At 50.4% G+C, this 143,258-nt stretch overlaps 1 protein-coding gene across 1 annotated transcript; it reads right to left on the bottom strand.

The window, feature by feature from the left end:
- Window positions 1-32,400: 32,400 nt before the first annotated feature.
- MDGA1 (MAM domain containing glycosylphosphatidylinositol anchor 1) lies at window positions 32,401-96,629 on the bottom strand. Its single transcript, XM_023213041.1, has 17 exons — window positions 95,390-96,629; window positions 64,142-64,281; window positions 58,458-58,632; window positions 55,903-56,099; window positions 55,007-55,139; window positions 54,481-54,750; window positions 51,821-52,150; window positions 49,927-50,223; window positions 48,806-49,090; window positions 46,985-47,136; window positions 46,011-46,188; window positions 45,741-45,764; window positions 44,311-44,463; window positions 43,642-43,776; window positions 38,411-38,541; window positions 38,080-38,188; window positions 32,401-37,323 (listed from the first exon to the last, which is right to left on the bottom strand). The coding sequence occupies exons 1-17, from the start codon at window positions 95,454-95,456 to the stop codon at window positions 37,232-37,234; spliced, it is 2,868 nt and encodes a 955-aa protein (XP_023068809.1). The 5' UTR covers window positions 95,457-96,629; the 3' UTR covers window positions 32,401-37,231.
- Between the last annotated feature and the right edge of the window lie 46,629 nt (window positions 96,630-143,258).

Genomic DNA, 143,258 nt, shown 5'->3' with positions numbered 1-143,258 from the left:
TTCACACTGCTATAAAGAACTTTCCTGAGACTAGGTAATTTATAAAGGAAGAAATGTAATTGACTCACAGTTCTGTATGGGTGGGGAGGCCTCTGGAAACTTACAGTGGCGGAAGGCAAAGGGGAAGCAGGCACCTTTCTTCACAGGGCGGTAGGAGAGAGAGACAGAGACAGTGAAGGGGAAGAGCCCCTTATAAAACTGGCATCTTTTGTGAGCACTCACTCACTCTCACAAGAAAAAAGTGTGGAGGAAACTGCCCCCACGATCCAGTCACCTCTTACCGGGTCCCTCCCTCGACTCGTGAGGATTACAATTTGGGATGAGATTAGGATGGGGACACAGAGCCAAACTATTCACCCACCAACGCTGCATCACACCTGAGCCTCAGGGGTAAGTGTCCAAACTAGATGGGGGTGGGGAAGCAGATCTTTCCCTGTACCAAACCCCACCTACACTGGTGCCCTCACTTCTCACGGGTGGGAGGAGGTCCTTCCTGCTATCTGCTTCCAGTTCTCCTGCCATTTCAGTCCATTACCAGCAAAAGCAAAAATCAAAGTTTTCTACATGCCACAATAATCTCCACAGACTTTCAGTCTGGAATCAGAGAGCTTTCATATCCTAACCTCTTCTGCCCCCACCTCTTGCGGAACTGACAACTAGCCAAAGTGAGAGCTCCCCTCAGAACAGGAGTGATCTGAGAACAGGAGCTGTGCCTCCTCCCTCAGACTGGTGACTCCCTAAGAGTAGGGGCTCTGCCTCTCTCTCTCAATCAGTGTCTCTCTGAGGGCAGAGGTAGTTCATCTCCCCTTGGACTAGAAGCTCCCTGAAGGTAGGCTTTTTGCCTCCATCCACAGCCTGGGGGTTCCCTGCCATTCTCTCCTACATTCAGTCCACAGAAGTTAGTAGATCTGAATGCATTCGGAGCAGAAACTGTCCTGCTGCTGTCCGTTGCCCCTGGGGCCTGGGCTCCTTGGCCTTTCTTCCTATCTAAGCTTTAGACTGTGATGGGGGCAGCTGGGCCAGGAGTGAGTAGGGGGAGATTGCCTGTCATCTACAAGGGGGCTGCCAAGTGGCTTAACTATGGAGGTGTGTGTGTGAACACAAGGGCCCTCCCTCTCACCTGTAGCGGGTGGGCTGAGCCTGGGATGACATGGGGCTGTGGGAGCTGAGAGGCCATCTCTAGGCTACTTCATCCCCTCCTTCTTCCTGGCCAGGTGCCCTAGACATGGTGTCTTGATGCAGACAGAGCTGCCTCCCCTGTTCTGGAGGTAGGGAAGGGCTCCCCAGCCCAGGCGGCTTTCCCACCACAGGGCCTGCCCCCGCCCCAGCAGCGCGTGCTTGTCTGCAGTCTCAGCTCGAGCATCCAGCAGGGGGTCCCAGCTTGTCTCCCTTGGTGCGGGCAGCTATCCAAGAGGGATGTGGAACCCACCCAGGGCTGTGCAGAGTGGGTCAGAGCAAGGGCTGCATTCTAATCCTCTGCAGCCTGGAGGAGCCCATCCATTCGCCTCCCTTGGCCCTGAGCTTGAAGCAATGGATAAGAGCCTTTCTCCTCAAAGCGGGGCTCACCAACCAGCTGTGTCGACATCACCCAGGGCTGGCTAGAGATGCAGAACTTCAGTTCTTACTCACTGGGTAAGAATCTGCATTTTAACAAAATCCCAGGAAATTCATGTGCACATTCAAGTAGGCCAAAGCCCTGGATTCCACTGTCCTGTGATCTCTCCCACCTCTGCTGTTAAAAGGTTCTGGAAGTTGGCTTCAGGGATTATAATGAAAAAGCCCCCCATATTTCTTCATGTGGCCTCAGATGATCCTCATTTTGCTGGGGAGAGTGCCCTAAGTTGGAAGCAGCAGCAGTCTGAGCTCAGAGGCGGGCCTGATTCTGGATGGCAAGGAGATTCCCCGTCCAAAATGTTCCAGAGGTAGGTGGGCTGCGAGGCAGCAACTGTGTCTTCCAGCTCCTGCCGCTCCCTCCCTCCCACATGCTCACTGGCTGCTTGGTTCTGAGGCAGCTTCCTCTACCACCCAGTCCTGACCCAGCTCCCACTTCACAGCCTAGCACCAGCAGACAAGCAGAGAAGGTGGCCAGAGACCCAGGTGGCCTGAGAGGTTGCCCATGATCTGGGCCAGCTCAGGATGCCCCAGTCTCCCTGTGGCAGCAGGAGGCTGAAATGAGTGCACGTGTGCATGCGTGTGTGTGTGTGGGCATGTGTGTGTAGGGGGACATTGAGCCCCCGGGGGAGAGGCCACAGTCCCCATTCCAGCAGGCCCATCAACATCATTGTCAGTAGTTGTGGCTTCTCCTCTCCCCAAACCACCAAGCCAGCTCTGTACCGCCCTGTCCCCTGCTCATTCCGGGAGATCAGGCTCTGGAAGAAGTCTGTGGACTCAGAGGTTAGTCCCTGTTCCCCTGGGGAGATGACACAAGAAGGGGGCACCTTCATTTGTGCTCTCCATCACCCCTTCAGGACACTTCTGTCCCCTGCCCCCATTATGTTTGCCTCCCCTTCCCAAGGACCCGTGGGAGCCAGTGACGTAGGCAGTGAGGCAGATGCCTTAGCAGGAGCAGACCAAAGGCCATGTCCCAGGAGCAAAGGGAAGGAAGGCAGGACTGTCCCCTAGATCCCCATGAGACCCTCCATGCCCCTTCACTAACTCCTGCAATAACCACATATTGAGTTCCTACTGTGTGTGCCCAACCTACTATTGGACGCCTCAAACATGTAAGACAGGGCTGCAGCCATCTGGGAGACAGTATGACTGAAGAAGAAAGCTAAACATCAATGCAAGAGCACTGGAAACAACCAAAATATACATAAATTGTGTGATATTTACATAAAGTATGATACGTCCATGTTCTAGTTATCTATTGCCGTGAAATAAACCACCTCAAAACATGATGGCCTAATACAACAATTGTTTATTTTTCCCATGTAGCTGCAATTTGGGCAGGGCTCAGCAAGGCAGCCGTGTGCTCTGTGTGGCACCCGTTGGGACAGCTTGATTTGGGCTGGATGAGTCACTTAAGGGTAACTCTCTTACATGGCTGGCAAGTTGGTGCTGGGTAGACTGGGGGCTCAACTGGGGCCATGGACCAGGGGTCTCTGCTCCTCTCCACAGGACCCTCCTCATGACTGCTTGGGCTTCCTTACTGCATGGTGGCTGGGTTCCAAATACAGGTATTCCAAGAGGACAAGGCAGAAATTTTTTTTTACACCTAGCCTCTGTATCACATGGTGTTTAGTAGTCAAGGTAGTCACAAAGGTCAGCCCAGGGCCAGGGAAACAGACTTTGCTTATTGATGAAGGAATGGCAAGTTTCTAGAGGAGCTTGTGAGATGGGAGATACTGCTGCAGTCATGTCTGGAAAATACAATCTGCCACAATTCATAATATGAAACACCATGCAATCATTAAGAGATTTTAATGTATGTTATCAAATGAAAAAAAGACCAAGTAATGAAACATTTATGAAAAAGAGAAGTGCATGTGCATATTTATGAGAAAAAATGCTAGAAGGATAATATCCAAATGCTAGCAGTAGTTTTCTGTGATTTTTACTTCATTTTTGTACTCTTATGCATTATCAAACTTTTTTTGGTAATGGATCATTTTTCTAAATTGGTTAAAGAAACAATACAAACTCTATCTGTATTAAAAAACAAATAACACTAAGGACCCTGTTAGGAAGTGAACAGTGGGAAACAGGTGAAGGGGATCCTTGGCAGAAGGAGACGAGCTTCTTGGATGCTGAACTTCTCGAAGCCTTTGAAATTCTGATGGGCACTGGGATTTGCAAGACAGGATTCAGGATTAAAATGTTTTCCACTCTTATCTGACCAGAAAAGAGTGAGAGCAGTGTGTGTGCACATGTACATTTGAGGTGTGTGCATGTGTTGTATGTGTATCACTGTGTGCACAGGTGTGTATGCTTTCTATACATGCGTATTTGTATATATGGTGTGTGTGCTCACTTACCCGGGTGTGTGTGTATTGCTGTGTGTGTGTACATTGTGGCATTGCAGGGGACCTGTGATAGGCTCGTGCACACTTTGGATCATGTTGGTCCAGATAGAAATGCTCTTGAGCTCTGCAGAGAAAGAGGCCCTTTTCCTCAACTGTGTGCCCCTTTCCTTCTATTAAGATTCCTGCCTCTTCTTTACCCTCCTAGTGGCCTCACACTCTTTCTTCAATCCTGCTCATTTGCAGCCTGCAGCCCCTCATCATGATGGAGGCTGGGTTGGGGGTTCTCTCTTCTCTCTTGCTTCCTGGTGTCTTCTCTTTTTTTTTTTTTTGAGACAGATTCTTGCTCTGTCATGCAGGCTGGAGTGCAGTGGCACAATCTCGGGTTCAAGCAATTCTCCTGCCCTAGCCTCCTGAGTAGCTGGGACTATACACGTGCACCACCATGCCTGGCTAATTTTTTGTATCTTTAGTAGAGACGGGGTTTCACCATGTTGACCGGGCTGGTCTCGAACTCCTGACCTCAGGTTATCCATCCACCTCAGCCTCCCGAAGTGCTGGGATTACAGGTGTGAGCCACCACGCCCGGCCATGATGTCTTCTCTTGAGCCTTTGCCATAAGTTGCTGGAGCTTGGTGGGGAAAGTGAATGAGAAAGAAGCTGCACAGACAAGGCAGAAGATGAGAGGGAGACAGAGATTCCCAGGGAGTGGAATGCGAAATCAATCCTTCCAGTGGAGACACTATAGTTCAGGGACACAGGGCTCAGTGACCTGTGGTCATTGCCATTTGTTGTTATGTTATCAATTTTTCTCCCAGCCTTCATAAACCACACGCACACCCCACAACTTGTGATCACTTCATACAGAGAAAAGACATCTTAACACCCAAAGGATTAAAGGCAGCTTTCCCTTTCCCTAGAGAAATTCCCACACATTTACACATGGAGACATATGCAAGAAGGCTTCCAGCAACACTGTAACAGCAACAAATTTGGAAACAAATGAAATGTCCATCAATAGAAGAATGAATAAATGTATTGCAGCATAATCCTACAGTAGAATGCTATACCACAGTAAGGATGCATGAACAAGATCTACACACATAACATGGATGAACCTCAATATACAATATTAAGAGAAAAACAAAGAGCAGAAGAATTGCATACAATGCAATATCATTTATTTATGTGTTTATTTATTTAGTTAGTTAGTTAGTTTTGAGACGGAGTTTCACTCTTGTTGCCCAGGCCGGAGTGCAATGGTGCCATCTCAGCTCACTGCAACCTCCGTCTCCCGGGTTCAAGTGATTCTCCTGCCTCAGCCTCACGAGTAGCTCAGACAGCAGGCATGCACCACCACCCCTGGCTAATTTTTGTGGTTTTAGTAGAGATGGGGTTTCTCCATGTTGGCCAGGCTGGTCTTGAACTCCTGACCTCAGGTGATCCGTCCGCCTTGGCCTCCCAAAGTGCTGGGATTGCAGGCGTGAGCCTCTGCGCCCGGCCCAATGCAATATCATTTATACAAACTTTTAAAACATGTAAAATATATCAAGTATCATCCAGGGATTTGTGCATATGGAGTAAAATATAAAGAAACAGATGGAAAAGATAAACAACACATTCAGGCCAGCAGTTACCCCTGGGGAGTGAGATGGTGGGGCAGGAATAGGGGAGGAAGAGAGGGGACGTCAATTGTGTTGTGTGAATTACCTGGGACTGAGTATCAGATTCTCACACATCTCAGTAGCTTAAAACAACAGACTATTGTTAAACTATTAGCTCAGTTTGATATGACAATGTGGATCTTTCTTCTTTGCTCTGTTAATGTGCTGGATTACACTGATTGACTTTTGAATATTGAATCAGTCCGACATTCCCGGGACATGTTCCACTTGGTCATGATATATTATTCTTTTTCTGTATTGCTGTATTCAGTTTTCTAGTATTTTATGTAAGGTTTTTGTTTCCATGCTCTCGAGAGATGTTAGTCTGTAGTTTCTTCTGTCTTCATCTGGTTTGGGTATTAGGATAATGTTAGTCTCATAAAATGAATTGGAAAGTGTTCCCCTGTTTTCTGGGAGATATCATGTAGAATTGGTGTTATTCCTTATTTAAATGTTTGGTAGAATTCATCAGTGAAAACATGCAGGCCAGGAGGTTTCTTTTTTAGAGAAGGTTTTAAACTATAAATTTAATTTCTTTAATAGATACAGGATTATTCCGGTTTTTTTATTTCTTCTTGGGCATACTTTTGTAGTCTGTGATTTTAAGGACTTGGTCGATTTCATCTAAGACAAAGGCCATCAGACTTTTTCAGTAAAGGAACAGATAGACAACAGTGCAGGTTTGGGGGTGCTATTCAGGTTCTGTTGCAACTATTCAGCCCTGCCATTAAAGTTTAAAAGCCATCATAGACAACACACAAGTGAATGAGCGTGGCCATTGCATTTGTTTGCCGGGACTGCCATAACAAATTATCACAAATTAGGAGGCTTAACACAACAGAAATATATTCCTTCACAGTTCAGGAGGCTAGAAGTCTGAAATCAAGGTGTCATCCGTGTCACGCTCTCTCTGAAGGCCCTAGGGAAGAATCTTTCCTCGCCTCTTCCAGTCCTGGGAATTCCTTGGCCTATGGCAGCATAACATCTACTTCAGTCTTCACGTGGCCTCTTGTCCTCTGTGTCTCTCTGTATGTATGGGTCCAAATCGCCCTCTCCTCTGCTTAGAAGCACATCAGTCTTATTTTATTTAGGGCCCACCCTACGAGAATATTACCTCATTTTAACTAATTATATTTGCAAAATCCCTGTTTCCAAATAGGGTCACATTATGAGTGTTTTTTTGTTTGTTTGTTTGTTTTTTTGAGACAGAGTCTTGCTCTGTCACCCAGGCTGGAGTGCAGTGGCGCGATCTCAGCTCACTGCAAGCTCTGCCTCCCGAGTTCACGCTGTTCTCCTGCCTCAGCCTTCCAAGTAGCTGGGACTACAGGCAGCCACCACCACACCCGGCTAATTTTTTGTATTTTTAGTAGAGATGGGGTTTCACCGTGTTAGCCAGGATGGTCTTGATCTCCTGGCCTCATGATCCGCCTGCCTCAGCCTCCCAACTGAGGTTTTAAGTGGACATGAAGTTTCAGGGGATCTTATTCAACACAGTACACCTGTTTTTCACTAACACTTCCTTTATGAAAAAGGGCAGTGGGCCAGATTTGGTTCTGGGCTCAAGCAATCCTCCCACCTCAACCTCCCGAGTAGCTAGGACCGAAGATGTGTGCCACTGCACTCAGTTTGAAGACTAAGAAAAGGAAAAAACAAAACAAAACAAAACAAAAAAAACCCTGGGAATTCACCCTTTGCTCCTGGGGGTCACAACTTCTCATATCAGAGATAAGAGCTTCCCTCTCTCATAGGTTTAGGCACCTGCCCAGCTGCCTCTATTTGCTACTGCTGTACAGCTGTCACCACTGCTACTACAGTATTTGGAAACTGGAGCCAGCAAAAAGGAAAAAAAGAAAGAAAAAAAGAAGAAAAAAAAAAAAAAAAACCAGGACTTCCCTTACTCTTGCTGACCCGTAGGGATCCTCTTCTACTCCTTGGTCCAAAAAGAGAGAGTTTCTCATGGAGCTCTGTCTGTGCACTTCCGAGTTTCAGGCTGCCTTTGACTCCAGGATTGGTAATACCAGAGGGGCGAAACTCCTAATTTTTTCTTAATCCACCTGCTGTCATTTATTTTTTGGAATCCTCTGATATTTCCTCCATGAATTCAGGGTTTATGGTTTCATGTAGTGAGAGAGACAGCATAGAGGTATGCTTACTCTATCCTCTCAGAACCAGAGTCCAAATTCTTATAAGGGGAAAAATCAAACTCCTTCAGCCAATGTCTGGAATTCTACCACTAGGGAGCCCCATGACAATGGCAGCCATCTTGTCAGTCTACTTCTGAGGACCACCTCGCCTGTAAAGTCATCCAACAACCACTCCAAGGCACAAGCTGTCACAAACATACACTGATGCAAACACCCAGGCATCTCCCCTCCCCCATCCAGCCCCATCCTCATCCTCTTTTGTATTCAGAGGGAAAGTTCCCTTCAGCCTTGAGACAAAAGAGGAGAACTCTTCCCCACTGATGACTTTACATCTCCCTGGTTGAGGGTGGCAGAGCCAGCAGAGCAGGCGTGTTGGGCCTGAGACAGAACCTTGGGGAGCTCCTGCCACTGTCTTGGGGAGGACTAAGAACGAGAGAGTTAGAAATTTGGCTGAGCCTGTGGGCCAAGACTTTCCACCCTGTCATGTTTTGTTGTTGTTGTTTGTTTGTTTGTTTTTTGAGAAAGAGTCTTGCTCTGTTGCCTAGGTTGGAGTGAAGTGGTACGATCTCAGCTCACTGCAACCTCTGTGTCCCGGGTTCAAGAGATTCTCATGCCTCAGCCTCCTGAGCAGCTGGGACTACAGGTGCATGCCACCACGCCCAGCTAACTTTTTTGTATTTTTAGTTGAGATGGGATTTCACCATGTTGGCCAGGCTGGTCTGGAACTCCTGGCCTCAAGTGATCCACGATCCACCTGCCTCAGCCTCCCAAAATGTTGGGATTACAGGCGTGAGCCACTGTGCCTGGAACCACCCTGGCATGTTTTAATCGCCTGTTTACTTCTCTATCTCTGTGGCTGGGGAACTTCTTCAAAGGGACCAGAGGCTTGTTTCCTGAATATCTCCAGAGCTCAGCCCTGCAGCTGGGATATTGATAAAGGGATGATGAGTGTATGTGTGAATGAATGAATGAGCCTCAATTTTTTGCTCTTAGAACCTCCTCCTCCTCTCCTCCTTTCTTGTCCCTCAGAAGCTAAATAAGTTACTATTTATCGGGCGTCCTCTATGTACCAAATATTTAACACTTAATATTCCATTTAATCTCCCAACGGTAGAGGTAGTATCATTCCTCTTTAATGAAAAAAACAAAGTTAAGGAACTTGACTAAATCACATAGTTAGCCAAATGGGGAAATCAGGATTTGAACTGCAGACCATTTGTTCAGTTGTCAATTATTCTTGGATCTCACCTTATTTCTCCAATCTCAATGCCACCCTAAGCAGAGACTGTTAATTATCCCCCAAAATCCATTCTCCTCATATTCCCAACTTTAGCGGGCACCTGGGGTCATCTGGAATAAAGACTGCATTTTCCAGCCTCCTTTACAACTCTGTGTGATGAAGATGTAAGTAGAATTGGCAGATGCAACTTCTGTGGCATGTCCTTAAAGGGAGGAGCGCTACTTTCCTTGTTCCCTTCTCCTCCCTATTGGCTGGAAAGTAGATGCGAACTTCCCATCTTTGGGGTTCAAGCAGCCATCTCAGGTCATAAACCAGAAGCCATCTACAGAGGAGGGCAGAGCAGCAAGACAGAAGGGGCCTGAGTAACCTCCCTGGACTGATAACCCCCGACTCCATTTATGTGAGAGAAATAAGTGTTCATCTTGATGAAGCCACTGTTATTTGAGAGTTTTCAGTCAACCTGAACTTAACCCTGTTTAATACCATCCCTTACCTGGACAACCATAACAGCCTCCAAATGGCCTCCCTGCTTCTTCCACTGCAGCTTATGCTATCCCAGAAACTACCTCTTCTTTTTTTTTTTTTTCTTTCCTTTGAGATGGAGTCTTGCTCTGTTGCCCAGGCTGGAGTGCAGAGGTGCAATCTCAGCTCACTGCAAACTCCGCCTCCTGGGTTCAAGCAATTCTCCTGCCTCAACCTCCCGAGTAGCTGGGACTACAGGCATGCACCACTATGCCCTGCTAACTTTTGTATCTTTAGTAGAGACAGGGGTTCACCATGTTGGCCAGGTTGGTGTCGAACTCCTGACCTCAAGTGATCTGCCTGCCTCAGCCTCCCAGAGTGCTGGGATTACAGGCGTGAACCCCCACAGCCGGCCCTCCTCCTCTTTAAACACCACTTTCTTTCATGTTTTCCCCCAATTCACAAACCTTAAGTTATTCCCTATTTCCTACTGAAAATCATCCAAATTTATTAGCCAGACACTCAAGGCACCACTACCAGCTGGATGTATCTTTCCTTATATGTTTCCACACAACTCTGTGCTAACCAGACTGGTTTCCCTGATGTCTCCATCACATCCTAGATTAATCAGGGTATGCTGGCTGCTGTAACAAATAACCCCCAGATCTCAGTGGCTTATCACAACCAAGGTTAATTGCCCACCGATGACACAATCCAATGTAGCTGGCAGTGGGGGAGCAGTAGAGTTCTGCTCCACACAGACATGTAGGAACCCAGGCTGTCTCCATCTAGTGATGGAGACAATGAATAGTGATGCCATCATCTTCAAATTGTCATCTCCAAGGTTACCATGCAAGAGAAGGAGAGACTGTGGAGGAGAATGCAGAAGGATTTGGAAAGGATGGAAAGCTTAGAAGCAGTGTTCATTCCTTTCATCCACATTTGATTGTCCAGAGCTCAGTTTCGTGGCCCAACTGAACTGCAAGGGAGTCTAGGAAATGAAGTCTTTCTGTGTGCTCAAGAGAAAGGACCAGCTTGTTGAGTACATAACATTGTCTCTGTCACATATGCCTTGCTCTTAGCTCTGAGCCTCTTCGTATACTCTTTCTCTCGCCTTAGAATGGTTCTCTTCAGTTTCTGACAAACCCTCCCCATTCTTGAAGGCCATACTCAATCACAGTCTTTTCTTTGAAGCCCTCTCTGATTGCTCTCTCCCCTAAATGAATAAACCATGAAATTGTCTGAAATGTGCAATTTATCGGAGGGCACAGGATTGCCCTAGCCTTTGTTTTTTGTGTGCAGGTCTGGACAGCAGCTGCAAGACACTCTGAGAAGTCAAAGGCCATGCCTTATAGACCTGTTCCGAAACACTGTTTGCTGGAAATGAACATCATCAGGAATGGGACAAATTGACACCTGGTAAGAGACAATAAGAACATAGTATCCCTTCTGTGATATTCTTGCCGAAAACGCAGAACTTGAATCTGATCCTAAGGAAACAGACAAATCCAAATTGAGGAACTTTCTACAAAATAACTGGCCTGTAATCTTTAAAGTTGTCAAAGCCAAGGAAAAGATCAAAGAACTGTTTCTGAGTCAAGGAAGCTACAGACATGACAACTAAATGCAACGTGTGATTCCGGACTGATTTTTTTTTTTTTTGAGACAGAGTCTCGCTCTGTCGCCCAGGCTGGAGTGCAGTGGTGCGATCTCGGCTCACTGCAAGCTCCGCCTCCTGGGTTTACGCCATTCTCCTGCCTCAGCCGCCCGAGTAGCTGGGACTTGCCCGGCTAGTTTTTTGTATTTTTTAAGTAGAGACGGGGTTTCACCGTGTTCATCAGGATGGTCTCGATCTCCTGACCTCGTGATCTGCCCGTCTCGACCTCCCAAAGTGCTGGGATTACAGGCTTGAGCCACCGCGCCCGGCCTGATTTTTTTTTTTTTTTTTTGCTATAGAAGGCATTAGAGAGACAACTGTCAAAACATGAATGAGGTCTGAGGATCAGATGATAGTAACGCCACAGAACACCCTTGTGTGCGGGAAATACACAGTGAAGTATTCGCAGGTTATAGGGCATCGGGTCTGCAACTTATTTCGAATCGTTCTGAAAATAAAAGTTCTTCGTACCGTGCGTGCAACTCTTCTGTGAGTCTGTCATCTCAAAATTTAAAAAATGAATACAATGCTTGTTGGAGGAAAATATCAATAAATCTCAAAGTACGGATAAAAAGGCATATTTCTCAGCTGCCTCCTGTGGCCCTGCCCTCATGGTTTCGGCAATCATGATTGTTACCGTGACAATGGCTGTAGATTGTGGACATGGCAGCCATTTGTCCTTCTCCTCTCAGAGGACCTCCGTTCTGTTGAGGTTCAGCCGTGTACCCAGCCTTGGAGGATGAGTCACTGGTCTGGGTCAAATATGACATTCTTTGCCGTATGCTGGAGTCCAGGTCCCAGGTAACGATGCGTTAGCACTTTTCAGATCAACCCTCCTAAAGACCACAAAAAGTGCTGGATAAAATATATTTTAACAAAATAAACTTAAAGGCTTCAAAAAGATGAGAAAGCAACAGGGAATACCAAGTTAATTTGGGAATGAAAGCATCTAGCCAGAGAGGTGAGCACCGAAGCTGTTTATCCTGAGGCCATTTGCAGATACTGCTCAATTGGGCTTCGAATCAAGCGAGGCTTGAGATGAGAGGGACAGAAATCAACGTCCACGAAGGCCTGAAGTCGGGGATCTTCCAGAAGACCCTCTCCACATCAAACTGAGGCCGCCACAGGGTGCACCCTGAGATTATGGTGCCAGAGATTGGGTTTCCTGAACTCCTTTGCAGGCAGAGGTGGCTGTATGACTCAGTTCTGGCCAATGAGACACAAAAGTCTGCTGGACAGTCTCTGGGAAGGAATTTTCTCCCTGATGAAAGGAGAGAGGGCATGAGGGGAGCTCTCTTTTTCTTTCTTCTTCCTTGCAGCTCAGGATGTTGTCTTGTGAGGCTGTGAGGAACTGCTCTGGCCGCCATCTTGTGACCATGAGGCGATGGACACTATGAACACACTGAAGCCTGCAGAGCAGAGGGATCTGTGAAGAGCTTGAGTCATTGACCAGCTCAGGAACCAACCCCTCCAGACTTTTTGCTACTTAAGAAAAACCAGGCTAGACGTGGTGGCTCACGCCTGTAATCCCAGCACTCTGGGAGGCTGAGGTGGGTGAATCATGAGGTCAGGAGTTCAAGAACAGCCTGACCAACATGGTGAAACCCTGTCTCTACTAAAAATACAAAATCACTTTGGGAGGCCGAGACGGGCGGATCACGAGGTCAGGAGATCGAGACCATCCTGGCTAACATGGTGAAACCTCGTCTCTACTAAAAATACAAAAACTAGCCGGGCGAGGTGGCAGGCGCCTGTAGTCCCAGCTACTCGGGAGGCTGAGGCAGGAGAATGGCGTAAAAATCCGGGAGGCGGAGCTTGCACTGAGCTGAGATCAGGCCACCGCACTCCAGCCCGGGCAACGAGACTCTGCCTCAAAAAAAAAAAAAAAAAAATACAAAATCAGCTGGGCGTGGTGGTGCACGCCTATAATCCCAGTTACTTAGGAGGCTGAGGAAGGAGAATCACTTGAACCTGGGAGGCTGAGGTGGCAGTGAGCCAAGGCGCGCCATTGCACTCCAGCCTGCTGGGGGACAAGAGTGAAACTCCTTCTCAAAAAAAAAAAAAGTAAACCATTTAAAGCCCCTTTTGGTCTAATATGCTGTTAGTTCTAGTGGAAAGCATCTCTCAACCGAGAAAACCATGTACACACCACAAATGCATGGCAGGGGGCTTGCCTACTCTTACTGCTATCACTCACCCACCATGAGAGTCACAGCGTGGCCCTTCTCTGACTCCACTGGGCCCCTGGGCAGAGCAAGGAAGGTGAAGGAAGAGTAAGAGTCCAGGCTCCTCACTCCCATGGGCCAGAAAGTTCAGAGCTATTTTTATCCCTCCTCCCCCATCTCCTCTGCCACAGAATTAATGACATTCAAGGTTAAAATGTGATCCCAGGCCCAGTCTCTCTTCTACCTCCCTACAGCACTTGAGCACATCTCTGGGGCTCATTTGTTTGATCTGTGAAGTTGGGGGACTGATACTACTGTACCTGCATCTCAGGGTCAACATAAGGAACCCCCCACTTTACTCTGTTCAGGCCTCTTACCCCTTGATGGTGCTTTACAGACTTCATCTCATTTAATTTAATTCACAGAACACTCACTACCAAGAGATGGTGTTATTAATACTTAGTTTACAGACAAGAAAATGGAGACTCACTGAGCTTAAATGACTTGCCCAAGTCACACAGCTTGCAGGTTGCTTAATTCAGATCTGTCCAACTCAAAAGCACTGCCTTCCCAATCCTCCACCCTATTCCCTGCTGCCATCCCTAGCCCCACAGAAGCTAGTAACACAGGTAGGTAGACGGCAGCTCAGGGCTGTAGGAATACATGAGGGTAAGGGCAATCAGGGAAGACTTCCTGGAAAAGGTAGGGAGGGCTGGGTCTTGAAGCCTGGACAGGAATTAGACACAGATGGAAAGCCAAATGCCCTGGAAGGAACTGAGTCAGACTCAGAGCTTGGGAGGGAGGGAAGGAGGGGGTGTCTGGGAGTGGGAACAGGTATTGGAAGGGACCAGTGGACATAACCACGTGAGAGGGTTTGAGTGTAGCCTGGGGTTAAGCACAGAAACCGAAGAGCCAGGGGACTGAACTCTGCTATGGGGACCCAACTCTGCTATGTATCAGGGTCATGACTCAGAATGAATTCATTAACTTCTCTGGGCCTTAGTTTTTGCATCTGTAAAATGGGGGTGCTAATAGTGCATCCGCTGCAGGACTGTGCTGACTAAATGTACCTTGGCTACAACGATGTCTGGTATTTGGTATATGTCATGATCACACCCTTCCTTCTTTGTAGCTCTCGTATTCTCCCTGCAGATTTATTTGACCACTCTGCGATGTGCCAGAGAGCTCCTAGTTTGCCCCACCTCTGGAAGCCTTGATCTTTCTGCTGAAGACGCCCATTGCCCTGAGAACCCCACCAACCTGGGCTCCCTCTAACCCACACCCTCCTTCTCCCTCCCTCCTTGTATGTGGGGGAATGAGAGAGATAAGAACCAGCAGCTTCAATTAAAACCGAGTCGCTTGAACAATAATGGAAAAGTAATTGAGCTAAATTGAAATGTAATTGGAAAAAAAAAAACAATCGTGACTTAACATGGATTTATAAGGTAGGCTGGGGGCAGGGGACTCTACACTCTACAGCCTCCAAATCTCCTTATCTCTTCCCCATCTCTCAGGGGGCCACCTCACCACTCAGCCCAGAGTCCCCACAAGCTCCTCCTCATCCTCCTGAGGCTCCTCCCTTTCTCTTCTCCTTCCCAGCCTCACCTCCCCTTATCCTAAGCAGGGCTTCTTGATCAGGAGCAACTTTGCACACTCATGTGCACACACACACCATCTGACAATGTCTGGAGACAACTTTGGTTGTCATGACTTGGGGGCAGGGGGTAGATGCTACTGGCATCTACTGGGTAGGGCCAGGGGTGCTACTAAGTATTCTACAGTGCCCAGGACAGCCTCCACAATCAAGAATTGCTGAGTGCTGAGATCGAGAAACCCTCTCTACTCCATCTTTTCACTCTGCTGAGGGCCCCAACCCTCAACTGAGGGGCCTCTATTATCCTCTTCCCTCTCCAGCATCAGAGAGGCACCCCCTTTGATGTGTGTGCCCTGTAAACCTAAAGGCCTGGACCTTCAGCAGAGAGAAGAATAGATGTCCTTACTTCCTGGGGACCACATCCTAGCCTCCTACCCTCTGCCTGGGGAACTCAGTCCTCACTTCCCTCCTCTCCTCCCCATCCCTTTTCTCCCTCTCTCCTTCCTTTACTCCTTTCTCTCCTCCCACTCCCTTGCAAAGGCCCATCTGGAGGCCGAGGAGTAGACAGGATGACCTTTGAATCTTCCTGCCCATCCGTATTACCCAAGCAGGCCTCAGAGGCCAGTACTTGGAGGGATGCTACTGGGGGCCAGAATCACCACATCCTAGGATGTGCAAGGCAGAAGTGTCCTTGGAGATCATCCCAGTAGGAAGGAGGATGCTGGCCCAGGAAGGGAGGACAGGCTCGGGGCTGGCTGGCACAGAGCTGAGGCCACCCAACCTCCAGACTCCCATCCATGGGCTGGCCGCCGCCCACGTGAGGATGAGGAGGGAGAAGCCTCTCCATGTCCTCAGATCCTCTTCACTCTGTCCACACTGGAACTCAGCCCTGCTGCCCACAGAAGCCAGGCCTGGCCCCCTCTGCCTCTCCAACTCCTTCCATCTCTTCCCTTCCGCCCCCTCCTCCAGGCTCCGGATGTGTGACTCCATGCGGGGGTGGGAACTTGGGAAGGCAGGGAGGTGAGCAGGAGGTGTCTGTTTGGGCTCCCGATAAACTCAGAAGTCAGCCGGCGTGAAATGAAGAAATATGGCTCCCGGTAAATATTTATTTTCTATCAGAAATTAGCAAACCAAATGTAATTAAAAACAACTCTGTGTGTGCCTTCCCCACTCCCACCCCCAACCCCAAGTCTAGAAAATGACATCTCAGAATAGTGAGTCATAAAGACCGTGTCCTAATTAGCAGGCCGCCCGCTGCTGAGGCTGCCTTCCTCAGACTCCCCAGGAAGTGACGGGGGCCTGGCATGGACCCAGGTCATCGAGGTGGCTCTGAAGATCTCCTCTGGCCTCCATCTGGGTCTGAAGAGTCCGAACCCTGAGCAAGGACCAACAACGGGAAAGAGAGAATGAAACAGACCTCTCACCTTTGAGTCTGATGGGGGAGGCAGAGCATCTTCCTGGCCCCCGCCCATCTCCAGGCAGACAGCAGTGGGTGCTGGTTAAGGGAAAACTGGGTTTGGAAAATCAGCAGAACCTGATTCCCTCACTTTCTAGCTGTGTGGCCTTGGACAACTCCCTTTAATTCTGTCAGCCTCAGTTTCCTCATTTGTAAAATGGGGATTGTGAGGCCTACCTTGCAGACTCACCAAAAATGTGGTGAGCCCCTGCTATGTGCAGCGTGGTGGGGCTACAGCAATGACCCAACCAGACATCTCTGCTCTCCGGACTTACCTCCTGGTGGTCCTGGTAGTACTCAGTTGTACAGCCTCCATCCACCACCCCAGGCTACCAGGAGTCCTGGCAGTATTGTCACCCCAGTGGGCTGGGTAATAGTTACCCCTCTTTGTTGAGCACCTACCGTGTGTCTGGTACTGTGCTAGGCACTGCTCCCCCAAGGCGGCTAGACTAGTTGGAGGGCTCGGTTCCCTCCAAGTCTAAGCCCCACGCTGCCTTGGGATGGGGCACAGGGTGGACAGAGATCCTGACTTCGGCTGCTTTGCCCCTCCCCTTAGCTTAGGCTGTGGGTTGCTGTGTTCAACAAGTATTCCAGATTCATCCTCCAGAAATGCTGTTTTCCTGCTGTCTACACCTCTAGTTAAAAAATCCCCAATGTCCTAGTGCCAGCAGGGTGAAGTCTGGCCCTGCTCACAGGGTCTCCACAGCCCACCTCCCTGACCTGGGTGGCACAGGCTTCTGACTTGACCACTGAAGCAGCTGCTGTCAGGCCCACCCGGGTCCCTTCACCTTATTCCCTGCAATGCACCAGCCCAACTTTGGACTACTAATCCCTGCAGCCCTTTGCCCAAGACCTCTCTCCAGAGCAGCCCAAACCATCCTGCTGTGCTTGCAAATGCCACCTCCTCTAGGAAGCCTACCTTGACTCCTGGAGCCTGCCCAACTCTGCCTCTTGGCTCTGGCTGCCTTCAACTCTGTGTGAACTCTATTTTGGACACTTGCTTGGTACAGACTGCCTGGTGTTAGGAGTTTCATTTCACATATCCAAGTTTTATCTTATCACATAGACCCTTCCTTCCTCACCAAATCCTGCCACCAAATGTTCTGGGTTCAAGTCCTGACTCTCTCACTTAAAAGTTGTGTGAGCTGGCACAAGTTATTTAACTTCTCTAAGCCCCAATCTCCTCATCTGTAAATCATGATTTTTTTTTTTTTTTTTAAGAGATGGGGATCTCACTCTGTTTCCCAGGCTGGAGTGTAGTTGTGCAATCCTCGCTTACTGCAGTCTCCAATTCCTGGGCTGAAGAGATCCTCCCGTCTCAGCCTCCTGAGTAGCTGGGACAATAGGTCTGCATCACCATGCTTTCTTATTTTTATATTTTCTTTCTTTCTTTCTTTTTTCTTTTTTTTTTTTTTTGAGATGGAGTATCACTCTGTCATCCAGGCTGGAGTGCAGTGGCATGATCTTGGCTCACTGCAATCTCTGCCCCCTGCCAGGTTCAAGGGATTCTCCTGCCTCAGCCTCCTGAATGGCTGGGATAACAGGCACCCACCACTGCCCCCGGCTAATTTTTGTATTTTTCAGTAGAGACAAGGTTTTACCATCTTGGCCAGGCTGGTCTGGAACTCCTGACCTCGTGATCCACCCGCCTCAGGCTCCCAGAGTACTGGGATTACAGGCATGAGCCACTGCTCCCGGCCAGTTTTTATATTTTTTGTAGAGACAAGGTTTCACCATCTTGACCAGGCTGGTCTCAAACTCCTGATCTCAAACAACCTGCTCAACTCGGTCTCCCAAGGTATTGTCATTTCAGTCTTTTTTTTTAGATTTTAGCGATGGGGGCTTCACTAATGGAAATTTCCTTCATGCTTGTTTTGAGAAATAAAGGAGATGAGATGCCAGCCATACAGTGAGGGGAGGAAACAGCTCTGCCCCTGTAGTTGGTAACTGTGATACAGTCTTCCTAGCCAGGACCCTGCTTCTGGGATTGGCATTCCTCTTGTTTTGGGGAACTGACCCCAGCACCCCAGCTCTGTGGTTCTACTAGAGGGTGTTCATCACGGGTCCCCACCCCTTGGACATCAGATGTGCAGCTGAAAGCTGGGCCAATGCTCAAAGCTGGGCCAACTGGAATTCTTCCCTAGGATTTCTCAAACTGGAGCTGGGACATGTTCAGCTCTTATCTGATGGCAATACCATGAGACATGAGAAAGTAAGGGGGCTGCAGCCAGCAGCACATCACCTAGCATGTGAGGGAGAGGCCGATAGGCACAGGAGCAGGTACCAGAGCACAAATAGAGCGGTGGCAGCGTCCCAGTCCTGGGTTCCAGATGCCCCCAAGGCTCTCCTTCCTGCCGGTGGCTCCCTTCCTTTGACTATGAGAGATCTTCTGAACCCTTCTCGTCAAACACTTTATTGCCTTCGTTCAATCATTTCAACTGGGTTTCTTTCATTTGCTTCCCATCAAGTCCTGGCCAACACAGAACTCCCAGGAAACCACCTTTCCTCCATCTGCCCATGACAAGGCACAGACTTCCGGGGTGGAGAAGGGAAGGTGAAGGGGAGCCTCTGACCCTCTCCTAAAAGTGCTTCCTATTTTCCTTTCTCACAAAGGATATAATAGAAAGAAACTTCAACCCCAAAGCAGGCAATTAGTGATCAAGAAGAACTTCCCCAACAGCCAGGAGCGTGAGGCTGAGAAGCTGGAGTTAAGTTGTGGAGTGCTGCAGGGCAGAGGGGCTGCTCCTGGAAACCTCCAGAGCTCTGGGCTCTCTGTGGGGCTTGATTGCCCCCATTTCTACCCACTGGCTCACATCCAGGTGTCTGGGGGCTCCCAGGAGGTAAGAAGGTGGACTAGAGCCCCCAGCAGGCCAGCCGAATTGGGGCCGGATGCTGGCTTCCTGTCTGATCGGCCACCGTTTTACTCCATTCTTCAGACTGCTCAAGGAAAATTGCCTCCCTAATTGGCTCTTCTCTTAAACAAGCTTTAATGAGCCTAAACTTCATTCCAAGGGTGCTTAACCACCCTCGAGCATCACTGGATGCCATCTGCAGCCCCCGCCACAGTCGCTGCCCACGCCACAAGGGGCCCTGGCAGGGAGACAGTGGGGACAGACCCGAGTCCTGCCCTGTGTGACGCAGCCGCCCAAATACTCTGCTCCAAACCTGCAAAGTCAGGGAGGAGGAAGCCTTAATGCAGGGAACCCCAGTCTGAGGGAGACACAGCCCCGTCCTCAGGGAGCCCCAGTCTGAGGGAGACACAGCCTCTGTACCAGAGAAGCTCGGAGCCTGAGGCAGGAGATATAAGCTTTGTCCTTAGGAATCCCCTAGAATTATGAGGAAACACTATTTCTGCCCTGGTTCACTTACCCATCAGGAAATATTTATTAATCATCTATCTGTCATGCTGTGTTCCAGCACTGGATTGGAGATATAGCTGTGAACAGAAAGGACAAAAGTCCCTGCTCTGTTGGACTCATGCTGTAGCAGGAAGGAAGCACCACCCACTACCCACTGCCTCCCAGTCCTCAGCCCCAGCTCAAGCTTCCAGTCTGGAGAAGAGACATGGGCACTGAAGGCCGCCTTGCAGGAGAGACTGGCTATACTACTGGAGTAAAACTAAATTCCTGTAATAGAGAATCCAAAACCCAGATACGCATGAGAGGTTTATAACCTCCCCCATAGCAGCCTGAGTCTAGGGTCGTGAGCAGCTCTTCTCCAAAGGTGATGTGGAGACCCTGGCTCCTTCCATCTTGTTCCTCCACCATTCCCCTAGGGTGAAGGACAGCCACACTGCCCTGCAGGCTCGGGACTGAAGTAGCCTCCATCACGTCCTTTCACTTGCCATTGGAGAGAGCTTGGCAAGGCAGGCTGGGAAGCACGGTGCAGCTGGGCAGCCATGAGCTCCTGGCCTGCAGTTCCATCAGCACAAGGAAGGGAGAATGAATCTGCGTTGTCAACTAGCAATCTACTCCAGTGTGAGCCTTGATTCACCAAGCAATCCACTCTTGGAGGACTAGAATATTGTTTTCTACTATGCCCATCCCCACACCTGGTACAACCCTGGGCATGCAAAATACCCCTTGGGAAACAAGGAGTTGATGTGATCAGTTATTTATTGATGTGTACTAAGCGAAGTGGCTTAAAACAAGAACGATGTTATTTACTCCCAACTGTGTGGTCAGCGATCTGGTCTGGGCTCTTCCTGGGGTCATTCATGTGGCTGCAGCCAGTGGCTTGACTGGTGCAGGATGGTTAATGTGAACTCACTCACATGTGTGGAGGTTGGTGCTGACTGTTGGCTGGACTTTGATCCAGCAGGATAGTTTGGCCCTTTCACATGGCAGTCTCAGGGCAGCAAGAAAGTGAAAACAGAAGTTGCGCAACATCATTGCAGGTGTATTCTCTTGGTCAAAGCCAGTCCAGATTCAAGAGGTAGGGAAATAGACGCCATCTCTTGGTGGGAGGCGCTGCAAAGAATTTGTGGCCATTTGAAATCTACCACACTGTTCTGCAGAGCAAACCACTACAAAAACTTAGTGGCTTAAAACAATGGCAGCATTTCTTTTGCTCAAGATTCTTCAGTTTGGGCAGGATGTGGTGTGGGAAAGATCTCTCTACTCCACCCAGCAACATCTGGGCTGGCTGAAAGGATGGGGCTGGAATGATCTCAAACTCTCTCATTCACATATTTGGGGGCTGGTGCTGGTTATGGGCTGAGACTTTATTTGGGTTTTGTTCAATACATGTGGTGTCTCCATACAGCCTGTGCTTTCTCTTAGCATGGTGACTGGGCTCTCCTGAAAGACAGACAGACAAACAGACAGACACAGGCAGAGCTATGTGCCTTTTATGACCTAGCCTCCAAAGCTGTGCAGTGTTCTATTGATGGAGGCAGTCACAAATCGGCCCCATTTCAAGAGGAGAGAAAACAGATCTACCTTTTGATGAGGAGTTTCCAGGTCATGGAAGAGCTAACATAGGACCAGAAATATTTCTGAGGTCCATATTGAAAAATACAATCTACCGACAGTGCATCCACTGATTCTTCATCCATCCATTTATCAGACTCCCATGGTGCACTCGCTGTGTAACAGGCACACAGTAGGGACCATTCTCACAGAATCTCTGCTTCCCAAAGACACTGAGCCCCCATGCTACCCCAAGGGTGGGAAACTGACAGCCTTTCTTTGGCAGGCAGGACCACTGCTAGGAGGTCCGTGTCTTCTCCACTGCTCCCCACACTGCTAGCATCTGATGAGGCCCCAAGACCATCATGCCCAAGAACAAAAAGTGAGAGCACATTTCAGCAAACAGGATTCTAGTCAGGAACAAAGAAGGATTTTCCTAAGCAAACATTTGTTCTGAGGGGCGTGCTCTCACTTGCTGTTGTCACTGACCTCCTTTCCTGGGCTCAGGAAGAGGGGACATGAGGGGGCAGGTAGTCAAAGGGGACAGTGACTGACCTAAAACATAATGTCACTGGTGCTTTTTGCTTTTCAGTTTGGATGTATGGGCAGAGCAGGTGCTCATAAAGTTTGTTGGATTTGAATGTCTAGACTTGCCTTATCCTCCCTCTAGACCGTGAGGAACCTGAAATCTAGGATCCTGGCATCTCACCCAGTGCTTTTGACATAGTATGTATTCAATATGTTTATTGAATGAATGAATGAATGAATGAATGGTGTGAATGAGAAAAATTAATAAGACTGCCAATTGCCCTCCTCCCCCCACCAATACCTGTTTCTTGCCTCTTTTATTGCAAGACAAACACAATTTATAGCTGGACAGATAGCACCCTAGAATAGAATATGCATTTCCCAGCTTCCTTTGCAGCTAGGAATGGCCATATAAGTAAGTTTTGGTCAATGAGATGTGAGCAATGTGTGGGATATTTAACTTCTGAGTCATATCTTTAAAAAAGAACCAGGCCCTCCCTTTACCTTTCCTCCTTCCCTCCAGTTGAAGTGTGACATGCTGGTGAAACATACTGGACCAACCATATGGACAAGAGAACACCCCAGGGATGTTGGAGCAACTAGCTAGAAGTGTCCTGGGTCCCTGAGATCTTGGAGCTGACATCCCAGCCCTTGACTACTTACAGCCAGACTGTTACATAAGAGAGAACTACATTTATATTTAATTTAGCCACTGCTATTTGGAGATCTCTGTTAGAGCATCTGAACCTCTATCCTAATCAATGCAACAAGAAGGTGAATACATGTATGAGTGAATTCATGAGTAAGTGAATGGCCAATTACGTGAATGTCTAAATTTTTGCTGTTATAGTCACAGCAAAAGACCACAATACTTCATTTATAAAGCTTTAACTGTATGACATTTGTGAACTCAACAAGAAGTATGGAGGGGGTGGTTTCAGGGTTGGTTTGACAGCAAATCAGTCATCAGGGACCCCAGGCTCATTCCACCTTTTTGCTTCACCGTCTTCACAGTGTTGATTTTTATTCTTGAACTTGACACATCATGGTCACAGGTCGGCTAGCACTGTTCCAGTCATGACGATGTCACATAGTAATGCTCATGGGCAGGAAGCTGGGGGAGGGCCACAGGGACAAGACAGGATTATCCTCCCGAGTCTCCTCCTCAGTGCAACCAACAGTGGCTGCCACAGTGACTAAGTGAGTGAATGAATGAACAAACCCCACGTAGAAAAAAATGCAACTATGTTCTCCTCAGCCGTGGTAGGAAGGAGAACTCCCAGAATTAGGTTCCAGGAAGGGAAAAGCAGACAGTGGAGAGAAAGGTAGTGCCTCTGGGATTGAGAGGCAGGAAGGAGGCCAGAGTTCCTGGAGTCAGGATGAGGGACGGATCCAGGGTGCACAGGGCACCTGGGAGATGGGCTGGGGTAACTCATGTCACAAAAGAAGAGAGAGAAATCCACCATGGCTTGAGGAAGATGCAGTTTCTGGAAAAAAGAACAGGACTCAGAAAAGCCTAAGAACCTGGACAAAGCCTATGGGGACAGACAAAGGTGCTGTCCCACATGCAGGCAGCAACCCTGGGATTAGATGCGTGTTGCAGAAATCCATCTCTCCTAACCAAGAGATACAGACAAAACAAAACAAAAACAAACAAAAAACCTGTTTGGGGCTATTGGTGATGGTTCCTTATGCCTGATCCTTTACCCTACTAGCAAATAAAACACAGAACACTGGAAGTCAGGACTTTGAAGGCCCTAAGGAAATAATTCAATCCTAATTCCTCCCATTTTGCAGGTGGCAAGATTGAGGCCCACCAATGAGAAGAAAATCCATGGCAGAGCCTGGACCAGAACCCAGACCCCAGGATCCCCGTCTCGCCTCTCCCCCTGGGCATGACACCATTTCTCAAGACAGAGTCATAGCCTCATGGAGTGACTCAAGGGCAACAGCCTGGGGTTTCTCAGTGCATTCTGGAACATTGAGGGGTGCAGAGCAGAGCTCCTGCCTCCGTTCTTCTGTGGCCTTTCCCCCAACATGGCCCAGGATACAGAGGGCTGGGAGGGGATAGTCCTCACTGCTTACTGGCTGGCAGTGAATAAGCAGCCTGGCAAAGCACTGAGCTCCTGGTCACTGGCAGAATTCAAGCGAGGCTGGAAGGATATTGTAAGGAGGAATCCGGCCGGCCATTGGAGGGGGTGGCTACAGGTTCTCCCCACTCCTTATTACCTTGGCAGCATCTTGAAACTGACTCGATTCTCACCAGCCAGGGGAGGCCAGACCCTTCTCAGGTCTGAGGGCCACAGACTTCAGTCACCTCTGCCAGCCCTGAAGGCTGTTCCCATGGAGACAGGTGAGTGAGAGAGACAAGAAAAGAGATGTGTGGAAACCTCCAAAGCTGTGGCCCTGTGCCAGACAGGCCCTGGGGGCAAGGTGTGGCCAAGGCTGGCAGAAGAGGGGGAACAACCTCCTCAGTGCCGGGCCTGCTCACCAAAGGATGGGGATCTGGACCCCACCTCCCTCCAGTCCAGAGGCCAGAGGTCACCCGGATGCCACATACTCCCCAACCCCCCGGTGCCGTTTCCACTGGAGCCCCCCGGGAAGTCGTCCTGAAGGAGGGTAGTGGCAGGGTGAGATTGGCCCATCCAGAACCTGCTCTGCTCTTCAAGTTTTAGACAAAAACAAACAAACAAAAAAACCTTCAAATTCCCACCCTAGGGAGAGTGGAGGGGGGGCTTTCCAACCCCCATCCCCCATCCTGCCCTTATCTCTGGACTCAGGGTGAAGGGAGTGAAGGGACAGACTCCGCCCTTCTCCAACCTCCACCCTCACTCCTCCCTCTAGGACAGGGTGTCCAGGGCAAGGCCAGTGACTTCCTGGGAACCTTCTGGATGGACTGCGCCATGCCCACCACCAGGGTAGAGGGTCCTGGCTGGACAGGGCTTTTCTGATGCCTCTGGGGCTTCACGGAGGGCAGGATTCTCCCTCCAAGCAGTCCCCAGCCCAGGTCCACCTACAGCCTCCCGCACCCTGCGGCCATCCTCCCTAGGGGCTAGCTCTGTCCTTCCTGACTTTGGTTGGGCTCTCCAGTGCTCCTGACACCCAGTGCACCTCGCCAAGACCCCCCTGCCTCAGGATGCAGCCAGACCCCGCTCATCTCCGGGCCGACGCCGCTGGCGCGGAGCAGGCTGCCTGCCCCTGGGCGCGGAGCCCGAAGCCCGGAGCTCGCCGCTGGCTCCACCCGCCCCGCTCAGCCGCCAGCAGGCCGCTCGGTGCCCACGCCCCACTGGGCTCCCAGCCAAGACCAGCCAAGACGCCGCCGGTCTCCGTCTTGCAGCTCCCGCCACCTGCTTGCCTCTTGGCGGGGATGGGGACCGGTTCAGGGATAGGGGTGGGAAGTGGGAGAAGGTTAAAGAGCTCCCACTTAGGCATGGGTAATGGGGGTCCCCAGTGTTGGGGTGGGGACGGAGTTAGACGCTCAGGACTACAAACAGAAGCAGGGCTGTGTCCTGTTTTCCATTTACCCTTTTGTGGGGGCCCCCTTTCTCTGCATTGCTTAGAAACACCCCACTCTCTCATTTCAGTGAATCCCAGAGCTGAAGGAACCTTCAGCTTCAAGCCTCCCCAGCCTTCTCCCAATTTACAGGGTCATTCAAGTCCAGAGAGAGGGCTGGCTTATTGAACCTCACAAGCCAGAATGTGGGTCCAGGCATTCCTCCTCACAGTGTCCTTCCCACTGTCTGGGCTCAGCCTCTGTTTCTCTTCACCTCTTCTCCAACTTCTCTCCCTCTTCCCTTCCTTCTTTCTGTGGAAACAGGACCCAGCCTCTAGCGCTCATCTTCAGGGAGAGATCAGCAGGTGCTTGCAGGGGCCAGTATGCATGGGCACTCCAGAGCCCTTGAGCCTGCTATGCGCAGAGCCCAGTGCAGGGCTCCGCCGGGGACACGGGACCCACACAGGGCAGGGAAGCCTGCAGCCCGCCTCCCCGTGGGCAGGTCAGCCATGGGGGATGCTGGAGGGACAGAGGAGCTTGGTGTGACAGCATCTGGCCAGGCTGCAGTAGCAAAGATTAAGTTAGATTTTAAAAAGAAAAAAAAACTTGTATGAGGAGTGCGATAATGAAACAAATGAGTGTTGGACCCTGGAAAGTCCTGGAAATCTCCTTATCTCCTCTTGAGAACTTTTACCATCAGGAAAAGGCCTGGACACTTCTAGTCAAGGGCCTGAGCGTTTCCAAGGGGGCTTTCTGCCTGTTGGGTGGAGGAGGAGTCTAGGAAAGGGGTGGTCCCAATTCTTGCCCCCTCCCCTCCTCCCTGCAGGCCCTCCTTAGGCTGCACAGGCCAGCCCATCCTGCTCCCCTCACTGTGGGGTGAGTTTGCTCACACACTCAGCTTATCTGGAGCGAGGCCTCATGAGATGGCTCATATTCGTGAGAGGAAGGGAGATGCCAGTGCTGCCAGGGGCTGCCCATGCCCCAGGTGTCCTAAAGAGTAAGGGGGAGCAAGAGGCCCGTCTGGACCCTTGGTCATCTCCAGGGCCCCTGGTTTCCCTCAAAGCCAAGCAGCTGCCTCCCTGCATCTGTGTTCCTGGCCTTTGTCTATCTAACTTTGAAGAGGACCTCCTTCAGGGAGCCTTTGGGGACTGGCCCAGCCGTGGGGAAAGGGGAGTTTCTTCCCACTCCCAGCCCATGGATACCCAGGTTTTCACATCTGTGAACAAGCTGCTGTGGGCTCTTAGGTGCTTGCTCTTTTTTTTTTCTTTTTCTTTTTCTTTTTTTGAGATAGGAGTCTTGCTCTGTCGCCCAGGCTGTAGTGCAATGGCGCGATCTCGGCTCACTGCAACCTCCACCTTCCAGGTTCAAGCGATTCTCTTGCCTCAGCCTCCTGAGTAGCTGGGATTACAGGCACCCACCACTTCACCCGGCTAATTTTTATATTTTATATTTTTAGTAGAGACAGGATTTCACCATGTTGGTCAAGCTGGTCTCAAACTCCTGACCTCAAGTGATCCACCTGCCTCAGCCTCCCAAAGTGCTGGGATTACAGGCGTGAGCCACCGCGCCCCGCAGGTGCTTTAAATGTTGCCCTTCCAAATAACAATGATGATGATGATGACGACGACGACGAGTTAACACTTGCTAATCACCTGTTCTGCATCAGCAACTGTGCCAAGTGTTTTAGACAAGTTATCTCATTTCATCCTTACTCTCATTCTCACATTACAGATGGAGAAAAACACTCAGGTTCAGAGAGGTTTAGTAACTTGTCCATGGTCACACAGCTAGTAAGTGGAGGAAAGCGTCTGGATTCAAATCCAGGTCTGTGAGGCTCTGAGGCCTGTACTGTTAACCAGGCTCCTCTTTGCCAATGTCCGTCTCTACATAGCCTCTTCAGAACCCACCTGCTCCCTCAAGCACCCATTTCTGGACTAGCTCCAGGAAAAAGCCCTGGGTGCCGCCAAGGGGAGCTCCATTCCTTCTGGCAGCCCCCATCACCCACCCCCCACTCAGGACCTCCCTAACTTCATCTGAAAGCACTGTGATTGTCATTATTCTTCCCTTAGATTTTTTTCCCCTAACGAGCACACAGTGCTTGGGTGATATTACTTTTGAAACATGTTTTTTTAAAGACATAAAGGTAGCTATGGAAAGCTCACCAGGTGGTCGGCTAAGAGACCAGCTCCTGGTCCCAGCTGTAGCCTTTCAGCCATGTGAATGTAGGCAAATTCCTCTTCCTGAGCCTGTTTCCTCACCTGTAAAGTGGGCATTATTGACGTCTTCTCAGGGATAATGAGAGGGTAGAAGGAGAAAGCGGTGTAAAGTTGGAAGACCTGTGCACATGGGCGGGCTTATTCTTTAAGTTTTAAATACGTATTTGGGTTTACTAACTAGCAGTCCAGAATATTGATCCTCAGTTGACTGATTCTTCCCCCTCTCTCCTGCTTTTGGGGGGTTCCAGGGACCTGGGATTCTTGAGTCAAAAGAGGGAGAGGGTGAAAGGGAGGCCTCAGATAGAGTGACAGAACATAGGAGTTCTGGCTAACCAGGTCCTCTTCCCTGCTGCTTCCCTCGCTCTATGCCTCAGTTTCCCCTCCTGGGCCCTGAGTCTGGGTGAGGACAAGAGAGACTGAGGAGGAAGGTGAGGAGTTGGGCAGGCAGAGGAGCTGTAGTTTTTATATTTTCTTGGGTCCTTCCCACTCTGACTGCAGCAGCCGCTGACCATGGGCATCTCAATTAGCCACTTGCTTCATAACTTATTACATGGTCAAGGCTGCCGCAGGCTTACATGTGTGGGCATGTACATACACTCACACGTGTGCAAGCATACATGCACACTCGTGCACACACAGTCGCACAGACTGCGTGGGCATCAGATATAACACTAAATGTTAGTGTTTGTTGCTGGAGGTTGTGTTCTTCTTCTCTTTGGAATTTCTGTTATTCAAAGCTTGGCTCGACATCCCCTCCTCCTTGGCCCTGGTAAACTCAACCCAATTCTTCCCTCCTCCCCCTCCACTGCATGAGCATTTTTATTTGAATAAATCAGCAGGAAAAGATTTCGAGTTCAAAGTCCTTTCCCAAACTCTGTGATGTACAGTTATAAAAATAATGCTAAGAACAGAAAGTGACCTTTATTTCTAATCTATAGTCCTGGATGACTTCTGGCTTTTATTTTCTTGAGAAAATAGATTTTTTTCCCTGGTTATTAAAAATAATACATGTTCATGTAAAAATATTCAGGCAATACAGAAAACCTAAAGATATGAGTCAGAAGCATCTGGAATTTCACTACTGAGATAACTACTATTCACATTGCAGTGAATAGTCTTTCAGACCAAAAAAATGCATATGCTCACATATACACAGATGTTATTATATAAAAAAGATAGTAACAGGCATGCGCTTTCTAATCTGCCATTCTCTCTCGACAATATATTATGGACATCTTTAAATGGCAGCAGAGACTCCCGCTGTGTGGATGTTCGGCACTCTCAGCCTCTCTGACTCATGGTTTACTCTATTTCTCACCGCCTCTCAGATGAGAGTGAACCGGCGGGTGGTTCTGGGGGAACGGCACGGGGGTGACAGAAGGGACTCTGCTTAGGGAGGGCAGCGTATATAGATGGAATGAGGACTCACAGAGTGCCGAGTCCACTCTGCTGAGCTGTGGCTGGCCCCAGGGGACCTGAGAAAAATGGGCAATTCAAAACATCTTTAGAGAAGACCAAACAGCTGACAAGACAGGGTGATAGATGCAGTGGGAGGAGTTGCACTCGGGGGCCCTGCCAAGTGGACCTCAGAACAGGAAACCACGCTGGGCGCTGACGGGGCCGCATGCCCAGGAAAGATGAATTGGGGAGCGGGGGTTCAAGAAGCGGTATGGAAGGATGCCTGCACCTGGGTTTGGGGTGACTTCAAGGAGGAGAGTTTCGACTTTTTTCTTGGATTTATCTATACCTAACCCCTTTCTAAAAAGCTGCTATAGTAGCTCTCAACAAAGGACATGCAAAAAGGTCAGGCAGCTAGAAATAGAAAAGCAGGAACAGGCATGGTCTCCATCTGAAGCAGAGGACTGCAGCCTGAGCCTCACAGGGAAAGGGCCTGCTTCTCCCACCCCCTGGGAAAGAGCTGGGGAAAAGCAGAGTGATCCCCAAGGAGAGGAAGAAGAGGAGGGACTCTGGCTGATGTGAATGTACATCGCACCAGAAGTCGAAAACCTGGATCTCCCTCTAGGTTCTTCCTCTTCTGAATTTTCTGAGCTAGGGTAACCACGTCACCCTTCTGAGCCTCACTTTGCTCATCTGTAACATGAAAATAAAAATATCAGAGTCCTGGCCGGGCACGGTGGCTCACGCCTATAATCCCAACACTTTGGGAGGCTGACGCGGGCAGATCACTTGAGGCCAGGAGTTTGAGACCAGCCTGGCCAACATGGTGAAAACCCATCTCTACTAAAAATACAGAAATTAGCTGGGTATGGTGACACGTGCCTGTAATCCCAGCTACCTGGGAGGCTGAGGCATGAGAATCACTTGAACCTGGGAGGTGGGGGTTTCAGTGAGCCAAGATTGTGTCACTGCAGTCCAGCCTGGGTGACAGGACAAGACCTTGTCTTAAACAAATAAATAAAAATAAACTAAATAAATTGGCTATGTTCTTTAAAAATATATATGTCAAAGTCCTGATAACACAGGTCATGGTTGCTGCAAGTTACCTGACCTACCTGTACAGTTTGCAATGGGACCTGCCCTTGGACAGGGTCACTTGGAGGACTTTCATGGGACATACACTGCATTACTGTGCCCCTGGGAATGAATGGCCACTAGAGGAGGGGAGAAAGAGGGAAGATGCAAGGAGGTGCGTTTTCGGTGCCTGCCAGCTTCCTGCCCCTCCTAAGTGGGTCCACCCACAAGCTGCCTAGAAATGGCAGCCCCCAGGAAACCTAGTTTCATGTCCGTGACCCCTTCCTCCAGCCCAGCTGGTTGGATCAGGGTGGCATCTGACTCAAGGGCAGCCAACCCACAGGTTGCCCAATGATGTATGTGTGGCTGGACCTGAAATGGGGGCCCATCCAATCAGCCCGTTATCCTGAGCAGCTGAGTCAGTGAATGCTGGCAGCTGCCACCGGAAGGCCATGAAGGAGAGTTGAGTTGGAGAGGTCATGATGCCTGGAAAGCTGAAGTTATGAGGAAGCAGACACCATGACTCAGGAGAGGAACTGCGTGGACCAAAAGCAGCAGATGCTGGGGAGTGACTGAGTCATGCCAGGGTGGTCATCTATTGCTGTTGTCACAAACTACTCCCAACCGCAGGGGCTTAAAACAACTATTTTATTATATCTCATGACGATGGGTCAGGAATTTGGACAGAGCTTGGCTGAGCAATTCAGGTGGCAGTTGGGCTGGTCTAGAAGGTCTGAGGCGGTTGCACTCCCATATCTTCTGGTGCTTTGGTGGAGATGACTGGAAGGCTGAACTCAGCTGGGATGGTCAGCCGGAGCCCCTCCAGCATGGTGGTCTCAGAGCAACTCAGAGGACATCCTATGTGGCAGTTCAGGGCTTCCAGAGAGAACGTTCCAAGAGGCCTGAGCTGAAGCTCCAAGGCATCTTCAACTCAGTATGTCACATTCTATCGCACAAACAAGGCACTAAGAGCAACCCAGATTCAACAGGACGGGAATTAGACGCTGCCTCTCTACAGAAAGGATAACAAGGGATTTGCAGCCATCTTTATTCTACCACAGGTGAGGCACCAGCAGTTTCTGTAGACGATGATCCTAGAGCTACCTTGAATCCAAAATGCCCATCTGGTTCAGGAAAACCATCCCTGTTGCAACTCCTGTTTGGATTTCTGAGTGCTCACCCCCCTCACTGTGTTTGTCCTCACAATAATGCTCCTGCACTTGAGTGAGCCTGACCAGATTTCTCTTCCTGTGCTCAATGAGCCAACTTACAGCGGTGGTGAGTCCCTTAGTCCCTTTCTCTTCTATTAGAAGAGAAAGGCCAGGTGTGGCAACAAGAAGTTACCCAACATGAGGGCCAATAAAACTTAGGTGGTAGGGAGAGGGAGCCCTTGGTCTTGTCATCTGAGCCTCAGTTTCCCCATCTGGAACATGGAAGTGAAACTACCCAACTACCCGAATCACTGTAACCTGAAAGACTCTTCCCATCATTCACCTGATATGATGTAGTTCACATCATGACACCCACACCCTTGACTTGGGGCACCTTGCAAATGCTCATCACTGCCTATCCCCATGACCTTGGCAAGCCCATCTCTCCTATAATATAGGAGTAGATGGTTGAAATAAGTGACCTTTAAGGACCTCCCAGCTCTGAAATTCTAGAATTCTGAGAGGTCTGGGGTAAAGGGAAAGGTTGGCATAACTTGATTTTAGGGCAAGGATGCAGCTAGCTGGTGGTGAATAAGGGAGGCAGCCCCAAGTAGGTTGCAGGGTGGGGTCTATAGGGCCAGAATAGAGATTAAGAGGGAAGGGACTCCGAGCGTGTAGGAGGGATGGTAGGGTTGGGTGCCGAGAAGGGAAAAGGGCATTTCAACCACCATACCAAACTTATTCCTCCTCCTTTGCTCTTACTCCCCTTCCTTGAGCCTTCTAAGTTTTTGGGCCCTGTTGGCCTTTGCATATTCTGTTCCCTCTGCTCAGAAGCCTCTCCCAGCCCCAACAGGCTAACTCCAATCATTCTGTCTCTCCTAAATGTCTCTTCGAGAAGTCTTCCCTGAAGCCCCAACCCAAGTAAGAACCCTCCTCTTACCTTCTTTCATAGCACCAATTTCCCTTCCCAGCCCTCACTGTACACATCATTATATACGTCTTGGTGTTATTATTAGCTTACTGTCCATCTCTCCCATTACACAGGGGCTTCCACAAAGGCAGTGTTTGGCTGGTATTTTCTGAATGAGCAAACGAACAAGGACACAAGTTCGTTGGGAGCAGACCAGGATGCAGGTCCTCACTGTCCAGGCCACAGAGCAGGATCCCTGTCGAAAGGTGCCAAAGAGAAGAAAGGCCGCCCCCAGGGAGCTGAGAGGAGCCCTCCAGTGCCCCGGCCCCCACCCTGGCCCACTCTGCCCAGCCAACACACACGGCTGACGCTGAGCGCTAGAACACTGCAGCTTTATTGATAGAACAACCGCGTCCGCAACTAGAGGTTACATTTTGGGGCTTGGAGGTGAAAGAGGCAAATGGGGAACAGAGGCTGGGGTGGAGACAGACAGCAAGGCAAAGGGGTGAGGACGGGGTCATGTGACTAAAAAAACCCCAATACATTTCACCCATTAATAAGGGGGTCTCCTGTTGTGCTTTTACCTTGGTGGTGGGGTGGGCTGGGGTGGTCAGACACGTGGGCCTGGGCATGAGGAGTTTTGGCTTTTCTCCCAAGTCTTTGAGGCCTCAGGGCCGGAGCAGCCCCTTCCCTCCCTGCCCCTTCTCCTGGGCTGGGGATAAAGGCCTTGGTGAGCTGGCTACTCTGGGGCAGGAAGGATGCATGGAGACCACTGGGGCCTAGAGGACCACCAGAGTTGGGCTGAGATGGTGATGATGTGGGTGGCTGGGAGGAGGGTGGGAGGGGGCTAGGAAGGAGGTCATTCCTATCCTGGGAGGGTCCCTGGGAAATGAGTGCAGGCAACGAGAGGGCAAGGGGTGGGGTGGGCAGATGCTATCCCTCTGGACCTCACCTGTACAACGGGGGCACCAGATTAGATGCTCCCTAATGTCCCTTCTAGTTATAAGGGTCAAGGGCTCCCCAGGAAAGAGTGGTCCTTCTGCCCCAACACACACACACACGCACACTCCACACATCACACACCACGTTCTCAGACACACACGCACAGCACTGACTCGATAGAGAGGCAGGTGCTTCCCGGCCTTTGGAAGCATAGAGGACTCCCCTGAACCCTGAACCCAGCCTCAGTCAGTGGCTCTGCAGGGACTCTCCAGAGCAGAGGAAAAACCCTGGGAATACTCCCCAGTCCCTCGAGCTGCCCAGCGAGAAAAAACACAAAGATTCTGCACGCCCCACCCGCGACCCTCCTGGTCTTTGGGGAAGTGAAGAGGATGAGCACATGAGGACATGCTGACCTGTACTCCTAGCCTGAGCTCTTGTGAAATCACAGGGGAGAGGTGGAGAAACAGGGTCTTTTCTCTCTGGGGGCCTGGGAGAGGGGCGGCAGCTGCAGACACTGGTGGGAGGGTGGCCACCTCTGTGTGGCACCCAGGCCTGCCATGGGGCAGAAGGGTCTGCAGCCTGGGATGAGAGGCCCGAATTTAGAGCCGGGAGATAGCACCTCTCCCAGGGTGGGATCCCAGCAACATCTATAACATCCCCACCGGCACCCTGGAGACAGGACTGTTAGCCAAACTCCCTGCAGTTGTTTGGCAGGAGACCTCAGGGGCAGTGATAAGCGGTGTGACACCCCCAGGGCTGTAGTGCCTGGCTCTCCCAAGACTGGCTCTACTCAAACTAGCTGTGTGATCTTGGGCCACTCCCCTTCCCCACTCTGGAATTCAGCTTCTTCATCTGCACGAGGGGTTCAAACTTTTGAGGTCCATCCTCACTCTGACAGCCTGAGCCAGGGGGCTTTCCCAGAGCACAGGGAAAAGGAGAATGAATGGGAAAGAGGTGTCAGGCCCATCTCCAAGAGGCAGGGGTGGAAGGAGCATTCCAGGAGGAGGGGGCTTGGTCTTCAGGCTTCACTCAGCACCCTAGGAGTCCGTCTGTGGTCCCAAGGGCAGGATAGCCAAGCTGAGACTTCCATAAGCTGCTCTACAGCACCTGCCCCCGGAGTCCTTTTCACCAACATGAAGGGGACAAGGGATGGAAGGGCCCCAGCACCCTGAGGGCTAACACCCCATTTTAAGGCCACAAAATGCCTCAGTCACCCTGACCCAGAGGGCGAGGCTGCCACTGGGGAGATGTGCTGGATCCAGCCAGCCTTGTCTCCCCTGGCGGGGGTCACTCATGGGCCACCCATCAACACACAGACACTGACACACCGTGGCACACAAAGACACACAGCATGAGCAACACTGATACAGAGATGCTGGCTCACAGGCACACACAGACACTGACAAGTCACCTGGTGATACACAAAGCCACTCATTTCTGCTGAGGAACACGCACACACACACAGACCAGCACGTGCCTAGACACTCACAGTGCCCGCTGGCATACACTGACACCCACATCCCCCACCCACCTGCTGGCACACACATACACATCAGCCTCACCCATTCACACGTGGGACCTCAGCGTTTCAGCAGACACTCTGTCAACCCCGGGTCAAGCCATCCTCCAGGCAGGGCTGTCTGCACCCACTGAGACCTCCAGCAGCATCCCCCCGCGCCCCCCACCTTGTGCCCTCCACCCATAAAGACCAGGAATCTGGGGGCCACATGTATGCAGTTCAGCCCAGCCAACATGTACTGAGCACCTTTACTGTGGCAGGTGTATGGATCCTGAGGGGAACAAGGGAGACAAGTCCCCCTGTTGGGGTAGCCAGGGTTGCGGGCCAGATGGATTGGAAGGTCCTCAGAGGAAAGCAGGCACAGGGTGCCTTAGGAACCCCAAAGAGGAAGCACTTGGGGCTATTCATCTCTGGTGCTCCAATGCCTACCCCAGCGAGGGCACAGAGGAAGCACCCAGGAGGTGCCAGGCCAGTGGTTCCTGCTGTCAGGAGAACCTGAGGAGCTTTTCAACATTCCTGATGTCCGACTGTGCTCCAGCCCAATGAAATCAGAGCCTCTGAGGTGGGACCCAAGCAGCAATGCTTTTTAAAGGACTCTGGTGATTCTATTCCGCAGGCGAGGCCAGGAACCACTCATTACAGAATCCATTCCACTGGGCAATGGAGTGGTTTCCACACCTGGCCCACTTGTGCTGGGCACAAGCGGGAGGTGGTGGAGGTGGAGGGAGGACTTGGAAGGCTCTGAGGAGGAGCTCACAGTCTAGTTGGGGCAACAGACTCTGCACAGATGGGACAATTAAGGAACAATACCCGACAGACGTGATGGAAGTGTATGCTGAGAACCTGGAGCGACTCATTTTGGACGGAGGCCTTGACTGGGCCAGGAAGGCAGCCATGCTGATCAGGCATCAGAAGGCCCCGCTATATCCTGGCCCGGCCACCCACCAGCTGTTGGTGATAATGATCACACAGGCCTGGCAGGGGGAGGAGATGGGCAGCCTTTGCCTCGGTTCCCCGCCTGCCGCCTGGCGCTGCAGTGCTGCCCGAGTTCCAGGCCTCTTCTCTGCAGCTGTCCCCACCAAATGCTCCAGGAGGAGCCCTGTGACGCTCCTCACCAAAGGTGCTTGCATTCAATAAGGTCATCTGTAAGTTCTTTGTCATTCATAGGGGATGAAAGGTGGAATTTCAGGCCATCGCAGGCAGCTTGAGACTACAGAACAGGGCTGGACAGAATCTATTCAGCCAGCACCCTACAAGCAAACACGTCACTCAGGAAGATGGGCACACACACTGACGTACACGGACACTCACAGAAACGAATGGGTCTCCATCCAGTCTCACAGGCAAGTATGTGTGATTGCACACACTCCTGCTCAACGAGGTACCCACGGTGGTACCTAGACACAGACGGGCACACACACATACACACATACGCACACATACGTAAAGACTCATTCTAGAAGGGGCTGGGCCTTCTCTCTCCCATGGACGGTTGGGTGGGGGCTCAGGGGTGATGTCAAGGAGGAAAGATCTAGATCACATCATGTCAATCTCAGGTGCCTAACCCAGGACCCAAGGACAGGGAGCCCTTTCACAGCTCCCAGAGAGTGAGGGGACTGGCACCTGCTCCCTCCACCAATCCCAGCTCTATAATCCCCTCCTCCTTCACTGCCCCTGGGTGGAGAAGGGAACTTTTGACTAGACAGTGCTTTTTGGTGTTTTGCCCTGCAAACACCCTCCTACCCAGGGCACCCTTTCGTTGCAAGTAGATAAGAAAGGAAGGCCTCTCTCCACTTCAAATTCACTGTCTGATATGGGGGCACCAAATCCCAGAAGCAGGACTTCCCTTCTGCCTTTCTCAAAGTCAAGCTTCACCCCAGAAAACGGGCTGGCCACCACTCCCCCAGCTCCTCTGAGACCCAGCTGGCGGCTGAGGCTAGGAGGGAACCGCGTTCTCAGGAGTCCCACTGCTTGTGGGGTGGAGTGGGGAAGGTGTCAGTCTTCAGACTGCCCAGGCCCAAGACCCTGTGCTGGGTCCCTTCAAAGGGCGTACACTGAGGAGGGAAATATGGTGTCCCAGAAATAGGTCAGGGGATCTGGGGTGACCTGTGGTCTCCACCATCCAGTGCTCACTCTGGACAGAGTTGTGTGCAGCAGGTGCCCTACCTTGCTGGTTGTCCCCTGGACGTGGGACGTTCACAGAGCTTGCAAAGTCCCACCTGTTCCGCCTCTGATCCCTGTCTCTCCCATCTCAGGAGTCCCAGAGTCTGACCAAGGGAGGGGCTCCATGTCTGCCCCACTTCTGGCTCCCTTCTGGCAAAGCCACCAGGCTGGAGTTCGGCCTTGAGTTAGGGGACAGGGGAAAGTCAGAAGCACACCACGAGTGCAGCAAGGACAAGGCCTATGTTGCGCCAAGGTCCCTGGGTTGGCAGATGCCATTCAGGCAAGTCCCCTGTCTTTGCAGTAAAGAAGGTGCTGGCAGGTCGGATAGAAACTTGTGCTTTAATATATCTGTGTGTGAGAGCATGAGTGTGTGCGTGTGTGCATGTGGAACAGCTGTCTGCAGGGCCTCAGTGCCTGGCCTCTGTCCTTGTCCTCTGCTTATCCTCGCAGCCAATGCAGGCCCCCTCCCTGGCAGGCCGGCCCTGCCCCTGGGCACCCCAGCTGGCAGGGGTCAGTCTTTGGTACAATGTGGACACTTTGGTGTGCCGGGGGCAAAGTTGCGGGGGGGCCCATACAGCTCTCATCATCTCTGCAACGCCAAGAGGAAGATGGCCATGGGCCCCCACAGCTGTGGGCTGGACTGGCAGGGAGCTCCACTGCCCGGCATCACCACCACTGCAACAGGAAAGAAAGAGGAGACAGGCCAGGGCTCTGGTCAGCTCTGGCAGGGGCAGGAAGTGGCAGGCAGGTCGGCAGCATCAGGGCACTGTTACTCTGCCCACCTCTTTGGAGGGCCTGAGGGTGTGCACTGGCCTCAGTGCACACAGACAAACTCACGGCACAGACATGAGATGGCGTGGGGTGGAGTGGGGGTTAGCTCAGCCTGCCAGGCTTCAGGTTCACTAAGACTCGGAACAATTTACTTAACCTCAGTGGGCCTCAGTTTCCTCACCTGTAAAATGGGTCCAACGGTGTGTGCTACCCCAAACGACTGTTGTGAGGATTAACTGTTGTGAGGTAAGTGAAACGTGCATATACACGTTTGTGTGCCTTGCCTGGTACACAGTAATTGCTCAGTAAGTGGGAGCTGATAGTATTGGAAACCTCTGGCCCTGGAAGGCACACGTTCACCTCTGGAGCCAGAGGTATGCACAGATGTATTCAGACACAGGCACAGGAGGCGCTCTGATACCATCAACAGGTCAGTAGGCTCACCGTGAGGGTGGGGGCTGGGCTTCTCATTGTTTACACATGCACCAAGCCTGAGTGACGGTGGGGCACACCTTCACACAGTCAGAGCCACATGATTCCCATCACTCAGACGTTCTGAACCCCTATTCAGACGCAAACACCCTCCCCCAACAGACAGGAACCCCCGCCACACACAGCTCCCTCCAGATTCAGCTCCCCCACCTCCTTCCCATCTTGCACCTTTATTGGGATCCATCTGCTTCCGGGGACACTCCCCCTTCTTCAGTGTGACGTCATCTATGGCAATATCCCCCAGGTAGCCTGAGCCTCGAACCCCCTCAAAAATAATCTGGGGTGGGGTCAGAAAGCAGGGAGCAAGGGTTGAAGAGGTTCTGCTGGGGACCAGAGCGCTCCCCCAACCCCACCTTTCCCCTTCATCTACCGGGAAGTTCCCCCTGGCCTGACTCTTTCCATCCTTAGCCCCCAGGAAGAAGGACAAGGTTTCCTAAGTGCTTCCTGGTCACAGCAGCCACCGAAGCTGGGGAGGGTCCTCTGGGCCCTGCGGACTCACCTGGAAGGGCCCACTGGGGCTGATGGGCACGTGGGCCTGCTGCCACACATTGCCCTTATTGCCACTGAGGGACCAGGCATGCGTGTCCAGAACCCCTTTGTTCCGGGATCGCACCAGGAGGTTGAGGGAGCCTGTGGTGGGTGTGAAGACATTCGGCAGTGAGATCTGGCCAGGGCATCCTCACCTTTCCCCATTTACCAAGCCCTCTTCTCCCACCACATCCTGCAGCCCTGTCCCTGTCGACAGGACCTCCTCCCCATGGCCAGCTGGGTGCAATGTCCCATTCCTGCAGGGACACCCTCAATGTGGGAAACAAGACTTCAGCAGGATTTCAGTTCATCAGGATGACTTGCAAATTTTCTTTCATTTCTGTCCTTCTGTCCTGCCCTGCTAATCAGCTAATCTCCCCACCCACACACACACACCATACCCTTCCCCTCTAGACAAGGGAGCTGTCCCAGGGCGCTGGGACCTCTGTCTGGGCACACAGCAGGATTTCCAAAGAAAACAGTGTGTCCCTGTTGGCAGTACATGACTTGTGGAGGTAGATGAAGGGGTTTTGAAATGTTTAATATCCAGTTGGCAAGAGGAGTATGTTGGGTCCAGTAAGGCCCTGGGAGAGAGAAGGCCAGAAGGGACAGTCTATGTGATCGTCCATGCTCTGCATTCCCCATGGGGAAGAGTAAACACCAGCAAGTGACAGCTTGCAGGAGGCAGATTTGAACTCCATCTAAGGAAGACCCTGGATGTATCAGATCTGCCCAGCAAAAGAGTGGGCTGTCTTGGGGGAGCATCCTGTCCTTGGACAGGACTATCCAGCAGGGGTGCTGTGGAGGGGACCCCTGTCTCCAGTCACGTTACCCCCTGCTCAGTCCCCTTTGAGGCTTCCCATCGCCATCCTTTCCTGGACTTCCACACCTGATCTGGACACTGTCAGCTTCTCTGATCTCATTTGCCGCCACTCATTCCTGGCTCCCACTTGGGTACAGCAAACTGGTATCCTTGCTTTTCTTTCAATACTTGAGGCCAGTTCCTGCCTTAGGGCCTTCGCTTGTGATGTTGCCCCAGCCTGGAACATTCTTCCCTCCCTCAAGGAAGTCCCTGACCATCCCATGTAAAATAGCTCTCTATTCTTTTTTCTGCATTCTTTTCTTTATAAGGCTTGGCACCAGTAGACTGTAAGCTCTACAAGAGCAGGGGTCTTTGTCTTGTCCTAGTGTCCTAGAACACTGCCTAGCATATAATGGTGCTCAATTAGTTAAGTGAATGAATAGATGGATGGATAAATGAATGATTGATAGGATTTGGTCTTCATGAACGCTGAGGTCCTTCCAACTCTGTGATTCTATGAAAGTCCTTGATGAGAGTTATGGAAAATTCTTCATTTAGAATTTAACTATTGGGAACTTATAGGAATTTTGACACAGACCTTCCTGCAAGGAGTCAAATAGGGAAGAGAAGATGTGAATCCCAGGGACTACCATACCACAGAGCAGAGAGTGATCTGGGCCTGGGGAGCTGTACATTAAGGACTCAGAGTTTGCAGGAAGGATAGAGGGCTCCCAGCTCAAACCTAGGAAGACTTCTGGAGGAGGTGGTGTTTTCGACAGGCCTTGAGGAATGGGAAGAATTTGGCCAGGGGAATGTGGTAAGAAGGCATGTTAAGCAGAGGGAACAGGCTGAGCAAAAGCCCAGAGGCTGGAAAACTGGAGTCTATCCAGGCACCAGCATACAGCTCTGTTTGGTTTTAGATGTGGCAAGACAGATATGGAGGAGCGTATTGAGCAAAGCTTATTCTTTTTTGGGGGGGGGTGGGGGGTGGGGACAGGGTCTTGGTGGTACAATCATGGCTCCCTGCAACCTCAAACTTCTGGGCTCAATAATCCTCCCACCTCAGCCTCCCAAGTAGCTAGGACTGTAGGCATGCACCACCACACCCGGCTAATTTTTAAAGTTTTTTAGTAGAGATGGGGGTCTCGCTATGTTGCCCAGGCTGGTCTAGAACTCCTGGCCTCCAAAAGCACTGGGATTACAGGCATGAGCCACTGAGCCTGAGCAGGCCCTTTTCAAACAGAAGGTTGGGGGTCTTGGGCCCTGGATGTCCTCTGTAAAGGGATGTCAGGAAGCCCCTGAGCAGGGGGTACACTGGAGCTGATGGGTGCTAAGGGAAGGGGACGGTGAAAAAGCAGGCTCCTGCATCAGGGTCCTTGGGGCAGGGTAGTAGAGGAGGAAGAAATGGTATGGGAACTGAGGCTAGATCCCAGAGGGATGGGGACAGCGGGCATATCTCCAGGAGGGAGAAGAGAAAGTCACTTCTTTGGGGCTGGTGAGGATCCTGGAAGACACTGGGGCTTGGGCCCTGTGGAAGCCAGGGTGAGTGCCTCCTGTTCTACTGGGTGCTGGCACAGCCTCGCAAGGGCCCATCCCCTGCTGGTGAGGGCACCTCCATATGCCTGGAACCTTCCATGTGCTCCTCTGCTTGGCTTTGCCATGGAGGAGGGGGTGTTTCTTGCTATCCTAGTTCCTCGTCCCTCGTCCCCTCCCACTCTGCCTGGCAGCTCTGGGCACCAGCTGTCCCCAGACCTTGTGTCTTGCTGGCTCTCCTTGGTCCAAGCCAACTCCTTTCATACCAGGCAGGTAACATTTGGTGGCTCTCTCCCACCAGGGGGTCTGTCTATCTGGTGTCACAGATGGTACAGCTTTGTCTGTGGGAAGTGCCAGCCAACGGGCACCATCTAAGATTGATCCCCCTTCCCTCAGAGCCGGATATTTCATATCATTGGGGGCTGGAGCTGAGCTGGAAGGGACAGGGAGGGGGCATTGGTGTTGCCTGGGCACTCTTAGCCAAGTTCTGGTCTCCTTCTCCTCCAGCACCCTCAGTTACCCCAGAATTCCAGGTCCCTATGGCTGTGGGTAAATGGGCCGAGCACCCCCAGGCTAATGCCTCCACAATCTCCCCTCTCGCTAATTTGACCAAGTTATGTAACACATGTGCTAATATCTTTCTTTAAACTCACTCATTCTTTTGTTCTTTTTTGAGCTTTGTCCTAAGCATCAGTATTAGAGAAATCCTGAGTTTTAAGAGCTAGCTTTATTCACCACATAAATCATACCCAGTGCTAAAACTGGGAAAGATGGGGTAAACCCAAATGAACTGGTTGTCCTACCTGGGGAAGCCAAATGGAAATGAGAGGACTGGGCAGGGTGGTGGAGTCCTGGTCAGCCACCCTCACCTACCCAAGAAGAAGCTTCTTATGAAGTCCAGACCAAGCCATGGGAAAAAGATCTGTGCAAATGGTTTGGGGGCCCCGGTGGAGGCAGAACCTTCTACCCCACTCCATTCTTGTTCATCAGTTCAGCTTGATCCATCACCCTAGCTGTGGAAACTTCTCCATGATGAGCCTTTAGATCTACATTTGCTTAAAGTCACTCCCTCTACCATTACATCTGAGGCAAACAATGAAGATGCTTTCTGCGGACTGACAAGGAATGATCACCAAGATGATGTACAATTCAGAGGAAAAGAGCAAGTATAGGACAGTATGTGTAAAATGGGAGGAAATAGAAATATATATATAATATATATGTGTATGTACTGGTTTCTTTTTTCTTTTTTTTTTTGAGATGGAGTCTCACTCTGTCGCTCAGACTGGAGTGTAGTGGTGCAATCTTGGCTCACTGCAATCTCCACCTCCTGGGTTCAAGCAATCCTCCCTACCTCAGCCTCCTTACAGGCACCTGCCATCATGCCTGGCTAATTTTTGTATTTTTAGTAGAGATGAGGTTTTGCCATGTTAGCCAGGCTGATCTCGAACTCCTGACCCCAGGTGTCCCGCCTGCCTCGGCCTCCCAAAGTGCTGGAATTACAGGTGTGAGCCACCTTGCCCGGCCATATGTAATGGTTTCTATTGGATAAAGTATCTCTGAAAATTTGCCCTAAAATCTAGTCTATTGATCACCTTTGGCAGATGGACTGGGATGGGAGGGCAATTGCATTATGTGCCCTTTTGTACCTTTTGGCCTTTGTGAAATGTATTACCTTTCCTATAAATAAGTAAACAAACAAAAACAATTTTTAAAAAATCATCATGTCCTCAGCAGAGTCTCCCATGACCATGCCGTGGAGTCAGTCAGGTCTCCGTGTTACTACCAGTCTCGGTCTTTCCACTGCTGCAGGGGTCACTAACTCCTTGCTGGTAGCATGGGTTATTTAATACCTGTCTCTCCCACTTGCCTGTAAATGCCAAGAGGATGGGGAACTTGTCTACCTCATTCACAAGCACCTGATACCCGGCACTGAGCAGGAGCTCTGGAAGTGATGCTGACAGATGAGTTCACTGGTTACGTGACACTCCTACCAGTACCATTGCCTGCCAAAGGGTACTCCTTATGTTCACTCCCACACTTGGGAAGCAGGACTTCCTCTCACTGCCCACAAAGCAGCACCCTTCCGATCTCACGGTAAGGGCTTGGAGAATCTCCAAGCCCTAACCGTGAGACTTACTGTGTGGTCTTGGGCAAATGCTTGACGTCTCTGAGTTGGATGGTAACACTTCCCTCATCTGGTGGCTGTAAGGGCTAATGCAACCAGGGATTCGGCACACCCAGGACATCACCTGGCAGGCACTCCATATTTGCATCCTCTTAGTTGTCTTCTCCATCCCCTCCACTTCTATCTCATCCTGCTGGAGTCTTTTATTTTTTTTTGAGATGGAGCTTTGCTCTTGCTGCCCAGGCTGGAGTGCAGTGGTGCAATCTCAGCTCACTGCAACCTCCACCTCCCGGGTTCAAGCGATTCTCCTGCCTCAGCCTCCCAGGTAGCTGGGATTACAGGCACCTGCCACCACACCCCGCTAATTTTGTATTTTCAGTAGAGATGGGGTTTCACCATGTTGGCCAGGCTTGTCTTGAACTCCTGACCTCAGGTGATCCACCTGCCTTGGCCTCCCAAAGGGCTGGGATTACAGGTGTGAGCCACCATGTCCGTCCCCTGCTGGAGTCTTTTCTATCTGCAGGCTCAGGACTCCTTGATCATCTCAAAACCTCGGACAAGCTGGTTTTCAACTTCTCCTCTGGCTAATTCTCTGTGCAGACCCCTCCAAGAACCTCTCATTTAGCCAAGTGGGGAAGCTCAGGCCTCACATGGGCCAGTCCATGGCCTCCTGTGGACCCCACTCCCCTCCCATCCTCCAGCATACACTTGGTGGAGACTACCTGGTCCCCCAACTCACCGATGTGCTTCCCGTACATGTGGTAGAAGAAGGAGACACAGTAGAACTTGGCGCTGGCATTGTAGAGGGGACTCACTAACCTTGCACGGTCCCCCAGCTCCCGAGGCCTTGATGTCTCGATGAACATGTAGTAGCCTGTGGGGAATGGGGAGATGCGCCAATAGACCCCGAGACACCTGGGCCTCTTCCTACCTGATTCTCTCTCTGCCTAAGCCTCTACTGGCTGAACCTGAGGTGCCTTACCCCACGCACCCTGCCTCACAGCACAACACAACACAACACAGCGCAGGAGTCTGGTCAGTGCTCATGCGTCCTTGGCTCTACTGCAATTCCTCTTCCTCTTGATCCTCTATCAGGACAGGGCTGCGTCTCCCTCAGACTGGGGCTCCCTAAGGATGGGGCTGCGACTCACCTCAGACCAGGGATCCCTGAAATCGGGACTGTGTCTCCCCTCAGACCAGGGCTCCCTGAGGATGGAGCTGCATCTCCCTCAGACTGGGGCTCCCTGAGAACGGAGCTGTGTCTCCCCTCAGACCGGGGCTCCCTGAGGACAGGACCGTATCTCCCTCAGACTGGTACTGTCTCCCTTCATCCCCAGTCTGGGGTGCCCTGGGCCTAGACAACCCCCTGAAGCAATCCTCCATTTCTGGCAGCAGGCCAGGTCCTCACCCTCAGGGGTGCCACTTATGTCAGTGGGGGGACCAGTGTTGGGGGAGCGTTTGGGGTTCTGGGTGAGGGCATTCTGCCGCGTCCAGTCAAAGTTGTCTGTCAGGTCCTGGGTGTAGCCACAGATCTTCTCATCCTCAAAGTGGCAGGTGTTGTCTGCATTTTATGGGGGAATGAGACAGAGTCAGCCTCTTCCATCCCTGAGGCCCAGCCTCGCCCCATCACCACCCTGCAGAGGCAGCTCCATGCATCCAAGCAAGGCATCCAGCATTCCAGGCTTCAAAAGACCAGACACGGGGCCCACGTCAAAGTGGTTGCCATAACAAGACTTCTTAACCCTTTTTGTCCATAGTCCCTTCTAGCACCTAGTGAAGCCTAAGGATAATCTCAGAATAATGATTTTAGACACATAAAATGAAATATATAGGATTATAAAGAAAATCAATTATATCGAAATACAGTTGTCAAAATATTTTTCAATCTGTTATAAAATCATAAGTAGGTTTCTGTAGTATCTAATTAAATCACAAGATCTAGTGTTAGGTCTAGTAACTGCTATAGTTTTGAAATACAAACGGATATAAATGATATTTAGAGATATCTCGAACTACTGTAAGGTGAGGTGAAAACACGGGATTTCTACAGCTGACAAAGTCACAGGTCCTGATTTTACTACTGTGGTTTGGGTCCTCCATTCATCATTGAAGGGGATGTTAAATTTCTGCTAGAAGATAGGGAAAATAAAGAAATAATTGAGGCCGGGCATGATGGCTCACGCCTGTAATCCTAGCACTTTGGGAGGCCAAGGCAGGTGGGTCACCTGAGGTCAGGAGTTCAAGACAAGCCTGGGCAGCATGGTGAAATCTCGTCTCTACTAAAACTACAAAAATCAGCCGGGCACGGTGGCACATGCCTGTTATCCCAGCTACTTGGGAGGCTGAGGCAGGAGAATCACTTGAACCCGGGAGGCAGAGGTTGCAGTGAGCCGAGATTGTGCCACTACACTCCAGCCTGGACAACAGAGTGAGACTCCATCTCAAAAGAAAAAAAAGAAATTAATTGTATGCCTTTCCATGTTCATAGACTGCCTGAATTCTATACATAGATTCCTTGGAGGTCCATGGGTCACAGACTAAGAACCCCTGACTCAGGCAACAGGGGGTGTAGATGAGCCCAGCTTCTCCTTTTTTCTTTTGGGACAGTGAGCCTCTCCCCACCTGCCTGGCCTTTAAACCCCAGAATAATCCCAGATATAAACATCTCCAGCCCAACATTGCTTCTCCTTCTAGCCTCCGGCCGTACCCCCATGGAAACGCAGGGGGAATTCATTTTCTCTCTGACTGTCTCAAGGATGGCCTATCTCCTTTGTCTCACCGGGAGAGCTTTGTGTCCCTAGAGGGAAGGGGAAGTCATGGGAGATTGGGGAGTCTCACCTGAGAGGTTCGGAGAGTTGATGGCTGAGAAAGCAAGCAGGGAAACCAAGTCAGAACTGAGGTGTGGGGCTCTGCAGAGGATACCCTGCTTGGGACCAGAGGACAGGGTCCTCAGAGCCAGGACTGGGGGCCAGCGGGTCTGGCCTGCAGTGACAAGGTAGGCGAGTACACGGTGGGGAACCCCAAGCTTAGGAACTGCATGGGGATGGTGGAGGGGGTCCCTGGCCATGAGATGGGCCCATCCTTCCTACCACCACCACTGTCACCTACGCTCTGTGTAGTGGATGATGCGGGAGGCCATGTCACCAGCCCCGAAGGTGGTATAGGGTGTGAGGCGGACCTCATAGCTGTGGGGCACACGGAGGTCAGTCAGGATGTACTCCAGCAGCTGCCCCTTCTCCACACGCCGGACCGGGATGGCCTTGACCACCGCATTGTGCTGGTTCAGCTGTAAGTACAGGGAGTTCCCAGATGCCTAGGAAGTCAGCCCCTCAGTTTCTTCAACTGTGAGACAGGACAATCACCCCTTCCGTGCCCACCTCCCAGGGCCGTCTTCATAATAAAAATGATGATAGCAACACACTGAACCATTAATAAGTGTGGGGTACTGTTTTAAGTATACTGCCATTATTAAGTCATTTAATCCTCAAAATTACAATCCCATGAGGCAAAATATTATCATTACCCCCATTTTACAGATAAGGAAACTGAGGCCAAAGAGAGTAGCTTGCTGTAGCTACTGTACACAAAGCTGGGTTCTGGCCTAGGCAGTCTGCCCCAGAGCCACACTCTTACCCTCCCACCAGTCACCCCTTGGGCTGAGCAGAACCACATGGAATCATACTGGGCACGAGAACAGCAGAGAGACCCTGGCCTTGCGTGGTGGAGACCCCCTGGATGAGACTGACCCTTCCCTCTCCCACACCCCTTCTTAAGCTCTTGATCCAAGAGTAGATTCTATGTTCTGTGAGTAGCGCTGGCTCCCTCCTCTATGAACCCAGCAGACCCTTGCCTGCCCAATTCTCATAGCTGTGCCTAGAGTCTGGGTCCAGAAGGGACAGATCCCTAGAACGTCCAATCTCTTGCTGCTATGTCCAAAACTTTTCTCCCTAAGGGAGACTCTCTCAAAGGGTCAACGTGTCTGAGCCCCACCTCTGACCCTTCCTCTGGCCTTGATGAGCATTTCCGGGGTCAGCCACCCCACCCTCCACCTGCCCCCAGGCCCCCACTCCCCCTTGGCCCACCTGGCGGACGCTGAGTCTGTAGTTGAGCACAGGGTCGACAGCATCAGGCTCCCTCTGAGTCCACTGCAGCACGTAGGAGTAGTTCTTGGACAGCTTGTGGCTGCGGGTGGGGTTGGGGGTGTCGAAGTAAAACTCCGGGCTGTAGGCTTTGGCTAAGAGGATGGGGAGGGGGGCATTGGGCCGTGGAGGGTGCGGGGGAGACACAAAGAAAGGAGGTGTGGGAAAGGGAAACAGAAGAGGATGAGGTGGAAAACAGAGAGGGAATGGAGAAACAAAGAGAAAGGGAATATTGTGAGATTGGGGAATGTCGGGAGAAGAGGGGATTGGGGAGAATGAGAATGGGATAGGAGGGAAAGTGGGAGATGGAGATAGAGATTGGAAATTCCAAGAGGTGATATTGGTGAGAAGAGAAAGGCAGGCCCAGAAAAAAGAGAGTAAAGAGAAATTTAGGAAAACACAGAAAAGGGATATGAGGGAAGACAGGGGAAAGAGAGTGGGGTAAAGACACAAAGAAGGGTCAGAGATATTGGGAGGAAAGAAAGATAAGGGACAGGAGGGGAACAGAGAGAGGAGTGGGGAGACAGGGAAAGTGTGGGAGAACAGGGGAGAAGGGAAGGAGGTGGGAAATGTCACAGGGGCCTCTGGCTGGCAGGGCTGGGTGGTGGGGAGGTGGGGAGAGGGCCAGTGACCTGCCGTCCTATCCCCCTGCTGCTGAGTGAGGGATTCAGACAGAAGCTGCAGGGCCACCCAGTCAGTTGGGGGCTGCTGGGAAAGCTGCGTATGCCATGGAATGGGGGACAGGCATCCCCAGGCTCTGCTCCAGAGGCGCTGCCACCAGCTCTGGCAGGGAGGCGGCTCTCCCCACATGGAGGAAGACATCAGCAACCCAGGCAGCCCCCCTGTGCTCCCCCAGGCCTCCCTCACCACCACCTCCACCCCTTTCTGACCCACCCATGGCCATCTGCAGCCCCTGACAGCCCACCTGAGAATGCCTAGAAGAGCTGGGGCTGAGAGGGGTTTCTGGGCACCGAAGGGCCTGCACCTTTATGGTGCCAGCTCAGGAAACATGTGCTGTCTGGCCCAGTGCCCCCAAAACAACGTTCCAGAGAAGCTGTTGAGAGGCATCTGCTCTCCCCTAAACTACACCTCAGACCTCCAAAGCGGTTCCCCATCTGTAGCCTCAGGGGTCAAGGACGAGCGGGGAGGGGCTGAGGTGGGGCTGTGGCCAGGGCTTGAGGGGCTCTAACACTGGTGGGAGTGGGGCTGGAGGGAATGCTGCCTGCTGCTGGATCGGCCGGAAGAGCAAAGCTGGGACTGGACCAAACTGAAAGGGGTGGAGCCTATGCCTTACGCAGGCGGAGCCTAGACGTGGCTTGGATGGGTTTTGAAGGGGTCTAGGCCTGGTTTGGGTGTCGGTAGAGAGGCGAAGCCTAGGCCCGGGGAAGGCTGTGTTTGAAAGCGGCGCAGTTATCAGACGCCCAGGAAGCGGACTGAGCTGTAATAGGCGGGGCTTAGGACAGGTATAGGCATAAGCAGGCCTTGGAAGGGGAAGGCCTCAACCTCAAGAGAGGGTGTGAGTGGAAGGACGTGGCCCGCACCTGGAGTGGGGGCTGGGAGGCCCAGGTTGAGATATAGCGGCACAGGGCGGGGCCTGGCCTTGACGCGGTCAGGTCTTGGAAAGGCCCGGGCTAAGCCTGGAGTAGGTGGGCTTCAAGGGGGTCAGGGGGCCCACCCAGGGAAAGAATCTCCCGGGCTGGGATTGGGGCAGAGCCTGGCCCCTGGTGGGCGTGGTGGGTGGGGAGGGACCCACTGGACGCTCACCGGAGACCTGGAAGAGGCAGACAGCCGAACCCACGTCGTTGGAGACGCTGCACTCGTAGCTGCCGCTGCTGTCGCGAGTTACGGCGTCGAGGCGCAGCTCCGCATGATCCGGCGCCTCAGCGGCGGCGGGAACAACAGGCGGCGGCGGCAGCAGCTGCCCTTTGAAGCGCCACACAGCCGAGACTATGCGCTGGGGGCTGCCTCGCAGCAGCGAACAGCGCAGGAGCACGGGCCGGCCCAGCGCCTGGCGCACGTCCTGGGAACTGGGCTCCACCTCCGGCGGGACTGGGGGCGGGAGCAGCGGTCAGCGGTGCCTCTCCCCAGCGAGTGGGGTCTGAGGAGCGGCCCGTGGGGAGGTAACGCGCTCGCCTCTACTGCCGTGAGCCCCGCCAGGAAAAATCTCAGGGCGGATGCACACTCGCAACACATCCCGCCAATGGCCACGCTCGTACCTCCCAACCTGTGGATACCCACTCCCTCCTGGCCATTCCCACCAGCCATGCTTCCCAGACCCGGCCTCCAGTCACGCCCTAAGTGCACCCCTCGCCCCACCCCCACCCAAGCAATGAAATGCAGGATAACTCAGGGATTTCGCGTATAATCTCTGAAGCTAGATGGGCTGGGTTCAAATCCCAGCCCTGACTCTGTGAGACCTTAGGCAAGTTACTCAACCTCTCCGTGTCTCGGTTTCCCTATTTGTAAAAATGGGGGAATAATAGAATCTATTATAGGGCTGCAGGGGTTTAAATGAGTTAGTGCATTGAAACTCTTAAAACAGTGTTTGGCACATGGTAATTTTCATCATCTTGTTATCAGACAGTGGTTCCCCTTGAGGGTCCTTCCTCCTCCTTCAAAATCCCATTTCCACCTGTCAAAATCAGGTAATTTTTTTTGTTCACCGGGCCCCTGAAAATGAAGATGGGAGATACTTGATGAAGTGCAGCAAAGAACACAGACCTCCGTGTTCTACAGCACGGGGTTGTCAAGGAGCGTTAGGGGTATCAGGAGTAGGTGGTGGGGTCTGGTTGGACTGGGGTGGGTGAGGGGATGAAGAGGGGACAGGCCGGCTGGGAGCCGGAAGGAAATTTGGGAAGGTAGTCCGAGTGGCTTGGTGGACTCACACTGCACGTTCAGCTGCACCTGGGCCTCACGGGGGCGCACGTTGAAGCCATTATAGCGGGCCGTCTGGCAGCGGTAGGTCCCGCTCATGTCTCGGCTCACTCGCTCCAGCCGCAGCTTCCCGTCCGGAGTCTCCTCCAGGGGCAGCCCCGAGGGCAGCAGTGCAGCCTCCTTGTCCACACGGGACCAGAGCACGGGCGGCCGCGGCTTGCCCCGCACCTCGCATTGCAGCTCGGCAGGAGATCCCTCGCGCACAGTCACCACGGCCCTACCCTTGGGCACACTGATGGTGGGCGGCACTGCGGGGGTGATGGTGGTCGGTAGAGAGGTAGGAGTGGAGTTGGAGCTCCCCCCTGGGCTCTGCCTTCCGGCTCCTGCTTACCTCCCCCTAGGTTCAAGCCTCTCTCTCTCCCATCCCAGACTTCCCACTGGTCCCCAGGATTTCCAAAGCAGAATTCACTTTCCCAAATCCTCTCCATCTCCTGGGTCTCCACCTCAGGGTCTCCCAACTCAAAGAGAGACCTGAAGTCAGCCTGGTCTATATTCCGTGTTCCCCAGAACTAATAAGTACTAGGGATTCCACCTCTTAAACATTTCTAAATATATCCATTCTTGGTCCTTCTGTCCTACTCCGGGCCCTGGCCTATTTAAAGACTTCATCTTCTCTTGCCTTAGTGTGTTATCACAGGCTTCTAGTCTGTCCTACAACATCCTTGCCCTTTATTCTTAAGTAATAGGATACCTGGCTTTCAGCAGGGCTCACAGCCACCCAGAATAAAGACTACATCTCCCAGCCAGCATTATCGTTAGCTACAGCCACGCGACTAAATTCTCGCCCATGGAATACCAAGGAAAATGAGGGTGTTTAAAAGAAGCTGTACCCCTCTTCTCCTTCCTGCAGAAAATAATGCAGAATAATGGCTGCAGCTGGAACTGCCATCATGGGCAACGCCGCACATGCTAAGGATGATGGAAGAGCAAGCCAGGTGGAGCCTGGGGCCCTGAGGACTTGGTGGAGCAGAGCCCCTATACTAGCCCTGACTGCTTATCAGCAAAGTGTTACATGAGGAAGAAATACGCATCTAGCTAGTTTAAGCCACTGTTAGTTAGGGTTATTTCTGTTAATAACACTGCTGATTTCTTTTATTCATGGCAGAACTTAATGCAACCCGACACATTGCTCAATCAGAGGGTCTTTTTGAAGACTTCCATGAGTCCCATTGCACATCACATCAAACAAATTAAAATGTACCCATGCTCTACATTAAATATAAAGTTCTTATTTTTAAATAGCTCTATAAGGCCAGCTGAGGTCCAGTGATCTAGTTAGTATAATATACACTCTATAAACATTTGTGCATTTATTGGCTTTAATTGTGCAGTTGTTTCTTTGTATTTTGGAGCCAATTATTTTATTTTTCCAGGCCCTTAAGACACTTCCATGCCCTAGGCATCAGGCCTATGAGCCAAATGGAGGAAACACCTCTGGACCCCTGCCCTGGCTCTAAGACATTCCAACTCCCAAGCCCTCTACACACCCTACAGTTGTAGGGTGTGTGGTCTCTCCCTTTGAGGCTGCACTGCCCTCAGGGAACTCTTTCCAGACTCTCATGTGTGCAGTTTGCAATGATATATTTATTTGTGAGACTATCTGAAATGTGTTTGCCTTTTCTCCTAAGCTCTATGAGGGCAGAGCCTGTTTTGCCCACCACTCTACCCCAGGGCCTAGCACAGTGCCTCGCATATTAACAGGGACTCAGTAAAAGCATGTGGCACGAACAAATGATGGCCTCCTCACTCTGGCTTCCCTTTCCCAAGCCGCTGCCTCCCCACTACCTCCTGTCTGTGGGCCTCTCCACCCCCTCACATTTCCCTAGCGCCCCTCCAGTTGCCCACCTGTCTCAGAGGAGATGTTGACCTCGACGCTGAGGTCGGGCACGGGTGCCCCTGGGAAAGAAGCCATGCACAGGTAGGTGCCGTAGTCACTGAAGTGCAGGTCAATGAGCTCTAGGCTGCTGGTGACCGCGGGCAGCTCAGGATCATTGCGGGTCACCAGCAGCCGCTTGGACATGCGTGCCGGCTTGCCATTCTTGAACCACTGGTAGGTCACCTTCTCCTGGGGCACTGCATCCACGTGGCATGATAGCTTCAGGTCCTGGCCCAGCTGGATGTTCTCACTCTCTTTGATCACGTCAGGAGTGATCTGGAATGTAGCGTTCTTCATGGCTGTGAGTGGATGGGGAGGGAAGGGTAGCTGGGGTTGGCCTGACTCCAGGGGTCCATGTCCCACCCCAACCCAGACCCAGCTTCTCCCCTCTAACTGGCCCTTCTGGGGATAAGGGGCTACAACTCTCCCAGGTGAAACTATCAATTTTCTCTGCTTGGAAATTGTTTCATTTGTTCAGATGTGCTTTAAAAGTTCAAAAAGGTCACTGCAGAAAAGCAGGTTTTACCAAACAGAACTTACACTATGTGAAAGGCACTGTTCTAGGCACTCAACATGGATTTACTAGTTTAACCCATCCCAGAATCTCTGAAGGAGATGCTTTATTAGCCCAATTTTACAAAGCAGGGAACTGAGGCTCAGACAGTTTAAGTAACTTGCCCAAAAAAGTAGCCAATCTTGAATTCAAACTCAGAGTCTGAGCTTTTGACCACTACAATGCTTTGTTTTTTATCATTGTTTTAAACCTTAAATATGCAAAATACACATTTGGAAGCACGCACTAGAATCTAACAGTGGTTCTATCTAGAGACTGGAACTGAGGAGAATTAACAATTTAATTTTTACATTTCACCCTTTTGTGCTGTTTGCCTCTTCATAGTAAGCGTGTGTAATTTTTATAATAAGAGACCAATACAATCACTTCACATGCAATTACATAAAAACATAGCTTTTAGAAAGAAAAAGGTCTGGCCTCTTTAAAAAATGTGGATCATGGCCGGGCGCGGTGGCTCACGCCTGTAATCCCAGCACTTTGGGAGGCCGAGGCGGGCGGATCACGAGGTCAGGAGATCGAGACCATCCTCCTGGCTAACACAGTGAAACCCCGTCTCTACTAAAAATATAAAAAATTAGCCGGGCGTGGTGGTGCGCGCCTGTAGTCCCAGCTACCTGGAGGCTGAGGCAGGAGAATGGCGTAAATCCAGAAGGCGGAGCTTGCAGTGAGCTCGTGCCACTGCACTCCAGCCTGGGTGACAAAGCGAGACTCCATCTCAAAAAAAAAAAAAAAAAAAAAAAAAAAAAAAAAAAAAAAAAAAAAAATGTGGATCATGTTTGAAACAAGCCAAGAGTTAAACTGAGTTTTTAATCAGGTACCCAACCTTCTGGACAGGACACTGGCACAACAGGCACAAGTCAGGTCTGCTCTGGGAAAGGCGGGCTCTACAGCCACCCTAAGAGGTGATGTAAATTGAGATATTACCAACCCAGGCTTAAAAGGCCAAATGGAATCAGGCGGAGAAAAATAATCTTCTGATGGGAAAAGTACGATCGAAGGAAAAAGTAGTCATTAGCCACAATTTTTAACCTTCTTTCTTGCTCTGATTAAGTAAAAAGTCACAGAGAGCTAGTTTCTTTCTGTGAGGAGAGTCAGAAAGAGACTGACTGCTCAGTGAGAGATGAAGAGAGTCCATGTAATCAGTGACTTTCAGTGGAGTTTGGCAGAAGCTGTACTTTACGTTCAAGTGCTAAAGCGCTGGAAACAAACCTGGATCTTTAAAAACAATAACCAAAACCAAACAGGGAGTGTATATTCAGGGCAACTTGAATCAATGCTCTCAGGTAGCCAAAATACATGAAAGAAAGAAAGAAAGAAAGAAAGAAAGAAAGAAAGAAAGAAAGAAAGAAAGAAAGAAAGAAAGAAAGAGAGAAAGAAAGAAAGGCAACAAACAAAAATTCCTAAAGCCGCACAAGCAGAAAAATTTAAAGTTTTCTCTTTAATTCAGAGTGTCAAAATCAAGATCATAGTGAGCAGCTAATTACTGAGGCTGAGGTTTAATAAGAAAAATGTTTATACTTCTTTAGATTGTGCTCCAAGTTTTGTATCATTTTTTACATTTAGTAATTATCTTCAGATTCACTTAAATACTTCCCTAATAAAGATTTCCATATAGGGCATATGGAAATGTGTATTATTTTCACTTAAATTCAGTTAATCACATAGAAACTACTCTACAGGGAGAAAGCCAGGAAATTACTCTTGAAGCCTAGAATGTCCCCATTTAGCTTTTTCAGCCTCAGTTTCCCAATATTTAAAAAAAAAAAAAGTAGGTAATCAATCCTAGCCCTTCCTACTTCTTGGATTGTTGAGGTTACATTTGGAAATGTAGATTGTCAAACTTTCAATAAAGCTTTATACAAATTTTATTCATTCTGCCATCTGCTGGCAGTTAGCTGAATTGCAGGCAAATCGAATGGCATGGAACATCCTCTGCATGCTTCACCTAGCAAAGTGAAGCCGACAGGCCCCTTTCCTAGTTCATTGGTAGCTCCCAAAGACCAGGGACCCCGTCTGCCTCACAGCTTCCCTCCCACCCCTTCTGAGGCCACGTACATCGCACCAGCAGGTTGACAGTCTTCTTGGCAGGGTTGCCCACATTGTTGGTGGCTGTGCAGTTGTAGTAGCCAGAGTCCCGGGCCTGCACTGAAGGGATGCTGAGGGTGCCACCCTGGGCCAGAGCACCCAGGGGCAGTGGGCCAGGCCCATGGGACCACTGCAGCTGGGGGAGGGGATCACCGCCTGTCAGCAGACACTGCACCGTCACATTCTCCCCAGGGTTCACCACCAGAGTTTCGTTCACAGACAGCTTCAGGGCTGGTGGTGCTAAGAGGACAAGGAGTGGGATCTTAGGGGACTGTGAGGCAGGGCTGGATGTTGGGGAGAGTAGGGGGCTAGAAAAACCATAGAGGCTGGAGAAGCCCTCGGGGGAGATGAGAGGGGAGAAGACAGAGCAGGAAGAGGAGGGGAGGGGCCAGATATTAGTGGCACCGTGCCTGGAGTCCCTGTGGGGTGGGGCACTATCTCCCGGTTGGGAGTTAGCTCAGGTAGGGAAGGAGTATAGGGAGGAAAAAGCCTGTACCCGTGGTGTTGGTGAGCCGGAAGGTGATGGCCTTGTCTGGGATGCCGCATACGTTACGCACAGACACCTGGCAGGTGTAGCTGGCATAGTCCTGAGGCCGCAGGTTCTTCAGCTTCAGGACCTTGGTCTCCCCCTGGGTAGCAGTGGACCACTGGGGTGAGGTGCCTGCTTGAGTCTCCAGGGGTCCCACATACTCATTCACCCAGCACCAGAGCCTACCACAAATACCTAATTCCTCTCTTCCCACCCCCACCCCCACCCTCACCATTTAGCCCCAGGGGTCCTGAGCCTGGGGTGGATGCTACACTCTCCACAGCCTTGGCAGTGCCTCATCATGGGCTTCTCTGGGTCTGAGGTTGCCCTGGTGCACACTGGCAAGGACCAGGCCTTGGTTTCTCCAATCTGGGAAATGGAGGGGTAAGAAGAGAACTTGCTCTTACAACCCACACAAACATGGGGCTGGCCCGCAGGCACCGCTGAAAGCCCTCCTTGGCAGAATGGCATCACCACCATCTCCTGGGACTATCAGGGCCCATGGGAAGAGGACTCATCTCCCTGCCCCCAGGTCCTGCTGTGCCTGGCCATAGGTTCCCAATACTCTCCCACCCAGCAGCAGACTGGGATGACCTGTCTGCCCCTAGAGGATGTCTTTTCTAACTAGCAATGTTCCGGGAGGACATATTGCCTCAGGGACACTCCTGTCCTCACTGCTGCTCCCTGGGCTTTCCATCCAATTTTTCTGCCCCAGGCTGTCTGAACTCCAATCGGAATGTGTGTTTCCAAAGTGAGAATAGAATTGTTGAAGTCAGGGCAGTCCGAAAAACTCAGCCCCATGCCCCCCTCCCCTGTTGGGTGCAGGAGAAAAAATGTGGGGTGAGCCAGCTGCCCGTCCTGACCTGAGTGTAGAGGGGCTCATAGATGTCGACCCCGTTGTCCTGGCTATGGGACAGGGTATCGGAGCCCCGCTTCCAGATGAAGCGGGCAGGTGGGTTGGAGTTGACAGTACAGCGCAGGAACACCGTCTTCTCCTGGTAGAAGTTGCCTCGCACATCGCTCACTGTCTGGTGCACCGTCAGCATTGGCTCATCCAGGTCTGCAAGAGCACAGCCCCCATGAAGTCAGGACTGGGTCACCCCAAGGTTGAGGGGCTCAGGCTCCTGGCAGCCCTTAGGAAGAGCTGAGCCATCCTCAACAGACATTTCCAGATTGCCAGATGCCCTCCCAGCCCTGCAAGCTTAACCAACCTATTAGAGGCAGGGGACAGGACTTTTTCCTTTCACTTTTTCTTTCTTTCTTTTTTTTTTTTTTTTTGAGACAGAGTCTCACTCTGTTGCCAGGCTGGAGTGCAGTGGCACAATCTTGGCTCACTGCAACCTCCAATTCCCTGGTTCAAGCAATTCTCCTGCCTCAGCCTCCCAAGTAGCTGAGATTACGGACATACGCCACCATGCCCAGCTAATTTTTGTATTTTTAGTAGAGAAGGGGTTTCACCATGTTGGCCAGGATGGTCTCGATCTCCTGACCTTGATCTGGCCACCTCGGCCTCCCAAAGTGCTGGGATTACCGTCAGGCACGGAGCCCGGCCTCTTTCTTTTTTTTTTTTGAGACAGAGTCTCACTCTGTCACCCAGGCTGAAGGGTAGTGGTGCAATCATTGCTCACTGCAGCCTCAACCTCCTGGGCTCAATCAATCCTCCCACCTCAGTCTCCTGAATAACTGGGACTACAGGCATGCACCACCACACCTGGCTAATTTTTTGAATTTTTTTGTACAGACGGGGTTTCACCATATTGCCCAGATTGATCTTGAACTCCTGGGCTCAAGCAGTCCTCCCGCCTCAGCCTCCCGAAATGCTGGGATGACAGGTGTGAGCTGCCGCACCTGGCCAAGACGACAGGACTTGATGCCTTCCCAGACTTCCTCTGAGCTGTGCCTCCCAGGGACCTGCATGAGGGTGTCTAGCTTTGCAATCTCCCATCATGGAATGGAGGAGGCAGCTGCTTCTTCAAATCCTAGTTTAGCTGTTAATTTGTAGTATGACCCACCTAAGTCCCTTCTCTCTCTAGGCCTGTTTCCTCATTGGCAAACTAAGGTAGTATAGTAGTTCTTGGCCCTGTTTGCACAAGAGAATTACATGGAGATTTTCTTTTTAATACTGATGCCTGGCAGAGTTCATGGGTAGTGTCAAAAGTCAGAACAATGATTGTCTCCGGGGGGAATTACTGACTGGGAGGGGGCATGAAGGAACTTTCTAGAGTCCTGGAAATGTTCTATCTCTTGAACTGGAAGTTGTTTACACACATATGTAAAAAATCATTAACCTTTGCACTTAAGATTAGTACACTCTATCGATTAATCCTCAATTAAAAAAATAATTAAAAAGCTTAAGAAAGAATCGATATTTGGCCCCACCCCTGATCAATTACATCAGAATCTCTGGAAGTAGGGCCCAGGCATCCGTGTTTTTAAAGGGTCCCCTAGAGATCTTAATGTGTGGCTGTGAGTCACAGGCACTGACAGTACACATTCCAACATCCTCCAACGAATGTCCCAGCAGCCCATCATTCTGCCCCTTCCACAGCCCACTGGGATAGAAGTCACCACCATGGTCATGAGAGGAGGTGGGCGTTGGTGGGGCCCAGGCTATGCTTGCCAGCCTGTTCCAGGGCCAATAACCTGAGAAACGGCCCTCAGCTCCAGGGGTTGGCAGGACCCTGGCTGGCTGATGAGGGACAGAAGAGAGGTCTGGGATGCCACTGTTCACCACTCTACTGAGTCCCACTTAGGGAGTGGGAGGATGTATAGCTAATAGGTAGGTTCATTCTAAGCCTTAAAATGGTGCCACACAGGCTCCTGGGGCTGGGCCAACAGTTTCTGGGTACCTGACTCAGCCTGATGGATGACTCAGGAAAAGAGGCTCCTGGGGCTAAAGGAATACCCATGGAGAACAAGGTAGGGACTGGGGGCTTCTCATGCAGCTAGCAGCAAGGACTCGGGCAATGGGGCTTGGTTCTGTATGTAATGTAGTAAGGAGGGAAATCTCAGAGCTGCCGCAGGACAAAAGCAGAGACATGAGGTACTGTGGGAAAGGCAGTGGACAGTGGGGAAGAGATCTGTGTCCTCATCTCAGATCCGAGGCCACCTCACACCATGTCTGTGGGCAAATCACATGGGACCTCAGTTTTCTCATCTGTGGAAGGGGTGTAAATCAACCCATCCTGCCCTCCCTGCTCACCTCACAGGGATGTTGCAAGGTTCACATGGGATTACAGGTGCGAAGGTGTAGATGGTAGAGGGTGGTACACACCGCCCCATACCTCTTAGGCTCCTCCACCGAAGTCAGCTTCTCCATCCCATCCCGTCCCCACTTCCCCACCTCACCTCAGCCCCGGGGTGCCCTCTGGCCCAGGCTGGGCTGTCAGGGCCCAGGGAGAGGAAGGCCTCAACTCACACTGCACGTCCACGCGGATGGACTTGATGGCCGGCACCCCCACGCCGTTCTCAGCCTTGCAGTAGTAGCGGCCGCCCTGCGTGCGCGCAATACGCTCGATGCGCAGGGTCTCGTTGAACACCGATGTCTCCTGGAACTTGTCCGAGGCGCTACCTGCCGTCTTGGTCCACCGTACCTGGGCCACCAGGCGGGGCAGAGTCAGACTGTCAGACTCGCACGGGGTGGGGGCCTCAGCGCTGAGTGCCCTGCAACGGCACCCCCTTTGTCCCATACTTTTTCACAAGCGCACGTGGGGCACCCGCAGGCCTAGGAAACGAACCCAGACAGATTCGTGGGAATGCACAGACGGGGTAGGATGCCACGGGGTCAAGAGCTGGGGAATCCGGGATCAGAGGGAAGAGGCTTTAAATGGGGCGCGCAGCGCTGTCGTTAAGAGCATGGATTCGGTCGGGCGCAGTGAGCCACTAATCCCAGCACTTCGGGAGGCCAAGCGGGCGGATCACCTGAGCTCAGGAGTTCGAGACCAGCCTGGCGAAACCACGTCTCTACTAAAAATACAAAATTAGCCAGGGGTGATGGCGTGCGCCTGTAGTCCCAGCTACTCAGGAGGCTGAGGCAGGAGAATCACTTGAACCCAGGAGGCAGGGGTTGCAGTGAGCCCAGATCAGGTCACTGCACTCCAGCCTGGGCAACAGAGTGAGACTGTTTCAAAAAAAAAAAAAAAAAAAAAAAGACTGAAAAGACTGATTTCCATCTTGGTCAGTCACTCCAGGGAAAGCCAGCTATTAGGTCCTGAGCAGCCCAGTGGAGGGGAGGAACTGAAGCCTCAGACCAACAACCACGTGAGTTAGCCTAGAAGAAGATCCTCCAGTCTCAGTCATCCTTCAATGACTGCACCCCTGGCTGACACCTGGATTGCAGCCTTGTGAGAAACCCTGAGCCACAACCAGCCAGCTAAGCTGCTCTCAGGTTCCTGTCCCACAGGAACTGTGAGACAGTACATATTGTTTGAAGCCCCTAAGTTTTGGAGTATTTGTTATGCAGTGATACGTGACTAATACACCATGATACTCACTCTGCAAAGTTTTATTATGAGGTTTACAAAGGAAGTGTATAAATCACCTGTGTGTGGTGTCTGGTATACATTAGTCATTCAACAAATTTCTATGATTATTAATATTGTCTTAGATTATAGAGAAATATCAAGGATTGCATGAGAAACCTGAGCCTATTACTCAAGGTGCCAGAGTTTTAAGTAAAACAGACCAGTTTTAGATAACTAAGTCTAAGGAGTGGGGCAGAGGCAGGGGCAGTGGGTACAGACTTCAGTCTTTAAGTAGGGAGGCTTGCTTATTACAGAGACAGGGCAGGGAGCCCAATCCTGATGAACAGGTCAGGCCAGAGGCCAGAAAAGTAAGGCTGGGGAGAAGGGGTGAAAGGCAACCTTTCCTATGCAGGGAGGGACCACACAGGACCACAGTGTTGGTGCTCTCGTCCCCTGCCCACATTTGACTCTACCCACATGGAGCTAGAGGTTACAAAACCTAGGAAAAGTTAGAGACAGTTTCAGGCAAGAAATACCAGATCAGAGAGTGCTTTGGAGAGATAATAGGGACATGAAAACATTTGATCCTTTTGTACTTGATGTTTTATGTTTACATAAAACATTTTGTCTGGATGGAGTTTGTTTACATACTGCTCAAGCCTTGGTATGCTTTATGCATATGAGAGTTCCTACCTTTTTTCAATTCTACAAAATTCTCAGTCTTTATCTCTCTCTCTTTTTTTTATCACTAGAGATGAGGTCTTGCTCTATCACCCAGGCTGAAGTGCAGTGGTACTCTTGGGCTCAAGGATCCTCCTGTCACAGCCTCCCAAGTAGCTAGGACTACAGGTGTGTGCCACCACACCTGGCTAATTTTTTTTTTTTTTTTTTTCGGTAGAGCTAGGGTCTCACTATGTTGCCCAAGCTGATCTTGAACTCCTGGTCTGAAGCAGTCCTCCCACCTTGGTCTCCCAAAGTGCTAGGATTACAGGTGTGAGCCACTGAGCCTGGCCCTTCATCTCTTTAAATATTGCCTCCTCTCTTTTTCTATTCATTCCTTCTTGAATGCCTAAATTTCTGTTGTAGCTTCTCATTATATCCTCCATGTCTCTCAACTTCTTTTTCACACCTCCTGTCTCTTTGTCTTCCCTGGACTCCATTGGAAATACATGGCTGATTTCCTCAGATCTATTATCCAATTCACTAATTTTTTCTTTAGCTATCTCCAGAGTACTGAGGCCAAATTTTTTAAAGACTATATTATTTTTATTTCTAGGGTTTCTGTTTGCTTCTTTCTGTACCTAACTGATCAGGGTTTATAATCTCCTGTCTTATGGATTCTATTCCTTCCATAATCTCTTCCAATATTAAAAATTTTTTTAATTTTGAAGATCCTTTCAAATTGCTCTATTTTCTCTAGTTCCTCAGTTGTGAATTATTCACCTTGTTGGGTCTATGGACTAACTCTTCTGGCACTGTATTTTTTAATATTTTAAAATTTTACTCCACAGGTTTGTACTCAGTGGGATCATCTTCCATAGAAGTCCTATTTGGACCTTTATGGTCCTGTTTGTGGTGCAGATCTTATTCACTACTTGGGTATAGGTGGTTGCCTATACCCAAGATCATGGGTTCATAGATTCCAAAACATTTTTTTGTTGATTTCTCAGGTTAGGGTTTCCTCACTATTTGGATATTGCAAAATACAGACAGGTTTAGGGTTATACTATATCATAGGTGGCTGCATTTATATCCACACCCTGAAGTACAGTCTGTTCCCTGCAGTGGCTCTGGGCTGTGGGACAGAGATCTTCTGGTCCTCATTCATAGATGATGCCACTCTTGTTGAGCTTCCAGCTTTAGGTAGAGTTCAATTCCAGCTCCCAGCCATGGATGGACCTGCAGCCTCAATGCATACCCCTTATGTGTGTGTTAATACAACTATCAGTACAGTGTGTATGCAGTGCCAGTCTCTTCACGGGCTAGGTTCCTCAACTTCGGCTCCCTGCCATCACTGTAGATTTTGTCTGCATTTCTGGCCCCCAGATATCCCTCCTTCTCACAGCTTGTTTGGAGTGAGGCACTCCATGTTCTCTCAGTCCCCCATCTTCACCACTAAGTGGGTCATGAGATGGTATTTCCCTTGTTTCTCTAGTAGTCTGGATGCTCCATAAGAACAGAAACTACAGGGGCATCTTTAGGACCCATAACTTTGCTTGCATGTAGCAGGTACTCAATAAATACTGCTTATAATGAAACAATCAAAAAAGCTAGAAGGCATTTTAGGAGAAGCAAGCAACTTCAGCTAAAGCAGGAAGGTTGTACTTGGGGATGATGGGGAGGCAAGTCTGACTGGAGTACAGGGTGTGAGGAAGGTGGCAGTGGGAGATCAGACAAGAGAGGCAGGTGGAGGCCAGATTGTAGAAGGTCTTCAATGCCATCCCTAGGAATTTGAATTAATCTGGTAAATGAAGGGGAGCCATTGAACATCTCTGAGCAGGGGAGTGATATGATGTAGCACAACAGGGGTTATCATTCTGGTAGCACAGTGCAGGAACGGATTGAAGGGGGCTGGGTGTAGTGGCTCATGCCCATAATCCCCACACTTTGAGAGGGTGAGGTGGGAGGATCACTTGAGCCCAGGAGGTCAAGACCAGCATGGGCAACATGGTGAAACTCTGTCTCTGCAGCAAACAAACAAACAAACAAACAAAAATTAGCTAGGCATGGAGGCGCATGCCTGTAGTCCCAGGTACTTGGGAGGCTGAGGGGGAAGGATTGCTTGAGCCCAGAAGGTCAAGGCTGCAGTGAGCCTTATTGCACAACTACATTCCAGCCTGGGTGACACAGCAAGACCCTGTCTTGAAAAAAAAAATAGATGGGAGGAGGGGTGAGGTGAGAGATTGGGAGGTCAGTTTAGAGTCTACTGCAATGGACCAAGGGACAGGACTGATAGGCTGACCTAGAGGGCTAATGAAGAAAAGAGAGGAGGAGACCCACACAAGAGACATAAAAAGAAAGGCGTGCCGGTACAGTGGCTCTGTAATCTCAGCACTTAGGGAGGCTGAAGTAGGAGAAATGCTTGAAGCCAGGAGTTCAAGACCAGCCTGGGTAAAATAGGATGCCCTGTATCTACAAAAAAAAAAAAAAAGAAGGAAAAGTGATCCAAGCATGGTGGCACACACCCGTGGTCTCGGCTACTTGGTCGGATGAGGTGGGAGGATCACTTGAGCACAGGAGGTCAAGGCTACAGTAAGCTATGATCTTGCCACTGTACTCAGCCTGGGCAACAAAGTGAGATCACATCTAAAAAAAAAAAGGAAAAAGAAAACAAGGCCTCAGAGTCTGGCTAGACGTGAGGAACGAGAAGATGCAAGGCCAAATATGAGCCCAAGGGTTTGCGCCTGGGTGGTAGAACGAACGAAGCCACTGATGGAAATAGAAAACCAGGTACACATACACATAGCCACAACCACACATGACCCATACAGGGACACATAAGGAGACACACACAGATGGCCAGTGCAGCCTTAGGGAGAAATGACCCAGCGGCCTCACTGGCTTGTAGGGAGGACCATCCATCCTTTAATGGTCACACCTGACACAGACATCGACCTAAATCCAGCAGCATTGTTTTCCCTTCTAAAACATGCGTTTGAGAAGCAGCAGCAGTGATCATGGTTTTTTGTCCATCTGCCTGTCTCAAGGCCAAACCTACTAAAGCCATCTATGTTCCCAAAATGATCCAGGAAAAAGAATTTTGTATTTCACTGTCCTTTCTAGGATCCAATTGTCACCCTTTCTGCTGCTATTATAAAGGTCACAGCAGCTCACCAGCAAATTCCTCCCATCCCTTCAGCCCACCTCCTCCCCTCAGCTCTCAGTGATCATGGGCCACTGCTTCCTGCTTCAGCCATACACTTCATCTGTGACAAAATTCATCTGGCATTCCCAGATTCTTATTTTCTGTTTCTTTCTAATTGCTTTGGCTCTTTAAACCTCAAGGGTGTGAAGCTTGCCTGCCAGAAGCCTGAAGTAGATAGAGATCACATTTTCTATGCTACTTGCCACTCCTGGAGTCCCCAAATCAAAGATGGACATGCTGGGAGGAAGCAGAGTAAGCTAAGAGGACACTGGTTCTGGATTCAATGTCTGCTTCCATCCTCACAAGAGCTACGTGCGCTTGGGAGTTTACCCAACCTCGCTGAGTCGCAAATTCCTCAGCTGCAAAAGGGGGTCACTAATGCCTTCCTCACTGCACAGCTGTGAGGCTCCAAAGGGAAAACACTGGAGAAAGTGTCTGGCACGGTGCCTGGCACATGGTCTGCCTGCAGACACATTAGAAGGTGCATCTAAGGATGTGTCTGCTCAACAGATCCGTGGAATGGAGTAGAATTGAACAACCGGCATTCTGTTTTTCCCCTCAGCCGTCAACGTTTTCAGGTGAATGAGCCCATAGCCTCCAGCCCTTCCCCACAGAGTTAATTTTCCAGCTATTTCCCCAGCCCCTATCTCCTGTTCTCTGTCTCCATGCTGTGGTGCATCATGAGTCCTCATACCCTGCTGTCTCTTCTTAAGTGCTGAGCCCAGGCAAGGTGAGGGCAGGAGGGGCCTGAGCAAGGCTGGGCTAGGGGCTTACCTGGGGTCGTGGGTGCCCGGTTACAAGGCACTGCAGCATGAGGATGTCCCCCTCTCGGATGGTGTAGACACGCTCACTGATATTGTCCTCTTTCACCACACACGCCTGGCCCGCATGCACGATCTGGGCCTGGGCTGGAGCTGGGAAGAGAGGATGGAGGAGGTTTAGAGAAGAGGCGCCAAGGCCAGAAGTCTGGGGCTCCCTCCTGAGTGTGTTGGGGACGAGTCAGCCCAGATCTCTCCAGGCCATTCCTCAGAGGCCTGCCCCTTCTGAGCCCAGGAAAGAATCCTCCCAGGACCCCCAGGCTAGAACCAGGAGGGCCAGGAACTCAGAAAAGGGACAGTTCCTCAACCCCTTGCGAGAGAGCTGTGCTTTTCAGTGGGCTGACTGTGTGAAGGGGCTTTGTCATCTGTACAGACTGGTCGTCACTTAGCATCACCATCTTAGCAGTCCTGGCGGTGGATGCCGTCGGCACCCCTCCCAGCTCCCCAAGGTGACAGGTGCATCCATCCCCAGCTGCTGACAGCTCCGCGTACTCGCCTTCCTCAGGGAATTGCCTTTAGCCAAGAGAGCTGCCTTGGCCAGAAATGCCTAGGAGATAACCCCCCTCTCCCTTGCAACACACACACACACACACACACATACACACACACACACACATACACACACACAAACACACACACAGAGGTGGGGTGACTATGGCGCTGTCATACTCCAGAGCTCCCCTGGAAACAGGCTGAGGCTAAGCTTCCTGAGCCACATCTTTGCTTGGCTGCCTCACTCATTCCCTCAGTTTCTCTTGAGAGCATTTTCCCAGCAAATAGCTTGCCTAAACCATAACTCCCCAGCCCCAACCACCTCAGGCTTTGCTTTTAGAGAGCCGAACCTAAGACATATAGGCGCGCGCGCGCACACACACACACACACACACACACACACACACACACACACACACCTGGCTGCACATTGCCCTCCCCGAAGGCCTTCGTTGTTTTTTCATTGCTCTCTGAGGCTGTGTCCAGCTTCTTCTCCAAGGCACAGAAGTGCTCACAGAACTTGAGGCCCGGGAGCTGGCAAAAGGCTGTGGCTCCTCCCTGACCTCTCTCACAGTGCCCAGGGCTGGGCTGTGACCCAGGCTGGGGGACCAAAGCTAGGATGTGGCTGGATGGGCCCAGTGGGAAATGACTGAACTTGCCAAGGTCATAGCCCCTGCCCCATTGTCTAGCCCCATTGTCCTAAAGGCAAATCAGGTCCCAGCCCCCCAATGCTCAAACTCTAGGAAGAGGAAAAGACCCCAACTTCACAGGTTCTGCCCACAGCTGAGAAGGGAGAGAGTGAAGGTAGAAGAGCTGATACTGGGTTTAAGGAACACAAGGAGGTACAAACGACGTCCCTGCTCTAAAGAGGGGCACGGTGGTGTTAAAATAGAAATCATAAGAGTGATAGAACAGACTGTGGCTAAGACATATCAAATTACAAACAGGACCTAAGGTCATGCCAGGCCCGGAGTAAGTCACACCCCCTACGCTTAAAGAATAAGCCATGTTCTAGTTGCCACAAGGCTTTCTGTTTTCTCTAGCAGCTAAACAAGCACTGGCCTGGAGATAGGCAATATTGAAACAATTGCAGACCATCTACTGCCAGACACCGACTAACTGGCCTCCTGTTCCACCAGCCATAACTACACCTTTGATCAGACAAGAGACTGATTTCAGTAGCTTTCTCCAGATAAAAGACCAGCAACCATGGACTGGTTCTGGCCAGTTGACAGAGGCTGCCCACTAAGTGCCTTTGTGTCTTCTGTGTCACCTTTTGACACAGGCCACATTATGGTGCATTTAAATGTTGTCTGCACCCCAAAGTGAACATAAGATGTATGTAACGTGCACGTTTGTTTACTGTGCATGTGTACATCCCCCTTTGGGAATATTCATAGCTCCTCCCATAACCTGTTGAAAATGTATACCTGGCCCACCTGTTCAGCAGAAATTCCTGTCTCACCTTTCCTCTTTCAAAGTGACTGCTTTCAGTCTCTGCCAGAGGCTACACTTCCCAGCCTGTCAGGATGGCCACCCCACAGGACGCAACCCTCTATAAGAAATAAAGTTCTCTTCTCTGAATTTATAATTCTCATGATTCCTCAGTTAACAGAGATAAGAAGATAAGAAGATAAAGCCGACACAGAAAAGGTACAACTTCCTCCAGGAAATGTCCCATGACTGAGAGGCACCTTCCTTCTTTATGTGTCTACACTGTGCATCACTCCCCCAGTGCAACAACAAAGCATCAGGCCTGTGTTTCTGTCAAATTCAGGATTCTTGTCTTTCTGCCTACCAGACCTTGAGCTTTATCTTGGGATCTCCAGCACAAGGCCTTGAAAACAGCAGGTACTCAGCGAACACTGAATGAATGGATTTGTAAGGATATCCCATGGTGAAGTTGCTAGGGGACTTAAGAGAGATATAGAAGGCCCTGGGATGTCAGAAAACAGGCATCACCATCTTCTGGAGGAAGAACCACAGAAGGTTCCATGGAAGAGGTAGATTTTGAACCAGGCCTCAGGGAATAGGGAGGCTCTGTGCTAGTTGACAGGGCAAAGTCCCAAATTATATTACACAGGGTAAACCTCTAGTGACCTTCGGACATGAGTTTTCTCATCTCTAAAACAAAGAGAACACTACCAACCCTAAGAACTCACAATGGCAGATGTGATGATAACACAGGATAAATGAAAAATGCTTAGTAGAGTCGTAATGTGTTCTACAGATGCTGCAAGTAAGACCTTCCATCAACACTGATGGGACAGACATGAACTAATCACAGAGGTAGAGTCCACAGAGGTAGCCTGGTAGCAGGTTGCTAAACTTGGTCAGCAATTGGGAGTGACACAGGCTATGTTTAACGATGAGGGTCTCTGCAAACAGCAGCGGGTTTGGTAAACAGTGGTAGCTGCTACCACCCCAGAGTCTGAGTGTCCAGGTGACCATCCTGCCTGCCTGGCTGCCACAGAGGAATGAACCTGGCTGGCTGTCAGGAGACAGGCAATGTACACCTTGAGCAAGCCAGTTCACCATCTTGGGCCTCAGTTTCCCTACCCATAGGAAGGGTAGATTAGATGACTTCTAAGGTCTTTTTCAACTCACACTTTCTATGAATTTTGTAATCAGCACATAGTCGTCCCTATATAAGATGCACTCTAGAATCTGGGAACTGGGCCCAAAACCATCACCTCATGCAATAAAAATGCATGAACATCACCATACGTGAAAGAGATAGCCATCTGTGGCTGAAGTCCTCAGGAAATCTCATCAAGAAACAACCCACCAAAAGATGATGTGCATGCTGGTTGCTGATAAGACCAAGAGGCCTGGGGTGCCTCTCAACAAGGAAGACATCGATTTAACAGGCTCCAATGGAAGATAAGCTGTAATCTTGGACACTGTGGCTTGCCTGTAGCAAGGCAGTGTTGTAATGACAGAAGCTTTGGTGACAGATAAGGAATACTGAAAAAGAGCTGGAGAGCTGGACTTTCTCAGGGCACAAGCTAGTATTACCCAGGGAAGATGGGGCCTGATCGGTAGACACAGAGCGTCTAGTCACCTTACAGGTGTATTTCCCCACTGGAGATGGGGCCATGAGTGGATATCAGAGATGACATTGTTAAGATTATCCAGCTCCTGGGCAGATGTGATGACTCAATTACAATCCCAGCACTTTGGGAGGCTGAGGCGGGAGGATCACTTGAGCTCAGGAGTTCTACACCAGCCTGGGCAACTTAGTGAGACTCTGTCTCTACAAAAACTGCAAGAATTAGCCAGGTATGGGGGTGTGTGCCTGCAGTCCCAGCTATTCAGGAGGCTGAGGCAGAAGGATCATTTGAGCCTAAGAATTCAAGTCTGCAATAAGTTATGATCATGCCACTGCATTCCAGCCTGGGCAACAGAGTGAGATTCTGTCTAAAAAAAAAAAAAAAAAGATGATCCAGCTCCCTTTGATGACCACCCAACTCTAAAATGCTAGAACCACTTTGGAAGAAATTTGGGCAGTACCTCCTAAAGGTAAATAGGTGTATAACCCATGATGTAGCAATTCCATTCCTGGATATGTACCCAGTAGAAATGAGTACTTATGGCAACCAAACAATAAGCACAAAAATATTCACAGTGGCTTTATTCACAATAGTTCAAAACAAGAACAACCTACATGTCATCCATCAAGAACTGTATGAGCAAATAAGTTCTGGTATCTTCATACAAAGGAATATTCACCATAAGTGAAAAAGGTGAACTGTAGAGACATGACACTGTTGAATCTCACAGGCGCAATTTGAGTGAAAGAACCCAGACACAAACATACAGTGTATTGTAATGCTAAAGACAGAAGAAAAAAAAAAAAAAGAATACATGTTGTGCGATTTCATTTATTCAAAACTTAAAACTGGAAAAACTTACCTTAGGGTAACAGAGGCCTAACACTGATTGCTCTTGGGTGGGGTGGGAGATTATTTGCTGGAAAGGGCATAAGAAAACTTTTTTTTTTTTTTTGAGACGGAGTCTAGCTCTGTCACCCAGACGGGGAGTACAGTGGCATAATCTCAGCTCACTGCAACCTCTGCCTCCCGTGTTCAAGCAATTCTCCTGCCTCAGCCTCCCAAATAGCTGGGATTACAGGTGTCTGCCACAACGCCCACCTAATTTTTGTATTTTTAGTAGAGACGGGTTTTCACCGTGTTGGCCAGGCTGGTCTAGAACTCCTGACCTTGTGATCCACCCTCCTCAGCCTCCCAAAGTGCTGGGATTACAGGGATGAGCCACTGCACCCGGCCAAGAGAACTTTCATGGGGAGAAGAAGAGAGATGGAAATGTTGGACATTTTTATCTGAGTGGTGGTTGTACAGCGTCTGGATACACAAGTAAAAGCATATCAAGGTATCTACTTTGGACTTCACCATATTATACCTTCTAAATTACACCTCAGTTTTTAGAAAACAGCATCTACCGTCCTGGGATGGTATTAACCATTGAGATTATCCAGGATAATCCATTTACTATTACAGTTATCCAGCTCCCTTTATTCTCACTCTTACTTGATGAGCCACTTCCCATTGCTGATTTGGTTCCAGGTACAGTTTTCCTTCTGAAATGAGTCCTCACTAGTAGTAATTTACCTAGTCCCCCTTGGCCTTGGCCTTTCAATTTGCTCATCACCCCCAACTGAGTTTCCTTAACATGAGTGAGCCTCCCATTGGCTCAGGTCACCCCTGGAATGGCCAGAACCATATTTCTGACCCTAAACCCCAAAGGGTCCCTGCCCCACTGAACCTCAGCCTCCATCCAGCTCCACACACCCTAGGCAGGCACTGCCTGCAGCAGCATCTCCTGATTCGGATGGCAACCTGGGCAGGGCTGTTTCCAGATACACCATGACATAATCCTTTCATTCAGTCTGTCGAAAAATAAGTGCTTCTGGGCCAGGCGCTGTGCTGGGCGCTGGAGATACTGTCATGAAAAGCAAACAAGGGATGGCTCTCAAAGAGCATTGCTGGGGAGATGGACAGCAAAAAAGGAAACAGAAATGGACAGGGTGGTTTCAGAGTGTGTTAAATGCTATGGTGACTCGAAAACAGGGGGATGTGATAAAGAACCGTGAGGAGAGAAAAGGTCTGCTTTAAAGAGATGGAAAGCACACAGCTGTGGAGTCACACGATCTGGGGCCCATTCCTGGCTCTGCTACCCACTAGCTGGGTGATGCTGTGTGATGCTGGGCAAATTACTTAACCTCTCTGAGCCTTGGCCTCTTCATTTATAAAATAAGAACAATAATGCCTTCTCCCAGGGCTGGTATGAGGGGTTAATGCAATATATGTAAAACACCTGGTCAAATAGTATGTGTTCTCTCCATAAATGACAGCTCCCAAGATGATGAAATAGGAGCAAGAGATAGGGAAAGGGGACCACCTGCTGTGCACCCCTACACATGCAACCCAGGGGTGGAAATGCTCCAAGCAGACATTAAACGGGTAGGGGTGTTTCATGAATATGTTCAAAATGCATGCTGAGGGCTGTGCAGGGCTTCAGAGGGGTTGGAAAGTGGGAAGGACTGGAGCCCTTCCCCAAGCATCCCCCTTCTCATGGTACTAGTGCACTTGGCTGTGTGGCTTTCAGCAAGCTACTTAAGCCTTAGTTTTCTCATTTGCAAAATGGGGTTGTTGTGAGGAATAAATAAGGAAACTCAAGTAAAGTGTTTAAAACAGTGCCTGGTACGCAGTATGCAATCTAAAAATGTCAGCCAGCATTATTATTCTGTAAATGATCCTGCACTCCTCTCAAGAACGCACATCCCCTGCAGCCTTCAAGCCCTTTGCATGAGAGGACCTTGCCTTCTCTGTCACAGATGATGAGGGTTGGTACCTTCCTGGGGTCCACTGTACCTTTCCAAGCTCCTTGCCTCAGTTCTGTGAAGCAGAAAGGGAAAGTCGCATTTAGCCCCATTGGCAGAGAAGGAGACCAATGCCTGGAAGAGGAAATGTTTCGTCCAAGTCACTCGCTGAGACAGCAGCACAGCCAAGACTCAAACCCAGGCCTTCCACCTGCTAACTTGGGACTCTGTTCACTGTCCCCAGGAATTTCAGAGGCATGGCTGGATTTGATCATCTTTGCTTGATACCATATTGGTGGATAAAAAACTGAACAGGATTTCAGAACCAAGTATGTTTCCTTGCCTCTGGTCTATGAGACTTTGCTATTTTACTCTCCTGATTTCTATCAACAAAGCCCCATGGAAAAGGAAAACAGCCTCTCCCAACCTGTGTGCCACAGAGTGTTCACTGATAGTCCATCACAGACGATCTTCACTGTCAAGTAAGGACGCTGCATGTTCTTTCTCTCGCTCTCTGTGAGAAAGACTTAGCACACAAAGTATAGTATTAAAGGCTCTGAAAAGTCCTGCAGTAAACACATCCATGTAACTTGGTTTCACTCAGTGCTTTCTAAATATATTTGGCCATAAACCCCCTTCTTCGCAGAGCACCTCAACATCCTGAGAGACAGCAATGTTTTGTAAAACTAGTGGAGAAAAGCTTAATACAAAACTGACAGCTGAGGAGTTAACACGCCCCTCCCCAGCCCCTTAGTTGAGAACAGCCAAGTGGCCTAAGACATGTCACCTTTGGGGCAGCATCCTGATGAGCACAGCCAAGGCGGAATGCTCCTGGCCTATCAGCTTACTCTTCTCCTCCCCAAAAAGTATACACCCAAAGTGTACAGGTATGGGTGGGGGCTTCCAGAACCCAGTAGGCCCAGTGAGGAAGCCACAAACGCTCAGGGAGTCAGACTAAGACAAACTCCAACCTGCCAACTAAGGATCCAAAGAGAATTCTCACTGGAATGGGGGAATGTCATCAAAGATCCCCATCCCCTATAAGAGAATCCATGCCCAGCTGCTAGCCACAGGTAGGGGTGCTGCCAAATGCACATGGATACAACACTAGGGTGAGGGCCAAACAAGACAGACAGCAAGACAAATGGAAAAGCTTGATTAAAAGCACCTTCAGGCCTGTAATCCCAGCACTTTGGGAGGCCAAGGTAGGAGGATCCCTTGAGCTCAGGAGTTTGAGACCAGCCTGGGCAACATGGTGAAACCCCATCACTAGCAAAAATATAAAAACTTAGCCAGCATGGTGGTGCACACCTGTGTTCCCAGTTACTCGGGAGGCTGAGGTGGGAGAATGGCTTGAGCTCAGGTGGTGGAGATTGCAGGGAGCTGAGATCATATCACTACACGCCAGCCTGGGTGAAAGAGTGAGACTCCGTCTAAACAAAAGAAACACAAAAGTTCCTTCAGGCTGGGTGCAGTGCCTCATGCTTGTAATCCCAACATTTTGGGAAGCTGAGGCAGGAGGATTGCTTGAAGCTAGGGGTTCAAGACCAGCCTGGGCATCATAGCAAGACCCCGTCTCCATAAAAAAAAATTTTTTTTAATGAGCTGGGTGTGGTGCCACATGCCTGTAATCCTGGCTAAGAGGGAAGATTGCTTGAGCTCAGGAGATGGAGGCTGCAGTGAGCCATGATTGCACCACCGCACTCCAGGCTGGGCAACAAAGCAGGACCCCTATCTCAAAAAAACAAAAGCTCAGCCAATAATCAATGAAGAGGACCGTTGCCTTCTTCCTGCTTCCGGCTCCTTCAGGGGAAGTGAGTCTGCGGGCTGGGAAACGACCAAAGAGCAGGGTGAGGGAGGGGCAAGGAAACAAAAGGAGAAGGAAGGGCTGCAAAATTCCCCGCCCAGAGTTAGTTCTATCTGCCCACAGATGACAGAGCAAGTGCCACCACCTCAGCCACCTCCCAGAAGCATCACTGAGTGTTCTGGATGGAGAGGTACAGAATTGCGATCTGTGTTCTGGTCCTGGCTTCCTTCAGACAGTCATTCAACAAGCCCTTATCAGTATGAGGTGCTAAACTTGATTCTGAGGTAACAGGGAGCTATGGCACTCAGGCTCTGCACTAGGGAAGCGAATAGCTAGAAAAGCTGAATAAGAACGATGCCTATAAAGGCCTACTGAGAGGCAGAGAGGGAGCAGGGAGGGAGTGCAGTGAACTAGAGACTAGTGCTGTCTCAGGCCTCACCCCACCCCCATCCCCATAATATAACATTAACTGCAATAGCTACCCTTTATTGACATTTACTCTGCCAGCAATATATTGAGTGCTTTATATCTTTTATCATATTTATTGCTCCTAACAAGCCTGTTATGGTTCGGACTTTTCAGATGAGGAAGCTGAGGTTCAGCAAGGTTATATAAGTTACCCAAGGACACCCCATTGGTCTGGAGCCTGTCTGACTCGCCATCTTTCATGCAGTGCAGGGCTCACAGCTCAGGACGGAGTCTCAGCGTTCCTGGTAGGACCCACGCTGTGCAGCATCCTCAGAAACCGTCCCTCCCTCACCGTGACACCTCTCGCCCTCCCAGATCCTGGTACGCACGTGTTTATTGATCCTTTTATGCATGTAATGCAAATGGACACTTAATAATTTAGCAGAGTTAACAGTGCTGAAATATTAACAGACTTTTCTCTTTTAATTAGCTGCTCAGAGAATGGTGGCCGGGGGCCTGGGAGGAGGCTTTCCTGGGCAGGTGCCTGGCCTGCTCCACCTGGGCCTCCTTCTGCCAGGGATGATGTTCTGAGCCTCTCTGCAGACTGTGAGCCATCGAGCGTGGGCCTCTCGGGAAAATTAACCCTGCCCTTCTGTGCTCACTGCATCGGGGTTTGCTCTGCCCTTACCACAGTCCCGCTCTCTGCACAGCTGGCTGGAGCCTGTCCTCTGTTCACCACCAGCCGGGGGTGGACCAGGTGACTTCTCAGGGGTGCTCTGAGGCTGGAGAGGGCTCCAGTTCTATGCTAGGAAAGCCGGCTTGAAACAGCCCCAACTCACCCACACCATCTTCTCCAGCCTTGCCCTAATGCAGAGCATCTTGAGGGAAAGCAGCAACAGACTTTTGGCCCATCCAGTTCTGGTCATTCTCTCTTCGGTCATTAGACCCGTGTTTGAGTCCATTCCCTTCCCATCCTCCCTCTCGCTCCCTGTCCTCTCCATCCCTCAAATGGCACACACAATCACCTTTTAATTTGCCATTGATTCATTAATTGGCTTTGTAACATTTTCTCAGCACCTATTATGTGAAATCTCCTGCCCTCAGCGCTGGGACACAGAGCCAAATGAGGCATAGCCCTTCTGGGCGAAGAACCTCTGCCCTCTCCCTGCTGCAAACCGTATTAAAGCCTGTTCCCCGATACAAGGCCTTTTTTGCTCATCAAAACCAAACCCATATTCAGCCAACCTTCCCTTTGGCTGCAAAAATCTCTCCCTAACCAGAGTGCATGTGTCTCTGACCTCTGGGTACAAGGGCGCTGTCACTGAATACGGCAACCAGCCACAGCTGAAAGCTTCAGTGTGCAGGCCGCCACCCTGCAACCACAATTGAGTGCAAAAACAAGCTCTGCTTTCATAGTCAGATGCAAGCCTGCTACAGTTTGCACGGCCTTGTTCCATTTGCAGACACTGCCACTGTGGCGCCTGGAGCTTCTGGGAGAGGCTGGCGCCCTTACAACTCTCCTCTGCTGTAAGTGCTGGCCGGTCCATTATGTCCCATTCCCTGGGGATGTTCAGCACCACTGTGCCCACATCCTGATCTCACTGGAAGGCACACAGGTACGGAGAGTGGCAGGTGATGCTCACAGAGTCTTCACTGTCTACAGTGGAAGTCTAATCTGCACACCCACTTATGGAACTAGAGGGTGTCTGGACAGGCCTTTAATGAGGACTCTTAGGTCTCCTGATGAAAACTATAAAGGGACTTTCTCCTGGTGGGTCCCAGGATGCCAGAATTAAAACTGTTAATGACAGCCGGGCGCGGTGGCTCACGCCTGTAATCCTAGCACTTTGGGAGGCTGAGGCGGGCGGATCACTTGAGGTCAGGAGTTTGAAACCAGCCTGGCCAACATGGTGAAACCTCATCTCTACTAAAAATACAAAAAATTAGCCGGGTGTGATGGTGGGTGCCTGTAATCCCAGCTACTTGGGAGGCTGAGGCAGAAGAATCACTTGAACCCAGGAGGTGGAGGTTGCAGTGGGCCGAGATCGTGCCATTGCACTCCAGCCTGGGCGACAGAGAGAGACTCCGTCTCAAAAAAGCACAAACACAACAACAAAAAGCCGTTAATGATGAGGGGACATAGGTCATCTCCAATCAGTAAAGACAGGACGAGTTGGGCAACGCTTGATCAGAGGCTTTAAATGCAAATCTGAGAGGGCTGCTCAACGGCATAGGATGAGGGGTAGGGAGGAGTGCTCTGCCTTTTACTCAGTGACCAAGTGACCTTGGGAAAGTTGTTTAACCTCCTTTAGCCTCAGTTTCTTCATCTGCAAAATGGGAATAATACTACATCTCAGGCTTCGGTGGAGATAACTTTTGGGTTGTCATGAGGATTCGATGAGAAAATGCATATTGGGTACATTGCACAATGACTTGTAGTCAGCAGGTACTTAATAAATTTCAGTTCCATTTCCATTTAATAATATAGCCCAGGATGCTCTGGGAACCTATTCCAAAGTCTTGCAAGAAAAAAATGTGAAACTCAATGAGGTCTACTTTGGAGGATTACCAGCAGTTTGTAATCCTGAGAGATCAGAACATTAAGGTGGGCTGAAAGTAGTAATCACTGGGAGGAAAAGCTCTCCCCGTGAGAATATGTAAGATGACAGTGGAAAAGAGAGGCTTCCACCCATCAGGGCAGAGAATGACTCCTAGGATCCCAACGTCTGAGCCTTCCTGGCCCAGGGATGTGGGACCCATGGAAGCAGGGTTACTCATGGTTACTCATGTAAAATTTCCTTTCCTGGATCCCAGAAAGGAAAGTTCTAGCCCCACCAACCTCTGCTGGTCTTGGAGACCCCATCACTGTGATTCATTTGGCACCAGTCCCTGGCAGCAGCCCAGGGTCTACATCTGACCAAGCCTGCACCTGTCAAAGCATACCTATTGAACCAAGCCCACGGAAACAGTAATTTCTGGGTGACTTGAGGCAAATCATTTACCCATCTAGTCTAGAGCCTCAGCTTCCTAACTATAAAATGGACATAGCAGGGCTCCCTATTGTGAGTGTGAAACCCACTGAGAATGGAATGCCCTGTGCACAGTGCATGCTGCCTAGTAGATACGCTAGAAGTACAGTTGGAAGGGGCTGGAATAAAACTAGACTCATGCTTCAGAGTGTGTCTGCTCTGAGAAGGTCCTCCTATCCCAGAGTGGAGCCTGACAGCCCCCGGTCTCTAGGAGTCTGCAGCACAGTCGCTAGGGGTAGCGCACCACCAGGGTAGGACTGGAGACACACTGCCAGATCCAGGCCCCCAACCCAGAAGGCAGAGCCTGGGCCAGGATGTGGGGATGGCAGTGGCTTTGCTAAAGCAAGAAGTCCCCAAAGCACCACCCGATCAAAAAGCCCAGTGAGGCAAAGGGATGGAACATGGCTCTCTCCAAGGCCCACAGGGCTAAACCCCAACCCTCAAGCAGGCTCAGCGTGGGGTTCTGGCATAGGCCTGGATGTAGGGGCCAAAGGGAGAAAATGAGGCTAAGGCACTGGATTTGGGCTGCAGTGGGCATCTGGGGACTCTGAGCCCTCACATAAGAATGGACGGAGATAGGTAGCAGGGAGTCCTTTCCACATAGTGCAATAGAAAAGCAACCAAACCTGACCGGGCATGATGGCTCATACCTGTAATCCCAGCACTTTGGGAGGCCAAGGCTGGTAGATTACTGGAGGTCAGGAGTTCAAGACCAGCCTGGCCAACATGGTGAAACCCCAACTCTACTAAAAATACAAAATTAGCTGGGTGTGGTGGCTTGCGCCTGTAATCCCTGCTACTCGGGAGGCTGAGGCAGGAGCATTGCTTGAAGCCAGGAGGCGGAGGTCACAGTGAGCTGAGATTGCACCATTGCACTCCAGCCTGGGCAAAAAGAGTGAAACTCCGTCTCAACAGAAAAAAAGAAAAGAAAAGAAAAGAAAAGCAACCAAACCTGCAAGAACTAGTTAGAAGCTCCACTCCAGCACTTAACTTGCCTAAGCCCCCATTTCTCCATATAAAACAGAGGCCAATAACGTTAGGCTCATAGCGTCTTATTAAGTGAGATGACATTTAAGAAAGTATCATGTAAACTGTAAAGTTCTGCATAGATCAGGCCTTATTATTATTAGGTGCCAAACGACCCAAGTATGGCTTCAGGAGGTGCAAATTGGAAGTTAAAAAGCAGGCCATAATGCACCTATTAAACCAGTGAAAATAAATTAAAATGATAAAATCCATTGTGTGCACAACACCAGCTCAAACTTTCTGTCACACAACCCGGCAGTGCGAAATGAGAACCATAAAACTGCTCCTATCCTATGACCTATTAGGCAATCTCACTTTGGGGAATAGGCCCCAAGGAAATAATTTAAAAGGAAAAAGTAATTCACATAAGGATATTCATGGCAGAGCTATTTAAAAGAAAGGGAAATTGGCTCCTACCCAAACGGTCAGCAGCAGAGAAATGGTGACCCGAACTCTAGGAACTCTAGCACATCGATACAGGGGGTGCCCTGTGGCCATTAAAGTGACAGGTCTGAGGGCTCAGTCAATAACAGGAGACGTGTGTAGGAGATAAAGTCAGCTGAGAAAGCAGAACGGACCACTGTTTACTGCTATGTAAAAATATATTGACAGGTATGGGCAGGGAGTTTAGAATGAATGGTTAATGTTTGATAGTCACTGGGCTTCTTTTTTTCCTATGAAGTTGTTTAAGTGGATAATAATAACAATAACAGCAATGAAAACAAATCAATCTTGCAGCTTGAGAGCTGGTGAGGCCTTGGCCACAGTAGCACACAAAGGAAGGGAAGGACAGCATTTCTGGGGGTTCTCCCACAGCCAGGCAGTCTCTGACCCCCCGACCTCGGGTCACTGTGGGTCCGTGGGTAGAGCTCCGGCTCATGGAAAACACCCTACCCAGCTGCAGGGGGAGATAGAGGTGCTGCACCCCAACTTCTAGTAACCCCGAAAGCCATCTCTACATATGGAGTTACCTGATTCACCCAGGCCAGGCCTTGGCCTCAACCCAGGAGACCATAGGAAAATTAGCTCTGAGGTTAAAGAACCAGGGAGCAGAAATATAACGAGGACCTCATTAGCTTTATGGCCCCTCCATCCACTGACCTCCAGCAGCCAACTTTCACTGCCCCCCAGTACTCCCAAGGGTTGGGAGCCACTCCTCACCCCCCAACACCTGTATTAGTGGGAACACGTTGTCTCCCGTTAACCAAGTATCAGCCAGAAATCTGGGAGCCATCCATGACCTCTCTGCCCCTCCCACACCCCACACCCAATTCACCAGCAAGCTCTGTCGGCTTGACCTTCAGAACCAGTCGGGAATCTGCCCCCCTGCGATGCCACCCTAGTCTTAGCCCCCACTACTGAGGCCTGCCTGGATTATGACAGCAGCCTCCTGATAGGGCTTCCCTGCTTCCTCCCTTGCCTGCTGTAGCCTGTTCTCCACGAGCAGGCAGAGGATCCCATTGCTCCTCTGCTCTCCCTGCCATGACTCCCATCCCACTTGGAGTCAAAGCCAATGCGTTTTCAACAGCCTGCCATGCCCTCTGCCATCTGCTCCCGGCCCCATTTCCCGTTCTACCGCCCTCCCCACTCCGGCCACATTGCCCTCTTTGTCAGTCTTCAAGCAGGCCTGGCCCTCTCCCACCTCAGGGCCTTTGCACTTACAGCCTCACCCCCTCCCCAGTGCTTGGATTGCTCTTCCCCAGCTTTCCTGAGCCTGCTCCATCCCTTCCTTCAGCTCTCTTCTGAGAGGCCGTCCCTGGCCTCCCTGTTTAAGACAGCCCACCTGCCCTCACCTCCATCACACTCAATCCCTTTCCCTGCTTTGTGCGTTCATAACACTCATCAAATCAACACCCTGCATATTAAATAGTCACTTGTTTATTCTCTTTCTGTATCCTTTTCAAAAGGCGAGCACCCCTGGGAGCAAAAGCACATTAAATCCCTTAAAGGGATGAACAATCTATTTTTTCAAGCAGCAATTCAGGAAACATAAAGTTTAGGAACATGTTTTATTTAGCATCAGGTATATTTATAAATCAGGAAACGCAATACCTGCCCTCCTGCTTAAGTAGTCTCTCATTTTTTCTCCATCACTGAAGGGTTTCCTCTCCTTTTTTGGCTAAAATTTTAGAAACCACATAAGTGGCAGGCTCCATAGGATCTGATTATAATGCTGAGCCTCTGAACAACTTGTAAATGACTTGAAATTGAGTAGGTTGGGGGAGAAAAAAGAAGGACTTGGGGATGGAGAAGGACAACTGGACCAGAGTTCAATCACAGCCAGGGACAGCAAAGCCCCTATCAGGAGACAGCTGAGGGCTGTGGATGCAGGAGGAGGGAGGCTGCCCCCGGGAGGAAAATGGGGTCTGAAATGGGTGGGTGGCAGTAAAGGGCTGGTACAAAACACCTGTCTCCCAGCCCTGTACAGTAGCTAAAAGGGAAGATTCTTGCTATAAACTTCCCCAAACGGAAAATGGAAAGAGGACTGGAATTATTCTACCCTTCCTCCTGGGCGAGGGTCTCAGTCTTGTTCCCTCTCTGTCCCAATATTGTGTCACGTGTCTGTACACAGAGCCTCCCATGCCGTCTCCCCGGTGGCAGCCACTGTGCCTCAACCAATGACAGCGGCAGCTTCCTGAGCCTGGCCTCGGCGGTGGAATCACTCACTTAGCAAACCCTCCTCCGAGCAGTGGCGGTCATTGACTCCCACATGCCAGGCACATGGCTTCCCACGCATTCCTCATTTCCCCTTTATCACAGCCCTCTGAGGAAGGTACCAGTATTAACCCTGTCTTGTGCATGGGGTAAGTGAGGCACAGTGCAACACCTGCCCACGATCACATGGCTAGTGAGCGGCCGAGCAGACCTCCACCCCAGGTCTGTTTCAGAAGCCTCTGGTCCTATCCTTCAGGCCACACTGCCTCCCTACCTGAACGAGAGATGGTTATTCATCGACTTCGTTATATTTAGTTACTTGATTCTGAAATTAGATCTCGATGGTGTCATGGAGCCTGGCAAGTCATGTGCGACAGCTGACCTCAGAGCTGCTAGTTGCTGACACCTCAGTGTGAAGAACTTCTCTGGTTACTCCCCTCCCCGGGGGACGCTAACACACCAGGGAAGGCAAAGGTAGGGACGGAAGGTGAGCTATGCGGGACCACTTGCCTGACCCCTCCCAGAATCCTCCTCTCCAGCTGCCATGGCACTCTGTGGAGGCCTGTGCCCTGACGGGGAAGGCAAGGTGGGGCCAAAGGAAGCAATCTGGGAGAAACGAAGCCAGCTTTCTCAGAGGCATGAGCCCTGAGGCCCTCAGCCACTAGGGCTACCCTTAGAAGGGAGAAGCACCTCCCAAGAGGAAGTGAGAAGGGTTGAGCAGAGATGCATGAAGGAGGTGACAGAGGTATGCAGAGGGTGGAGCAACACCAGTGAGGAAACTGAGGCAGATGAAGACCAGACCCTGCAAGCACTAGACACGCAGCAGCACTAGTCCAGTGCCCGGCAAACAGCATGGACTTAATACAGCCAGAATTGTAACTAGTGTAGGTGCTCAAAAGAGTCCCTGGTGAGGACACCAGAGAGCCCCAGTTTGCTCCGGCTGGGAAGGAAGCATGAGCACTGGATCGGAAGGCCGTGCCGGAGCTCTCCACGCTGCACCAGCACTTTTCAAAGGTGCCAGCTCCCCTCTGGGCCTCAGCAGCCCCCCTGCCCCTCAGCCCAGCTGGGGCCACTGTCTCCACATACCCAGCCCAGCCCCCAATCTGGCACGGGTGCAGCGGGTGAGCGCACACCTGGCGCAGGCCCTAGTGCCCGGGAGAGAGGCTCCGAGCAGGCGGCTTTGTGTTTTGTGAAAACCAAATCCACAACTGAGCTCTCCAGCCAAGCAGGGCCTGCTGGGAAGGCTGGTGGACCTCCCTCCCTGTCCCCTACTGGGGTCCACCCTTCCTCCTCAGCCCCCCACCCCCAGGAACCCTGGGCAGGTCCAGCTGCCACCCAGGCTGGCATGGGGGCTTAAAGGGGACGGGTCTGGGGCTAGCTCTGGCAGTGCCTGGGTTTGCCCTCCTACCCTGACCCCCTTCCTGCCTGGAATAAATTGGAATACAAATCAGAGGGAAATGCTTTCCTCTGTTTGAACAAATTGCTATGGATTCCTCCCTGTCTCAGGTCAGGGCTCGCGATGGGGGATATTTTCACTTGCGGACTGCTAATAGACTCAGGAGAAGCTGCTGGATCGATCGAGGCCAGGAAAATTAGCCAGGAGCTCCAGGCCAGCTTCGGCCCGCCCCTGCCCCCCACTTCAGGTCTCCTGGGAAGGGTGGTGGGGTCATACCCAGGCTGGACATAAGTCCCTGACTGATGACCCAGGATGCTGGATGCCCGTGCCCACCCCCTGCCTTGCAACCAAGGCAAAGGCCATCTGGAGGGCAGTGAGATAAAAGTGGACCCAGAGAAGCCCCCAAAGAGGTCTGCAGGCCCCCCTACCACACATATACATAGTTCCCTGCACATACATACATGTTCTTTTGTGCAACATCGTCACACATATACACACCTACAGCACTCACATGCCATTGTATATTACATGCACAAAAAATACAAATAATGTGCACTCGCATGAGGCAGAGAGAACCGGAGGAATATATTACAGCTTCTGTTGACATACCCAGCGAGAGAAGTTTATCTCATACCAGTGGCCCCCATACACAGATACACATACGCACTGATCTCCAACAGAAGACGGGGAGGGGACAATGCGGGGATGAAGCCCACCTTCACCCCAGCCAGACTTTGCAGCCCCTGCTCCCTGAAGTCCCCAGAAAGGAGGGAGTGAACCAGACAAGGGTGTCAGTGCTTTGAGCATATCAGGGCATCCCTCAGTAGCAAGCTCTTCCTAGTATCACTTGAGGCCACTTTGCCAGCAGGCACCGTAAAGGAGGTGCATGGCTTGATCAAAAGAAAGTACTCATGCCCCCTGCCTATTGCCCTTGCCCACATCACATATACACACCCCTCAGGAAATGAGAATCTGGATCTGGCTTGGGAGATGGATGTGGAAGAGAAGAGAGTATTCACTGGCAGATACAGCAGGGCCATCAGCTTGGTGAGACCCTTCACCTCTGACCATTGGCTTCTGCCTCTAAAAACTGAGCAGGTAGGCTGGGCGCAGTGGCTCACGCGTGTAATCCCAGCACTTTGGGAGGCCGAGGCGGGTGGATCACCTGAGGTCAGGAGTCCGAGACCAGCCTGGCCAACATGATGAAACCCTGTCTCTACTAGAAATACAGAATTAGCTGGGTGTGATGGCGGGTGCCTGTAATCCCGGCTACTTGGGAGGTGGAGGAGGGAGAATCCCTTGAACCCAAGAGGCGGAGATTGCAGTGAGCCAAGATCACGCCCTTGCACTTCAGCCTGGGCGACAGAGAGAGACTCCGCCTCAAAAAACAAACAACAAAAACTGAGCAGGTTGATTCCAGGCTGAGCCCCCTCTCTGCTGTGTGGCCTGAGAACTTCTCTTGCTTTCTCTGGGCTTCAGATTTCTCTCCTGACAAATGATTAGATTTTCCCTAAGATTCACCCTGGCTCTGTCACTCCATGAGTGTGTGATTCTAGATCATCTCTTTCTTGCTCTCTGTTGTATCCTCAGCACCTAGAACAGAGTCTGGCACATTGGCGGGGTGGGGGTGGGGGGTTCAATAGATATTGAATTAATTAATCTCAGGTCCCAGTTATTAGAGAAGAGATAAATATACAACAGGGTGGAAGTGCTGCTCTGAGCCAGACTCATGAGGCTCAGGTATATTCAGGGGTGCAGGCCACTCTGGTCACAGCCCATGGCTTGGCTCCTGGGCAGGGAAGTAGACAGAATGCAGTCGACCTTACTACTCTCTGACCCCTAACAATTGTTTCACCCAGAATCCTGTCTACAGGGAGAAGGAGTGGTCTTCTGGGCTAGACTGTCCCCACCTCTATGTTGGTTTTAAATTCAGTGGGATGGAGAACATGGTGCCTCTCATGGCAATGCCCAAAGGACCCTGTAGATTCTGGGTGTGTCCTTAGTGATGCTCAACCCCGTCCTCCACAGGTATAAGGCATCCTTCAGGGAGAGCCTGAATTATATCAGGAGAGTCTTGGAGAAATCAACACACTTGGATTCTGACTACAAAATCCAAGGAAGCAAATGAGCAGTGCACAGGTCTGGTGGCTGCAGGGGAAGAGTTTTCAGCCTGGAATGGAAGCTGGTACATGCAGCCCAGAACATGAGATCTAAAAACAAAGAGCTCCACACAGCAGGCTGGCTCTGAAAAAGCAAGACCATGGCTTAGGCAAGATGTAATACAGACTGTTGCTGCCCCACCTGCACCCCCTTTCCTAAACACTTCAGTGCACCACCAGCCAACTCCCAATTGCCAATGCCTGCGGGCACCTCTCTGCCTGAGGGCCATCTCTGGCCACTAGAGCTTGAGCTGCCTGTGTGTGCCGTGGTTTAGGAGTACCGGGAATTAACACTCCCAGAAGCAGCCTCATCCAATGACAGACACAGGGTGGGTGTATACATGCCCCAGTTCCCTCACCCCATGGTGGGATAACTCTGAAGTGTGTGTTTCACAGTGTACCAGAGTTCCCCCATGGGACAACGATGTAACTGACTTGATAAGGCATCTTTCATTGGCTTCCTTTGCTTCCCTGTCTCGCTTCCCCATTCCTCTACCAGAGTTTCCTGGACTTACCTCCCACATAATTACAGCATTCAGCTCCTTATCTCAGAGTCTACTTCTGGGGGAACCCAAACTAAGACTATGAGTCCAAGTGTGTTTTGACTGTCCATGGTGTCCACTATGAAATTTCTCACATGGCCACAACACAGAGTCCACATATTGCCTAACGACCCCTCTACACACATATCAAATACCCCACCATCATTCTCTTCCTCCACCCATCACTCCCCTGGAAACCTCCTTGCCTGAATCTCATGGCTCAAGATCCAACTCATCTGATCAACCAACCTGTGCCATGGGGAGAAGGCTTAGGGCTGCCGGGTATTCCCAAAGTAACCTTCTGGAAACAGTGGCAGTGCTTCTGCCAGCTAACTTGTTAATAACTCTAAAGTGGAACTTGTAGGCAGTGTGACAAGATGTTGGACCCGGTGGAGACTGGCAGCAACCTCCAGTTCACACTACCAAGTAGGCTCACTTTCCCACCCACAAGGGTGCGGGGGTGCCCCGACATTTCCAATAAGGGCCTCTAACATCTAACTAGAGTACTACACCCAGAATGAGCCCCAGCTTCTGTAGTCTGGATGCAATGAGGTCTGAGAATAAGAAATGAGGTTCACAGGGGAGGGGGAAGGATTATAGAGATGTGGGCACACAATGAGCTTATAAACGCCATGCAGACATGTCCTGGCTTCTCCTAAGCCTGGGAGGTGACACAAGAGAATGAGAAAGATCCAGCTGTAGAAAGTCCTTTGACATGGCTTTTAACTTCAGCCTTGGCACCTAATTGCTGTGTGCCCTTGACAAGCCACTTGCCTTCTGTGGTCTCAGTTTCTTCCTGCAATCAATCTGGAAGATCTGTTTTTGGGTCATTGAAGGCCACTGGCTGGCAGCTGACTCCTTGCCATACCCTTGTGCCCTTCCTCATGGCCTTCTCTGTGTCTACGCTGTGGTCTCATTCCAGAAAGAAAAGTGAATTCAGGTCTTGCCACGGCACAGAACTTCAGCTTGCCCTGTGGCTTTATGTATCTTGCCAGAAGGTAACCTGGCCTCCTCAAGGACCTCTGCATTTTACTGGAACACTGGAATCAAACCTAAGTAGATGAGGCCACTGAAATTCAATTCATTTCCCCATCTCTATCCGCCCAGTATCCCTCTCAGAGATGGGGGAAATGCCTTCATCACAAGTTTCTAAAGAATCACTTGGCAGCCAGGCACAGTGGCTCACACCTGTAATCTGAGCACTTTGGGAGGCCGAGGCGGGCATATTGATTGAGATCAGGAGTTCAAGGCCAGCCTGGGCAACATGGCAAAATCTCATCTCTACAAAAATACAAAAAGTTAACTGGGTGTAGTGGCACATGCCTGTAATCCCAACTACTCAAAAGCTGAGGCACTTGAACCCAGGAGACAGAGATTGCAGTAAGCTGAGATGGTGCCACTGTACTCCAGCCTAGGCAAAAGAGTGAGACTCTGTCTCAAAAAATTAAAAAAAAAAAAAAAAAAGAATCACTTGGGGAGAGTCTCAGGGCCAAGGAGTTACTCAAGTTCAACTCAGAGTTCTCGGTTCCTGAATCTTTCTTTCTGATAAATTGTTACAGCAAGTTGAAATAAGGTCAATGGGAAGAGCTTCCCAAAATGAAGGACCAGAGACACTGAGCAAACAGCAGTGGGCCTGCTGAGAGGCAGAAAGATGAGTTAGATCACCTCCGGACCAGAGCTTCTCACACAGCCCAGCCGTTTCTGTTCCCAGAAATCAGGAGGCTGCTTTTTCTGGAACCACAGAGCTCTTCTGCTGTTGGGACTGAAAGGAGACACCTGCTAGTAGAGAGGTACCAACCGGTAGAAATCGACAATCCCATGGACGTGTGAACAGACAGTGTCTGCCTCGCTGGCAGACGGGAAGTTTGTGGGACTCTCACTTGAATGTCTGAGTGACCCAAGCAAGTCACCTCCCTCCTCTGGGTCTCTGTCTTCTTTCAGGTCTCTTCTGGGCATCTTCAGAGCAGCCAGGACCCCCCGCCCCCCACCCCTACCTGAGCTAGGCTGGCAGAGTGGGGCGAGGTGAGGAGGAGAGCAGTCATTCACATTTATCTAAATCCCCTCTCATTCAAGAAACACCAACTGCCCCTAAAATGGGTGTTTGTGGCAAAGACTGCTCATTACCCACACAATACCCACTTCCCTTTCTTCCTAACAGAATACAGATATTTTTTCAGATGGGAATGTGCCCATCTAAAAAACCCTATTTCTCAGCCTCCCTTGAAGCTAAGAATGGCCAGTAAGATGTAAGCAGAAGTCACTGTAGGGTGTTTCTGGGAAAGCTCCTTAAAGACAGCAGACTCAGTGGACAGGCCTGCCTTTTAAACGTTCCCGCTGTTTTCCTTTCTGGAATGTGTCATGATGGCTGAGCCCCATCAGCCTTTTGGTGACCTTGAGGCAAAATGTTAAAAGGCAGGGTTCCCAACCTTTGCAGCCTGGGCAACATAGTGAGACCTCCATCTCTACTAAAAAAAAAAAAATTAGCCAGGCATGGTGGTGCATGCCTGTAGTCCCAGTTCCTCATGAGGCTGAGGTGGGAGGATTGCCCAAGCCCAGGAGATCGAGGCTGCAGTGAGCTATGATCATACCACTGTACTCCACCCTGCAAGACAGAGTGACACCCTGTCTCAAATAAAATGAATGTTGCTGGTTTTACATTGAATTGCTACTTTGTTCTCCAGCTCTGAAATTTTCATTCTTTTTTTTTTTTTTTTTGTAATAGAGACAGAGTCTCACTATGTTGCCCAGGCTGGTCTGGAACTCCTGGGTTCAAGTGATCCTCCCATCTCAGCCTCCCAATGTGCTGGGATTACAAGTGTGAGCCACAGCACCTGGCCTCACTTTATTCTTAAGCAAACAGGAAAGAGAATAAACAAAAGGGCCACATTTCAAAAAGGTACCATAATTTACCTATTAAAAATCAAAGAGAACTGTTTCTGAAGGCAACTCCTTCATCTCTCTAGGTTTGGGACTGGAGGTCCCTTGGTTAGAAGCCAGAAGAGGGGCCAGTCTCCCAGACTCTTGGCCTGGACCTTCCAGTTAGCACCATTGAACTAGAAAGTCTCCCTGCTCACAGTTTAGAAAATAATCAGTGGATTTTTTTTTTTCCTAAGACTCCAGGTTCAGATGAACTTGGTTGAAACTAGGCTTGGGCAGTGACTTGGAAAACCAGGAAATGCCCTCAGAAAGTCCAAGGGAAGAAGACATCTGTTTTGGCCTGGCTTTTTCAGACACACCGTCTATACCAGCTGTGCCCAAGAATCATCTAAACAGCTCTTACAGCCACAGATGCCTTGATGCCACCTGCAGGGTTTCTGATTCAGGAGGCCCAGGGTGGGGCCGGGCATCTGTTGTTGAAAAAGCTCTCCAGGTGGTTCTGACATGCGCCAGGGCTGAGAACCACTTCTCTACACAGCTTCCAGTCCTCCAGATAATTAACGTATCTCAGCTGAGTTTCTGGGACTGGAAAAGAACCAAGAAGAGCCTGGGGTGGAATCTTCAAAGCCAGCCAAGCAGTGACCTTGAGCCTGCTCAAGCCACCACCCAGCCACCAAGGTCACCCACCCCTGCAGCTCCAGCCTTTCACAGGCAAAAGGCTGGGTTTGGGGAAGGGGAGCTGCTATTCCAGCCTCCCTGGCCTTCCACATTTCTCAAAAGCGCAGCCTATACCTCCTGTTGCCACATGCCACCCACACCCGGAGCTCCCTGCCATCTGCCTGCCACCCCCTCTGCGCTCGTGAAACAGAGTCCTCATAGTTCACCTTCGAGTTTACAAAGTGCTATCACTCCTGGGCTTCTCTGTAATCCCAAGAGGTAAGTGTGCCTGAATCAGCCTTCACATGGGGAAACTGAGGCTCAGAGAGGCGAGGCCACTGGGCAAGGACCCTCAGAGGCAGTAGGCTGCCCACCTGGCCCTCCAACCTGAGTCCAGTCTTCTTACTTGAAGCCCTCATTATGCATAACGCAATCCCCAGTCTAGCAGCATCGGCACCACCCAGATTCACACAGAGTCTCAGCCCAGCCCAGCCCAGCCCAGCCCCAGCCCCAGCCCCAGCCCCAGCCCCGCTGAATCAGAATCTGCATTTCCACAAGATCCCAGGGGAGACTTGTGCACGGGAAAGTTTGAGGATCCCCACTCTGTGCTGCAGCTGCCCCCGAGCTCCCCAGTTCCCTGGTGGCCCTTTCTCATTGCACCTCCTCCTCTCACAGACTCTGCCACAGACTTTCCGGTCCACATCCCCTCTCAGGCCTCCTCCTGCCCCCTAAACGTTGGTGCTCCCCAGGGCTCTGGCCTCAGCCCAATCCCTTCTCTCTACTCTCTCATCCCCGGCAATTTTATTCCACCTCATGGTTTCAACCCACATCCTTCTGCAGACATAAATCCAGATGTGCAAATCTACCTCTCCTGAGTTGATCTCTGTCCTGAGCTCAGTGCTCATGTCCACCCAATTTGTCAATATCCCCCCCAGACATTCCAGCACCAGAACCCCATGAAGTTCAAAACTTCACTCACATTGTCACTAAAACTATTTACTGAGGCCTTGCTATGTGCCAGGCACTGTGCTCAGAGCTTCTTAGGCACCGTCTCATCACAAACCCACGCAGTGAGTACGATGATCTCCATCTGACAAGCGGAGAAGCCACGGCTTAGAAAGCAGATGTAACTTCTTGGGCTTTTATAGCTGGTGTGGGGCAGAACTAGGATTCAGACCCAGGTTTCTTATGCAGAAGTCGAGGCTCTTAACTACTTCATTTCCCCAAACCTGTCTGACTTCCAGTGGCTTTTGTTTAACCTGTTATCACTGTGTGCCAAGTCTCCCAGCTCCAAATCTCAGAGCCGTTTATAGCTCCTATTTCTCGCCTGAACTCTTTCCAATACATTTTCAGTGCTTAATGATGGTACAATCTTGTGTCTTGCCTTTTGCAACAGCCTCTAACCGGTTCCCTTCCTTCATCCTCAAACCCCTACCATCTATTCTCTACATGGCAGCCAGAACGGTTCTATTAAAAAGGTGTCAGTTCATGTCCCTTCTCTGCTCAAAACCCTGCCATAGTCCCCTATCTCATGCAGAACAAAATCCAGAGTCTTTTCATAGCCTTCAAGGCTCCAAACAATTGGACCTACTAACTCTCTGGCCCCACCTTCTACTCCCCTCCCTCTGGCTCATGCTGCTCCAGCCACACTGGACTCCTCACTGTTGCTCCAACAGGCCAGGCAGGTTCCTACTCCAGGGCCTTTGCAGTGGCTATTCCTCTGCCTGGAACACACCTACTGCACATGCCCACAAAGCTCCCTATGACTCCCCTGGACAACTGCAAAGCCACCTGACAGTCTGTCCAGCATGGCCTCTTCCCACACATAGCGGCATGGCTACCTAGCCCATAATATGGCTTGCATCAACCCAGCTCCCTGTTTGACATCCTCCTTACAGCTTTGCAATGAGCAGTTCTGGGTTTAAGTCCAGGTCTGCCACTTGGACAAGGGACTGATAAATGACTTTCTCAAGGAGTTGTGATGAGACTGAAGATAAAGCATACTCATGACCACAGGTTGGACAGTCAATGTTAGCAATGTTTAAAATTATTTCTGGCCCAGCGCAGTGGCTCATGCCTGTAACCCCAGCACTTTGGGAGGCCAAGGCGGGTAGATCACGAGGTCAGGAGATTGAGACCATCCTGGCTAACACAGTGAAACCCCGTCTCTACTAAAAATACAAAAATTAGCTGGGCGTGGTGGAGTGTGCCTGTAGTCCCAGCTACTCAGGAGGCTGAGGCAGGAGAATTGCTTGAATCTGGGAAGCAGAGGTTGTGGTGAGCCGAGATCGTGGCACTGCACTCCAGCCTGGGAGTCAGAGTGAGACTCCATCTCAAAAAAAAAAAAAAAATTCCTTTACTGTTCCAGCCCTAACAGCCCCAATTCCCTTTCAGCTCATGCTCCAGCACAACTGAACAGCTCACGAACTCCTCACACACTTGGGTTCCTTAGCTTCCAGGCGTTTGCCACAATCTGCCCTCCACCAGGAATGCCCCTCTCAATCCTTACTTCTATTTGTCAAGGCCAGTTCAAATGCTCCCTTTTCTACAAGGCCTTGGAAGCAATTACTTCACCCTTCAAATTCTCACAACCTTTTATCTGCCCTTGTTACATGACATTTATCAAAATCTTCCCCCATCTTACATGTGATTCCCCTTCACCTTCCATCTTATTCACCTCAGTAGCCCTGCCAATGCCCAGAACTGGGTCTTGCTCAAGTTAGAGGCTCAGTAAACATTTAATGAATGATGAGTGAAAGGAACCCACACTGCTTTCCTTCCCTGCACATCAGAAGATCCAGTGGGACTGAGTCTTAGCGCTACTTCTTACCAGCTGTGCAATGCTGAGCAGGTCACTAAAACTCTTGGAACCTCAGTTTTCTCATCTGTTCAATGGAGACAATAGTACCCCCTGTGCTGACCTCTCAGAATGTCATGGAAGCAAAGGCTGCAGAGGCATGAAAATGCCTGGTAAGTCACGTGGCACTTACACACTTATCAGCGATTATTGCTCTAACCAACACTCCTCCCTAAAAGGTTCATTCCCCCTCACACAAAAGGATGCCTGAAAAAACCATGACCAAATGAATAGTGGGTTTTCAAGTGAGGTTTGCTTTCTTTCTTTATACTTCTATGTATTCCTTGATTGTTTTGCAAAGAGCACTATGTTACTCACAGCAGTTACTCATGGTGTTATTCCTAGACTTGAGGAAAAACGAGATTTCATTGTTGAAAAACAAAAATATTCATTCCTTTGAGCTAAGCCTTGCTCTTGCCTCCTGTATCAGCATTTAAATGCCAGAGAAGCCCCTTGGTACATAGTACCTTCTAGCAGCAGATGTATGCTTGCAAAGCAGGGTCTTCTGACCATGGGGAGAAGATGCAGAAGGGGGGCCATGTGCCAGGTTTATACAGAGGCGTTTCTGCATGGGCACAAGCACCCCCATTCCCCCTGCCACAGCCTTACCAGAGCAAGAGCCCACTAGGCTAAGCTGAGCCCCAGCATCCAGCTGGGGCCTAGGGAAAACCTGATTCATCTGAGATCACAGCAAGTTTGGCTTTGGCCACGGGCAGGTGCTAGGGACACCGGGGTGGGTACATGGGAGCTGGAGGGAGGCTTGGAAATCCAGAAGGCCCTGAGGAGCCCTTTTCAGCCCCAGGTTGAGGAATGAGCATAACTCATCCCTTAGATAGGGTGAGGCCCACGGGAGCCCAGGAAAAGCAAGAAGCAATGTGGCGGCCAAGCCCTCCCCCTGCTGGCCACATCTGGAACGGCAGCAGCAGCCGCACAGGGCAGGGCCCCTAGGCAGTTACACACACACCGGGGACCTGGGACCATGTGAGGCTCAGGTGTCCAGAGGTGGGAGGTGAGGCAGGGCTCTTCAGGAGTGAGAGCCCAAGACTCCATCTCCTAGGTCCTCCGTCTTCACCAGGTGGGTCATCTCCTACTTCACCTTCCATGAGCCCAGCCATGAGATGAAAGTGGGGGGTGGCGGGGGAGTGGCAGGGACACGGGGACAGTGGCATTTGGGGTGGGGTTGTCTTCCACATTCCTGCCTCTGTCTCACTCCTCCCAGGCCCTCCTCCATGCCTCCTGGGCAGCTGGGAGAAGCTGGGGCTGCTACCACTGCCCGGATTTCCACTCCCGCCCCCAGGTATTGATTTCCTGCATCATTCATTTGCCGGGCCTTGGCGGCTGTGATTAGCTCCCTCCATTCTGCCTACAGATTCCACCCCGCTTCCCCTCCAAGCCTGTCCCTCCATGTTCCAGCAAAGCAGAGCTAATATACCAGGCTCTAAATGAGGCTTTGCCACGTTGGCCCCAGCAGCTGACAGCCAAGCCTAGCCAAGCAGCTCTCAGCTATCCCCTGCCCACCCCCTCAAGGATGCTTTCTTGCTAATAAAATCCCCTCTAACCGACCTCCTCCCCTGACCTAGAGTCCCCGCCCAACCATGAAGCACAGATTTCATCCTGTAATGTAGGACGGGATGTCATGAGAATCTTGACCCTAAAGCGGGGGCTCTCCAGCCTGACACCAAGGGTCTGGGGAGCCCTCAGGCTGGCTGAGGGGCCGAAATCAACTTGGGGTGGGGAGGTAACGCCAGCAAAGCAAACAAAGCAGCTTGGATTTGTGGACACAAGGTGCTCTCCCTCGCTTGTGCAATTTCTGTAAGTGAGAAGAAAGAAAGAACGGAAGCACAGAGCTTCTTGAGGACATCAAGAGAACCCCAAGCCTCGGTTAGCCCCAGGGAACCAAAGCTTCAAGGCATGGGATAGGAACTCCAGTGAAAAACCTCAAGTACCCACACCCAGATCAACACCTAGGAGATGACACTGGGACACTCACTTCCTGAAATTCCTTCTCCGTACTCCCCAGAGGAGGGAAAAAAACGGATTTGGTGATAATTCTGTAAGCTATGTTGCTCTTGTCAAATTATTCAACATCTGTCTTCATGTTCCTACAAAAATTAGCATAGGATAGTAGTTTCTGATGACACCTTTGGTGAAATATTTTGACTTCCACCAGTAAGTTGCAAACAACCTGTCTTAAGGATAATGTCAATTCCCACTTCTGCATATTAAATAATTCAGGGGTTTGTTATGTTTTTGTAAGGGAGAGGAATCCCAGCGACCTGTGGTCCAACTGCTGTGAGAGGAGGAAAAGCCAGGACAGAAGGCGGGGTGTTCCCGGACGCTATCCACATGCAAGATATTCCTCTTCCATCACTTGGCTACTGCCTTTGCCCCAGAACTAGGCCACTGGGGCCAGCCCAGCCCCTTGGCTTGCCAGAAAACAGATTACAGGATCCACCCCAGAGGACAACAAACTGGGCCAGGAGATTGGGAGGCGAGGGAGGGAGGGAGAACCAGCTCCAAATGGACCATCTGGTCCAGCACTTGGCTGTTGTAGCATCTGTGCCCCAAAGAAGAACAAAGCCACCTGGCCAAACTGAGAGTGCCGCCTCCCCAACCCTATTGCAGACCATGGATCCTAGGGCAGGTGGTGGACCTCAGTGGGAAGCAGGACATAGGGTTCTAGGCACCTACCTCCTACCAGCCTCAGCAGAGATACACAGTCTAGGCCGAATGCCGTCAGGTTTGCCCTCCACTGCCTGCTCGTCTTCCTCCCCTCTGTTCAGCCCCTCCCTTATCCACAGAGGCCTGGGGGCAGAGGGGCAGGGGCAGGGGATCCCTCCTCAGGATACACATTTTTCTCCTACAGCTCTTGAATTAGACCTGCTGCCTCCCTCCCCAGTGCCAGGGCAATACTAGGCTTCTAGCCTCTTCTCTCTTCTAGGGCTGCAGGCTGGGACTCTGTGACTCGCCCTAAGCAGAGACCCTTAAACAATGCCCCACTACCCTGCTGGAAACCAAGTCCTAGAGAGACTTCTCATGGAGAAAGAATTTCCAGCCTGCCCCCAACTATGGCCCTTTCTTCATTCAACAAATACCTGCCGAGCTCCTGCTGTTATGACGGGGACCATGCTAGGTGCTGGATGCAATGCTGGGCTGGAGTGGCCATCCCTGGTCCCTACGTGCCGCCTTCACTCTCATGCTGTTTATTCTGCTTTGTGGGTACAGAAAGACTGCTGGGGAGGGGGCCAGAAGAACTAGTCCCAGATCTTTGACCTACTTCTTAAGCCAGTCCTGGTACTACAGAGATCCTCCCTTCTGCTGAATGTGGCCAAAGATTCTAGCATCACAAGGAACTCAGCGACCTCCTGTCATCCTCCTCCCTCCTCCTAAATCTTCTCCCACCTTCATCCATCTCAATAAAGACTTTTAAACCCAGCACTTCCCCTGAGGCCTCAACACTGCCTGAAGCCAAGCTCTCAAAGGAAAAGTGGCATGTCACCCAAGGGCCCGGGATCGGCCCTTGGGCCCAGCACACCTAGCCCACTTTGATTGGCTCTGAGTGAGAGCAACTGGGACCTAGGCACAGGAGGGAGGGGAGAAAACACAGAGAGAAAAGGGTATAGATAAGCCTATGGCTGAATCCTGGCCCTAGAGTACTCTGAAATGAGGGTCCACTGCCCCTGACTCCAAACCCCACTCTCATTGCTGGGTTTACTAGACTAGGAACAGAGGAACCTCCTGAAGATGAGCCCCAAGCAGCCTAGAGAAGGTTAGAGAAGCTGGAGGGGATAGAAGACAGGGATGACCAGGAATGGGTCTTGCCAAATGCACGCAATGGCACAGGGAAGGAGGGTAGGGTGGAGGACAGCAGCATGCAGGAAGGGCTCTCCATCACTCTCCCCAGCCCAGGGCTGTGTTGAGAAGGCAAAGACCTCAGCAGCACCTCTCTTAGGCACCTTGACTTGGGGAGAAAGAAGACTTAAGAGAAACCCCAGTCTACTGGCATCCTCATCTGCCCCGGAGAGGCCAAGTCCTCCAGGACCTGCCCTGTGGCCTCCTCCCCCAAACCCAGCCTCTCCCAGTCCCTGCTGCATTCTTTCCTGCCTTTGCTGGCATCTGTGAGGGGCCATGCAGTAAGACACACACAAACTAATTAAGAAGCAGAGTTTGGCCAGATGCCTGGGCTAGTCTTACCAGAGAATTAAGCCCAAGCCAGCTAGCTGGGTAGGGCCAGGAGCATGTCACCTCCCAGACACCCTTCAGGACACCCCTTCCTCTTGCCAGGCACAGGCAGACGGCCAGGCACCCTCCAGGGTGCTTTAGCCCTCAGCACCTGAGGCTGGCAGCCAGTAGTCAGTGCCTATACCACCCCACAAAGAACAGGTCAGACTCCCCTGGATCTAAAAGAGGAATCATTAGTCCCTCCACCCAACAGAAAAGGAGAGAGAGAATCCTGCCCGCCCCAGCCACACATCACTAAAAAGGGATCTGGACAAGCCATCCTGCAGTCAAGAGAAAGCAAAGTAACGGCCACTGGGCCCCTGAGAATGACTTTCAGTGCTGTGGGGTTAAGGCACTGCGGGAGGCTGAGCCAGGTGACTGAATGGATGATGCCTGCCCTGGGGGGCCTTCCCTGGGAAAACCCACAGGATGGAAGGGGGAAGGGGTAACCAGAGTCTCCCTTGGAAACCAGAGCAAGACGTGCGGACGCAGGAGCAAGGCTGCGTGGCAGGAGGCAGAGTTTGGACACGTATCCCGGTGGGTGCGTGCCGTGTTTGCGTTTTCTGGGGATGGTGGCTGAATGTGTCTGTGTGTGCGCGCAGGAAGAAGGAAGGTGGGGCTGGGGTTTGTAGCTAGGAACCGGAGACGGGAAGAACTGGTTCAGGGAAGGTCCGAAAAGGGATGCCGGGGTCGTAGGCGCCGGAGCCAGGGAATGTCGGCATCCTGATCAGGCTGTCAAGCCGTGAGTAGAAGAAGCGAAGCCGCAGCAACAGCGGGGAAGGCGAGCCCGCCGCCGGGCCTCGGTGCTGACAGCCGGCTCACCCGCAAGCCGCGCGGCAACTCCGGCTCATGCATCGCTTGGCTTCCACTCCGGAGGCCGAGGCAGGACGAGCTTTCGGTGCAAGTCGCTGCACCAGTCCTGGGCTGGGTCTGTCCGGGTCTCCCGAGCCGACCGGGTGCTCTCAAGGGTTCCTAATCATTCCCGCCTCTAGCAGGGTGTGGGAAAGTGGGTACCTCCCCCTGACATCCCAGCTTCACACCAGACCCTACGACCCGCCCCTGTGTTCCGAAGCCGCTAGCTCGGTCTCCTTGCGCCCTGGAGAGGGCGGGGACGCGGGCATCCACTCCAGAGTCCGAGTCGAGGTCTCCACCAAACCCCGGCAGCGCGCACTTTGCGCCTCTTGCAAAGTTTCCGCGCGGGGCTAAGCCAAGGTGGAGCGGGACGCGGGCTCTTACCGTAGACTCCTTGTCCCCGGCAGTGGAAGGGGATCAGCGCCAGAAGTAGAAGGCAGGTCACCTCCATCTTCACGGCCGGTGCTTCATCCCCGCGAGGCGGCGCAGCCCGAGAGGCGGCGGGGGGCGCATTCGCCGGGGCCCCGCGACTCCCCTATGTCCCCCCTTTCCCTGAGAGGTGACAGAGAGAGTGGCGACGAAGACCAGGAGATTGAAGAGGCGGAGGTGGCGGCGACCCGGGTTTCTCCTCCGGGGGGGTCGCTGCCCGCGTGGGGACGCAGGGGGCGCTGGCCCAGCCCCGGGTGCCTCGGCGCGCCCGGCGCAGCAGCCAGCGCCCCGACCCGAGGAGCCCGGTCGCCGAGCCGCCGCGGGTCCCCAGGGCTGTCCGCGCGGGATGTTGGGCGCCTGGGACCTCTCGGCGGAGGCGGCGGCGCTTCGATCCAACAGGCCACGGACGACTGACAAACTTGTCGTTTCCCCGCACTGGGGCCGCCCCTCAGCGGAGCGGAGTCGGGGAGGCCGGGGCTCCGCTCGAGTTAATACGCTGTTTCCAGTCCTGCGGCCGCTGCCGTGGGCTCAGCGGCCCGACTCAGGGGGCCGGGCTGAACGCACTCGCGGCGGCGAAGGAGCCCCGGGTCCGGCCCTCCTGATCCGGGGAGCAGCGCGGGCTGGGTTCGGCCGAGGGACGAGCGCCGCAGGTCCCCGGGTCCGTGAAGTTAGCCGAGTCGCCGAGAAACCCGGGGGAGGAATAGCAGCCCGGCGCCCCGCGGGAATCTGGAGAGCAATTCCAGGCAAGAGGGGCCCCAGAAAACGGGGAAAGGAGGAAAGTTTGAGTCTTTTGAAAAATATTCGCGCTCTTCCCCAGGCCGGGGCTGCGGCGCGGGCGCCGCTCGCCACCTCCGCTCGCCTCGCTCCTCTCCCGCCGTCTGGCCGCGGCCGTGGCGCTCCCGGGCTCCGAGCTCTCGGGAGAGCGGGGCTGCGCCGCACCCCAAGTTGGTCGTCCCCGCCCCCGCCCGGCGGCCTTGGCCTGCGGGGGCCCAGAGCGGGCGGGGCCGGGCCGGGCTCCTGGGCGCGGCGGCCGCTCGGCTCCGGGCCGCGGGAGCGCTCCGCTCGCTCAGCAACTTGGGCTTTGCTGTGCTGCTTTTTCGCCCCTCCGAGGTTTTCATTCCGCTCTCCTCCCGCCTCCCTCCCTCCCTTCCTCCTCCCTCCTCCTCGCGTCTCCTCGTTCGGTCTCTCGCTCTCCCACCCGTTGTCGCTCGCTCTCCTGTTTGATTCCCCTCCAGTTAAAAAAAGGAGCCAATTAAAGGCAGCCCAGCTCGCCTGGCCCAGCCTCTGTCCAATTCCCTCGCCTCCCCCAGGACCAATTAGAGAAAACAAAACAGGGCTGGGGGAAGCTGACTGCCTGTCTCTCTCTCTCTCTCTCTCTCTCTCTCTCTCTCTCTCTCTCTCTCTCCTCTCTCTCTTCTCTCCTCCTCTCTCTCTCTCTCCTGTCTCTGCCTTCCTCTCCTCTCTTTCCTTTTCTCCTCTCCCTCCCTCTCTTACTCTCTCCGCCCCCTAACATTCCCCCCGCAACCCCGCCCAGCAGGAAAATGTCAGAAAGCAGAAATGGATCCATCTATCCCGAGGACAGTGGCGGAGGGACCTGGGTTTCGGCGCGGGCTCTGCAGCCGCGCGCTCGCACACTCGTTGTTCGCCAGCCTTGCACACCCAGACTAGCTGGCCGAGCCGGAAGCACCATTGCTAGCAGCCCGCGGGGCAAGCACGGTCGCTCGCTCCGGGGACCCAAGCTCTCAGGGCACTGCACACTTCGTAAATGTTTTGCACTTTGGGGAGGCGGGACTGAAGCGAGGGTCCCGGGGAAAGGCCGGGCGCCTGCGGTTACTGGGGTCCTGCAGCCGCGCGAGCCGGGCGGCGGCTGTGGGTCTGCAAGGCTGTCTGCCCGGCTCAGGAGGCCCCCGCCCCTTTCCAGGCGTCTGGTGCGGGGGCCAGGCCAGAGCAGCTGGCGGAGAGGTCGCGCTGAGAGCTCCTGCCTTTGCCGCGGCCCACAGGTTGCCAATAGGTTTGCTCTCACGACCCCTCCGCCAGAGCTTCCCTAAGTCACCCCACATTTTCCTCGGCTAGCCACTCTCCCCATCTTGCCTCCTCTCGGGACCTCAGGCGCCCCCAAGCGCCCTGGGGGCACACCTCCTTCCGGCTGCCGAGCCCGGGCCCAGCTCCAGCTGCTGGAGTCCGGCAGTCGGGTCTCAGCCGGCTCGAAGGGGCCCTCGCGGAGCAGGGGTACGGAGAACGCTCCTCCCAAACGCCCGCGGGGAGGGGCGTAGCCTGGCAAGCCAGGCGGGTGGCCTCCCCCGCGCCTCCGATCCCACCCAGCGCCCAACCCGGGTCCTGCTAATCTCACCTGCTCCACCTGTCGCCGTTTTTTATCTCAGCGTGTGCGCAAGAATTGTTCTAGGTCGGCCCGTGGGAGCGCAGACAATCGCAGCAGCTAACAAGCGGGGAGACTACAACCCCCCCGCTTCGACCCCCGGAATTGCTCAATATCTTGATGATGGTTCCACGACTCTATGCATTTGTCAAAACTCAAGGATCTCCACACCCCAAAAGGGTTAATTTGTCTGCATATAAATTGAAGCATAAATTTTTAAAAAATAATAATAATGAACCACCCCTTTCCTAGGCCCATTTCCTGCTGGGTCCCTCCTCCCCTGACTCTCCAGGGCTTAGCCCCACCAGAGCGCGTGCTCCTGACTGCTGGGAGGGGAGTGGGAGGTGTCGGGAAGTGCCTGGTGGCATGGGGGGTTGCATCTCCCTTTCTCAGCCCCCTTTCTGTCCTTCTCGGGAAGCCCGAGAACATCCGAAGACTCCTGTTCTCTAGCCCACCTCCACTCGTTTGCGCCTCCCTTGTGCCCTCTTCCCTCTTCTCTCTCCTTTCTGCCCCGTGGGTCCAAGGCTGATAGGGAGTCCAGACTCAGTGCGGTGCACGCAGCAGATGCTAGCTGTAGACGTGTTCAGTGAATTCACGAATGATGCCCATCATGGCCAGATATCACAGACCTGGGATACCCTCAAAGTAGCCATCCTTTCACTCCCCAGCCCCCGACTGTTACCTCAAAGGCAAAAATTTCATTTTCTGTCCCACAGAGATACACAGCCACCATGCCTCTTCCTACCCACCCCCACCATCCAGTCGGAAAAGGAAGTGGTGCCAATTGAGAGAGTGATGGGGACTAGCTTCTTCTATTGTCATCCTCTTCCCATTATTAGAGGATTCCTGGAAGTCCCCACCCCTTCCAGGAAGCTCTCAGGGAGTGATCACAGCCGCTGTGGCTTGCCAATTCTGAGCTGAATGTGTACTTCTCCATGTCCTGGGAAACTGCCCTCTGATTTTCCAATTAGCTGTTCCAACACCAAACAGCAGTCAATTGCTCCTTTTTGGCTTTGGGGTGAGTTACGGAGACAGGGAACTGCACTGACTCAGCTGACATTCTCTTGACTTTGCCTTCTCTAAACTCACACACTAGCCTGGAGGAGAGAGAAGGTTCATGATGGCGGGTTGGGGGAACAGAGGACCAAATTAGCCAGGCTGGGATTGAACATTTGCTATAGCTAATCCACTTGTGAATACTCTGCAGCTAATTGTATGCAGTGTAAATACCTTGACAGCCTGTTTGTGTGTGCCTGTAAATTCAGCTGTCTCCTCCCCCAAGTGTGCCCTGCCTGCTACCTCAACAGAGCCCAGTGTCTGACAATGGGAGGCAACCTCGGAGAAGGGAAACAGCCCTAGACATCAGTCCTGTGTTCCAGTCCCAACCTCTCTAGGCCTCAGTTTCCCCAGATATAAACTAGGTAAGATCCCTCTCTTCCTAGAGAAAAGTAGAGTAATAAGAATAACAGCTGACACCATATGCCAGGCACTGTATTAACTATTTAATCCTCATAACCGCTATGTAAGACAGGGCTGTTATTCTCATGGAATGACATAGGAAGATGTAGTGACTCACTCAGCTGCTAAGGGGCCAAACTGAGCTTTGACTTCAGTAGCTTGGCTCAGCGATCTTGCCCTCTCCCACCGTTCTATACTGAAGAGGGGCAAGGGCCTAGGTATCTAATAACGTTTCCACAAGAAGTGTTTCCTGTTCCCTTTACAGACACAAAGAACAATACTCTGGCCCCCAAATTGCATGAAGGGTAGGGGGGACATGAGAGCTAGACTGCTAGACCTGACATGGGCCATAGGGCACAGGATGAGCCTGAGGCCAGGCTTTCTGGAGGCTTGGTGGTCAGCACCCAGCTGCCAAGTTTTGGGTTCCACCCAAGATCATTCTAAGGTCACTTCCCTCTAGAGGAAAAAAATGTATTTTTTGCCTCAAAGAAAACCTAGCACTTGGGCCCCAGGAGGTTTCAGGAACTCACTGTTGACCATAAGCCAGGGGCCAGGGAACCAGGGGCTCCAGGCATTGAGCGCGGAGGGCAACTGCGGTTTGTTGTGAGGGCATGTTACTAGAAAGCTCTCCCATCTCCTCCTGCCACTAGCTGGCCTCCAGCGAGTGACAGCCTGGAAGAGGAGAGAAGGAGAGAGAGAGAGGAAGAGTCTTTGCTAGATGGTGTCATCGCCTTGCTAGAGAAATTGTCTTGAAAATCATACAGTGGCAGATATTGATTCAATCTCATTGCAAGACACTTTCTGGTCGTGTGGGGGAAGGATGACTGGGAGGGGCGAGGAACGGGAGAATTATGACCCCGCCGAAAGACCAGTTTATTAATTCGGGCTCTAACAAATAGCCAATTAATGGCTTCAGCTGCTAATTAGTAGGCTGTTAACTCCTATTATAAACTGTGGTGGCTCAAGACTGGTAAGAATGCAATCCCACCATGATACCCTTGGAGAAAAGGGGCCCTGTAGACATATGTCACTCAGGGTGTGTAGCCCACACCACCCCCCTCCTCATCCCACACCCGGCAGACCTTCTGCTGGTAGAATACAGACTGCGTGAGAGCAGGGACCTTGTCTATATGTTCACCAGTAATTCATTTAACAAATATTTAATGAGTGCTTACTATGTGCCAGGCACTGCCCTAGGCACAGCAGACTCAATGTAAATAAACCAGACAAGAATCCCTGCCTTTCTGGAAGCTATAGTCTAGTGAAGAGACAGACAACAGACTACACAAATGGGGAAAATAAGGTATTTGGATAGTACAGGGTATGAAGGAGAACACCAAAGCTAGGGAAAGGAGTAGGAAATGTAAGAGCTGAACTGTCAGAGAAGGTATCCAGAAGGACCCCACTAACATTTCAGTCATGACCTTAAAGAGGAGAGGGACCTAACCACGCCAGTATCTAGGGGGAGGACATTGCAGAGAGAGGGGACGGCAAGGACAAAGGCCCTGCGGTGGTGAGGAGGATGTGGCTGCAGCTGAGAAGGTGGGGGGAGAGTAGGAGGAGCTGAGATCAGAGAGATTTAGGGGGCAGGTCATTCGGGTCTTGGGATTATTGCAGGATGTTGGGTTTTACTCTGACCGCAATGAGCAGAGCAGGGAAGGGATCTAACTTTAACTTAGCAGGCTCACTCTGGCTGCTGTGTAGGGAATAAACTGAAGGGGGTGCCACAGTATTCTCAGCAGTTGGCACTGTGCCTGGCCAGTAGTAGGTGCTCAGTAAATCCTTATCATATGAGTTGATTAATGAATACTGATGGGGCTAGATTGCAAGACTAGGAACCATGCCCACATTTGAAAGGCCAATTTATTTAGATTGTCTTGTAAATTATTTTACAACATCTCCATAGGTGCCCTCATATTGAAACTTTCCAAGGAATTCCACATCCATTATCCTACCTGGTCCTTAAAATGTTCCTGTGAGGGGACCGGGTGCGGTGGCTCAAGCCTATAATTCCAGCACTTTGGGAGGCTGAGACGGGCAGATCACGAGGTCAGGAGATCAAGACCATCCTGGCTAACACGGTGAAACCCCGTCTCTACTAAAAAATACAAAAAACTAGCCGGGCGAGGTGGTGGGCGCCTGTAGTCCCAGCTACTGGGGAAGCTGAGGCAGGAGAATGGCATAAACCCGGGACACGGAGCTTGCAGTGAGCTGAGATCCGGCCACTGCATTCCAGCCTGGGTGACAGAGCGAGACTCCGTCTCAAAAAAAAAAAAAAAATTGTTCCTATGAGGTAAATTAAGACATGTGGCCCCCTCCATTTTACAGATGTGAAGACTGAGGCAAGCAGACATTTGCTGACTGGCTTAACAGGGCGTGACAGAAGTGACCAGTCCTAGAATCTTGGGTGTGGAGAAGAACGCAAAGGAGACGGGAGTCCCTCTCCCACTTCTGGCCACTATGTTACAACTACACCCTGACTCACTGTGTGACCTTCCCCTTTTGGCCTCTGGATTCTCATTTCCACAATGAGCATATGTGCCTGGACCACCTCTGAGATTGCTCCCAGCACTAGACTCCAAAGCCTTGTGAGCTCTCTCCAAACCATTTCCCAAGTGAAGGTCACCTGGGCTTCCTTTGTCTACACTGATGTTGGAAAAGGGGAGGTTTTGTTTAACTTTTGTGAGTTGATGGTTCAGTAGGTCACAAGTAATTTTGTTTTAATACTGACTTGAAAAATATATGGTCTTCCCACTCTGAGCAGGTGTAAGGAACACTGGTTTACCAGGCTCTGCTTCCCCACTGGGGTGGGTCTGGGAAAAAGCAAACGGGCTGGAAAAGTGGAGTTCTTTTGACTCTTCATTTGGCACCCCATTGTGCTGGAGGCATCCAACAGCTAAAGATACAGCCCTGCTCTCAGGTGGCCCAAGTCTGATGGAGGAGACAGCCCTGGCCCTATGGGCCCGTCGTCTGATGGGGGAAGACTGCTATTATAGGGTTATAGATCCTGGAATACAAATGGAGCTAGGCTATAGGTCTAGGGACAGATACTCTATAATAGCAACCAAGTGTTCACTACATGGGTAAGAGTGAAGAGGATGGAGAACTAGGAAGGCACCGGCTGGTGACTCTGATTTCTAGGCTCTTACTAAAAGTTTTTTTTTTTTTTTTTTTTTTTTTTTTTTTTGAGACAAGATCTCTCTATTGTCCAGGCTGGAGTGCAATGGTGCAGTCAGAGCTCACTGCAGCCTCAAACCCCCAGGCTCAATTGGTCCTCCCACCTTAGTACCCCTAGTAGTTGGGACCGCAGGCCCGCGTCACCACGCCTGGCTAATTTTTATTTTTTATTTTTATAGAAATGAAGTCTCTCTATGTCACCCAGGCTGGTCTCAAACTCCCAGCCTCAAGCGATCCTCCCACCTTGGCCTCCCACAGTGCTGATATTACAGGCGTGAGCCACCACACCCAGCCGTCCTCCTATCCTCTCTTTTTTTGCTTTTTTTGTTTTGTTTTGTTTTGTTTGAGATAGAGATTCGCTCTTGTTGCCCAGGCTGGAGTGCAGTGGTGCGATCTCGGCTCACTGCAACTTCTGCCTCCCAGGTTCAAGCCGTTCTCCTGCCTTAGCCTCATGAGTACCTGGGATTACAGGCACCCACCACCACGCCCGGATAATTGTTTTTGCACCTTTAGTAGAGACGGAGTTTCACCATGTTGGCCAAGCTGGTCTCGAACTCCTGACCTCAGGTGATCCACCCGCCTTGGCCCCTAAACTTTCTTCAAGCCTGGTTGCCTGCAGCCTTCCAAATTTCAGCCAAACCCAAGGGAAGTAGTCTGTGTTTTATTTGGGTTATTTTCTCCTAATGCAAATGTCCTTCTGGGCTCCTGGGAAAGTGGCCTATTTGAAGGAAATACTGTGAAACTGGCATGCAGCCGTTGGCACCCACAGGGAAGAGCACCATTTCTCTGGAAGCCAGGCTTCACCCCAGCAAGAAGTCCCAGCCCCATCTGACTCCACTGACCTCCCCTAGGGAGATACCTCTGATTAAGGAGACTGCAGGGCACCTAGAGATCAGCTCCTCTCCAAAGGCCCCACCTGCTACTCTGGCCTCATGGATGACACCTCTCCACCCCAGGCTTAGAGTGGGCATTCGTCCTCTGTGCTCTGTTTCCATGTGTGCTGTGAGCTCAAGGATAGAGGGAGCGTCCTACTCATGCCTGGATCACTCACAATACCCAGTGCCAAGCTGAGCACACAGTAGTTATTTGATTTATGCTCATTAAAATGAACGGGGCAGGGCGCGGTGGCTCACGCTTGAGTTCCTAACACTTTAGGAGGCCAAGGTGGAAGGATTGCTCTTACTCAGGAGTTTGAGACCAGCTTGCACAACATAATAAAACCTCATCTCTAAAAAATAATTAAAAAAAAAATCAGAAAATAAGCCGGGCATGGCGTCATGCGCCTGTGGTCCCAGGTACCTGGGAGGCTGAGATGGGAGGATTCCCTTGAGCCCAGGAAGTCAAGGCTGCAGTGAGCCACGATCACACCACGGCACTCAGCCTGGGTGACAGAGTGAGATCCTGTCTCAAAAAAAAATAAAATAAAAATAAAATAAAATGAGCTGAGTTTGTTACACTTACTAACTCAAACAAAAGTAGGTGTTGGGCAAGACCTAAATTACCAGGATAACGGAGGCCCAAATTATCCAGACAATATGTAGATTAGGGACAAATACAAATAATGAAGATCCAAGAAATGTTTGAGTTATGTACAGGCTGAAGGAAAACTGATTCTTGGGGAGGGGAAGCAGGCAGGTGAGGCCCAGAACTTCTGGCAAACCCCCTTGTAAACAAGCGGCAGGGGGTTAGCAACCCCCACTGCTGCTTCCTTCTGGGATGCTGTCTGGGAGGAGAGGTCTGAATCAGGTGCGTTCCTGGAGGCATGGGTGCTCTGCCAGGCTGAGGGTGGCTCTGTCCTCAGGCATCTGCTCCCAGGCCTCAGCAGCCCCAGTGGAACGCATCAAGTTTCCCTGAGCTGGTCTTTCTCACTTTCTCCCCGGCAGCTCCGCGGGAAGCAGGATCAAATGTTCTCCAGCTTGAAAAGCCCGACTGGGCTGTGAGGTGAAAGAAGAAGGGTAGGAGGGGCGGCCAATCTGCGGTATTGGGAGGGGAGGGGCCAGGGCCGGGCCCCAGGGACAGGGCCCGAGACTCTTCTTGCTCCCTTTCTGTTTAACCCTCCCAGCCAATTCTTTTTCCTTTAGCCATCAGGTCTTTCTGATCCACGTAAAAGGGGGTGGAGGGGGGCGGGAAATTTGGCGTGGACTTCGAGGTGTTCAGCACACCCGCGACCGCTGCGTAGCATAAACTACAGAGGGCGCCATTCACATAGGATACGACAGACGTGGCGCTCCCCCCAACCCTGTCCTGCCACCCCCAGTGCAACGTGGGGGCCCTGCTGCCACTCCCTTGGCTCTGACCTGACCCCAGGACAAGCTGGCGGGTCATCCTACCCTGTACCTCACTTCCCTCGCTCCTTCTCTTCCCAACCCACCCCCAAGCACCCGCCCCCAACTCCTGTCTTGGCCCCTCACCCTCCAGGTCGCTTTTGGTCTGGCCCCAACTCTTGCAGGCCACGCTGCGGATGGCTCAGAGAGAGACTGGGGGAAGGAGCCATGGGCAGTTCTCCTGCGCATGCTCGCTGTGAGACGAGAGCCGTGAGCCCTGGGGACTCGCTGCCCTTTTGATTAACTCGTCTTATAATGTGGCTCTCCTGGCTCTCCTTGGGGACCCTCCATGCCCACCATCCCAGGTGGCCTTTGGGATCCATGCCTGGCATAGGCTTGGAAGGAACCCCCAGGCACCGGCCCACTCACTCACTAAAGAATGATCCGGCCTGCCCATCCGTCCCCCTTTTCATCCCCTAACCGAAGGCTTATCTGAAGGAGTGTGCTAAAATTCATAGGTATCAAATGCCCAGCATAAAGGCCATTTGCTTTCATGACCACCTTTGTCATCTTCATTTTAGAGGTAGGGCAACTGAGGAACAGACAGTGAGTAAGTTGTGTTCTATCAAACTAGAGAATCTGGCTCCAGAGACAGTCTATACTCTTCACCACTACTTGGTGCTGCCTCTCACGTAGAAGTGGGGCCAAAAGCTGGCACACTAGAGCTGCGCTGGCCAAGGCATAGCTACTAGTAGCTATTTATGTCAGTTTCTCAGTCACGCTGGCCACATTTCAAGTGCTCACAGTCACACTAGCGGTTACCGTGTTGGACAACAAAGATATAGAACATTACCCTCATCACAGGAGTTTTATTGGACAGCAGTGCTCAGGAGTCCTTAATTTTCATCCCAGCGCTACTGCTTACTAGCTGAGCGACCATAGGCCGGTTACCTAACCTCTCTGTATCTCACATTCCATAAGAATAGTGCAAGGCCAGGCATGGTGCCTCATGCCTGTAATCCCAGCACCTTGGAAGCCTGAGGTGGGAGGATTGCTTGAGCCCAGGAGTTCAAGACCAGCCTGGGCAACATAGGCAGACCTCATCTCTGTGAATCAAAAATTTAAGAAAACTAGCCAGGCATGGTGACACGCACCTGTAGTGCCAGCTACTTGGGAAGCTGAGACAGGAGAATCCCTTGAGCAGGTCAAGGCTGCAGTGAACCATGATCAAGTCACTACATTCCAGCCTGGGCAACAGAATGAGACCCTGTCTCAAAACAAAAAAGTGCCAACCTCATAGGGCTATTAGAAGGATTAAATGAGAAAATGTATATGAAATGTGCTAGGCATAGTGCCTGGCATATAGTAAGCATACTAAACATTATTAGTTTGTTAGGAATCATAAGCCGGTCCTTTATTTAACAAAGTGGGTAGCTAAAGACCAGAAAAACTAAGGAACTGCCTCAAAGCCACACAGCAAATTAAATGCCAGATGCTGAGGCTCCTAATTGTTTTTATTCCACCGCATGGCCTACTGATATCACTACAGCCAATAAGGGACTTCCGAATTTGGCCCTCCCGAAAATGTTGTAAGGTGGTTAATTGAGATTTCCTCAACCTCACTGTACAGATTAAGAAACTGAGGGGCCCAGTGCAGTGGCTCATGCCTGTAATCTCAGCACTTTGGGAGGCTGCGGTGGGGAGGCAATTAGAAGTCAGCTGAGGGCAATGAAGTTAGGATGAGGGGACAGAGGCTGGGTACCAACCCATCCTACTGGAGTGGATATGACATGACCTCTTTATTGTGTCTTACCCACAAAATGGAGCTTCTGTCAGGAAGGATCTTTGTCGTGTTCACTGCTATCTCCCGCATACTTTAAAGGGTGCCTGCTAATCAAGAAATGGTTGTTGACTGAGTGGATGCCCATTTTGCAGATAAAGATGGTAAGGCTCAGAGATGTGAAGGACTGTGCCCAAGATTGGATTTATTCATATGAGAGGAATTTACTGAGCATCTACTTTGGGTCCGCATGTCGAGTCTCTCTGACTCCAATTCCTGGGCTTCCCTTCAATATCTCCCATCTCCAACCCCCATTCTACAAAGGGGGAGGTAGGGCTGCCCTGACTCCATCCTATACCCCCGGCTCATAAGTGCTCCTGTGTCTTTGGTTGACCTGGCAAGGAGAGGCTTGAGAAGCCTTAAATTAAGGTTCAGGCATAAGTTGTGCAGCCAGGATCTATCCTGAAATTTTATTTTGTGTTTTCCCATTGCGCTTGGAATAACGACCTTCCATTTTCCATCCCAAGAAAAGAACTGAGGTCAGCGTCTGAGTCTGGGTTTTTTTTTTTTTTTTTTTTTTTCCCGGGGGCCTAGGTGGGTTGCCTCAAGTAGCTTTGGGTTTTGTTGTCAAAGCAGAGGGATGCCCTGACTCAGTTAGGTTTAGGAGGTGGAGGTCTCCTGATGGAGAGTGAAGTGGAAGGAGAAGGGAGATGGGGCCTCCCCAAGCTGGGAAGCAACAGAGCTGAGGCCTTTGTGTCCCTCTGGCCTGCAGTGCCAGATGGGGTTGATTGTGTACTGAGGCCCTGAGGGTCTTCGGGCCCCACTTGTGGTCATCGAGAGGGCTACTGTGAATACCTCTCAGAGGTGTCCAGGGCTGCAGGGCCTGCCTGGGACCTGACCGAGACCTGACCCAGGATTCAGGAGCCACAGCAATAGGAGTCAACTACCATGGCAACCACAAGGCACAGGGCCTCTTTTCCTGGGTCCCAGATTCTTCTGTGACCCTAGAGAATCCCCCTGAACATAACTAAGGCTGATTTCTCAGCACTGTGGCAATTGGAGATTTGGGATCAGAATTTATTTGACTTAAAAAAAACACAAAAAAACACAGTATGACATTTATTGCATGTGGATGTTGCAGAGTAAATTCAAACCCACTCCAGTGCAGAGGGATCTGAGGGCCTCTGGGTGAAGGGGTCTGAGCTGAGAGCCACACACAGGAGGCCTCTTGGAGGTCTGGCCAGGCAAAGCCAAACCCCAGGTGAGGCCTGACTGCCTGGCACACCGAGGAGGCTGCAGGGGAAACACAAAAGGAATTTAATTTAAAAAAAAAACTGTATTTGAAAATAACATTCATTTATTTCTGATTGTAAAAATAATACATGCTGCTTGTAGAAAACTGGAAAGAAACAGAAACATATAAAGACAGAAATGTAAATCACCTATAATCCCATCACCCACGATAATCATTAAAATGGTATTATCTGTCCTTTCCCTCTCTATTCTATACACAGCTTTTTACATAATCGAGATGATATTAACATTATTTATATAATTTATATTCTATCTATAGAGGACAACAGGTTCCTGAGCTCTGTGTGATGAACAAATGAGCAAACAAGGAACACACACACAGATTCTCTCCCACACGTTCACATGTTCATTTGCACAGACCGTGGGGGAATGAAACATGGGAAAGAACATTAAACAGTAATAAGTACCAACCTGCTACTAAACAGCATCATGACCCTGAGGACCCTCTCTGTGCCTCAGTTTCTTTTCTTTTTCTTTGAAACAAGGTTGCTCTGTCACCCAGGCTGGAGTACAGCAGTGAGATCCCAGCTCACGGCAGCCTTAAACTCCTGGACTTAAGTGATCCTCCCACCTCAGCCTCTCAAATAGCTGGGACCACAGTTGCATGACACCACACCTGGCTAATTTTTTTTGAGACGCAGTCTCGCTCTGTTGCCCAGGCTGGAGTGCAGTGGTGTGATCTCGGCTCACTGCAAGCTCCGCCTCCCAGGTTCACACCATTCTCCTGCCTCAGCCTCCTGAGTAGTTGGGACTACAGCCACCCGCCACCATGCCTGGCTAATTTTTTGTATTTTTAGTAGAAACGGGGTTTCAACGTGTTAGCCAGGATGGTCTTGATCTCCTGACTTCGTGATCCGCCCGCCTTGGCCTCCCAAAGTGCTGCGATACAGGCGTGAGCCACCACGCCTGGCCCACACCTGGCTAATTTTTAAATTTTTTTGTAGAGATGGGGGTCTCCCTGTGTTGCCCAGGCTGGACTTGATTTTGGGAGGACCCCTTGAGCCTGGGGGTTTGAGGCTGCAGTGAGCTGCATTCCTGGGCAACGGAGTGAGACCCTGTCTCAAAAAAAAAAAAAAAAATAGTGCCCACCTCATAGGGCTATTAGAGGGATTAAATGGGAAAATGGGAGGATCACTGCACGTCTCTGCCCAAGACCTTCTTTGCCTGCCCGAAGGCATGGAAGCCACAAGGGCCAAGGACCCTGAGGTCGCCAGGAGCAGCCCTCAGACCCTGACTCACAGGAGCCGCATAAATACCAGCTCCTTCACCCCTCAGGCAGGACATCCCAGAGGACATGTCCCACACTGTCCCCCAGAGTTCCCCAGTGAGACTGAGCTCCAGCGCCCCACAGTGGTAACTGGATAAATACTACACCCCTTATGAGCTGCCTTGCCTCCCCTATTTCACTTCCCCCATTCTCCTGTGGGTGTTTCCTGGAGTCACCAAATACCACCTGCCCTGCAATCCTTGTCTCAGGGCCTGCTTCTGGGAAAATCTAACCCAAGCCATCAGGTGATGATGGGTGCCAGGAAAGCAAAATGATACTAGGACAAGGGGTGGAGAATGAGGGATGATGTCACTTTAGGCAGGGAAGGTCTCTCTGGGAAGCTGGGTAAAGTGAGCGGGGAGACAGATGACTAGCTGGAGGCAAGGGCGTTTTAGACAGAGGGAGCAGCAGGTACAAAGGCCCTGAGGTGGAAAACCCTGGGGGAGTGGGGTGTTAATGATACTCGCCCAGCCAGGCTGTGGAGGGTTCCTGGAGAGAGTCTGTGCGAACTGTAAAGCCCTGGGCACTTGTAAGCTATCGGGGTGCTTTAAATGCCCTCTTGCGTGACAGCTCTCTTCAGAGACTCACTCAGCCTCCTGCCCAGCCTTGGCTGCCATGCTCAGCACCTCCCCCTCTGTGCTCACCCAGCCTATTTGGCCTGGAGCAGGGCTTGGTTTATCCAATAACTCATTAGTGCGGCTTTTGTCATGATTGAAGAAACAAAACCCCCAACAAGAAAACCGCATTCAGCAGCATTACAGGTTATTTATGAGAGAATGCGAAGCAGCCTCGGCATTTGGGGAAGCCTAGGGGAGGCAGGAGGACCGGATGGTGGGCTGTGACATCTTGGATCTGCCTGGTGCCGGCCACCAATGCCTCTGCCCGACGGATACAACCCCCCTCTCCTGCCCTCGCCACCCCGAAGCCAGCCGTGAGTCACCATTGCTCTAGCCACTTAATTGAATTTTACCTACCCACCCAATGCTTCATTCATTCATTTATATAATCATTTATTCATTCAACCATGCATTGAGGGCCTACTATGTGCTAGGCACTAGCTGATGTTAACATTTATGATTCAGAGAGATGAATCAGCAACTGTGTACTCTCAGTCATACCAGCTCAGAAGCTGGCAGCATCTCTTCTCAATTCCACGTTCAGGCTACAAAGCAAGACCTTTCCCCCAGACAGGTGGTTGTTGAACACTTACCAACACACCACTGTAGCAGGCCCTGGTGTCTCAGGCCACACAAAGTCAAACCATAATGACTGACAGTCTAAAACAGAGAAGGACATTGATCCAATTTATGGTGTAACACAATCTCGCCCACCCAGATTTGTTGGCCTCAAAGTCATCCAGAGCTACTACACAATCACCTTTGCAACCTAGGAGCACAGCAAGAACAGAGAAATCAGTTCTATCATGCAAGACTTAGGAAGGCTTAACAAAGGAGGCATATTGGAGGCTGAGGCTTTGAGGTGAGATGTCTGCCTCAATGGAGGGTGTTCCAGGTGGTGGGGACAATTTAAGCAAAGGTCTGGAGGGAGGCTGGGCAGACTGTGTTCACCCCACCTAGATTAAAATGCCATAGGTGGGCGTTTTCCCCACTTGTTACCTTCCCCATCATACCAGCAAAAGTGAACTGCTCTCTGGAGGAAAGAATTGATATTGCAAAAGCTGGGCTGTCACAGAGGGGCTGCTGTTAGAACATGAGGTACTGAGAGATAAGGACACCTCTCCTCTTCCTTGCTTCTCCTCCCAACCTCCCTCTCATCACCATTCCTTCTCAAGGAAAGGCCCGACCTGCAGGAAAAACGGCTGCAGTGTGTGAAAGGGGCAGCCAAGAGGCCACCATTGAACCACCCTCAACACCACCATTGGCACCCCCAGCATATGCCACGGTATATAACCACCGCAACCTGGCGGCGACAGTGACCCTGTCGTCACTCCCTGTGGGGCTCACTGGCACTGTTACTTGGCCCCTACAGACCCACATGCACAGGCTTGGCTTACAGACACCCAAACAGACCAAATGCTCTAAAGGACTTCAACTACCTTTACTGAATGTCACAGGAGGTCTGGATAGAATTCATCCAAGAAGCAGGTTTCCCGACGAAGACTTCATACGTGCCTGACTCTGGAAGTTAGCTGGGGCTCCCCCATGTGTGCACGTCCACACACATATACACACACATGTGCAGAGGCAACAGCACATCCAGGATGCAGCACCACTGAATGTCACACTGTTCAACTTGAAATAGGAGAGGCATGGGGGAGGCCTCAGTCTCTATCAGCCTCAATCACTCCTCACAGGCCTGGTGAGCCGGTGCCAGCCCATGCCTGGCCTGCATCGTCCCAGCCACCCTGCCGACCTCACCCGGTTGCCTGATGAGGGCCTGAGCTGCCCATCAGTTCAAGGCAGCCTCCCACTCTCTCTTTCCTGATCCATTGCTGGTGGATGACTATACACCACCTTTGTAGAACACTCCACAGTCCTCAAAGAGCAGTCACGTATTCGCTCATGTAATCGTGGGAACCCTGTGATGCGATTAGGGTCTCCAGTCTGTAGAGGAGAAAACTGAGGTTCCTAGTGACTGGAGATGCAAACACAAGCACCACTAATCCTAATAACTAAGCTTTATGGGGTCCATGTGCAGCATTATCTCCCTCCACCCTCACCGCAGCCCTTTAAGAGGTGCTATGTTTATCTCCACTTTCCAGCGAAGGACTCTCAGCACCATTTCTGTGGTGAACAGGTTCACTGTGAGCTCCAGGGTCTCCCTAGTTGGCCCAGGACCTTGGCCCCCGCTTTTATGCTTGTCACACTGCCCCCTCATGAGCTCATCCATCCCATGGTTCTGATTACCACTCAGTGACCCACAGACAACATGTCGTGGGGCCAGGGGCATTTCTCTGGAGTCTGACTGCCAGCTTCTTAGCTGTGTGACCTTAAGCAGGTTATATCACCTCTCTGTGCACCAGTTTCCTTGTCTGTAAAACGAAGCTAACAGTAGTAAAAATAATAGCAAATTCTTCCAGAGTGCTTATTTTGTGAGAGGCACTATTCTACAGTAATTACAAGTATTAACTCTTGAATCTACACCACATCCAGTGAGGTTGGCCCTTAGCCCAAGAACGGGAGTGCTGCCTGCACTTGGTAATTGTTTAGCCATCATGAGCTGTATATTCTGGTTGAGCCCCCTGAAGCTGCCCAGCTCGCTGCTTAAAACACAACCCTGGTTGGGCGCAGTAGCTCACGCTTGTAATCTCAGCACTTTGGGAGGCTAAGGCAGGAGGATTACCTGAGGTCAAGAGTTCAAGACCAGCCTGGCCAACATGGTGAAACCCCGTTTCTACTAAAAATACAAAAATTAACTGGGCATGGTGGCGGATGCCTGTAATCCCAGCTACTCAGGAGGCAGAGGCAGGAGAATCACTTGAACCCAGGAGGTAGAGGTTGCAGTGAGCTGAGATTACGCCACTGTACTCCAGCCTGGGCGACAGAGCAAGACTCCATCTCAAAAACAAAACAAAACAAAACAACACCACCACCAAAAAAACAAACAAACAAACAACAACAAAGAAAACCACACAACTCCGTTCCTTCTCCCGTGTTTCTCATCTCAGTGAATGGCTCGCTATTCTCTCATCACCCAGGCAGACTCTTGGAACCTAACCCTGGGCTTTTCCTTTCCTCTCCAAATGCACATTCAAATGCAGCAGCTCTGCCTCCTCCAACTCTCATCTCCATCCTTCCATCCATTTCCTATTCCCATCACTGAGGCTTCAGTGCAGCCCTGCTCATTTCTCCTCTGGATTATGCAGTGGCTTCCTGCTTCCAGCCCACACATGCTACAAGCCAACCCCCTGTGCTGGCAGAGGAGATTTCTGAATCACAAATCCACTGAAAATCCCTCTGTGTCCCTCCACAGACTTCAGGATCAAGTTCAGACTCTCCAGCTTAGCACCAGTGCTTGTGGGATTTGCGCCCTGCCTTCCTCCCCTCTGCTCCCAGCCCACGCACTGCAATATGGCCACTCTGGGCATGCCAGTTCATTCCTCTGGCCCTTTGTACATGTGGTTTGCACAGTCTGGAGTCCTGCCCATCGTCCTTCGTCTGACCAGCCCCCCACATCCCTCATGACTCAGCTCAGGCAACATCTTTTCCCAGAAGTCTTGCTGGAGTTCCACTATATGCTTCTCCTTCATGCTCCTAGAATAATACTCTTAACTCATTGAAATTGTAATGACATTATCTATGTGTTGTCCCACCAAACACAGACGTTGCCTGGAGGCAGATGGTTAAAAGCAGGCATTGCAGTCAGATGGTCATAGGTTGTGACTCCAGCTCTACCGTTTACTAATGGTGTGATCTTGGGCAAGTTACTTAACTTCTTTGAGTCTCAGTTTCCTGATCTCCAGTGATAGGAGGCTAATGGTAGTACCTATCACAGAAAGTGGTTGTGAGAGTCTTGATGTAGCAGGAGAAGTGCCAAGCACAGTGTCTAGCTCAATCCAAGCGCTCAAAAAATGTTAGCTATTATTATCTAATATAAGATTCTGTCTTTTTCATCTTCCTATTACTATTGCCAAAAATATGGCCAGCCATGTGCCAGATAGTTAATGTCTTTTGAACTGAATCAAAGTGAAATGACTTGGAAACAGTTTCTGTCTGAATCAGGGTTTCTAAGTTGCAAGCAACAGAAATCACACTGGCTGTTTTATGCAGAAAAGAAATTTACAAAGGAAATCAGGTAGTTCATACAATCTAGGAGGACTAGAGGACGAGGCCTGGAAACCACAGTCAGGAACAGTATCCAAATGACACCCTAGACCTGTTGCTGTGGATGCGCATCTAACCCCACAACTGGCACAAACTCTGCAGCCTATACTAATGACACTGGGCACTGAACTCTAGAGATCGTCCCTAACATTTGGGAGGCTCAGAGAAGGAGGACAAATGGAGACTCTCACACTCAATATCCAAGTATATTTCAAAATCTCAGCGCTCACAATCTATTAAATGAAATATATTAGAATCTGTTCCTGTTACTACGGCTGTATAAGAAGTGCCAAAACTTAGAGGTATGAAAGTAACATTTATTATGCTCCTAGATTTTGTGGATCAGGAAGTCATATCCTGAATGGTTTGTCTCTGCCCTGTAATGCTGAGGCCTCAGCTGGAAGGTTCAGAGGCTGGGGACTGGAAGCATCTATAGGCTTACTCATTCACATGTCTGGTAGTTGACTGGAGGCCTCGGTTCCTCTCCATGTGTCTCTCTGTGAGGACTGGTCTGCGCTTCCTCACAGCATGATGGATGGATTCCAAGGGCAAGTTTCCTAAGAAAGAGACACCCATAAGAAGCTGGATTGCCTTTCATGACCTAGCATCCGAAGTCATGCGGTACCACTTCTGTCACACTCTGTTCATCAAAGCAGTCACAAAGTGCTGCCCAGATGCAAGGGGAGGGGAAGTAGACTCTGCCTCTTGGTGGGGAATGTAAAGATCTGAAAGAGCAAGCAAGCTGACACACTGCCGTTACCATTTTTAGAAAATACAATCTTCCACAGATTCTACACCTTGACACATAAACCTTTATAGCAGCCAGGAAGGTCAGGTTCAGACTCAGAATCCTCAGAACTGTGCTACAAAGGGGTGGTGCAGGGAATCCACCTCCAGCCCCTGCCCCTTCTCTTTCTTCCCTTTGGCCCTGTCCTGCCCTGCAAGGGGCCTCTGGGCTTGTGTGTAGACATTCCTGCCTACTGGCCTAAGTTCTCCTCACGTCCCCCACAAACAAACGCCCCTGGGCTGCCTCTCAGGCTTTAGGGCACACCACTGCAGTGTGATCTAGCTTCGGAAGACAGACTCAGGAAAGAGGCCTGTACAGGCCCTGGAAGTGGGAATAAGGTCATTTGGACAGGAAATCTGGGATCCTGGTTCTGGAAGCATGATGTAGAAGTGGAGGTGTGGGCTCTGGGTAGGCATGTCCCTTGGTCCTGTAGATTCCTGACCCTGATGGGAGGAGTGTGGCGGGAGGAGGACCAGAGTACGACTCTATAAATGCATGGGCCAAAGCAGGGACTCCTCTTGCCCAGGTCTAAGGGGTGGTATTCCCTAGAACTTCTGCCATCACAGCCTCTGGAAGTTGGGTGCCTCTGCTGCTACACTCTCCAAAATAGAGTCCATGCTTCTTCAGAGACTCCTCTGGATACGTTTGTTTGGCGCAGCCTAAGTTACATACCTGGTATAAGGGAGCCTAGGAAAGTAAGCTTCTGGCTTCTACTTAGGGGAGAGGAAGACACATAAGATGGAGGTTCCAAATAAAGAAAGAAGGTTTAAAAAAGCCCCAGGCAGCCAAGAAGAATGACAAATGTCTACTGCAGTCCACATCTTGGCTGCCCAACATTAATATATACCCTTCTTCCTTCTCAGATTTACCAGCCATGGTGACCACCACCAAAACCTAACATGATGTCACTATTCCTCACAATGAAAACTTGCCCTTTTCCCCAAAGGGGGACAACCCATGTCCCTATCAGTAATTACACCAGGAGGACCACAGAGATCCATTCTCCCTATAATTCTGTCATGATTCCATTTCAAACTTCTAGAATCTATGCAATCAATTGCTAATATAGCTATCAAAAATATCCTTATATAAAAATAATAAGGAATAAAGATGGGAGAAATAAGGAAATTTGGTTAAAAGAGATAAATATATCCATAAGAAAAGCAAGGAGTACACTATGGGTGGATACTATAATTGTTGTTTCTGCAACTGATCACAGGCTATAGTTGGTATTTGTCATTTCATCCCATGTCCCACTTGTCTTCACGAGTACCTCAGCTACTCATAGGTCTTTATCTGGTGAGGTTAAGGTCAAGGTCATCAAAGAAGGTTAAGGTCATCTTAACCTTCTTTCCAGAGAAGGCTGAGCCTTTGATGGTGTTGCCTGTGTCAGGTTGGTATGGCCTTCCATTAACTTTTATTTTGAGACAGAGTTTCGCTCTTGTTGCCCAGGCTGGAGTGCAGTGGCGCAATCTTGCCTCACTGCAACCTCCGCCTCCCGGGTTCAAGCAACTCTCCTACCTCAGCCTCCCGAGTAGCTGGGATTACAGGCATGCACCACCACGCCCTGCTAATTTTTTGTATTTTCAGTAGAGACAGGGTTTCTCCATGTTGGTCATGGAGAAACCGACCTCAGGTCTTGACTAACTTCTTGACTGCCTTGGCCTCCCAAAGTGCTAGGATTACAGGCTTGAGCCACTGTGCCCAGCCTCCATTAACTTTTACCACCTGACTTAGAACTACTTGTCCTACAATTCCTATCCTTCCCTGCCCCCATTGTTTCTCATTCATAATTAGGGTCAGTCATCCCAGCCAACATTATGATCTCCCTTTTTGCATGACAAACTAAAAGGGCCTGGTGACAATCTCACCTTCCAGTTCAATGGAACCATTATTGTCTTTCAGTGGAAGCATTCCTACCTTGGATATTAGTCTTCTAAACCAGGAAAGTTTGGAGTCGTGCGGATGGGAAGGAAAAGACTTGCAAATGGGTCTTTAGGTAAAAGAGTGAGAGAGATCTGGGCTGGAGACATGAATTTGGATTTCATCGGTGCATTGAAACCAAGATCATGGATGCCGTGCCCCAGAGAACATGAAGATGAAGACAAGAAGACAGCTAGAGACAGTCCCTGGGGAACGTTGCCTTGTAAGAGTGCAGCAGGGGAGGCGGAACCCTGGGGAACCAGTGAAGTATTGGGTGGTTTTTCTACCAGAGCCCAACTCTCTCTTTAGTGACCTCTCCAACCCTGGGCAACAGCATCCCATCCTGTCTACAACAAGCGTGTCAAGAGTTCACACTGCTTGGATGAAGCTCACCTCCCTTCAGTCATGCTATAGACCTAGTGTTACAATGCAACATTTCCGAGGAACATCCCCAGAAAAGTTAGTCAAGAAATCTGAAAAATGGAAAAAAGTATTATAATTCTCTCGTGAGAATTAGAGCTTCATAATCAACATAGAGATGTTACTTGTTCAAAGGAATCAACTGATGTCAGATTGAAAGCAAGAGCCAGAAACCCTGATACATGGAGTTGAAGGTTAAAGTCAATATGTCTGGGAGCTGGGATAGGAGTTCATAGGCAAGAATGTCACCATCTAATCAGTCAGTCTTCCTGACTGGGAGTTGTTGCCCTTATATCAATGCATGTTTGTGGCCCTGTCTGCTGCCAATGGTGAGTCATTCTTACAAATGAAATAAATATTAATAAGTTATAAATACAGTATACTTAATACCAATCCTGTGAGCAATATTTCAAGAAATAAGTGTTGGAAGCAAAATAAGCCCTTAAATTGGCAATTGTAGTACATATAGTACTTACTGTTAACCTTGCTAGGGGATCTGAATATTAAATTCTTCAAACACTGTGCAGTCACGGTCACTACCCTTTTCCAGCATTTGAATATTTGCTATGGGAGAAATGCAAAGAGAAGATAGGAATGTGGTAGAATTCTCAGATACAAAATCAGAAACTGATCCAAAGTCTGAATTAACAAAAGCAATATCTATTTCAGTGACAAAAAGAAAATCAGGGCAAGCAAAGTACTTTCATCGTTAAAAGATAAATAAATGAGCTTATTAGAAGCATATAACCTATTGCATACTTGAACACCCAACTTGAAGATGTGCTTAGACACATGCTTAATGATTCAACCCATATCAACACAAAATATTTTTTTCCACATCTAGGGTATTTGTTACAAAGCAAAGATCAAGAGTGTCAGGCTAAAATCTTAGCTGAGGGTGGTGGCCCACACCTGTAGTCCCAGCTACTCAGGAGGCTGAGGCAAGAGGATCACTTGAGCCAGGGAATTTGAGACGGCAGTGAGCTATGATCGTGCCACTGCACCCTAGCCTGGGCAACAAAGTGAGACCTTATCTCTAAAAATAAAATATGATAAAAACTTTTTATAAAGACTGTTAGGTTAATTATTGCTTTGTGTGTTTTAAACTTTTCATTTTTAGGCTGGGTGAAGTGGCTCATGCCTGTAATCTCAGCACTTTGAGAAGCCAAGGGAGGAAGGTTGCTTGAGCTCAGGAGTTTGAGACCAGCCTGGGCAACTTGGTGAAACCCCACCTCTAGAAAAAATTCAAAAATTAGATGGGCATGATCATGCATACCTGTAGTCCCAGTTACTGAGGAGGGTGAGGTGGGAGGATGGCTTGAGCCCAGGATGAGGAGGTTGCAGTAAGCAGAGATCATGCTACCGCACTCCCTCTGGGTGATAGAGAGAGATCCTGTCTCAAAAAAAAAAAAAAAAATGAATAAATAAAATAAAATGTACATTTAAGATGAAAAAAATTTAATATTAAATATTTGTGTTAACTTTCAATTTTTTAATGGTTTTTATTTGGCATTAATTTTGTGTTAATGTTCCCTTATTGTAATGTTTTCTCTTATGAAATGTCTACATCAGGTAGGGAGAAAATTTACATGTTATTAAAATATATAATCTTGTCAAAATATATTGGCTCATAGAAATAATGAGTCAGGAATTTAATATATCTTTTTTATAAACAAAAGACCTCTGAAACTTTTAACATCACCATATCACAGAAAAATGATTTACTATTTATTATTTACAGTCACTCATTATTTACAATCATTTTGTTTACTGATTTATTTTTTCAAGACAGTTTCACTCTCTCGCCCAAGCTGGAAAGCAAGTGACGCAATCATGGCTCACTATAGCCTCAAATTCCTGGGCTCAAGTGATCCACCTGCCTCAGCCTCTCAAGTAGGTTGGATCACACGTATGCACAAACACACCCGGATAATTTAAAACTTTTTTAGAGACAATGCCTTGTTGTTGCTCAGGCTGGTCTCAAACTCCCGGGCTCAAGTGAGCCTCCTACTTTGTTCTTTCAAAGCACTGAGATTACAGGCGTGAGCCACCATGTTTGGCCACAGTCATTAATAATGATAATCATCATCATTATTTAAAATGTGTAAAATTGGCCAGGTGAGGTGACTCACACCTGTAATCCCAGTACTTTGGGAGGCCAAGGTGGGTGGATCACTTGAGGTCAGGAGTTTGAGACCAGCCTGGCTAACATGGTGAAACCCCATCTCTACTAAAATACGAAATTAGCCGGGCATGGCGGTGTGCATCTGTAGTTCCAGCTACTTGAGAGGCTGAGGCAGGAGAATCGCTTGAACCCAGGAGGTGGAGGCTGCAGTGAACCGAGATCATACCACTGCACTCCAGCCTGGGCAACAGAGTAAGACTCCATCTCAAATATAAAATAAAATAAAATAAAATAAAATAAAATAAAATAAAATAAAATAAAATAAAATAAAATAAAATAAAATGTGTAAAATAAAGTGCTATGAGAAATACAGAATAACATATGATTTCAAAAGTTCCCAAGAATTTTTAGGGATTCCAGTTTCTCATTCCCCAAACCCCCAAGTTAGTCTCAGAAATTTGGACACACTGCAGACTGGTGGCATCTCCTGTGGTTGGGACCAGTGGATTCACCCAGGCACAGGGGCACTGGATGGATAGGGAGGGCAGTTTTGCCAGACATCAGCCCCAAGCAACCTTGGTTGGAGGATGCCAAGCCCACCAGCAGCCACCCTGTCATCCTGCAGCGACCAGGTGCCTAACACCCCAGTACCCTTGCTAAACTGGAAGCAAACAGAACGCTGGGTGTCTGCCACCTCCTTCCCTGGGAGAAGAGAAGAGTAGCATTTACCTTCCTTCCAATTTTGTCTTTTTCAAATGTCAACAGGGAAGGGAGGGGGCTCTGTTCCTCTCTCAGCTCCACACCAGTCTCCCCAGAAGAATCCCTCACTCCACGTCTCCCTGTCTGCGTATATGGGATGGGGGAGGTATGTGGTTGGGGACACTTCCTGGGATTCCCTAGAAGATCAGGGTGGCTCAGGGGCAAGGGAGGCTACCCCTGTTGAGGTGAAGAGAGCTGGGGAACCTCTCTTTTGGGCTTCCTGGAACCCACATAATGCAGAAAGTGATGAGAAGTCACAGAATGAAGAGACCATCTCAGGACACATGGGACCACCTGGTTCTATGCCTCAAGGATAGATGGCTTGATTATCTATGCCACATATAAAGCACGCCAAAACGTAATGGTTTAAAACAGTAAGTGTTTTGTTTGATCAGAATTCTGTGATTCAAGAATTCTGACAGGTTACAGTAGGGACAGATCATCTTGGATCCATGTGACATCTCCCGGAGCTAGAAGTTCATGATTTCTTCATTCACAGATGGGTGCCTCGGCTAAGAGGGCTCAGAAGGCTGAAGGTGGTTGGAATGGCTCTACTGGGTCATGTATCTGGGTTCCCTGGTTCTCCTGCATGTGGTCTCAGGGCTTCCTCCCCTCCACTAGGCTTTTCCATGGGTAGTCTTTCCTAAAGAATAGCAGAGCATTTTAGGTCGTGGTTCAGAGCTCACCAGAGTTCTAAAGTGAAAGTTACCAGGCAGTGGGGTGCTGGTATCTGACTTTACAACAAAGAAAATAAAAAGGAAAGAAAGATCCCTGATGTGTAGTATTTGCCAATCTCTGTGGTGTAAATATTTCTACCAGTACTAATTTCAAGTTACCAACTTGATGTTAATATGCTCATAAAATTCTAGAAAATTTAACTATCAGTTCTTGCAAGCTGGTACAAGCCAGCTCCATCACACCAGGGTTGCCAGGCCTTCTTAAGGCTTAGGCCAGGAATTGACACAACATCACTTCTGCCATGTCCTACTGGTTAAGGCAGCGCTCAAGGCCAGCCCAGAATCAACATGAGAGAGGCGTACACAAGGGAGTGAATACTGGAAGGTGTGCTTCACTGGGGACCACCAAAGTAACGGATTACCAGGGACAATGACATTAATCACAGGTACAGTTCCAGTGGCCCACCAGGTATACCAGATGTTTTACCAGGCACTTTGCAAATATTACTCCTTTTCAGCCTGGTGAAGTAGGTATTATTAACCCCATTTTAGTGATGAGAACGCTGAGCTCAGGAAGGGTGACAGAGTAGAAGCTTTGGATCCTATTTGCTTCCAGTAGCGAGGCATCTCCTCTCCAGGAGGGTAGGAGCACTGTAGTTTTCAGATGGGATTAGGGAACTTGAGTGTATCCAGGAGCACAGGAAATCAGTTCTTATTAAACGAGCGCTCGTCAAATCTGGGAATGTGGTGGGAATGATATGAATGAACACGAAGAGGAAGGGCAAGAAGAATAAGAACTGAATCATCAAAATCCTGAAACATTATTATTGTTAATACTTAACATTGAGAACTTACTATGTGCTAGAGACTCTGGTAGAAATTTTACATACATTATCTTATTTAATCCTTACAGTCCTATGTGGTAGGCTTTTTTCTTTTCTTTTCTTTTCTTTTTTTTTGAGACAGGGTGGCCTTGCTCTGTTGTGCAGGCTGGAGTGCAGTGGCATGATCACAGCTTACCACAGCCTCAACCTCCCGAGCTTAAGTGATCCTCCCACTGAGTAGCTGGGACTACACGCACATGCCACCATGCCCAGCTAATTTTATATTTTTTGTAGAGACAGGGTTTCACCATTTTTCCCAAGCTGGTCTCGAACGCCTGGCCTCAAACAATCTGCCCATCTTGGCCTCCCAAAGTGCTGGGATTGTAGGTGTGAGTCACCGCGTCCAGCCAGGCTCTACTATTATCTGTTTCACCTAGGAGGGAACAGCCTCAGAGAAGTTACCTGGCTCACCCAGGGTCACACAGCCAGAAAGTGGCAGAGTCAGGGTTTGAACCCAAATCTACCTGATGCTGAAGTTTAGGCTTCTTTTGAGTGCTAGAACTAGAACAAGAAGGGTTCCAACCCTGGGCATGAGGCTAGAACTGCGTTTCAATACATTGTACTCTTGTGTGTTTTATTTTTTGCATTTGAAATATTACACTGAGAAGGGGTTCTGAGACTTCCCTAGGCTGCCAAAAGGTCCATGATTCAAACAAAGTTAAGAATCATGTTCAAAAGCAAGTAAGAGGCATTTGGTGTCCAGAGAAGTGGTACTGACTGAGAGACGACGCAGAGCCAGTTTCCATGAGCTCCTCAGTGACACAGATAGGGGCATAGGGATCTATTTCTCATCCTTGAGGCTGGTGCCGCTACCCTAGTACTCCACATCCATGTTGGAGACCTTGAAGCTGACCTGGGCCAAGGACTCTGATCTGTGGGTGCTGGTCAGCAAGCAGGAAGTTCCATCTTTAGAGACCAACTGGTCAACCCGTAAGCCCGCTGGCTGCAGCCTCAGTCCTCACCCTGGCTCTCCGGCCCCCTTCTCTGACACGTGTGGGCAGGCTGGGCATCTCCAGAAACCAGGTGCCTGCTGCACCAAGAGGCAATTTATGAACTGTGGGTATTTTGTCTGTTTACTTGAAAGCACAAAAATTTGTCACTTGTGTGGGTAATTTGCTGCTAATTACGAGCTTACAATCTGCAGATAGGAAAATCAGGGCCAACGTGTGCTTCTTGAGGAAGAGGAAAATTACCCCAAGTACTGTGTAATTATACACTTAGCGGGCCCAGCGCTCCCAACCCTCACCCTTCCCATGGAGGGCTGACAGTGCAGGGTGAGTTTGCACACATGCCCGCCGAGCCTTCCTCTCTGGGGAGGAGAGGGCTGGCCGGCTGCTGAGACCCGGCGCCAGTTCCCCTCATCCCTTCCTTCCTCCACTACACAAAGGAGAAGCAAGAAAGGACTGAGGCACTTTCCTTGGAGCTTCCAGTCTGAGTAGAGGGACACAGCCTCTGCCCTCAGGGCTTCCCAAAGCAGATGGAGAGGGCATAGGCCAAGACCTGAAGAAGGCCCCAGCCTAACAGAGGACATACCATCCCTGCCAGCAGGGGCCCCGCTCTGATTGGAAGGGCAGACACTTGGCCTGCAGGAATCCCTGTACTCCAAAATGCCTGCACTCAGGTCATGCCCTGTCCTCGGGAAGCCCCAGGTCTGTAAGGGATAGCACAGCCCCTGCCCTGGCTTTGGAAGTCCCCAATGTAATGGGGACTGTCTATAGTTCCTGTCTATAGAGGCTTCAACTCTGACCGAGAAGACATACCTCTTGCCCTCAGGAAGCCATTGGTCTGGTGGGGTAGACTGGGTCCTGCAACAGAGTTCCTTTCTATTTGATAGGGAGACGTAGCCCCTGCTTTCTGGTTGTCTCCGAGCTTCTTTCTGTTCATGTCCATGTAAAATGAACAATGTGACAGTGAGACTCAGAGCCAGTCTATTAATCACCTTCCCGGCTCTGGAAGGTGTGTACCCAGCCCCCAGCACCTCCCTGTAAATGTCCGCAGTACCCCTTCCCCACGACCCTCACACCTTGCAGATTCCCTCCAGCCATCCCCGTGTGATGTGTCAGCTGATCTTAGAAGAATCCCTGTCTCTTTCTCTCTTCCTGATCCCCTTTATTTGCTGGCCTAAATCATTCATGACTTGCAATAAAGGCCTTATGGCCCCGCCCAGCCCCCTGCAGAAAATATTATTTAACGGAAAGGTGACAGTTATGTAATTTAGTCTCTGTCTCCATTATTGATGAATTTGATCATGAAATATTTAGGCTCCTCCGTGCTCTGCTGCTCAGAGTCTGACAGTGTCAGTGTCACATTCCAGTTTATCCTCATGGAAGATATGTCCGTCAGGAATGCCCTGCCTTACCCACCCGAGGCTGCACCCCACCTTTGAACACAAACCCCAGGTCTCCCCAGCTCTCCCTACTCGGGGCTCCACCTAGCACTGGCAACAAGGGTCCTGTGTATTCTGGGAATCTCCCCGCCCACCAGCAAAGTGGTCAGAGTCCATGAAGAGACCTGTGAATTCAGTAGTCAGAACAGAGGGAGCGAGGGAGGAAAGCATTGTGTCTTAAGTATAAGTGCCAGCCCAGCATTAACTCATTTAATTCTCTACCAGCCCCATAAGGTAGATGTTAGTAGAACCATTTGCATTTGAGGTCATGGAAGCTCAGAGAGGTTGAGACATTTTCCCAAGGTCACTCAGCTAGGCTGTGGGGGAGCTGAAATGGATCACAGAGCTTGCCAGCCACTGTTGTCTCCACTCCACTCTGGTGAAAACACATTCTCAGAAGACATGGCTCAGTCAACATTACACATGCGTTCAGTGACTCCCAGTCCAATGCCCTTCCTGTTCTAGATCATCGTTCTTAGCTAGATTCAGGTGGAGTAGGGAAAAGACAGAAGAAAGAGAAGACAGGATTCGTATCCTCAAAGGATTCCCAGCCTGTTGGGGGAGACAGCATCCCTGGGGAGCTGAGATTACCAGCGGGAAGCCACAGCAATTCTGCTGGCCCAAGTTGGGGTGGAGCTGCAATGGGGAAACAGAAGCCTGGGCCTCATTTTCCTACCACGGAAGCTGGAGGAAGTCAGGTTAGTACTTTCAACAATGGCACAGCCCTCCAGGCTGCTCCATAACCCTCTGGGGGTGCTGAGCCCTAAAAAGTTACTGACAAAACCTTCTTCCTCCAGACTCTGCAGGCCGACTATATGTTTGTCTGTCTGTCTGTCTCCGGCTGTGGATGATTGATGAGCAGCTCTGGTGCAATGTTAAAATATGCATTAGGCTAATTGCATAGTAATTAAACAGACAAGACCATTACGGCTGCTCAGGGGCCCATCTGTGCTCTGGTGTCTCACCGTGCAGCAGACAGGGCTGGGGGGTCTCACCGTGCAGCAGACAGGGCTGGGGGGTCTCAAGACACTGAGGACCCAGACTGGCAGGGGGATGGACAAGGTGACCCCTCAGAGGGGCTGAAGAGGGCTGGCAAGTGGAGCCTGTAGGCACTGCAATACCGGGGAGCGCTTCCTGACCACAAGTCTCCAGCTATTAAATGAGGGAGTGAGCTCCCTGTTTTTGGAGTCAAGCAAGCAGATAAACAAGGATCCCTGCAGCACTTAGAGGAAAGAGGTGTGGATCAATTCTGAGATTGCTTCCGTTTCCAAGATTCTGGGTTTCTATGATCTAGGTCAAGCCCCTCTCTCTGTTCCCGTCTCACTGCTCCCCCGAACTTGCCCTGCCAAGCAGAGGCGTCTTGCCCCTGTGGGAGAGTAAGGGAGTGGAGGCCGGCCACACAAGGGGCAGGGAGGAGGCCGGAGATCTGATTGCCCCCCGCCAAACAAGGACACCCAGTATGTGCTGCGGAGGCCCCAGAGATGGGGACCCACAAGGATAGCCCTAGCCCTTCCCAGCCCCATTCCTGTCCCTGCAGGAGAGAGGTTTCTGCCAGGGTCTGGGGACAGGCTCGTTTCATCGTCTGGCACCTCATGTGTAAATATTTCATATCCCCATTGAATATTTTGGGATGATTATGAATTCTTGATGTAATAAGAACCTTGGTATATATGAAATGCAGTCGGCTGCTGCTGAGAGGGAAGGCACAGGGGAAGGCAAATCAGATAAATCATCACACACCCTGAGCCCAGGCGAATTGGCCGACACCCACATGCCAACCGCATGCCAGCACACAACTGCATGTCAGCCACACTCTACCCACATACCACCAACACAACACGCACACGTTATATTCACATGCCACCCACACCAACGGCATGCCACCCGTATACCATCCACTTATTCTCTGATCCTGGTAACCGTCATTGTCATCATCACTGTCATTATCACCATCTCAGCCATCCACCTGGCACAAGACCATAAGATGCTGGTCCATGGCCAGCCTCTTACGTGAGGTCAGAAGGACAGGGATAATGACCTTGCGTTAACTACAGCACAAGGAGGAGAAGCCACTACCCCTTGGCCACACAGAGACAAAACTACTCAGAGGCAGTAAAAACCCTTTGTTCACTTGCATTTACAAATCTGTTTCAGGCCAGGCACGGTGGCTCACACCTATAATCTCAGCACTTTGGGAGGCCGAGGCAGGCAGATTACTTGAGGCCAGGAGTTTGAGACCAGCCTGGCCAACATGGTGAAACCCCATCTCTCCTAAAAATACAAAAGTTAGCTGGGCATGGAGGCACATGCCTGTAATCCCAGCTACTCGGGAGGCTGAGATATGAGAATTGCTTGAACCCAGGAGGCTGGGGTTGCAGTGAGCCAAGATCATGCCACTGCACTCCAGCCTGGGTGACAGAGTGAGATTCTGTCTCAAAAAAAAAAAAAAAAAAAAGAGTCTGTTTCAGGCCAGGCACAGTGGCTTACACCAGTAATCCCAGCACTTTGGGAGGCCAAGGTGGGAGGATCACTTAAGCTGAGGAGTTCGAGACCACCCTGAGAAACATGGTGAAACCCCGTTACCCCATCTCTACTAGAAATACAAAAATTAGCCAGGCGTGGTGGCATGCACCTGTAGTCTCAGCTACTCAGGAGGCTGAGATGGGAGCATCACTTAAGCCTGGGAGGTTGAGGCAGCAGTGAGCCGAGATTGTGACACCGCATGCCAGCCTGGGCAATGGAGTGAGACCCTGTCTCAAAATAATAAAAAATTAAAAATCTATTTCATTTGGTAATTAAGACATCCATTAGGCCAGATGTGATGGCTCATGCCTGTAATCCCAGCACTATGGGAGGCCAAGGTGGGAGGATTGCTTAAACCCAGGAGTTGGAGACCAGCTTGGGCAACATAGTGAGAACTCATCTTAAAAAAAAAGCAAGAATAAACAAAAAACAAAAATCAACAAAAAAATAACATTCCTTAAGGGAAGAGGAAGGAGAAAAAGTAGGGTGCAGATGAAACAAGACTGGCCATGTGCTGGTTACTATTGACGCTGAGCCCTGGAATATACCAGTCCGTGATAGTATTCTCTTTACTCAGGGATGTGTTTGAAACTTTGCGTGATAAAGCTTGTCTGTTTTTGTTTTTTGTTTATTTTATTTTATTTTATTTTATTTTATTTTTTGAGACAGAGTCTCACTCTATTGGCCAGGCTGTAGTGCAGTGGCATGATCTCGGCTCACTGCAACCTCTGTCTCCCAGGCTCAAGCAATTCTGTTGCCTCAGCCTCCAGAGTAGCTGGGATTATAGCAGTGCGCCACCATGCCTGGCTAATTTTTGTATTTTTAGTAGAGAGGGGGTTTCACCGTGTTGGCCAGGCTGGTCTCAAACTCCTGACCTCAGGTAATCTGCACACCTAGGCCTCCTAAAGTGCTGGGATTACAGGTGTGAGCCACAGGGCTCACGCCTGTGAAACAGACTGCTTGTCTGTTTTTTTAAAATCCAGTCTACATATTGCCAGGGAGCCCCTTCATATGAATACAAAGGTCTCCCTGTCGGCCCACCCCAGGTGGGGGCTGGCCTGGCCCAGCCTCCTGCAGTGGGAGGGGAGGGACATGTTTTCCTTGCTTCTCTTCATTTTCCCCATTAGAGCTCCTTTTCCCCTTTCCCGCCCACCAGGCCACTTCTGCCCCTCCATGTTTGGGATGGGGGAAAGATAGAGCAACAAAGGATGTATTTACCTGGTATGGTCACACACTCTAGCAAGGCTTTCTGTGGGCTCAGCGTGTGGATAACGCTGCCCCGTCCCGTCATGGAGGCCTTCACAGGTTCTTTGGAGACACCCCCTCCCAACGCTTTGCTGAGTGTTTTCACCTGTCATCAGTCCCCGACATGGGTGTGGCACTATCCAGCTGTCCTTTCATCTGCCTGCAATCTCGGCACCTGCTGGTCCACCCCTTTGGAAAGAATACAAGCCAACCCCAACCAGTGCCCAGATGCTCCATGAGAAATCCTTGGCGCCCTTTGTTCTTAAAAAGGCAGACTCACCTGCCATCTTAAGCAGGAGGCCAGGTGCAGCCCTACCTTTAGGTTTCCCAGGCATGAGTCCTAAACCCGGCCAGCAGATCTCACCTTCCGCACATGGAGAGATGAGGCTCAGCTCACCAATACCTCTCTCTTCAGAATCTCCAGCTCTGGAGCCTCCCAACTTCTCTATGGCCTAGAGATGAATAGTCCGAAGGAGTCTCAGCTCTCGGCAGCTTTTTTGCAAGTGCTGCTGGGGTTGTCTCTAACCTCACTTTGGTTGTGGACTAGTTGGCACCTGCTGATTTTGGGACCTCAACTGAGACAGAAATAATGCAATTTAACTTCCTGCTACCCTCGCTGTGCATTGTTGAGGGAGGCAGAGGAGGAAGGCCAGACAGAAGGAAGAGCATAGCAAAGGCTGGAGGTGAGAAGTGGAGGAACAAGTTTCCATCTCAGTATGCAGTTCAATGATCTACTGTGCTCAGCACCTAGACCAAAGGAAGAGGGACATGAGAACAAGGTGGGGAAAGTGGGTGCTCTGGGTCTGACCACAGAGAGCCTTGAGTGCCGGGTGAAGGAGTGCAAGTTTTACTAAGTAACCCCATTGCTCTATTGAGGGTGTTCTTTTTTTTTTTTTTTTTGAGACGGAGTCTCGCTCTGTCGCCCAGGCTGGAGTGCTGTGGCGGGATCTCAGCTCACTGCAAGCTCCGCCTCCCGGGTTCACGCCATTCTCCTGCCTCAGCCTCCCGAGTAGCTGGGACTACAGGCGCCGCCACCTCGCCCGGCTAGTTTTTTGTATTTTTTAGTAGAGACGGGGTTTCACCGTGTTAGCCAGGATGGTCTCGATCTTCTGACCTCGTGATCCGCCCGTCTCGGCCTCCCAAAGTGCTGGGATTACAGGCTTGAGCTGCCGCGCCCGGCCTATTGAGGGTGTTCTTAAGTAGACTCCCCAAAAGCAAAGCCTGAGACAGGTACTCACGTGATGTGATCACTGAGGAAGAACTCTCAGGAGAGGGGCAGGAAGGGAAGCAGGGGAAGGTGGGGGAAGGGGCTAAGCAAGGATGCGGTCTCCTGGGGAGTCTGGCTTCAGCCCCATTCCTCAGGGAGCTCTGGAGCATGAATTCCATTACAGATTCAGCCCTGCTTGAGGTAAGAAAGATAGTCTTGTGTGCCCCACTGACTGTGGGCTGCCCCCAAGGGGGTGCGTAACCTCCTGGACACGGTGGGTCCCAGGGTCCAGGGCAGTTCTCCAAAGATGGAGAAGTTTTGCGTTGTTATCAGTCAAAACCCACAGCAGCGGCACAAGCATCCCCACCAGGTTAAAGGGAGCCGGTGGGCCATCAGCAGGGGCCCCTACAAAGGTGTTTGTTTTGGGTTTCAGCTGGGGGCAGTGGGGCATCATGTGACAGTTATATGATGGAAAGTTATTTATTCAGTCCTATGTGAAATGATTTAAAGCAGGGATTATAAGAGTCCAGATTAGGCTCACACCTGTAATCCCAGCACTTTGGGAGGCCAAGGTGGGTGGAACATGAGGTCAGGAGATCGAGACCACGGTGAAACCCCATCTCTACTAAAAATACACAAAAAAATTAGCTGGGCGCGTTGGCAGGCACCTGTGGTCCCAGCTACTGGGCAGGCTGAGGCAGGAGAATGGCATGAACCCAGGAGGCGAAGCTTGCAGTGAGCTGAGATCACGCCACTGCACTCCAGCCTGGGCAACAGAACGAGACTCCGTCTCAAAAATATAAATAAATAGAAACAAAAATAAGAGTCCAGATTAAGAGTCTAAATGAAGAGAGTGGCAGGGGAGAGGGAGAACAAAGACAGATGATTGGACAAAAGGACAAGACTTGGCAAGGATTTGCCAAATAATAAATGAGGATGGAGCTGAGATCTTTCAAGCCTGGTTAAAGACCGGGGGGATGACATGAAAAAAATTAGTGCACCTTCAAGAGGTTCCAGCAGATCATTGTATGGGTTTCCTAGGGCTGCCATCACAAACAGCACAAACCTGAGTGGCTTAAAACAACAGAAACTGGCCGGGCGCGGTGGCTCAAGCCTGTAATCCCAGCACTTTGGGAGGCCGAGACGGGTGGATCACGAGGTCAAGAGATCAAGACCATCCTGGCTAACATGGTGAAACCCCGTCTCTACTAAAACAAAATACAAAAAACTAGCCGGGCGAGGTGGCGGGCGCCTGTAGTCCCAGCTACCTGGGAGGCTGAGGCAGGAGAATGGCCTAAACCCGGGAGGCGGAGCTTGCAGTGAGCTGAGATCCGGCCACTGCACTCCAGCCCGGGCGACAGAACAAGACTCCGTCTCAAAAAAAAAAAAAAAGAAACTTATTATCTCGCAATTCTGGAGGCCAAAATCAAGATGTGTCAGCAGGGCCATGCTCCCTCCAAAGGCTCTAGGGAGGAATCCCTCCTTGCATCTTCCTAGCTACTGATGGTTGCCAGAACCAACCACTTGGTTTTCCTTGGCTCGTAGATGCGTCACTCCAGGCTCTGCCTCTGTGGGCACGTGGGGTTCTCCTTACGTCTGTGTCCAAGTTGGTGTCCAGCTTTCTCTCTTCTGATAAGGATGCCAGTCATTGGCTTAGGCTTCACCCCAATCCAGTATGGCCACATTTTAACTTGACCAAATAAGGTCACATTCACGGGTACCCCCAGCATATCTTTTTGGGGACATGACTCAACCCACAGCAACCCTGCAAGAGGAGATGCCGAATGGGCATTTGAGAATGCAGCCCTGCATCTTGAAAACTGCATCTTCAGGCCAGGCACGGTGGTTCATGCCTGTAATCCCAGCAGTTTGGGAGGCTGAGGCAGGCGGATCATGAGGTCAGGAGATTGAGACCATCCTGGCCAACATGGTGAAACCCTGTGTCTACTACAAAAAAAAGAAAAAAAAATTAGCCAGGCGTGGTGGCATGTGCCTGTAGTCCCAGCTACTTGGGAGGCTGAGGCAGGGGAGTCACTTGAACCTGTGAGGTGGAGGTTACAATGAGCAGAGATTGTGCCACTGCACTCCAGCCTGGGTGACAGAGCAAGACTCTGTAAAAAAAAAAAAAAAAGAGAGAGAGAGAGAGAGAAAATAACATCTTCGGAAGAAAAAGCTCCAATGGTGGTGCCAGGCTGTGGCCAAGAGGGAAGGAGGGTCTTTTACTGCTCTCCTGATTCTCTGCATTTGTGGGGAGGATGGAGCATAAGAGACAGTTGGCGGGAGGGCAGAGCAAAAGAGAGGAGGGACAATCTTTACACTCTTTGGGATGGAGCAGATCCAGCTGGAGAAATTCTAAGATGAGGATACTGAGATATTGAGAGAGGGGGACTGAGGAAGGACCGAACCGTCTTCCCAGGGTCATTGGCAGGGTGTTCAGGATGAGCATGGGGAGCATAGCCCTCCTGATTTGGGAGGGAAACCTCAAATAACTCCCCCAAGCAAAACCCGAAACATCTACTGTTGGATGCACTTTGTGTCTAGAACATCATCTTCAACAGGTTTCTGATTTCCAAGAGGGGATCAACGCCTCCTATGAGGTATTGGGCACTGTTCTGGGTGCTAGGAATACAGTGGGAAACAAAACAGATAATATCCTGGGCTTCATGGAACTGATATTCTGGTAGCACTGCACATTAAGCCCATGTTTTTGTCTTTGTTTTTGTTTTGTTTCATTTGAGACAGGGTCTCACTCTGTCCCCCAAGCTGGAGTGCAGTGGTGCTATCACAGCTCCCTGTAGCCTCCACCTGTGTGGCTCAAGCAATCCTCCCACTTCAGCCTCCTGAGCAACTGGGACTACAGGTGCCTGTTACCACATCCAGCTAAGTTAAAAAAAAAAAAAAATTGTAGAGACAGGGTCTCGTTATGTTGCCCAGGCTGGTCTTGAACTCCTGGGCTCAAGTGATCCTTCAACCTCAACCTCCCAAAGTACTGGGATTACAGGCGTGAGCCATTGCGCCCAGCCTAAACCCATGTTTTGATGAAAATTCACTGCTTGGTTCACTTGCAACAGCAACAGGTAATCCAAAGCACAGCTTAAAGGCTGTGACAGAAAGAGACAGAACAAGTGAGTTTTGATCTGGGTTTGACGTGGGAGACAGCTCTCGTTTAGGAAAGAACCAGGCTGGGAGTCCAGAGGCTGGTTAGAAATAGATCAGGAACCTTAAGCAAGTCACCGTCCCTCTCTGGACCTTGGTTTCCTCATCAGTATGGTAAGAGTGCTGCACTAGGTAGCGGGTATATTCCAGCCCTGAAATTCTCCAGGCCTCTGAGACATTTGACAACTTCTGGTCCAGCTCCCTCCTCACATCCCTATTTCAATCTCTTTCAATCTCTCAGGGCCCCTTTAATCTGCCTCCCAGTCTCCATTCCCCTCCCTGAGATCACTGCAAATGCCTCTAGAGTCAGATGGTGCCCTCTCTCAGACAGTAAGCTCTCTCTACGTCTTTAAGAGGAGAGGCCACGGGATAGACTGTCCTGGGACTCTTCTCCCTCCAGAGAAAGCTCCTGGCCCTGGATAATAGCTCCAGAAAGAAGACAACTCCATGGATCCTGCCAAGAAAGGCCTGAGGTTCAGAGGCTTGTGATCTGCAGCGACCCACCTACACACTCCGTTTCACAGATGAATAGGTAGAACCTGGCCCCACTTTCTTGCCCACCCATTTCTCCGCCTACAGGTTGCCCTTCTGGTACTTCCTCCTCCTTCACAGTCTGGTTGGGTTGTACATTGAAGGATGCTAAAGATAGGCAGAACCCAGGAGGCCGTCTTGTCCAAGCCCTATTTTTGACACTGAGGAGACCAGAGATGGTTGAGTGACCTGATGGCAGTCACACAGCCAGTTGGCAGCAGGTCTAACTCCAAGGCTGTGTAATTTGGGCTTAGTCTCAGTACCAGGTTTGGAAAGAGGGGCCTCCCTGGTGTCTGGGAGAACACAGGGTGCCCTCTGTGGTTCAGTCCTGGACATGCTGGCCCTTCTCTGAAGGATGTCTGCTTGGTCCCAAGCCAGGCCAAGAGCCTGGGAGTGATGACCTTCCTCCCAGCCCAGTCTCTGTCCCATGACAACTTTTTTTTTTTTTTAGATGGAGTCTCGCTCTGTGGCCCATGCTGGAGTGCAATGGCATGATCTCAGCTCACTGCAACCTCCGCCTCCCGGGCTCAAGCGATTCTCCTGCCCCAGCCTACCAAGTAGCTGGGACTACAGGCGCCCGCCACCATGCCTGGCCAATTTTTTTGTATTTTAGTAGAGACGGGGTTTCACCATGTTGCCCAGGCTGGTCTTGAACTCCTGAGCTCAGGCAATCCACCCACCTTGGCCTCCCAAAGTGCTAGGATTGTAGGCGTGAGCCACTGTGTCTAGCCAACAAATGTTTTGTTTTAATGTGCATTTCTTCCCCCATTCGTCTCAGTAACAGGGGGTAACACTGCAACCTGCAACCTGCATTCATCAGGCTCTGTGCCAACTAGTTTTCTGCCACTTTGGGGCAATAGGAGGCGCCGATGAGATTGGAAGGCAAGAAGAGAAAAGCCGGGTATTTGCTCCCTTCCTCCCCCCACCACTTTGTCTTGGTTGGCATCTTTAGCAGCTGCTGCATCTCCTTCGTGGCTTCAACTGCTGCCCAATAGGCCTGCTGTGGTTCCTTGGGGGCCCACTAATACCTTCCTCCCTATGTCTTGCAGACTCAAGGGCCATAGAGTTTCTTACTCTCAGTAGTCTCCACATTGACTCCATCATCCGTTATTTGGCTTCTCCACGTTCCCAACACTTGTATAACCAACCCCCTGTATTGCATTCCTCCTGTTGGAAACATCTGAAGTGGCTTCTGCTTTCCTGTTTGGACTCTGACTGATGGCCCTCTAGGACCACTGTGCTAGGGGAAAATAAAGAGGTCCTTCCACCCCAAACCTCTCTTTGTCCCTCTCTGGGTTCCCTTCCTGCCACAGTTATTTTGCTCTTTCAGTCAGTCACTCAGTTCATGACTGTTTGCTGAGTGCCACCCATGTACCTAGCAAGTTCATGGTTCCCAGACTCTGTGCCAAGGTACCCCGGGGCACCACAGTGAACTCATAGGGGCACAATGGGATATTTTAAAATTTCCTTTTTTATATTTTGAGATAGAGCCTCACTCTGTCACCCAGGCTGGAATGCGGGGGCATGATCACGGCTCACTGCAGCCTCGACAACCCTGGACTCAGGTGATCCTCCCACCCCAGCACCCTGCGTAGCTAGGACCACAGACATGTGCCATCACGCTCAGCTAATTTTTGTATTTTTTGTAGAGGTAGGGTTTTGCCATGTTGCCCAGGCTGGTCTTGAACTCATGGGCTCAAGCGATCCCCTCACCTTGGCCTCCCAAAGTGCTGGGATTACAGGTGTGAGCTACAACACCCGGTCTTAAATTTTCAAAGAAAGCAGCAACACCACACAAGCTTGAGGTAGTTCACATTCATACTAAACATTAGATTGCACTATGTACATTTCTTTTGGTGATGTCATATCTTTGCAAAGATAGATTTTCATTGATGCGAAAATCAATGCAAACAAGAAATGAGGATGAGGATGGTGGTATTCAGCCTGATTTCGAGGTTTGTCAATAGGGCCGGGTGTGGCGGCTCACGCCTGTAATCCCAGCACTAGGGGAGACCAAGGTGGGTGAATCACTTGGTGTCAGGAGTTCGAGACCAGCCTGGCCAACATGGCAAAATCCCCTCTCTACTAAAAACACAAAAATTAGCTGGGCCACGGTGGTCCACATCTATAATCACAGCTACTCAGGAGGCTGAGGCAGGAGAATCACTTAAACCCAGGAGGTGTAGGTTGCAGTGAGCCGTGATCGTGCCACTGCACTCCAGCCTGGGTGACAGAGCGAGACTCTGTCTCAAAAACAAACAAAAGCAAACAAAAGGTTTGCCAACAGGCACACAGATTCTACAAGTTAGTAACTACAATTAAGAATGAAATAAGGCCGGGTGCAGTGGCTCATCCCTCTAATCCCAGCACTTTGGGAGGCCAAGGCAGGTGGATCACCTGAGATCAGGAGTTCAAGACCAGCCTGACCAACATGGAGAAACCCCGTTTCTACTAAAAATACAAAAATTAGCTGGGCATGGTGGCAGACACCTGTAATCCCAGCTACTCAGGAAGCTGAGACAGGAGAATCGCTTGAACCTGGGAGGCAGAGCTTGCAGTGAGCCAAGATGGTGCCATTGCACTCTAGCCTGGATGACAGAGTGAGATTCCGTCTCAAAAAAATAAAAAGACATTAAAATATTGGCTGGGTGCAGTGGTTCAAACCTACAATCCTACCACTTTGGGAGGCCAAGACAGGAGGATTGCTTGAGCCCAGGAGTTTGAAGCTGCAGTGGGCTAGGATCACACCACTGCATTCCAGCCTGGGTAACAACAGAGTGAGACCCTGTCTCAAAAAAAGAAAAAGAAAAATTAAATAAATAAAAAAACATATGTTTTCTTTCAATTTATGTGTATTGTTTTTCAAATGTCTACTAAATTATTAGGATATAAATACATATTAAGTTCTTTGGATAAAGCTACTTAATAAATGGAAATGTGAGATATTTCTGTTGATCTAGGGGCATCATGAAAATAAAATTAAGACACTAAGGAAACTGTGACCCAAGAAAGTTTGGAAACCTCTGTATTAGAGAACAGGGATATCTCCATCTTAGAAAAAGACAAGGTCTCTGCTCTTAAGGAGCTCATTCTAGAGGTAAAGGAAGATGGACTCGTTAGCTATTGCTGTGTAACAACTTCCTACACACTTAGATGCTTAAAACAACACACATTTGTTATCTCAGTTTCTGTGAGTCAAAGGTTCTGGCGTCGTTTGCCTGGGCCCTCTGCCTATGGTCTCGAAAGGCTCCGCCAAGTGAGACCGTGAGCACAACACCTAGGTAAGCTTTGGGCTGCAGTCTCAGCAGAGGTTTGACTGGAAAAAAATCTGCTTCCAGGCTCCCTCAGGATCCTTGGTAGAGTTCATTTCCTTGCTTGGTGGCTTGATTCATCAAGGCCAACAGGAGTCTTTCACCTCAAGGAGGGCATCAGTGCCTCTTTTGGGGCCTTTCCCCTGATTAAGTCAGGCCCACACAGTGTAATATCCATTTTTTATTAAATCAAAATCAACCGATTTTGAGCTGCTAAATCTCTTAACCTTTGACACAGTCTATGGACTAGGGACAAGTCACAGGTCCCACCCACACTTGAGGGGAAGGGATTATACAATGGCATGACTCTCTGGCACAGGGTCACTTTAGAATGTGTCCAACCAACATGCTGGGAATTATGGAATTACAAGAGTGATCATCATTTCAGAAGGAAAAGTTCAATGTTCTGTGGGAGTGAAGAACCCAGTCTGAGTGGGCACAGATACAATCTTATGAAGCAATAATGTCTGAGCTGAGACCTGAAGTTCGAACAGGCATGAGACAGGCCACATGTGGGGGAAGAGCGCCCCAGGAAGATGAAATGGCATGTGCAAAGGTCCTGCAGCCAGAGAAAGCTGAGTGAGTTAAAGGAACTTAAAGTCTAGTTTGACTGGCATGTAGAGAGTTGGGGAAGGACTTGGAGCTGGAGAGAGAGATGCTTCCCAGCCCAGGCTTTCCTCAGAGCCACTAAGCAGTCTGTTGTTGTTGCAGTTAAGACAAGTATCAACAAAGCCAAAGCCACACACAAAATATGAACAATTGTTACCTCTGCAGGGGCTATTACTAAGGGCACAAGAGCACCTTTTGAGGTGCTGGAAATGTTCTCCCTCTTGCTCGGAACAGTGGCAACGTGAATGTGTACATTTATAATAAGTCATTGTGCTTAGACTTAAGATTAGAGAACTTTAACATCTATAAGGTATACCTCCACAAAGTGCTATTAAATAAAAGCAAATAAGACATAAACACAGAATAGGTCCATACGTGCATCAGCTCCAGGTTGTGATCCTGACACCTATCAGGCACCTCCAAAGTTACACCACTGGTCCCCAGGAGGAAGGACCTGAGATGCTTAGGAGCCAGTTCCATTTGGTCAACACATGTTTACTGAGTACCTTCCCTGCCCCATTTGCAACTAGCTCAAGGTTATAGAAGATTATAGAAGGGGGAGGTTCAAGGTTATGGAATGCACTACTCCTGTCTCCCAGGGACTTATAACCTAGGAGGGAAACCAACTCCAGAACTGACTGCAGTAGATGACAGAGAGATCTGGTAAAAACTGCAGATAAGGGCTCAGGAATAAATAGCTAATTCCATTTGGGGATCTGAGGAGGCACTTAAAAGAGGAGACATTTGAATGGGCCTCTGTCAAATGACATTAGAGGCTTCTAGTTTTTCCCTAATATGCTCTCTCTCCTTCTTTCGTAGTAATACAATCCCAGATCAGATTTTTAGCCAGGTACATGATTCAAAATAAAGACTAAATGTCACACTGCTTCTTTGCGGCTGGCCAGTGGGATGTATGTGAAAATACAGCATGGTACCTTGGGTAGGTCTCCTTAAAAGCAGCCACACATGCACTTGTCCTTTTGATGCTTAGAACACAGAGTTAGGACAGGTGTGGTGGCTCAGGCCTATAATCCCAGCACTTTGGGAGGCTGAGGCAGGTAGATTATGTAAGGTCAGAAGTTGGAGACCAGTCTGGTCAACATGGTGAAAACCTCTCTCTCCATTAAAAAAAAAAAGAAAAAGAAAAAATTAGCCGGGCATGGTGGCAGGTGCCTGTAATTCCAGCTACTCGGGAGGCTGAGATAGGAGAATCGCTTGAACCTGGGACGTAGAGGTTGCAGTGAGCCGAGATTGCACCACTGCACTCCAGCCTCGGTGACAGAGCAAGACTCCAACTCAAAATATATAAATTAATTAATTTTAAAAATGTTTTTAAAAAGAACACAGAGGTAATGGCTGGAGCCCTAGCCACCATCTTGGATTATGAGGATGGGAACCATACCCTTGAGACAAATCAGTAAACTAGAATAAATCTGGGTCCCTGAGGACTATATGGACTTTTATTTGAAAGAGAAATTGCATCTATCTTAAGTTCTATTATTTGGGGTCTCTATTGCTGGCAGCTGAACCTAATGCTAACTAATAAAAGAGTAGGAATGGGATAGGTAGAAATCACAGTGGCTGAGGGACAAATGTATGCAGATGCCTGGTGTGCTCTGGGAAAGCTGCCACAAGCAGGGTGTCTCAGTCTGTTTTGCGTTGCTATACAAAGGAATACCTGAGGCTGGGTAATTTACAAAGAAAAGAGTTTTACTGGGCTCAAAGTTCTGCAGACACTAGCATCTGCTTCTGATGAGGCCTCAGACTGCTTCTACTCATGGCAGAAGGGAAAGGAGCAGGTTCGTGCAGAGGTCACATGGTGAGAGAGAGGAAGGGAGGGCAGGAGAAGGCGCCAGGTTCTTTTTAACAACCAGCTCTGGAGAAAACCCTCACGGGAACTAATAGAGTGAGAACCCACTCATTACTATGAGGATGGCACCAAGCCATTCAGGAGGGATCCATCCCCAAGACCCAAACACCTCCCATTACGCCCCATCTTCAACACTGGGGATCAAATTTCTACATGAGATTTGGAGGGGTCAAACACAGGGCTGATGCCTGAGCGCAGGGCTCGGGGAGAGGGGAGCGAGTACAGGGAGATGAGGGATGGAGTTGGTTAGGGTCAGTCTTAAAGAGCTCACATCTGCCTTCCTGAGTGGTCTGGACTCGATACCCTGGTTAGAGTTTGAAGGGTGGATGGGAGGAGGACAAGATGAGAGGCAGAGTCCCTGTGAGATGTCTGAGACTCCAGCTGGGAGAGTGCTCAGTGGGGAGGGTGAGAAGCGAGTAGAAGAAAGAGATATTTAAGAGCTGAACCCCCATGGTTATGGCGGGGACAGGGTGTGACTCCCACGTTTCTGAATTGAGAGACTGAAAGGGCAGTGGTGCTGGTTGAAGGCTTGGGGATTGCAGAAGGATAATCTAATTTGCAGAGGAAGAGTCTGACAAATTGATACAGACAAATTGAATTTGAGTTTCCAGCAGGACAGTCTAGTGGAAGTGTCCGGTACGCAAGGGGAACCGCTGTCCGACAGCCTTGGAGAAAGATCAGAACAAGGGGTAGGGAATGATTTGGGTGTTGTCTGCTTGGTGGTAATGAAAGACTTGAAGACAAGACGATCAAAGTAGATCACACAAGGGGGCATTGGTGCGGGAAGTGAACTCAGCTGAGGATGGAGTCTCAGGGGGCTGCCTGCATTTAAGGGGAGGTCAGAACAAGGAGCTAGTAGGGAAAAGCCATCAAAGAGGCACGAGGAGAAGTGAATGAATTCAGGCCGGGTGCGGTGGCTCACGCCTGTAATCCCAGGGCTTTGGGAGGCCCAGGCAGGTGGATCACCTGAGGTCAGGAGTTCGAGACCAGCCTGACCAACATGGTGAAACCCCCATCTCTACTAAAAATACAAAATTAGCCAGGCCTGGTGGCACATGCCTGTAATCTCAGCTACTTGGGAGGCTGAGGCAGGAGAATTGCTTGAACCTGGGAGACAGGGATTGCAGTCAGCTGAGATCGCACCATTGCACCCCAGCCTGGGCAACAAGAGTAAAACTTTGTTTCAAAGACAAAAAAGAGAAAAAGAAGTAAATGAGTTCATGTCCACAAAGTGGAGAGGGTCAGGTTTTAACAAGGAAGAAGATGGATACAAAATACCAAAGCTGTGCAAAAGGAGTGGGCAAACCCAGCTCCTCACCCATGAAAAGTGTGGCTTACCCAGGGTCAGGGAGACACTGGCTCCCTTGCCTAATCTCTCAAGCTTATTTGCTTGTACTCCCTGCAAATTGGCCATGGGAGTTCCCCGAGCACAGAAAACAGCTTGATTCATTTAAAATAAAGGCCATTTTAAAATTCTTTTGTGGAATTTAAGTTATTTTTTTAAATGTAGCTAGTCATACAGTCTCACCTATTTGAGAGAGAAGTGTTTCTAAATTAACTTCTTGCTATTTCTCACCCTGACAAAAGCTTCTCTGTGACAGGTGTTCCTTGATGATGTGTGCACAGGACAACTCATTTGCAAGCCAGAAGTGTGCGTCCACGTGTGTGCATACATGCATGCACACATATGTGCACACAAACACGTGTACACATGGCATTCCCATGCTCAGGAGTCAGAGCCCTAGCAGGCCAGGTGCGGAAACGGACCTGGACAACCACACGCCGCCACATGATCATGCTTGTCTTGGTACAGATCACTGCTTAACTCATTGTCTTCCAACCAAGTTGTGGGCTCCATGTGGGCAGGGGCAACAGCTTCCGTCATCTCTTTCTCATCTCCCTCATTACCCAGCAGTGTGCCTGGGAGCAAATATGACACAGCACCTCTAGCACTCCAGCACAAAGAGGTACCCAACGGACTGCCCAGATTTCCCAACTCAATGCCGTGATGCCCCCATCTGAGAGAATTGAAACGAGTCCCCTCCAGTGTCCCTGATTACCAGCCTATCCCTCATCCCTCAGTTCTTCAAGCCAATGAAGGAGAGCTAGAGATAAAGGAATATACATCATGAGCCAAATGGAACACGCTGGGGGCCATAGCTCAGCTGTAAGGATGCAGCATTCTCTGTGATCATTCCCTTGGTCCCCCATCACAGCTCCACAGGTCAGCTCCATTGCAGACCTGAGCATGCAGGATCTCATTAAATCCCTGCAACAACCCACAGGCACAGGAAATGTTAATAACAATCACACTAGCCTTGCCTCTCTGTACCCCCAAGACCTATCTGAGCAACTCCTGCACCAGCACCTGGAGATTCTTGCACATGCTTGTGTAGGATTGTTCCCTGGGTGGCCTTGGACCAACCAGTTCTCTCCCCTTTCTTCCTCGTAGTTCTCAGAAATAACTGCAGAATGTGCTGAGAATGCAACATCCTGAGAAAAGGAGGGACTAGCTAGACCAGCTGGGTCCCTCTTAAAAACAGGATGCCCATCCTTGCTTAGCCCAGCGATTGCTACATCCTCCAGGATATAAAACCCAGGGCACGCTGCTTTCTAGAATCTCTCAGCTATGGTGCAAGTGCGGCACACACAAACAAGATTCTATTCACCCAGGATAGCTTTCTTGGGTCTTGGGAGATCAGCTCATCATGGCTCCTGGGCTTCTGCTGCCCTTACTGCCTATCTGTGAGTAATAAACCTGCCTGACATAACTTGTGTGTGTGAGCGCTTTGTCTCACCAGACTTGGGCAAGTAACCAGTGCACAGGATACCTGCTGCACACCCTGGCTGTCTTTCACTTTTCCTCTAGACCCTACAGATTTAAACAAGCAAGCAAACTAACACTCCCCCACTGCTTTAATAATCATAACCAATACCTATGGAGTGTCTGTGTGCTTATGATCTGAGCATGCATGATCTCATTAAATCCTTGCTAACAGTCTTATGGGGAAGAGGCTCTTACTACCTGCATCTCATTTTACCGGTGAAATGATATGATGTCTGGGACTGGTTTTAAAATACTTGAATAACAAAAAGGACAAGAATGGAGGGCAAGATAGATAAAACAACATTAAAACAATGTGGATAACTTGAAACTGGGTGTTGAATTCATAGGAGTTTATTATTGCAATTCTCTTTTTATTTAAATTTTCCGTAATTAAAAACAAAATTTCAGTGGTGGGGGAGGGGCGCAGCAGCTCATGCCTGTAATCCCAGCACTTTGGAAAGCCAATGCAGGAGAATCTCTTGAGCTCAGGAGTTCCAGACCAGCCGCCTGGGCAGCATAGTGAGACCACGTCTCTACAAAGTGAAATAAAATTGGCCAGGTGTGTTGGTGCATGTGGTGGCGTGCACTTGTAGTCTTAGCTACTTGGAAGGCTGAGGCGGGAGGATCACTTGAGCCCAGGATGTTGAAACTGTAGTAAGCTATGATTGCACCACTGCACTCCAGCCTGGTTGACAGAGTGAGACCTTACCTCGAAAAGAAGGGGTAGGGGGAAATAAAATTGTAAAAGTAAAGCAGTACTGGTACATAGTATGTGCGCAGTAAGTATTTATTATTATTGCATGAAGATTAAATGAGGTCAGACGCGGTGGCTCATGCCTGTAATACCAGCACGGTGTTCGAGACCAGTCTGATCAACATGGCGAAGCCCCATCTCTACTAAAATTACAAAATAATTAGCCGGACATGCTAGCGCATGCCTATAATCCCAGCTACTCTGGAGGCTAAGGCACGAGAATTGCTTAATCCCGGGAGGTGGAGGCTGCCGAGATCAGGAGTGAGCCGAGATCATGCCACTGCACTCCCAGCCTAGGTGACGGAGTGAGATGCCCTCTCAAAAAAAAAAAGAAAGAAAGAAAAATAGATGAAATGAGATAGTGTATACGAAGAACTAGTACAGTTCCTCTACTCCATAAAAGGTGGGAACGATGCTATTTTGCTATTACTATTATTATTATTATTATTATTATTATTATTATTATTATCTAGAGCTGGACCCTCCTTTTGGCCCTATCACTCTGCCCCTTTATCGACTGCCCTTTCCTTCTGCTCCAGGACAAGTCTCCTGTCCTTGTCTCCAACTGCTGGCTTCATCCCGGAGGGAACCCCAGCACTTCCACCTGTCTCCCTTGTGTCCCTGGGAACCCCGTGCAGCCGGTGTACAGTGGAAAGAAACAGTATCCATACTCTCCCCATTCAGCAAACATTTCTGGAGCCAGCCAGACACCGGAACCGTGGTGTTCCCTGGCTCCGACAGTGGAGTTGGGACTCCCCTGCTGGTCCCGACAGTCCCAGACGCCCACGGCAGAGGGCGGCCTCCTTGGGCTCTAATTTTAACCCTGAGGAAGGTGCCAATCGTTCATTTTCAAAGCTGTTTCAAAGTGACTCTGATAAGCAAATTGCTGGCAGCCCTGGCGGGTGATTATTCCTGCATTAATCAGGGGGAAATTATGCCAGTTACTGATTAACTAATTACAGCAATCAGATCGGCTGGGAGAACAGTGCAGGGGGAGGAGGACAAGGTAAACACAACCTGGGAAAGGTGAAGGAGGCAATTTGGGTGCAAACAGAGGACAGGCACCAGAGCCCCTTTCCTGCCTCCTCTTGCCTAAACCACCCCAGCCCAGCTGGAGGACCCCTGAGGCCAAGCTGGCTGTCCAGTCTGTTGGGGCAGGCAGGACTCATCCTCTGGGAATTAGTGTCCAGTGTGACAGGAGGAGTTGTCCTCTCCCAGCCTTTGCTGGGTTTCCCATCTGCCAGAGGACACAGGTGCTGGCTTTCAGGAGGCCCCTTTCTGGCAGAGGAGGCCGAGGTTCCTACACCCACGCCACCCCCGTCCATCTGAGGGGGCACACTGGAGGAACAGTTAGGGCTTGGCTATTAAGATACAATCTCAGCCAGGCGCAGTGGCTCACTTTGGGAGGC

This window comes from Piliocolobus tephrosceles, chromosome 5, assembly GCF_002776525.5.
Source record: "Piliocolobus tephrosceles isolate RC106 chromosome 5, ASM277652v3, whole genome shotgun sequence".
In the NCBI taxonomy this organism is placed as follows: Eukaryota; Metazoa; Chordata; class Mammalia; order Primates; family Cercopithecidae; genus Piliocolobus; species Piliocolobus tephrosceles.
Note: the sequence above shows the minus strand (reverse complement) of the source record. Positions and strands in the feature narration are given on the sequence as shown.

Excerpts from the sequence above, each read along its gene's own strand:
- MDGA1 (XM_023213041.1), bottom strand. The coding sequence starts at position 95,456 with ATGGAGGTGACCTGCCTTCTACTTCTGGCGCTGATCCCCTTCCACTGC. Across the intron at positions 56,100-58,457 it reads CATCCGCGTGGACGTGCAGT|ACCTGGATGAGCCAATGCTG; the intron begins GTGAGTTGAGGC and ends GTGCTCTTGCAG. Across the intron at positions 37,324-38,079 it reads GCAGATGGATCCCAATAAAG|TGGTGGTGATGCCGGGCAGT; the intron begins GTGCAAGATGGG and ends TTCCTGTTGCAG.